The 121,896-nt window shown below is 42.1% G+C and overlaps 1 protein-coding gene and 1 non-coding gene across 6 annotated transcripts; one reads left to right on the top strand and one right to left on the bottom strand.

Moving 5' to 3' along the window:
• Positions 1-206: 206 nt before the first annotated feature.
• Positions 207-97,518, bottom strand: CBFA2T2 (CBFA2/RUNX1 partner transcriptional co-repressor 2). Of its 5 annotated transcripts, none has more exons than XM_054981531.1 (11): positions 97,439-97,518; positions 24,792-24,935; positions 21,351-21,592; positions 20,769-20,858; positions 17,561-17,742; positions 14,934-15,184; positions 14,492-14,628; positions 12,497-12,692; positions 6,074-6,145; positions 2,440-2,630; positions 207-1,397 (listed from the first exon to the last, which is right to left on the bottom strand). In XM_054981531.1, the coding sequence occupies exons 1-11, from the start codon at positions 97,464-97,466 to the stop codon at positions 1,107-1,109; spliced, it is 1,824 nt and encodes a 607-aa protein (XP_054837506.1). In that variant the 5' UTR covers positions 97,467-97,518; the 3' UTR covers positions 207-1,106. The 5 variants fall into 5 exon arrangements, with proteins under 5 accessions (XP_054837506.1, XP_054837508.1, XP_054837509.1 ...); XM_054981533.1 differs by having other exon boundaries at positions 2,440-2,627; XM_054981534.1 differs by having other exon boundaries at positions 14,543-14,628.
• Positions 32,284-32,357, top strand: TRNAE-UUC (transfer RNA glutamic acid (anticodon UUC)). The gene has a single exon. It is a non-coding gene; the product is annotated as a tRNA-Glu (tRNA).
• Positions 97,519-121,896: the final 24,378 nt, after the last annotated feature.

The raw sequence follows: 121,896 nt of genomic DNA, 5'->3' as shown, positions 1-121,896 counted from the left end.
AATGACTTGAACCTTATTTAGTTTAGACAACATGTTTGGAGACAATGGGCTATATGATGGAATAATGTGTGTTGTTATATTGTCGAAGGCTTTCACGGCTGGAGAACAATGGTTGTTGTGGATTTTCCGGGCTGTATAGCCGTGGTCTTGGCATTGTAGTTCCTGACGTTTCGCTGGCGAAACGTCAGGAACTACAATGCCAAGACCATGGCTATACAGCCCAGATAATCCACAACAACCAATGTGTGTTTGTGTTAATTTATAAACTGATAAACCTCAAACAATATATTTAGAATCAACAAGGTGTGGTGTGGTGGTGGGGAATGTCTTCAGTATAGCAAAATAAACCAGATGACTAGGGGAAAGAGCAACAAAAGGTGGTCTGCCAAACAGCTGCATGAAAACTCTCAATCTATTTAGGCCCACAGACACATGTATAGATGGACTATTTTATACAAGGATTAAAATGGGCCAAGTGAGACTGATCATGATTCACACTGTCCAGGAAGAAGTTTTAGATCCTCCCTTTAGTAAACAAGAATAGCATCATTCTGCCACCTCCTCCTCCCAAAATCTGTCCACAGGGGAGGAGGAATCAACACTGTTAGATGGGGGCGGGAGAAGAGAATGAAGTAAGCAAAACATGTAGTTCGTTTCCCTTGATACAGTTTCCAATCACAGTCCACCTGCCCTATGCCACTGTGTGTGTGTGTGGGGGGGGGAAGCATGGGGGAAAGAAAACACCAAGCTGAGAGCTCAGCAGTGCAGCAGCCATGGAGAACAGCCTTGTTGCAATCTCATATCAATTCTCAAAGCAGTTACATGAAGGTGCCTCCTTGAGAAAGTGTGGATAAAACAAGAACCTGAAGTTCTTGGGATCTGAGGAAATCTGCTGCTTCCAAGACCCAGGAGATCATTCTGGAAGGAAGGCCAGCATGGACTTCAAAGCAAGCCAATCAGAAGGATATGAAAAAAAATGCCCCGTAAGCATTATCTTGAGAGACAATGTGCCGCAGTACAAATGTTCAACAACTGTTTTGAGGACTGTTTATTAATGTATAAAACTAAGAAAACTAACAAAATATGCTGGACAGCAATCTCCCCTTTTAGAGTCCATTAGTGTCTATTGCTGTCACGGAAGCTGGAGTGGAAGATCGAGAGGTGGTAGCTGAAGTTTTCTCTAGAGCTGGACTTGGGATCCCCTCGACTGCTTTGAGGGTGGCTGCTGCAGATCGGCCTGCTGGTAAGGGGAGTGGTTTCACCTGGCTGTGCAGGCCTTGCCCACAGATTCGATGGTGTCTCTCCCAATCCTTGTGCTGGCAGAAGGAGCCACAATAGCGGGCAATGTTGCATCCACTGCACGTCTCACTGGCTTTGCGACCGCAGTTCCAGCAGCTCTGGCCAAAACAAAACAACCCTCTTTTAAATTCATTCTTTGTGGTTTGCATCAAAGATGACCAAGATATCCAGGGAAAGCACTACACAAGATACTGTTGCAGGTGCTGGTATTGAGAAAGCCATTTTCCCTGCCACAAATTAAATGTGCTTTACAGTGATGTGGGATGGCTTGACAAGTTCTTACCAAATGGAAGTTTGTGTATTCCACGCCTCTAATGAACCCATCATGGAAGAATGTCAAATGATATCATATCATTAATATTTCTAGCTTCTTAGCAATCCATTCCAAGTTTTCCCCGCTATGTCTTTAACAATAGCTTAGATCCTAGTTTCTGCAGTGCTTCTCCTCTGCTGTGAAGGTGGAGCTCCGTTGCAGAGAACGTTCCTCTGCTGTTAAGACCTTTCTGCTCTTGCAATGAACAGAAAGTACCCAGCACTGGAGAAACATAATCTGCAACAGAGGATAACACTGTAGGAATGGAAGAAAAGGTTAGGATCCAGGCAGCAGTTTTGTAAGCAACCTTCAACTGATTAGCTATATGAGAGGTTTCAATTGTCTGGGACCTTCTGAAACCTCTATCAGTTAGATGAAAAATCTTCCCAGGGACATGAGTTCCATCTTAGAAATCAAGCACCAGGTTACTAGGAAATCAGCTAGCAAATTTGGGAAAGAGAAGAAAAAGCATCTTTCTCCTTTGCTTTCTTTCATCTGGACAGGTTACCATTGTTTCTGCATATCCAAAAGGCAGCACCCAACAGTACTGGAAACCTCGTTCAAGGTCACTGCTGTCACTGTTTCCTGGGCAACTGTTCCCATGCAATGAAAGTCAACAAGTGAAATATGATAACTCTCAAAAGTCTAAGAAAACAATTACATCTAAAATAACACTTCTCAAAGGATGGTGGAGGCTTGCATCAAATTGGACTTCAATTTAATAATGACAAGACACTGAGAACCATATGTATACTTCCCAAAAATCTTGCCTGAGTATTCTCCCAAGCTCTCCAAAGCCTGCCAGAGATATTTCCTTGGTTCCTTACCTCTGTAGATTCCTCTTGCTCATTGATCACTAGGAAAGCATCCTCAGTTGCTTGGCGCTTGGCATCTGCAATAGTCTGTTCCATTCGGGCCCTCTCTGATGCAATCATTTCAAATGCCTTCTGCTCGGCCTCTGCAACAGCTTTCTGGACCTCAGACATGGCCTGGCGCTTCACCTCATTCACAGCTTCTTCTAAAAGAAAACAAGACCCTCATCAACCTGTTTTGCAGAGATGGCAAAGGACAGTATGGAACAATTTGCAGCCTGTCCAACAGGAACATGAAGATTTTCGTAAGCACTTCAGCCTGATTTGTGATTACACACCTTAATCAACTCCACAGCCAACATGATTAAATCACCAGATAAGCAAATGAGGCTATGAAAACAAAGAAAGAAAAGGAAGAACCGCACTGGAACAATACAAATGTGTTTGCAATGAGTACAGAAAACCTTGGAAAATGAGAATGTTTTTCTGCACTCTCAAAAAAAGATGCAAAGTGAAGAAAGTACTTTAGGCTCACCTCTAGTTCAGGAAGGCATTTAGCTAAGGTGGACAACAAAATGGAAACCAAATTCCCAAATGGGCACAATCTAGTACAAAATCAGGCATGCTTAGATCCATTCATTTTCTCTGATGCCGCACTGAGTGGTAATCATGCAAAGCTGCAGTGGACTGAATCAGACCACTGGTTCAGCAAGTTTAGTATTGTTTACTTTGACTGGTTGCAGCTTTTCAGGGTCTTGGTTAGAAATCAAACATTACCTACTGCTTGATTCTTTTAACTGGAAATGCCGGGGATTGAACCTGGGACCTTCTGCATGCAAAAGCAGATGCTCTGCCACTGAACCATATTGTGTGTGTACAATATTAATTTTCACTGAGTCACATGTGGCTCTGTTTAGCTGTCCAATGTAAAAACACCCTCTTTGTTGAAAAGATATGACTGCTAACACCAGAAGCAGAACGGTACATAAAGAGTGGGTGAATTCCCTCTTACTTTTGCTTATTTCATCTTCTCAATTTTTAAAGCTGTCTAGAAGGTCAGTTAAACAAATTGCTTAAAAATAATTAGGAGATTTTAACAACATATTGCTTGGGAAACTGTTACAAGCTACTTTGTTAAAACATTTGACAGCAGTCTGATACCTTCTTATATCAAAGAGTAGAGAAGTATTCAATCAGCATTTAGAAAGTATTCTTCTGACATTAGTCAAGAGTGACTGGGGACTTCTGTACATTTTAGAGGGAGAAGACAGTCTACCCTCCCATTTGCTTATTCCTTTCCTACACCAGAGTTTCCTTCCTTGTTTTTGTCCCCCTATCCTCCATCCTCTTACATGTCTCCTGGGCCAACAATCTCCCTGGAGGCAAGTTGGAAGAAGGACCCAGTGGGTACCATGAGTGCATGCATCTGTCTAAGGAAACAGAAGTGAGAACTCTGGAGCCCTCTGCTGTATCCATGGAAGCTGCTTCCAGTGGGACCCACCCGATGTAGATGCCAACACTGACTGGCTGTTTGGCTCAGAAACTCCAGGGTCAAATGGGCCAAGAGTGGTGGGTCCATCCAGGTGAGTTTTTTGGAGGCTCTATTATTGCTCTTCAAGGAAACAAACAGCGTATGTGTAAGGTTCTCCCCTAAGTATCTGCCTTCCTGCCACGGGAGACGGTTCCATTAAGGGCAGAGCTGTTACCACCCGCTCTGTCCCCCTTTTCACTTTGATGATGGCAGGTAATTTTTTTTTTTATATATTTTTTATTTTTCATAGCTACAAAACACTACACAAAACTATCACAAGGAAAGGGGAGAGGGAAGGGACAAAGGGGGGGTGGAAAAAGAAAAGGGGGGGAATGAACTACAAACACTAAACACTACACTTCAATGTTTCCCTTCATACTGTCATAATACAAAAATAGCTCCATAAAATAATGATGGAGTGGTTAATCATACAGAGAATAAACATTTCAAATTCTGATTAAACTTTCCTCCCCCTTCTAGGTCCCGGACGCAATTCTCTCTGTGCAACTGCTGTTGCGATGCTCTCCTCCTCCCCCCCCCCTCCGGCTCCTCCTTTTCTTCGTTCTTGGTGCAGCAGAGTTCTGGGTTTTTATTCTCAAAATCCTTTAGTTGATCTTCTGATAATATCTTATAGGCCTGATCTTTATATCTGAACCATATTCCTTCCGGGAATAACCATTTGTACTTTATTCCATGGTCCCTCAGAAGTGCTGCAAACTTTTTATATTTAAAACGCCGTTTCCGGACTAGAAATGGAACGTCCTTCAAAATCTTGACTTTCAAACCCATAAAGTCCAAATCCGCATTGTATGAGTTATATAGGATGGTGTCCCGGATCTTTTTAGATGAAAAGTCAATAATGATCTCACGAGGCAACTGTCGCTTTGTTGCATATTTTGAAGAAGCCCAACGGACCTCCAAAATGGCGCTTTTGACCTCTTCTTTAGTCGTCCTCGCGGGTGTCGCCAGTAGTTCCGAGACCAAATCCCACAAATCCTCATTTTCCTCCTCTAGGTAATTTTGTTTTGTTACGTAACTTGCATTTTATCAGATGTGATGGTTCTTTGTTTTGTCAGAGTGTGGGCTACATTTTTTTTTACATCGTATGCTGCTTGGTGTCTACCTTGAGTGAAGGAATTTAGGTTAAAATGCCTAAAAAAATAAGCCAGCCAGCCAACCTGGTTGGTATATAACGATTACTGTCTGGTCTTGTATAACAAGAAGAAAATAGTTCTTCTCTGAAAAGTTTTTCAGCCCTCTTGACCTACAAAGATGTGTGACATACTATTCCTGGCTGCTAAAAAAGAACTATGCTTGAAAGATGTTCTGCAATTTAAGACTGATTTCCCCCCCAAATGACTGTATCAATTTGCATCCCAGTTATGGATGAATTTATGCGAAAGTATTTATGAGTTTGGTGGGAAGGCAGCATGGTGTAACCTGATCGCATCAGATCTCCAAAGCTAAGCAGGGTCAGTTCTTGGATGGGAGACCACCAAGGAAGATGGGTTGCTCTGTAGCAAACTATCTCTGCTCCTCATTTGCTTTGAAACCCCCTTGATGGGGTTGCCATAAGTTGGTTGTGAATTGACAGCACACACATACAGATTTATGAAGTTGCCATAAAAATTACAAGTAGCTTTCTTTAATGCCTTGAAAAACATTTTTATAAGGGTATACTATTTTTTTAACTGCATGATTCTGTCTCCCTGGAAATCTAAATGATAGTCAACAAAAATGGACCCTCCGTGCCCTTACTGTAGCTAAGAGACTTATACGACAACACTAGAGAGACAAGTGCCCACCTCCCGTAATTCAATGAAAGGACCAGACAAGTATAGCTATATTTAGATGAACAGCATATAGATGACAAGTGCGGATGGACTTGTTTTTAGATATTCTGAAATCTTTTATGGATACTTATTGTGCAGATTTCTCACTGTTGTCATATATTTATTTTCATTATGCATGAGACTTTTTATTTTCAAATAAAATAAAAATTAAAAAGCTGCATGATTCTGTCTCCACTAACAATGGTAACTGAAAAATGTCTGTCCCAGAAAATCCCATGTATGTATGGGGGGGCAGTACTCCAAACAGGACTCTTCAAATACGTACCGGCTTTCTTCCAGATCTCTTCAGTGACATAACCGGCTGCTCCTGACCTGCTACTAAACTCCCGTTGAGAATCTGTAGAAAGAAGGGTTGCGTTCACAGAATTAGACACCGAGATATCCCTCCCTCCCTAGCTATGAGAACTGATACACAGCATCTGTTCAGCAAGAGATAGTGCTGAAAGAAAAGATAGAGTTAATTGCTCAAGCCAAGCCAAGAGATTTCTGCAGTTAAGAGTGTTCACCAAATGGCACAATGATAAATGACCGCTTTTAATTTAGTGTCCTACATAATTTATTGCACAACATAATCCATTTCCATCTCTTAATACTTTGTCATCTCAGGCTATATTTATAAATATCCTGTCAGACATCTGTTTTGTCCTGCTGCAGCAAGCATTAATCTGTGCTAATGGCATCCCACATTTTATGCAGCACCTTGTATTTTCAACAACTTCAGACAACTGAAGTGCAAGCTGTATTTTGTGGGGTCTGTCGCCTGGGAACTACAAAAGCAGAATCCATATAAAAAGATACCTCATGCTAGAAACATCGAACAAGATCGGCAGCAGGAGACGTTGCAGCCAAACGCACTAGGCTGGAGCCCGGGGCTCTGTACTGCGAAGGCTGCCACTTTCCTCTGGCACAAGGTGTCTTCCTCTAATGCCAAAGATCATTTTGTGCTGGAAGGAAGTAGCGTTGCTGCTAGGCGAATGGATTTGCGGGATTCTATCGTACGTTCTCACTGTGCGCACTTGTTAGAGAACCTGCAGGCTGTATTGCAGCGACTATCTGCTATCCACATGTCAATGCACCTTACCCACAAATCTGGAGAAAGCAGAGCCTGAAGAGCTGCTTAGCTCTGAACTAGACTTCCATTCTCCTTTGCCCTTCTTGCCCTCCATCCCCCTCCCACGCACACACACTGCCATTGCTCCCCTGCTCTGATGTTCACTCAGTCTTACCTCATGAACACGAGTTGTAGCTTTTCTAGAGCTGAGCAAAATGCTGCCAAAGAGGGAGTTTTACAGCTCTTGCAGGGCAAATCCAGGAATGTCCTGAAACCCTGGGCGGAAAGAAGCTGTGGGAGTCATTCCCTGAACTTATATGATTAAATGTTGAAAAGCTTCTCAGTGCCTTCACAGATTATATGAAGGCTGTGTTATTTCCACTACTATCCCTGAGTAGTTTCCTCATCTTTTTACACTTACGGAAATAAAAAACTGTGGGTTTTTTTTCTTTCTGAAAGAGTGCAATTATAAGCAGTTACTCCAGTCTAAGCGTATTGATTTCAAAGAGCTTAGACTGAAGTAACTCTGTTTACACTGAAAATTTAAAAAGTCTTCCTATAAATGATCGGGTGTGGATTCTGTGAAACTTCCCAGTGTGGGTAGACAAGCTCAAGAATGGCACAGAAGCCTTTCCTCCCCCTCTTTCCTATCCTTTTGCTTGCAGAAGAATTCCCTCTAAGACCATCTTGCTTAGCTCTGGCAAAGCTTCAGCTTGTATCCAAGAGCTGAACTGAAAACATACTTAAGTGAACAGAACATTTTGTGCACGTGCAGAAGCTTGCTTTTATGTTGTGATCGGCTTTAGATCTTTTCAAGGGGAAAGGATTTGATTTAAATATATGCAAACCTGAAAACTCATATTTCAAACTACGTAGGAGACAGAGAGTATTGCTAGCATTACTATTTTGCAAAATATGAAAAATGGCAGCCTCAACACCGTAGCCAACAGTTGCCCTTCTTGTACAAATCATACTTCTGGATTTTCCAATCTCTTCCTGTTAGGTTCATAGATCTATCAAGAGCCCTACAGCGTCATGCACCAGTTTTAGCAAACCATGATATGCCGGTTCTGCTTTATGGAGATGGTATTTTGTTGCTATCAAGAACAGAGGTAGGACTTTGAAAAGTACTGAAACTGTCTATTAATTATTATAGTTCTGAAGGCTTGTCAGTCAGTTATGAAAAATCTTCATCTTCATCTTTATGAAAATCTTCAGTGTTCTCAAAAAGCAGAAGAATGAAGTGTAAGATTTGGTCCATAAATGGAAAGGAAACTGAGCAAGTGGCCCACTTTAAATATTTAGGTGTCACATTTAGTTTCAATTTAGCATGGAAGAACCCTATTTCTTTAGCTCAAAGAATTGCCAAAGTATATATAAACGCCCTTGTGAGTTTTTTCTGTTTTAAAGGTGGGCAATATATATCTGCAGGCATTAAGGCCTTTAATGCAACGGTAATTCCACAAATGTTATATGGTGTGGATATTCAGGTGATTTTTCTGAAGCTACTGATTATCCACTCTAACTGTATCTTCGTCAAATTGCTAGAATAACATCTTGTGTCGCAGGAACTGCATTAAGAATGGAGTTTGCACAACATTCACTGGAATCTAGGGCTTGGCTTTGGGCCTTTAAAGACAGAAGTCCCTTTTTTCAGTATCAAACTCTCCTCAAGGTATTCTATATCTTCTGAGGGAAGACATTTTTAAAAATTTTGGGCTGAAGCTGGTGGATAACAAACTTCAGTATGATCCAAAATATGGGCTATTAAGAAGCACTGAGATCAAAAAGAGGGTGATTCAACTTGATAGAATTAGTACTGAGTTTTGAGCTCATCTGGTATGTTATACCTTAGCTCTTGGCATTTCTTCCCATTAGTCTCCTCCTATATTTAAAATAACTTACTATCTCTAACAACAAGACTGAATGCTTTGCTCGCAGCTGAAATGAAGGGACAATTTAATTTTCCAGACACCTTTTCTCGTGTGCTTCTGGTATGACTGAGACAATTGATCATGTTTTGTTATTCTCTGAACATTGGTTTTTATTTTGGGATCTTCCTTATTTTGAGTAATACCAACTTGGTTTTGAACCTCAAGTAGTATTTTTTTTGCTGGCTGATGTCAACCCTACAGTTACGTGACCCTGTAGGCAAATTTTTATCTATTATAGTATCTGTGAGACATTCCTTTGCTATCTATTAGTGGGTTAATTATGTATTATTGGTAAAACTTTCCTTTATTTGTTATTCTTTGCTTGTTACTGATTCATGATTCATAATTTTATAATATCGTGTCTGGGGTCTGAGCCCCAGCCCCCAGACTTGACAAGAGGGAACAGCAGGTCAACCGGGCCGACGGGCAAACAGAGGGGGCAGCCAGCAGCCAGCAGGTCAACTGGTCAGCCAGCAGACAGCAGGTTAACTGGTCAGCCAGCTGACAGCAGGTCAACTGGTCAGCCAGCAGACAGTAGGTCAACCGGTCTGACTGGCAGGCAGAGGGGGCAGCCAGGGGACAGCAGGTCAACCCCTCCCACGGGCAAATGGAGCCAGAACCTGCCTGTGCCAGGGGCAAGGGGCAAAGGCCCAGGGCCTCAGGAGGCAGGGGGAGACAGAGAGAGGCCAGGGAGTCCCACTCCCCTGGGGAAGGAAAGGGGACTAAGCAAGGCAGAAGGGGGCAAGGGCAGAGGGATTGGGGGCCCAGCAGTCACCCACCCAAAGACCTTACCTGAGGAGGAGAAGCAGCAGCAGCCCCAACAACCCAAAGCCACGCCCCAGCTAGAAAATAGTAGCCTGGCTCAGGAGTTGCCAAAAGCCAAGCCACTCCAGGTGGGGCTATTGGAGGCACTCTGCAGGAAGCCCTGGGCAACCAGCCAAGGAGCCGCAGTTGGACCCACCTTCAGCTATCAGCTCAGCCAGGGAGGCCGGGCTGCTAGCCAGGGGACTGCAGCTGGACAGGCCTTCAGCAATCAGCCAAGGCAGGGAGGCTGGGCAGCCAGGGAACAAGGCACAGCTGGTGCTGGTCAGTGGGGCCAGATCAGCTACCCCAGCTGCAACTGCTTGGTGCAGCCCAAGACCAGGCTGGAAGAGGGGTGGGACAGTAGAAGGAAGCCCTATAAAAGCTGGCTGGGAAGAGCCCTGAGGTGGTGGGTTTGAGTAGGAGTGATGGAGCAGAGTTGGAGTGGAGAGAAGCCAAGGAAAAGGCAAGAAGAAGAGTGGAGGCTTGAAGGAGAGTCTTGGGAGGAAGAGATGGTGGAAGATGCAGGGGGTAAGCAGGCCAGGTTGAGCAGGCCAGCGAGTGGATTGAGAGGGAGTCTGGGTGAGGTATACCACCCCTCCTTCCACAGAGCAGGATCCTGCAAAATCCCTGGCCCCTCTGTGACGTCAGGAGCAGACTGCCCAGTGCCACGCCCAGCGGCAGCTGCGGCAAGTCCTGACATATCGTACTGTTCAGCTCAAGACCTCAGGTTGAAGGAGCTTAATGTTAAAGGAGAGGTGAAATTAAATAGAAAGATTCTACAGTTTATTCTTTGTTTGTTGACCTGCAAGGAAGAGAAAAGTAACAGCTGGTGTACCACAGTACCCCAGATGTGCAGAAGCTGATAATAAAAAGCCTCCCTGTGGCAACAGCTACATGCTAGGAATATGGTGCATAGAAGTTATGTGGCCGGTTTGTATTTTGCCCTCTATACATTTCCATGCGTCTTCCATGTGGAAGATGAACCACAGCCTCAGGAAAAATTTTCCTGGCAGCTGACATAATATGTAAACAGGCTGGAATAGAGGGAGATATTGGGGGGTCTAATATAAAATTATAACATTGACAGCCAATGGAATTTGCATTCTGCAAGCAATGATGCGTGCTCCTGGCCCCTATTCCAATCTTTCTGATCCAAATCTGTGCAGAGTCAATAGAGCTACCAGGCCCAGCACTCTGCCCCATGTGGGATTTTTGTTTGCAATGTGCTGAACTGCTCTCCTCTACTATGAGGGGAAATGCACATCCCCCTGTTTTGATGGACAGATGTCAATACTTATCCATTTCACACTTAACAACTGGGGTTCTTTGGACCACAAACTATCAAATTTCAACTTCTTAGCTGGTGTAAGACTAGCTTAACTATTTGGGGGTATACTTCATGCCCCTCCTTTCCTGGCCTTCAGATGACAAAATGTACAAATATGAGTATCACATTCTCTATTTTTTTTAAACATCAGGGTGTCTTGGATTACATGTGTATAAACTTCAGGGTTCTAGCTCATGGGAACACAGCCTAATATCCATGAGAAAATCAGCCAGTCAGCAATCCCATGTGTTTTAGTGGGAACAGAGTGCATATCAGAATGATTCCTCTCATTCAAAACACTGGAGATTTAACAGTGCATTGAAAGGAATGCATCTTAGGAGGATTAACTCTTCTTAAGATTGCACTGTAAGTGACCCAAATGTCCAATAAGTTATGGGAAAAACAGTAGGAAATACTAGCATACAGTGATAACCACAAGTGTATGCAAATTAACAAAAGGATAAAATTTGCTAAAGGAATCAAAATTAGCTATTGAAGCTATAATGCAAATTGCTTGCCACCTTGAGCCTAAAGACATCAGGCAAGACTTAAATATTTAAAATAAAATAAATGCAGTGTTCCATGACGGTATACCGCTGAATACCAGATACGGTGGTTAACTAAAACTGGCACCTGGCTGGCTACTGTCAGAGAAAGAACATACAAGGGAGACTGATCCAGCAAAGCCATGTTTAGGTTCAACTATGCCTGTGCAGTTCCACTGAAGAACATGATTGCACAGATTGCATTGACATAAAATTTGGACCTCAGAACTTATTAAGAGGCGATATTTGGTTCATTTTATTTTGCAGGCACATTGATGGCAACTTCATGTCTTTCTGATGCATATTAGTTATGAAACAAAAACAGTTGGATGTTTTGTCAGTGTTCAGAAGCTTCATGGCAGTCAGTCATAACATGAAATGCATGCAAATTTAGCAAACATTTTCTTAACTGGCTGTGTTATGCTGTCTTTTGACACTGTTACCCTGTTTTAATCTGATGTGCTTCATTGTTGCTTTTTCTGTTCTTTTTTAAGTTTTACTGGTTGCTTTAATGTTTCATACTGCAAACTGTCTCAAATATATTTATACAGAAAGGTGGAATATAGGTGTTTCATCCATTTCAAGATACTTCCTAAATCTCAAAGAATGGATTTTTATCAATTTTAGAGAAAATGAGACTATATGAAATGGCCTGTAGATGTATACCCCTGACTGAACAAATATTTAGCAAGCACTCTTTTCCTCCCTTGGCCAGTTCTGGTTGCTCTTTTTCCATGCCACAAATTTAAAAGAAATTTACAATGTTCATGTATCTGTTATTTGTGCATGCAGTTTTTCCTGAATAACAGTTGTTCTGATTTCTAATATCAGAGACATATTAAGGGGGGGGGCATCTTGCCTGATATCAAGCACACTTATTTTTATAGCAGATCTACAAGTAGCAGTTAATTCCTTTTTGTCTTCTCTAGAAACCTTTGATCTTTCAGGAAAATCTGGAGTGCCTTAAGAATGCTTCCTCTGTACAACAGAGTGTAATAGAGTGAATAGCCCACACGACAAAACTTACCACTGCTGACTGAATCTGAGCTCCCTGGGCTGTGCTGTCTCACGATTAAGTCACTCCCTCCTTTCCGTGGCTCTGTGGTTTCACTACACCGCCTCTTCCAATAGTTCAACTCTTCCCTGTCAGCCTCTTGGCAACGACGGAGGACAGCCATGGAGCGTCTGGTCTTCTCTACCATTTCCATGATGCAGTTCAATGCCTTTAAGAAATATATTTTTTTAAACTATCATCCTACTCTTACATGGGGCTTCCACAGCCTTCCCCTATGAGGTGAACATCTACCTAACTTCAGTAGTTCTACAGCACTAAACTAACTCATTGCACCAAACTAGAAACACATTTGAAAATGGTGTTAGAAACTGTGTTTCTTCTTGCAATTTTATAAATAAACTCCATGTAAAACTACGCTTTCAACTCAATAAGGTGGTACAACTCATGCTGGAGCCTTCTCTTTAGGTATGTTAACTTACTTTGTATAAGGATTTTTTAAGGGAAACATTAAAACATGCAGCATTGTCCAAGAGAAGCTACAGCATGATCTGGCTGATCACATAGTTTGGCTCTTATAGTGCAATCCTAAACAGAGTTGCTCCAGTCTAAGCCCGCTGATCTCAATGGGTTTAGACTGGAATAACTCTTCTTAGGATTGCACTGTTAGTGAAGGTTTGGGATAACTTAACACATGATTCACAACTGCAGCAAAACAACTATGTCAGCTCCTTTTTCTCTTACACAATTATCTCTATGTAGAAATCTCATGTACAAAGCAGATCCAAGTCTAATTGATTTCAGTGGGACTTTCATACTTGGCTTGCTCTGCACTGAATTTATTATATGGAAGTATTTCTCAGAATACTTGATGGGACATTACAAGGCAATGTGTTCAAGATCAGGATATAACGCCAAAATCTAGAGTGCATTTTGTTCAGTAATCTCTTTGTCCATGCAAGGCACAGAATATAAAAAATCATCTAAATAAAAGAATATTTTCAAAGTTTTCAAAATATAACTTTCATGACAACAGTTCAAATGGCCTCAACTTTTCTTACAGACAGAAACCAGGTACAGAACGTTTTATCTCTTTTCATTTTTTCACACTGGCAACTTTAGTAGTACAAGAATTCTCTATGTTCCTCTTATATCGTTGCATTAATATAGGCAGCAAGGAAGAAGGCAAAGAAAGACACTGCAATCTAATAATGAACATTAACAAACCACTTTAAACCACCACAGCAAATGAAGTGAAGTGCAGATTAAGTCAGTATGGACATTTATAAACAAACATCTGTTATTATTTGCTGGCATTGTTTCACCCTATAAAAGGGACTCCTGTTTCTACATTAAGTTGCTGTTGCTGAACTGGGTATATATAAAGGTTTTACTAGTAAGTTAAAAAGAAACAGTACAACAGGGAGGAACTCTGTGGTTTCATTTGTGCTTTCAGATTTTGCACTTTATAGCCATTCAGTAGCAAGCCATTTTCAGAGTGCTTTGCCCATCACATCCCATAGGCCTTACTTTCCTCTGTGATTCATGCCAAATGCTAGACTGAAATCACGTTCTCTGCTGGGAGGAGAAATGCCATCTTAATAGTGAATCTGGCCAAAGGTATGATCCTTTGCTGAGCCCTAGGACTACTGCCACATTCTTTAAAAAGTCAACCACACTACCGGCTGCTTCAACATGACAAGTTTTCCATATGTAAAAGGTATTTTCTCTCCACGGAAGAAGACTTGCAAATGGCAGTTCATGTAGCCCAGAATTGCCTGCTGTGACCGACTCAGGCTCCCCAAGATTTCAGGAAAAGAGAGGGTTTTTCCTAGCACTAAGATCTGTTTAACTGGAGATGTCAGGCAGGAGGCACTGAAACTGGGACCTTGTGCGGATGCAGAATGTGGTCTACTACTGAGCTATAGCCCCTTCATGCACGGTAACAACAGGATTACACATAGGTCTATTTTGCTGTCACTTTGTCAATGCTGATCTCACAGGACTCACTGTGCAGCCCATGTTAAGAGGGGCGGGAGGCTGTGCATTCAGGCTCCTTACATGATCAAGATGCTTCCATTCATCAGCCCATTCTCTCTCTGTTAAGCGATGGTCCACAAGCTCATCCTGATAGCCTCCATTTAACCCTATTACAGAATGCAAGAAAATTGCTATATCAGGTACTCAAACAGTTTGATGCCACACAAAGAGGGATGTCTAAAGCACTACAATATCAATAAAAAGGCCGTGTAAATTTGCTCTTGCCCCAGTTTATCTGTGTACCTGTTTTCACTATGCAAGCACCGAATTCAGTAGTTTGCATCCGGAAGGTTTTCAGCCTTCATTCTCAAGGGGCAAAATGGCTGTTTTTATGACTAAGGCAAATCACCGGAACGCACCCAGGCAGGGCGTGACAGGAGCAAAGGGGGAGACCAGACAGCGGCCTCTTTACCTATACTATGCCTGTCTCGCAATTCCCTGTGCTCCAACATCTTGCTCGGCTCTCTGTACAAGTGGGACGTTGCAATGTCTTCCAAGGTGTAATGCTGGAGCGGAGGTGGAGTAGGGTGAAACTGCCCAGCTGGATTGATGACGGGCAACATGAGCGCTGGACTGTGCCGAGGAGCTGGGCTGATGGTGCACACCCTCTTGGCAGGAGGCTCTGAGGGGAGTGGATCTCTCTCAAAGTTGTTTTCTTCTCTCCTGTTGGCAAGACAAGAAAGAAAGGCCTCCATTAGCATTAAGAAAGCAAATACAGAAAGATGACTAAATGAGGCACAAACGACACCTTACATTTAACACATGATCCCAGTGGGGACTTGCAGCCATATACCATGTGGTCCCGATCTGAATCAGGCTCCCTCCACACTTTAGAATTGAGTTCCCACAGGGAACTCGCAGCTGCTCTGCGGTAGCAGTTTGGGCCTTAATGTGCACAGTCTGAGAGAAGCAAAGGGTTTTACAATGGGCAAGCAGAAGAACAGCAATCCTCTGGAAAAAGAATGAGCAATGGAAAGAAAGTCACGGACAGGAGACAAACAGAAAACAAATCCATGCATACTGTTGTCTTTTTTCTGTTCCCAAAGTATAAGGCATCCAGGCCACGAGCATTTCCTGTCCTAAACATCTTCTCAATGCCTTTAATCACTCAGGGTAAGCTTGGAATTTTAGACAGAGCAGAAATTTCAAACCACTGTTACTCAGACTCTGCTTACACACGTTCAAAATAGTTTAATGAAGCCTCTGTGTGATGCAGAACGATATAATTTTTGTGTGTTTGGAGTAGGGTTGCCAGCCTCCAGGTGGTGTGGAAGAAGGGCAAGCCCACGGGGAATACAATAGAACAATGCTTCACAAATTATTCAATTTTTAAAGTGCCAGTGCTGTATGATTTAAACATTCATACATATTTGTGCTGTTCTTACAGGAAAGAGAGTAAATCCCATATACAAAAAGTGCATTCAAGGCTTAGAAACCACAGATTTCGTGTCCTCTTCTACGGGAGCACTGCCTCTGGTTCCATGTGGTTGTAGATTCTCATATTATAACAACCGGATAGGGCGGCCGTCTATTTCTAAGCCGGCCCCAGATTGGGCCTGAGGAGGATTTTTACATCTCTCCCACCTCTGTGTTTGCTCTGTGTAAGGAAAGGACACCAGAAAGAAGGAAAGAGTCTAATGCAAGGATTTATATTCATACAAACTCTATTACACCCAGACATGTTGCAATAACCTTGAACGCACTTTCTGTATATTAACCTTGAATGCACTTTTTGTATATGGGATTTACTCTTGTTCCTGTAAGAACAGCACAAATATGTATGAATGTTTAAATCATACAGCACTGGCACTTTAAAAATTGAATAATTTGTGAAGCAGTGTTCTATTGTATTCCCCGTGGGCTTGCCCTTCTTCCACACCAGTTTGTTACGGGGTTTGCCAAGCCTCCAGGTGGTGGCTGGAGATCTCCTGGAATTACAACTGATCTCCAGGCCACAGAGATCAGTTCACTGGGAGAAAATGGTTGCTTTGGAGGGTAGATTGTAAGAAATTAGACCTTGTTGAGGTTCTTCCTCTCCCCAAACCCCACTTTCTCCAGGCTCCACCCCCAAAATCTCCAGGAATTTCCCAACACAGAGCTGGCAACCCTAGTTTGGAGATATTTTACAGGTCAGAGAAGGGCTGCTTACAAATTACCATCCCAAATTTCTCTCCAGACATTGGGGTTCTGAATTATCTCCTTGTTTACAGATCAGCACTAATGAACCAGCAATCTGCCATTCTTCCTTTTTTGATTTCTGGCACGTGTTCAGTCTGCAGTTCATTGCAGTTTTCAACATGTCCCCTTTAGAGACTATGCAGTTTATTTATTTGATCATTTCTAGACTGCCTTTCTGCCACTGCAGTTCAAAATAACTTTGCCAGTGTAACAGAATACAAGAAAAAAAACGGGACAGAACAGAGAAAGGAAAACAAGTAAATGGTAGATGGCTGCTTCCACACACGTTGGATAATCCACTTTCAATACTCTTTAGTGAACATTTGAAACTGATTTTCCATGTGTGGAACAAAAAATCCACTTCTAAAGGATTACAAAAGTGCATTGAAAGTGCATTATTCAACGTGTGTGGAAATGGCCGATGTCTGTATTAGCTTTAATGAAGACACTGCTCCAAAAGGAAACTGGATGTAGCTATGCAACTACATCAATGATCCTTTTATTTGGCGATTTTAAATCAACACATACTTGGAGAAAAAGTAAGATGGTATCAAGCCAAAAACTGTGGCTAACTAGGATACTACAGTTTTGAAATTAATTTTAGAAACTCTTTGAAATGAAACTAGAAGACAAGAGAAGCAGAACGCTGGGCAGAATCAACCAGTGGAATAATGGAATAGAATGAGGACAATCAGTCATGCCTGTGTCCAAGTATACAAAGCATGTCAAACAAGCAAATATCTTAATCTCCCAGTAAATGCACAGAGGACCCGTGCATCTTAAGGCAGGACATGGTACAATCTCCTTGTACAGGCATGCAGACCAACACAGCTTTCTGTGTGTGGGAAACAGCTCCATTACCTATCCGGACTGTGCCGCTTCCCGTTTCCATTCACTTCCATCAGTAGCTCTGACGAGTCGGCAGGGGATGCAGTGTTTGTGTTCAGCAAAACATGCTCATGCTGGGCCAAATATTGGGAAGGGGTTTGTTTTGCTGCCCGAGCACAATGCAGCAGCTCCCTCTGTAGAAGCGGAAGGTTGGCCTGGAAGACAAAATTAAAGGCGCCATTCGGATGGGGAAATGGCAGAGGCCCTATGGCTACTGTCTAGCTGACGACCTACAGCAGCAGCCCAGCTGTAGTTAAAACAGTGGCCTCTGGTGTCATCAGAGCCCTGCTGCCCTGCAAGAATCAACTAAATGAAAGATCAAAATCACCTGGCTAACAGAAGCCACAGTTGTCTCCAAATGGGCCATAACTACATTAATAAAAGTAAAAGTTCTGCTCATCTCTCTTATCTCTGCAAATGGGAGATGACACAAAGGGGAACAAACTGAATGTCCAATCTTGCCAGTTTTGACTCAGCTTGGCTTCTCCTCCTGCTTCACTTCACAGAAGAAAAGGGGAGGACACATATTTTCTCAGTCCATTGGGTACAGAACTATCTAGCTAAAAAACTTGCCCCTGCCAATGCAAACAGAAGAAGCAGGCTCACACAGGACTGTGGCAAGATTCGAGGTCCCTGCAGAAGGCAGTGTGGAGTGAACCAATGTGTCATTTCACTGACTTCCTAGCATTACTGATCAATAGAAACAGGGAAGCTGCTTCTGCCACACCAGCTGGAATACTGGAGGCTAGGAGCAGATATGTCATCTGTTTGGTGGCCTGAGAATGATTTATTAAAAAGGGGAAATAGCTTTGGGGGAGAGGCTAGAAAGGTTATTGTCCCTTCCCCTTGGCAACTACTTTGTAAGGATAATCCTTGCATGTGTAGTCCACTTTCAGAACCCTCCTATTACAATATTCAACATGTAATCCTTAGCAAAATGGAGCTCAAGCCAAAATCTGCTAATCTGAGAGTTTGGTACTTTCTAATAAAATTAGCTTCTGAATTACTTAAAAGCCCAAATAGTACCAGCGGTTAGAAACACTATACTATCATATTAGGAGATTGGAGGAGCTCTCTTTCCAGATCAAACTGGCTCTTGGGAATTTCTCACTTCCTCTGCAGCATTCAGTTTGTTATTAATTTCACGCCTTGTTCTACAGGTACCTCTTTCATAATCCCCCCCTATTATTGATTATTGCCACACTAGATTTTCCTTTTTCGTTTTTAAGTACTTACAGTTAGAACAAATGAAGACCTAATTTATGGCGCACTCACAGTATAAATTTGAGAACTTCATAGACTTTTCGACTGTAACACTTCATGTTGTAGATTTTGACACAATGTAAGGAGACACTGCTATTGTGGAATGCATATTTTATATTTTTAATATATTTGTATGCCATGCACTCCATTTACAATGATCAAGGTGATTTACAACTGTCATTAAAAGGAGAATAATAATAATAAAAGCAATAAAGGAAAAACCAATGATAAATAATTACTACAAGCAGCAAAAAGACATTTTAAAAATATTCTAATAGGATCAAACAAGTGGCAATAAGCAAAACAAATAAATGTAAAGATTAGACACAAAATTCTTTTGAAGATAAAACAGATTAAAAAGACTTAAAATGTAAAAAGTTGTACAGGCCACAATCTAGCGACACCAAACCAGCAAAATCCGCAAACTCTGCAGCTAAACAATGATGCTTTCATCTGGTGCCCCAAGTTCAGCACAAGGCAAACTGCAAACTAGAGTTCATTCTAAAGGGAGGAACTGACACAGAAAAGGCCCTGCCTCTAGTGGTCACCTCCCTTGCCTGTGAAGGCAGGGAATACACAAAGCAGGGGCTCTGTAGGAAATCTTATATGACAGACTGGCTAGTATGGCAGCAGGAGTTTCTTCAGTATAATGGATGGAGCACTGTCCTTGTACTGTATAACTGTATGGACACCGTTCTCTCTGATTTTCCATTTCATGATCTTCCCAGTTAAAGTGGGCAGAATAAAGCAGAGTGAGTTAGCTAGATAGCCACATGCATAAAAAGCCCATGCTTTGGCCTTGCATATCAGCCATAAAAAGGAGTAAGAAATGTGAAAAGCAGAATATCAGCTGGTGCTGCTTTTCTTGGCTAAATCTCTGCAGCTGCAAAACATCTTCAAAGATGTTCAAAATCACTTTACAATATGGCAGAGTAAACATGGCCTGAAGGACATATATTGGGTAAGTGAATATAGATTACAAGCAGGGAATCCACAAGGACTTGTGGAGGACACCCCACTTTCCACTTTACTCCCTCCCTCCACTATTTCCTATCTCCCTCTTCTTGGCAGCCCCATAGCCTCAATTCTTCCTGCATCCTTCTGGCCTTCCCACCCAGCAACCTACCTTTTATCTGCCCCTCCCCACTTCAGATATATTTATTGTTTATTTACCACATATACCCCAGTTTTCTCCATAATGGCTGCTGCTGAACAGTAGCAAACAGTTATTCCTGGTTGAGTCATGCAAGTTGTGTGGTAGCAAATTGCTCAGTAGTTGCTGCTGACCCTAGCCCTGATAAAAGCCTATTGGCTTTTTAATTGACTTCCCCTGTCATTTATCAACAGCAGCCAAGGACTGAAGGCTGGCAATACTCTTGTGGTTGCCTTGCGATGGCCACTGAGGCCAATTGTCTCTTAAAGCCAAAGATGCTCCTTTTATAAGGTATCCTCCAGTGCATTTTTTAAAGATTTCAGATCTTTCTGCAAACTTGGGGCTTTTCTCAGATTTGTAGAAAGATGGCCCCAATCTTTGGATTAAAGCTAATGGGACCACAATGAGAATTAGATATATCGATAAAATAAATATCCAGTTCTTTGAGTTTTATAGAAACATGAGGTATTCTCTTTCCCTTATCGGATTCTGTACAAATGAAAAGAAGCGTATGGCTGCACTATGAGGTGTCTCTTTCCCACCAAAAAAGGAGGGAGATCCACAAGCATAGTAGACAGCATGCAGTTCACTGCATTGCTTTCAGGCTCTGGATTCAAGAACTGCCTCCAAGGTGACCTGAATATGATATAGAACAATACTTTTATTGTTTGTAAGATGCTGTAATACTTCTCTAGTATGGTTTTCTTATTACTGGCTCACAGGTATGACAACACTGTCCACTGACATAGAACATTAACCGATCACCTTCAAGAATGGAATCACAAATGGGCGGAGAGGAAAATTAGTGGCCTCCTGAAGCTTGCAGTGAAACTCTTCTATTGTCACTGTGGAATTCTGCAAAAAGAAAAGAGAATTAATCTGTATTTTCTTTCCAGTTCAATAAAAATTCTACTTGCCTTTTCTTCCTCAGTTCAAGGTGTTTTGGAAGCTGGGTTTCTATTTACCATAAAGTGTGGATTGTTTTTCCACTAGTATATTTTTTCCGCAAAGAATTTTTATGCCAACCTTTCTTCAAGGAGTGTAGAATGGATGGTCTTCTTTCCCATTTTATTGTCACCCTTGTGTGGTAAGTTAGGCCGAGTGAGAGAGCAACTAATCCAAGGTCCCCAGTGAGCTTCCATGGCAAAGTGGTGATTCCAACCTGGGTTGCCCCAGTCATAGTCCAGTACTAACCATCATACCACATCACATATGTGAAAGATGACCTCAAATGCAATTCTGTGTAAGTTATACATCAGCAGATTAACACCATCCTGCTGACCAAGAACTGGCATCAGGACAAAGAAATCTCTAAATACAGGGGGAAATTGGGAAACAAATGCTTACCACTAACGCTAAAACAAGGGTCCTGACCTTCTCCCCAATCTCTGGTGAAATGTCATTGCCAAACTGCTGGAGGGTGGTAAGAAACCGCTTCAATTTGCTGAGCTGACGAGCCCCGCAGGTAGCTGGGAGCTGCTGATTGGTCAATGTAGATGAAGAAGAAGAGGAAGGCCCATTGCTGAACCTCTGAGGTGGTGACGGTGCTCCATTCAAGGTAGGAGGAGAATGATTCATCCCATTTGGCACTACAAAATAAAAGAAAATGGAAATCAATGAAGAAACAGGCGTATATTTAGACTACAATGTGCTTTCAAACAAGGACACTAATATTCAGAACAGATTTGGTGGATGTTCAGGTCTGTTTTGCTGGGAAATTTTTTTTTAAAGGCTTAGTAATATACCAGAGACTCACGATTTAAATTTAAAAGTTTTCTACACATTCTCTGTAAGATACTTGTGCCACTAGTAGAAATTCTATAGTAAACTTTTTAAAAGGAGGCAAGGGGGGAAAGAGAGAAAAAACAAAATAGTATTATAGAATCTAGGGAAAAAATAAACATCAGGGTATTGGCTTTTTTTTACACTGACAAGCACCTTAAGAGTTATAACATGTTGAAAAATTCAGCCATTCTTTTTAAAAAAAAAGAAAAGAAAAGAAAAGAAAAAATTCAGGCTGTCTTCTATATGCTTACAGTGGTAACAAATTTGGCCAAATGAATTTCACTGCATTCTGGTGCTGGGTTTCATTCTTCTTGAAGTTATTACTGCCTATTAGCATTTCTCTGGACTTCTTCCCTGCCTTCTCCCCCAAAATGCAGTTGGCCAGATCAGTTCCAGAAAACAAGACACAGTTAATCTTTTAAACAGCAGAGCCAATTTGGTGTCGTGGTTAAGAGCGTGGGACTCTAATCTGGAGAACTGGGTTTGATTCCCCACTTCTCCACTTGAAGCCAGCTGGGTGACCTTGGGTAAGTCACAGCTTCTAAGAGCTCTCTCAGTTCCACCCACCTCACAGGGTGATTGTTGTTGTGGGGATAATAATGACATACTTTGTAAACTGCTTTGAGTGGGTGTTAAGTCATCCTGAAGGGCAATATTTAAATCGAATGTTGTTGTTGATGTTGTTATTAACTACTAAAGATGAAGAGATTACACAACTTTTTTTACCATCTCAAAGATACCTAAATTCTCAAAAAGTAATTTCCAGACATGACTACAATTAGACCTCACAAAAAACCCCCGTATTTTATGGAAACACACACTTGTTGGTCTACCTCATGAAAGTAACAAATCCCAGTTTGTGCACAAATGCTGAACTATCCACTTCTTTCCTCTCTCCCATATATGAACAGGGAGGATGTTTTTCCATATGCTACTTTTTTCTGAGAGTAGACAACTATGAGAATGTGTACAATCCAGCAAAGTGGGGTTGGTGCAGTCAATTGCCACAAAACACCACAATTAATAAAATCTATAGTTAAACCAGCTACAAACCCGACAATCAAATCCAGCGTTCATTTGAATATCTGCACTTAGATACCTCAACATAACTAAGACGTTACAAACTGTTTACAAACTAAGGATTATTGCAAAATCTGAACGAAACCTTAGTTGTCAGAGCAAGAAAAGGGTAGCTGCCATTTGCGTACTGGAGAAGATTTTTCCTGAGTATCCGCCCTGAGCCTGCGAAAGCGGGGAGGGCGGAATATAAATATAATAAATTAAATTAAATTTAAATTAAATTTAAATTAAATAGCGGTATGGAAGTTGCTAGTTTGTGACTAGATCTTTACTGAAAATGCCTGAACTTTGCTTCAAACCGTAACTGTTCCAAGGATTTGTGGCCTAGCACAGAAATGTTCTCATCAGAGCTATTTGAGAACATCTGCAGAACAGTTCCTAGACTCCCTAACTATCCAAGCTTGAGGGACTGTTCTCATGAGAGCTCTGTACTTTACTCCCTAGATTTCACACAGATGTAATGTCAATTAACAGTTTAACTCTGATTGGTTCCTGTGTTGCCAGATAGGCCAGCAAGGCCATAATATATGACTGAGAGAGGCCTAGAAGGATGGATTTCAGTTCACTCAAGGCAGTAGTGTTATTCTATCCTACCACCCTTACCATGTCATTATGCTGGATCGACTGAGTGCAAGAGATAAGGCTCACCATGTGATGGATGGGTGAGATATGCAACTATGGAAACCACTTAGATAGCTAGCTTTTAAGTTTAGACAGACAGGTTTTAGTATTTAGCAACAATTAAGAATTTTTTGTTTTATTGCTTGTTGCCTGAAAAGGGTGCTTTATGTTCTGCTGATACTCTCCTTAATCAATAAACATATTTGTCTTTTATTAAACTGAAGTCTGGAATTCATGTAGGGTTGCCAGGTTCCTCTAGCCTCCTGCTGGGATGGTTGGAACCTGGCACTTACCTTTATCTGTGCCAGTTTCAATTTTTGCGCGGGCTCTTCAGTGGTGGCGTGATGATGTCACTTCTATAAGTGATGTTGTTGCACCGGCTGTGGGAGCGCTCCCACGCTCTGCACAGCTCCGATTCGGCCAGTTTGGGGCCCAAATTGGCTCCAAACGGAGTGCGAGGACGCTCCTGTGGCCAGAGCGACGTCACTTACGGAAGTGACATTGTCGCGCCAGCACTCCTGAGGTGCCTGCCAGTGGCGGGCAAGCTCCAGACGAGGGTGCAAATCCCCAGAAGTTTGCCGGCCACCAGCAGACACACTTGGGAACCCTAAATTCATGACCTGTGTGTGGGTACACCCTAGAAATGAACCAAAGATTGGGAAGCATGACATTTGAGAAAGCTGTTATCAAACCATTTCCAAACTAAGGATTATTGCAACAGTCTCAGCAACATTCAGTCTCAGCAACATTTTTGTCAGCTAACATTCTCTGGGGCAACAGTCATGGCTGTATGGAATGCAGTTGTACACGTCACAGGGCCCTATGAATTGTCAGAGACAGGTAACGTCACTCTTCCCTCCCTCTAAATGGACAAACCATGGCTGTATCCTGACATAATCCCAGCATTCCTTGCACTAGGCAGGCTGATAATGAAGGCGTTGCCAAGGAAAAAAAAATATTATTAAACGAAGAAAAGTAGAAGGGCTGCAAATGGTAGAAAATGCTTCCTCTATGAAAGTAGACCCATTAAAAAATAAAGACTGCCACCTACTGTTCAGGAAGCTCTCCCCAACCTACTAAGTCTGTAAAAAATCAGCACAACCTATGCAGAGTTACTCTTTCTAGTTTGGGCCAACGTGTTGCTCTTCACTTCTATATTGTATGAATCGGGATGATAGGACTTCCTCAAAATGCTGTTTCCTTCCTGCCTACAAAAATAAAACAGACTCACTCGAGACTAAATAAAATGAAAGCATCCATTTTAAAAACGACAGGTTCCCTCCAAATATCCCACACTCTTACATGCTGCAGGGGTAAATGAGACGGGACGGGGACCACTGGAGTTGACAGGGGGTAGTGGCGGCATGCTGGACGGAGAAGATCGTGACTGTATCTTTACTTCCACAGGGGATCCTGGCATTACTGGCACCCTCTTCTCAGTAGCAACTGAAAGAGAAAGATATAGAAAGCATTTTAACAATTAAGTGTGTTAATAACACACTCTAAAACTGAAGGCACAATAAATGATATGATAGAAGATTTGTGGCTCCTTTTCAATTACTAAATAACATTTCTGGGACCAAATACAGATAGAAGCCGTGCTGTAGGAGAAAGGGGAGTTAGTTAATCTTCTGCCCAAACTGTTTTCCTAAGCTCAACCCCATTCCTGAACTGCTATTGCCACACAGGAAGAAACATAGAGACAATATAAGGCAACCAATATGTTTTCACTGGCAGAGCAAGTACCAGCCAGTTAAAGTATCATGCAAAGCAATTATCAAACTTGACCTGCAACAGGTCAAGTTTGATGACAATATGCCAGAATCAGCTGGGGCAAAGATATGAAAATCAGGTGAGAATGATGAAGGAGACATCATACGAAACTAAGTATGTATATGATGCTTTACAGGGTTTAAAGCATCCCACACACCTTCAATCATCAGTAATCCTTACAACAACCTTTTAAGGAAAATCAGCACTAACGCCAGTTTTATTTATTTCATTAATTCATGGCAGAGGGAAGATCTGAACAAGCAAGTTCCTGTTCAACAGGACAGAAATGCATCTGACGAAGAGAACTGTGATTCTCAAAAGCTTATGCTACAGTAAAGTTGGTTAGTCTTAAAGGTGCTACTGGACTCTTTTAGATTTTGTTACTACAGACTAACACGGCTAACTCCTCTGGATCCCTGTTCAACAGTTCATTCTTTTAGCCCTTGTGTTATATTAGCTCTCTATGCCTTTGTTACACAGTAACTCTTCAGTTTTCATATTACATGCAGGTGAACCCTGATATGTACATATGCAAGTTGACTGACAATCTGGCTAATTTTGGACACTGACTGCAACGTACAAGTCAGTCTTGCCTGCAACATACAAGTCAGTCTTGCATACTCATAGCATCATTAAAATATCTGGCGTTAACAGAAATTATAAATAGGGTTGAAGAGAACTGAAAATTTTAAAAAAAGTTAACTTCTGCATAAACACCAGAAATGTCTGCAGCTTGCTAAGGAAGAGCAAGAAGCAGCTGCTCTGTACAGCTCCAAGCTCATGAAACACTTGCACAGCTTTACAGGATGCCAACAAAATTATGTTATGCCTATATTTATATGTATTAAAATATTTATAGCCATCATATGGGAGGAGATGGTCCTTTAGCTATCTGGGTCCTAGGCAGTGAAGGGCTTTAAAGGTTATAACCAGAACCTTGAATTTGTTCAGAAACAAACTGGCAGCCACTGTAGCTGTTTTAAGCTTGGCAAAATAGGTTTCTATCAGCTAGTCACATTCTGAACCAGCAATAGTCTCCAGGTTGTCTTCAAGGGCAGCCCAACACCACATACATTACAGTAGTCCAACCATGAAGTTACAAAAGCATGGATCAACATGGTCAGATCAGCTGGAGAGCCAGATGATAGAAAGCAACCCAACTTGCTTTTCAAAACAGCAAGGCTGGGTCCATGAATACTTCCAAACTCCTAACCTACTATGCAAAAGTCACTTCTATCCCATCCAGGACAAGTAAATACAAGCTGATAAAAGTAATGAGAGGAGAAACAGATCTAAACATAAAGGCCATGGAAGTCCAAAAACAATGCCATTCCCAGCCTTCCCTTTCATGCATGCAACAATGGCATATGACAAGCTTGGCAATGTGGAACAACAAAGTGAACCACAGCATCGCTTTCATACGCAACTATCTAAGATGATACCCTTCTTTTGTACTCTCACATTGTCTGTATTGGCTCCTCATTTCTGGAATACTCTCTCTCAGCTGTCCACCCGGTACCTGATTTTTTTATCTTCACCCACCAGTTCAAGATGTTTTAATTTACCAGGCATTTAGATGATGTGGTGCTGCCCCTCTGCCTTGCCCCGCTTTTCCAGTGTAGTATATTTTTACTGTCTTAACAGTTTGTATTTGTTAACATTTTCCATGTATTGTCAGGTTGTACTTACTATCTTTATTATTAAGATCACTTGTATCCCAGATTTCTGTGTAAAACAGGCAAATAACTTTACAATCCACAAGGTAAAAACAACACAAACTATAAAACATAAACACACAAGCAATAAAGACACAAAACAAAAACCCATGCTTAGGCTAGCAGCATAAACTCGGCATGGAACAGTGTCCCTAACCTCTGCACTGGCAATCAAAACACACCAGAACTAGATGCTCTACAACAGAAAGAAGCAGCCAGATTGAGATAACATGCAATCAGAACAGCAAACACTGACATTACATTTCAGACTTCCCTCCATAGCAGTGAATAGCAATCGAAAACACACACTTTCACATTTGGAAAAAGTATTCTACGGTGATGAAACAAAGTGGCTCTTGGTGTCCTACGACCAGTGTAACACTCCACAAAAAGTACAGGCTCTTGCTTTTCTCAGTGTGAGAGACCATCCTGCATAGTGCTAATCAACCCACTGCATGTCCCTGTTGTGGGGGCATATTTTTACAACACTGGGGCTGAAAATAGATGTTCTCCATCCCTTCCAATAATACATGAGCCCCTTACTGATGTTTGTCTTGTTTTATCATTCCACAAATAAGCTGGAGTTGTGCTGTAGTGTGTGCTCTTCATAAATATATTGACAGGTTTCCAACACGTCCATCTGTGCCCCATCTTTCCCCTCTCCTTCTTTTGTTGAGGGAGAGACAACCAGAGATGGAAGGAACTGACAGTTGTCTTTCACTTCTACATGTTGGGAAAGCCCAAAGGGAGACCTCACTTCAGACCACCTGCTTTTCAGCAATGGGAGCCAAAAGGCCTGGAGAAGATCTTATCAGCTAGACACGTCGGAACCTTCAGCACTTGGCAGAATGCTGGAATTCAGCAACAGCCTACCAGCAGGCATGCCTCAAAAGTTACAACTGAAAACTCCAGACACACACACTGTCTCTCTCTTTTGCTTTTGTCAAGTGTAAGCTGCTTCTCTGGTTCCTAACCACTGTCATCCTCTTCCATGCAAAAACATGTATAGTGACTAAGCAAACAATTAGCAAGGTTTGAGTACACCAAACCAATAACCAATATGAGTTAAAAACCAGTAACACAATGTGAGACTATGGAAAGGGGGGAAACCAGGGACAAACGATTACATTTTTTCCAGTGGTAGACATTGCAGCTTTAATTAGCATACAAAGAAGCTGTCACTAACACAATAAAGATACAAAAAGATACTTCCACAGGGGGGAAACAAAATAGTATACTGGCACGTTGCAGCTATCTGCAGCTGTAAAAATCAAATTCGGACCTCATTCTATTTAATTCAGCAACATCAAACTGAGCTGTGGTATAACTCCATGCTGCCAAACCAACTTAAGGAACATATAATTAACTTATAGGGCTCATTCCTACAAGAAGTGGGTGGTGATCAGTTATTCTGGAGGACCAACAACAGAAAATAGAGGCCTTCCCCTGATATTGCCTCCTCGCAGCGGTATTCAGATGTTTACTGCCTCTGAATGTGGAGATTCCCATTAGCCACTATGGCTCGTGGGCCTGATAAACCTATCCTCCATGACTGTTTAATCCCCTTTTAAAGCCATATGTGCCTTTGGCCATCACTTTGTCCTCTGGCAGCAACTTCCACATTTTAATCACTCATTGAGTAATGTACTATTTCCCTTCGTCCATCCTAACTCTACTGCTCATCAACTTCATTGAGTGCTCTTGAGTTCTAAGAATTTGGAAGATAGAAAAAGTTGTTTCTGTCCACTCTCTCTACCCCATGCATAATTTTATAAACCTCTATCACCCCCTCCCCTTCAGTCGTCTCATCTATAAAGTGAGAAATTGCAGACTCTTCTGCTTTCCCTCACAGGCCTTGGCCTTCAACCTCTTAATCACCTCAGTCGCTCTCTTTTGTACTTTTTTCAACTCTGCAATGTCCTTTCTAAGGTACCATGACCAGAACTGCACACAATATTTCAAATGAGGCCACACTCACAGGGCACTATAATATTAGCAGTTTTATTTTCAACCCTTTTCAGAATAACTTCCAGGCCAGAGTTTGCCTTTTTCACTGTTGTGGTACACTTGAGTTGACATTTTCATTGAGCTATCCGCTTCAACCCCAAGGTCTCTTTCCTTTCTAGCCCTATGTGATGCCTATGTTGCCTAGAAGCTCTTAAGTCATAAGTGGCTGATTCCGCACACATTGGATAATGTACTTTCAATGCACTTTATCAATCATTTGAGGTGGATTTTTTGTTCCGCACACGAAAAAATCCATTCCAAATGATCTATAAAGAGGATTGGAAGTGCATTATCCAACGTGTGCGGAATCAGCCTGTGTTTACTTTGTGATGGTGGATTCCAACACTGGAGGAAAATGTGATACAAACTGGCCCATGCTTCACCCAATAGCATTTTCCCTCAGAAATCATGCCTCAAGTTACCTTTCAGTACTTGGAAACAGTCAACACAACAACAAATTGAGAAGCAGCATAGTGTAGTAATTAGAGCGTCAGACAAGAATCTGGGAGATCCACATTTAAATCCTCACTCTGCCATGAAAACCTGCTGGCGAACACTGGGCCAGTAATACACTCGGCCTAACCTACCTCACAGGGATACAATGGAGGGGATGAGAATGATGTAAGCTGCTGTGGGTCCCCACTGGGGAGAAAGGCAGGCTATAAATGAAGGAATTTATTTATGAAGTACATAAATAAATAAACACTGTTCCCAGAGATTTTCTCCAAGTTTCCATTATAGTGAAGCACACCTCACCTTTGTTGTCACTTCTGTCCTGTCACTGCCTGTGTAAAATTCTGTCAGGTCACCCCTCCAGCCCATCATCACATGAAGAGCAGCTGGATATCTAGATGCAAGGCTTACCTAACACTGAATATTTTTCTGAAAGCACTAAAGCAGATAGCTCCAGGCATGCTTCCTGCAGCAAATATATTCACTTGCACACAAGCATCATTAAAGTGGTCACGTATAAGGTTTTCAGACATAAGTTTTTAAAATGTGCATACGCACTTGTATGTTGTCCACATTTTGTTTGCTACACAAAACACACCAGTTTAATACAAGAGATGTGGAAGCCCAGGAAAAAAAGGGCAATTTGGGGGAGCACTGAATGAAATTCTTTTGTGAAGGGTGAAATGCTCATAATATATACATTTTTTAAAATGTAAGTCCATATACAGGGTAAAATGCAATTAATTGTTCATCACTTAAACATGACTAATTTTAGCAACAATTAATAGGCTATGTGTCTGACAACACACTTAAAGAGTCCATAGTTTCCAATGGTAAAAAGTTTTCATCCAAATAATATATTTACATATTTATTTATTTACTTCATTTACACCCCGACTTTCTCCCCTTTGAGGACCAAAAATGGCTTTTATCTTCACAATGAGCCTGTGAGATGGGTTAGGCGGCGAGAGTGTGACTTTGCCAAGGCCACCCAGCAAGCTTCCATGGCAGAGTGGGGATTCGAACCTGGGTCTCCCAGATCTTAGTCTGGCACTCTAACCACTTTACTACACTGGCTCTCATATACTAAGTTATAAATAATGCACTTTATGTTGTAAAAACAATAACATGAATTTAGTTTTGATAGGAAAATAACAGCACAGTGCTAAGCAGAGTCTCACTCTTCTATATCCATTGAAGCCAATGGGTTTAGAAGCTATAAATTGGTTGACATGTATTCCAGTGTTCCCTAAACTTTCTGTTTGCTACTAGTATTCACTCAGAAAACACTTCCATATAAAGCAGCTGCTTGGCAATGATACGGCTAGAGTAGTTTGCTTTGCAGGCTGCAGAAAGAAAAGTGCTCTGAAGAAGTTGGTGTCGGTAAAGTGTACAGAAAAGAATGCCTCTCCCCCAAGTACTTCATATTTTCATGGACTTAAAATTTTGCCTCTCTATAACTTCTGTTGGCAATCTGGTCACTCATAGTGGGGCGGGGGATGTGCTAGTATGTGAAAATATGTAAGGAAATGAACTAGCACAGGATCCCTCCTGCATGCAGTGACGAGCTCAGCCGTCCTTCACCTGAAACCCCCTGTGGAAATCCCAAACACCTGTTCTTTTCAGTTATATCCACACTCAATATCCCCACAAAAAAGCAGAACAGAGAGCAAGACAAGAGCAAACCTGTTTTGGGTTCTCTCCAATGACAGTATTTGCAACAACAGCATCTCATTAAGGCTCTGGGATATAACAGGCTTCAAACTCACATATGGGGAACCTGTTATTTACAACAGCATGAGGGAAGAAGCACCCTATGTCGATGCACAAGAGGCTTATTATCCATCAAATCTTGTTGTGCTAAATTATTTGCTTAAAACAGTGATGGGTTCATCAGGTACCTCATTTCAAAACAATGATATCCTCCCCCCTTTGGTTAATATTGACTGTGTGTGTCCTTCTGTTGGGCTGCTGTTTAGGAGAGATGTCTAACAAACTGAAGTGCTGGCAGCAATGAAGACGTGAAAGAAAAAGTAAGATTTATAATCTCTCTGGATGCCTTTGGTAGTATCATTGTTTCTAGAAAATGAAAGGAATCTCTCAAAGAATCCTTCCAGGAAAGCACTGCTGACCTTTGAGGTTTCATTTCTTAAGCGGGATCCTCAGACCAGTACAATTTGGTCTGGTTCAGCTGATGAAATTCTTCTCAGAACCATCTGTGAACAAGTATACATTCCCTCAACAATGCCTGCTGAACAACAGAATGAACACATTTATGGCTCATCGCTTGCCTTTTGCTATCAAACAGCCAAACATCCAAACTTGATTAGTAGCTTTTCTGTGGACAGAAAATGCTGGCAGTGACTCCAGCACTTTTATGAAAAGGTATATGGTGGGTATTCAACCACTACATGGGTAGAATAAAAACAGCAAAATCTGAAACCCAGAATGTCTTTCAACTGAATTTTCAGTCTAGTACGTTATCTAAGCAGGTAGGGAAGCTCTGATATAGTAGCTTGGAAAGGGGGAGGGGGGACATTTTCAACTAACAGTGGGCTGCAAATGCCTGACATTAATATGCTCACAGATAACACAAGAGGCTGAAAACAGCAGCTAGCTGAGAAAACTCTTTACGGTTGTCAGGTTACAGTGCAGAAGGGACAGCAGAGAACACACCTGGTAGGATTCTTGTGTCAGAGCCTTGAGACACTTCCTAATAATCCTACAGTTCCTTGATTTGCTCATCTGCCTGTCAACTCTCTTCCTATCCATACTGCTCAGCTCCTCCCATATCTCCATCCCAATCCTATGCAGTTACTCTACTCCAAGCCCATTGAAAGCAACAGGGAGAGCACTGGCTCAGTGGTAGGGCATCTGCTTTTCATGCAGAAGGTCTCAGGTTCAATCCCTGGCATCTCCAGTTAAAAGGGTCAGACAGTAGGTGATAAAAAATACATGAAACCCTGGAGAGCCACCACCAATCAGAGTAGACAAAACCAAACCTGACAGACCAATGGTCTGACTCACTAGAAAAAAGCTTCACGCATCTCCAATCCTTTATGTACCTTTGCTCCCCTGTTCTTTGATTCATGTCTCCATCGCCCATTGTTTTTTGGCAAGTGCTTACTTTCTTTAACCTTCTTTGGACAGTGGCTACACACACAGTTTGGAGTTTGATTAAACTATTTCCCAACATGGAACATGAGTACAATTTGCTATGACATATGAATGCAGGCATCTTGGAAACTGGACTTCCTCCTTCCCAGAAGCAGGATTATTTTATTTAATTATTTATCCCCTGCCTTCCCCCCTCCTTTTATGGGGATTCAAAGAAGCTTACATCATTCTCCCTTCTTCCAGTTTATCCTTACAACAACCCTGTGAGGTATGTTAGGCTGAGAGGATGTGACTGGCCCAAGGTCACCCAGTGAGCTTCCGTGGCATAGTGGGATTTGAACCTGGGCCTCCCAGATCCTAGTCTAACTATCTAACCACTACACCACACTGGCTCTTCCTCTTCCAAAGCAGGATTCTAAATGCCACACTCCAATTTGCCCATATGGCACCATTTGGACATCATGGCAAATTGGACTTTAAACTTTCACTAACCAGGAAGCTTAAGAGACGATAATAAGGAAGAGCACACAAACGTGGGAAAAGCTGTTTGTTCCTGCTATGGACAGAGGTTTGCTGTGATATATGAAGGCAAAAGTTGCCTCTCCTGACCAATCTTCATAGCAAGATTCTCCTGACCAATCTTCTTATAGAACACAGTCTCTCCTACCCTTAATACTGTGAGGGTTCTTCAGAGCCCCTTTCCAGGCCAATCCCATATTCTCTCATTCTTCTGCCTCTCTACCCTTTCTTTCACATTCATTCACCATCTATCATTTCTTTGGGTTCCTCTTGCTCAAGTCTATTTTCTCTGTACCTTTCATTCCCTCACAGAAGCAGCTGATTTTGCTACCTGCACAACTGAATAGACTGGACAATAGCATCAATTTAGCCTATCAATGTCAGAGGCTTCACTACCACAAGCATAATACAATACAGATTTTCATTTCCACTCTGCCATGACCATGGGCAAGTCGCACACACCCAGTCTAACCTACCTCACAGTGTTGTTGTGAGGATAAAAAGGAGGAGAGGGGAAAGATGTAAGCTGCTTTGAGTTTCCACTGGGGAGAAAGGTAAGGTATAAATGTCTTTCTTTGTTTTTTAGATTGCCTCTCCTTTGAAGCAAGGCCTTAAGCAGTTTATGACTCTAAAAACACAAATATTATATATTAAAACTAAAAAAAAAATACCACAGTTGAAGGGGTTCCACAAAAATACAACCAATAGTAAAACAACCAGGTGGCAAAAATTCCATGACACATCACAGCTGGTTAATGAGCCTGCTGAAACAGTTCTGCTTTGCACGTCCTGTGGAACCTAGAGAGGTCCTACAGGGCACACGTCCTATTGGACAGAGCAGTCCACCAGGATGGAGCCACCACAGAGAAAGCCCTCGACCTGGTAGAAGAGAGACAAGCACTTGAGGTCTGAGTACCACCAGTAAACTGTGAAATTAAGAATGCAGACTTTGTGGGAGATCATATTGGGAGAGCCGGTTCTTCAAGTATGATGGTCCTACCAGACCGTGTAGAGCTTTAAATGTTAAAACTAGCACCTTAATTTAATTCAGATACCAACTGGAAACCAGTGCAGCTGCTGCAAAATAGGGTGTATAAGGGTAGACCATGATTAATCAGTCAGGAGCCTCAGCTGCATTCTGGATGGCCAGCAGTTTCCAGAGTATTTTCAAGGGCAGCCCTCCACAGAGTGAATTGCAATAGTCTAACCTAGAGGTGACCATGGAGTGAGTGACTGTGGCCAATCTAATTGAGACAGGAAAGGGGCCAGCTGGCAAGTCTGGTGAAGATGGCAGAATGCCAACCTTGCCACTGTGGACACCTGCTTATCCAAAAAAAAACCCCCAAAGTATCCAACCAAACCCCAGGTTTTTCATGAAATCCATAAAGGACTGGTAGCTGCACTCTCTCCAGAGGCGTGGTCTTCCCCAACCACATAACTTCCATCTTAGACCTATTCAATTTCAGCCAGCTGACCTGGCTAAAACTGGACCAGGTCTGAGAAAGCTGCTGCAGTAATTACGTAAAGTAAATAAATAAAACAATATATATTTTTATTATTTAGCTATGCCTGCCAAAACAATAGTCCTAGTTGAATTCATTGGTGTTACAGTTTGTCAAAGAAATTCTTCTATGAACCATGTGGAAAATCCTATTTAAAGTGTTATAAGAAATCTACCAGCTGTTTTTGTTGGATTTATTCCTAGGTTATTGACACGGAACGGCCATGGGAGGTACATTTCAATGAACCTCAGCAGTCAGCACTTCCATTTCATTAACAATGGAAGATTAACCTCTGCTAAAGGTATCAACAGCGGCAATAAATAGGTATGGTGAACCTTGACTCTGCTGGGCCAGGACCTGCAGACCAACTAAAACATTCCAGACTCATGTCTCATTTGGGCCAGCCCAAGAACAACACTTTGTTTACCACTAGATAAACAATATGATCCCACTGAGATACAACTCTGGAAAAGCAGCCTCCAGGTTCCTGATACACTTAAGAACTATGAGATGCTTAAGCCAGGACAAACACTGGTCTTATGAATGGTATTTGCAAAATGACCACACAAAATGACAACTTCCTGAAAGCAATAGAGTTAGGAGAGACATTGGGAGTTTTTTTTCCACCCACTGCAAGTCATTCTACTCTCCCTGCAAGATTTCAAATGAATTCCTGAACACAAGGTTATTTGGAGGGGGGTGGGGTAAACCGAAACATTCCTGGGAGTTAGAGAGGCTGGTTGAGAAGTCGAGCGGAGGGGGGAGGTGAAAGAAACTCCTTCAGAAAAAAAAAACAAAATTATTAAATTCCAATGTTCATTCTCAAAGTTAAAAAGTCTAAAAAATACTGCATTGGATGACTGAAAGGAAACCAGTTCAAAAATAGGATTGTTTTATTGGATTGTTATATGAGTAACCCTAAAGCAAAAGACAATGCAGACTCATTACCCCTTCTGACTAGACTGATGATAGAGAACTCCTTCAAATCTGCTTATTTTTTGCCAGGTATCTTGTGTGTTGATTCTTCTAGTATAGCTGAAAGCAACACCTCTATAATTGGATGAGATAATGTAAATATGGTTTTGTCACCTCCTCAGCCTGGATAAATGCTTATTTTGAACAACACGCTTATCTACTTCAAGTGCTCTCCATCTGCTTTCAGTCTGCATCAAACTAATATTTTTCACATCAGGAATCATGGGGGGAAGCTAATTCTTTCATTTTATAATTAACATAATTCTATTTGCTGAATCCCTTTTCTGCCAAATATATTTATAAATAGGCAAAAACATCTTCACCTTTTCCCAGGTGCCCTGTCAGCTTCCAGGACAAATGAAACAAGACCTCAGAGATCTGTGACCAGTAGTCCCATCACTAACTTCCTTCTAAAAACCACGGCAGGGAGGGATGCCCGATGCAGGTCAAGCAGCAGTTTTGGAAGAGGAGTGAATTCACAATAGGAAAATGGCATCGCCCTGGTCACAATTCAGTTTATTCTAATCCCATGTCTTTTAAAAGAGAAATGAGATCAGATCTCCAAGCTGGCGCTCCGCTGACAGGATAATATATCTGCCACGTGTTGGTATTACTGCCCATGCTTCCTGTAAGACCATTCCACTTTTAGAGAACCATTTCCATTTCAATTTATCTGTTTAGGACAACTTCTTGCAATCTGCAGCATATTCTGTCACATGCTTTAGGGCACGGACTTGTCAAACTGATCACTGGCCAGACCTATTAGGCCTCCCCCTGTAGCTCCTGTGAATGGAGAAGTAAGGCCTACAATCCCACCCAATACTTTTCTACAGCTATGCAGTGCAGGGGAAGGGCAGCAGTAGCGGATAAACTGTCACCAGAGGAAGCTTGCCACCGAGGAATCCCAAGGTTCCCTGGATATGCAGCCACTGCTCTATGGAACTGCTCTTTGCAACCTGTTTGCTAGCCTCTGTATATCTGAATTTTCATGATAAATTCAAGCTGAATTTATCTAAATTCATTTAAGGAGAGGAAAAAAGAGTCAGTCAACTTTAAGAGTATTTAGATGAAACAAAACCATTATAAAAGTTAAAATAGCACACACACAAAGATGTTCTTCTTAAAAGTGGTTAATAAGTAAGAACTTGATACAGGAGCAGATGTGTTATGGAAGAACAACAATGGCTTTCAGGCCACTGCCCACCAACAGCCTCAGGGAAGCAGTGACTTGGTAGCAGTAGCAGAGGTTTGTTACTGAAAGACTACGAAGCAGCAGTCCTCTGGCCAAAAGCTGACCAATGATCACTGAGACAGATGGGAATGATCACTCCTCTTACAACAGGGAGGAGCAACTTGTTAGGCAGGCCCCAGAAGACTGCAGCTCACTTGCAAGATTTGGGGTGTTTATTTAAGCATTTCTAGGCTGCCTTTCTCCCCAGAGGGACCCTAAAGCAGCTTGCAGAAATTTTCAGAACAAACCAAATTACTCAATATAATTTAAACAAGGAAGATAGCAAGCAAAACACACACACCCTGGGCGGGTCCTTGTTCTCTGGACTGGCTGTCATAGGCCCCGGGTTGCAAGCTCTGGGGTAAGAGCCAAGAGCCTCACGACTCTGGCACACCCAAACTTTTACACTTGTGGACGGAAGCTCAACAAGATGTTATGCAGCTGGCAAGATGTTTCCAATTCCTTCCCTTTTTAGAAAGCAGTGAAGGCTGAGTGACAACTAAGGCGTGTTCTGCACTTAGATCAATTCTGAAAAATAGTTAATCCCAAAGGTAAACAACCTTGAAGTAGCCTATTAAAGCATCTTGAAATAGGTCACTTCACTGATAATACTGTTCCGCTCCACTGAATATGAGACAATATTCAGTACTTTCATGTTTTCTTGAGTATTCCAAGCACCACGGGAATCCACAAACGACCCCAACATTTAGAGAAGACAGTGTCAGAGCATCAGTGAAAATCTCCCTCCTGGAGTTCTGATTCTGCAGGATACAGTAGGAGTGGAAGGGATTTAACACTCTTGGGAGCTCTCCACAGCTCGCAGGATTGGACTTCTGAAGCATGGGCCAGACACAAGATAATTCAAAAATAAATGCATGCTTCTCCCACACGCAGCTGTTTCATTTTATGTTATTTCAATTCAGCAGTGAAATTAAGTATAAAAGGTTGATACACCAGAATATTTTACAATTCAAAGCAAGCTTAGAAAACATTTAATACAAAAAAGGGGAGGCATATCGTTTTCCCCTATTGTAAAGCACAATGCATAGCACTGATTGCCTTCTCTTCCATGAAACTTTCACCCATCATTACAACATTATCAGGTTTATGAGATGGAAATTCTGATGGATTCTCTTCTGCCACTGTCATCACGTATTTAATCTGGGAATTAAAAGTGACAGCTTCTGCTTGGTTTTTCACCTATACAGAGATAAATCTGAACCAGAAATGGCTATCCAAAGACTTGTGCTTCGGCCACAATACTATCCTGGTTCACAACAAGTTTAACATTTGAGCAATTTCAGGATTGAGGCAACAGCTCATAGAAACAAGAGTTATAACTTAGGTCTAGAAAACTGAAAGTTCTCATCACTGGGGAGGATATCAGAAAATCCCATTATAAATCCAGTGCATATTAAAACTGAATTTCCGTAACAGAGGACTGTTTCCTCTGGCAGACCTATACTATGGTTATTAAAATCCCATTGCTCAATTCTAATAGGTTGACTAGTAGTGGGAAAGAGAGTGAAATATATCAGTAATTCTTAGATGATTAGCATTTAATTCATTAGACCTTAAGCACTTGGGTGAAGACAGAGCCAAATGACTGAATGGAAATAGTTTACTCAAGTAGCTATGTTCCTATCTGCCACACTGCAAAACCATTCCAAATATCTAAAGGAGCTTCAAGAACCATTTCCAATTGCAGTCTGATGATCTATGAGCTAGAGGGAAAATAGGCCAAGCCTCGGTACGTCCACTAAAGTCTTTGAACGCTCCTAGGGCTCTTTGATTCTTGGCCCCATGGTTCTCCAGAGGGTTTGTTATCAGTCATCTCCTCTGCACCTGAAAGGAAATTAGTGAGCTCAGTCACTTCCACATAGGTAGGTCAGGGCTTAACAAATGGCAAAAGAAACTTTGTTGGTGGGGGAAAAGTGCTGTGGATGGCATGACATGCAGAGCCAAGACCAAAAGGCTGAGAGTTATATTTCCTGATATCAAGTATATCTAAGGGTGTGCTTGTGTCTTTGGGGGAGGAGAGCCTTAGGAGTTGTTGTTCTTAAACGTGTAAAGAGCAACGCACCTTGCCACTAGGGGAAAGCAGGAAGCAATAGGTGATTTTGCAAAATGGAGGAGTGTGTTTAAGTTCAGACTGCCAATGTGCCATAACTGACTAGCATTGGTAGATATTGGCAGGTGGGCTAATGAATTTTATGAAAACCTGTTGAGGTTTTAAAAGGCAGGCAAAGAAATGCTTCCTAGGATGGTGTCATTTCCCAGCACTGTTGTCTATCTGAAGAGAGAGCCAGAGCAACGCCGCGACTGGAGGGCAGGATGCAGCACTCTGCCAGTGACGATTAATATTACTTCTGGCAAAACACATACAAAACTTAAGGTACTCATGGTACAATAAAGTGTTTTGCACAAAAGATTGTATCAGGCATCTCAATCTAAATATGTTTACTGAGAAGTGCTATCACGTTCTGCAAGACTTGCTGTCAAGTGGCTTCCAAGGACAGTAGTTTAGTTTTTAAACACTTAAAACAAGGTTTTAAAGATCTGTTCCATATTAACAAGAGATCTATCAATATTTATCAACTATTCTTGAACCGTGGAGTGAATATTTAAAACACTCTTACATACAAGGCAGGACTTAAATCAGAGACACCAAGTTTCAGGCACTGAGGGGAAAAAGAAGTTTTTCAAGAATTCTCTCTTGCTTCACCACTCTCTAAATATTCCTGCTGCAACGTAAACTATTTCACTGCAACAATGAATCCTAGAACTAACTTTCCAGATGTGCACATCTGTTTCTCATTTGCCTCAGCCAAGAAAACATGAGGAAGATTGACGACTCCAAGCCTAGCACTGGCCAGACATAACAAGTTAAAACCTACAAGTAATCTGGAGTAATAGTTGCGATTACTGAGACTGTCATGATCTTTGTACCAAAGTGACTTTCTGGTAATTTCCCCAAGTGCAGAAGAAACAAACATACAGCCATAATTATCTCTAAAATAGAATTCAGTTGTACCCAACTTGAGATGGTTCAGAAGAGGTAACACTTCACATGATATATACTGAAAATTTGCATTATGTAGGACACACAGATTGGCACGTCAGAATTGTTAGGATAATTCCATACTACCTAGAAACATTACATCTGATGCGTGGTTCAAAATACCCCAAGTATTAGAAATGTGTGACATTTGTATCTCTCTCCCTCAAAACAGCCATAGCTTGATCCTCCAAATAATATAATTACTTTTGCATTAGCAAACAAGCTGAAACGTAGCACCCACGTACTACCAGAAAGCTAGAAAAACCAGGAAAATGGCATTTTACATCTTGCAGTCAAAATTAATGTTTGTCTCATAACAGACGCTAGTTATCAATTACTGAAGAGTGTAATCCATAAACAGGAATGTGGCCTATATCTTCCCTTCCCTTCCCTTCCCTTCCCTTCCCTTCCCTTCCCTTCCCTTCCCTTCCCTTCCCTTCCCTTCCCTTCCCTTCCCTTCCCTTCCCTTCCCTTCCCTTCCCTTCCCTCAGAGCATGCACAGAAATGCAAAACTCTCCCTTGGATAAGGGTGGGACAGAAGACTTTGGATAGAGTTTTAGAAAATTCTGAAGTGGATTCGGCACAAGCATAAGAACTGTGATAATGAAAAAGCAAGTTATTTGCAAGAATTCAAGCTGATTTTATTAGTATAGCATATGCTTTACAAATATAGCTTCACACCTAAAGGGGAATCATACTAACCATTGCAGCAGCTAGAGTAGTAGCTTATCTACCTTCATGAAAATCATTACTGCAGACTGAGATCAGTCACGATCACACTGTCCACTAATGGACCCAAAAAAGCCATCTAATTAGGATACAGAGGAACACACCTTCTTCCCAGCTCCTCTAGTACAGTGTCATTAAGTAGCACAACATCAAAAATACAAGGCAACCACCAATACAGCAATACTGATGGCCATAGCTCTGACAGTAAGTTGGGGCTCCGAGTTGGGGCTCGGTCCCAACTCAGCACAGCCCGGCCTATGCCTCAGCGGTACAGCATAAACTTTGTAGAAAGGTCCAGGGTTCAATCCTTGGTATCTGCAGTTGAAGGAAGAAGTTAATGAAAAACCTTTACCAAAGGATATGGAAAACCACTGTCAGAGTACAACAATATTGCTTGAGATGGACCAATGGAGTATGTTTGGCTCCTAAACCTGTGTGCCCCTTTACTGACGCAACAATAAATAGGGCTGTGTTGAAATATAAATGTCCATTCGTCATAAAGGAAGGAGACTAGGGCTAATTCCGCACACGTTGGATAATGCACTTCCAATCCTCTTTATAGATCATTTGAAACCGATTTTTTTGTGTGCGGAACAAAAAATCCACCTCAAACGATTGATAAAGTGCATTGAAAGTGCATTATCCAACGTGTGTGGAATCAGGCTAAGACGGATCAATATATGGCCCATCTCATGTGAACCAAATAAAATTTCACTCGCACATTCAGTATAAAAGATACACACAGTATTGAAGGCACAATTAATCACGCCATTTGGGGGACAAAATGATTTTGCTGTATGTGCTAATTTCACTGCAGTGTGTGGGAAGTCTCATGAGCCTACTATGTTTAAAACACTGCTGTAAGCAGCCGTCAAGCAAATGGTCTGAAATTATTTGGTACCGGGAGGGGGGGCGGGGGGGTGTATGCTTCCACCAAACATAGAAGATAAAAATAAAAGGTTTACTTCTATACATTTCTTTGCAGACTACAGTAAACCCGAATAAAGAGCCCTTTGTATATATTCAGAACTGAACTCCATGCAGAGGATGATTTACTTGCATGTTTAATGCTAAGCACATGTTGGTCTTGATGACTTCAGCTCTATGAATGAATTTTTACACAAGTCACGTCCTTCCTGCACCACTACCCCCTTTCTAGATTGATACATTTCCCCATGTACTGGAAAGCTCCCAAAATGAAAAAAATGTGCTCCAACTTTAGGTTTCCCTTCAGTTTTCTTTTCACCATATTATCTCCCAAGTGTCGGTTTCAAGAGAAGAGCTGATATAGATTCCGTGACTGACAGAACAGATGGAAAGAGTTGGGATCTGGATGATACCCGACTTCTCTCAGGAGCAGAATTTGGGGGGGGGGGGCACGGGGAGAGGTTTGACTGCTGAGAGAAAAGGGAAGAAAAAGGGAAAGAAATTGTTCCACCGACGAAAACACTCTGGGGGGAATCCAAGTCTTCAGCTTCCCCATGTTTCTTGATGCCAAGTTAAGGTTTGAAAATGAATCTTACTAGTTCATCATTTTTTTAGGTACTACTTTTCCTGGTACTAATTTGGTCACAACAACCTTTACATCTCGGAAGACCTTAAAAAATACCTTCAAGTGCTGCCTGCCATCTCAGCCATGAGCTGACAAGATTAATAAGAGACTTAAAAGCAGCGACACATCATGTAACGTAACTCCGTTCTCATATGTGGCAGGCATTCCTCAGAGACTTAACACACATTTATAAAGCAGTTTACAACCTTGTTCTAGTTATGTGGGTAGTCTTCCCCAAAGCAAGGCCATGTCTCTAGCCACAGACAGTCACCCCAATTCAGCAATCTCTTCCAAGTATGGAAGATTTGGTACTTTGTTTCTTCATCCCCTTCAAAGGCTCTCTCCTCTGAAATGAGTAAGTAACCCTATGATTAAAAACTAAAACTCCTGATACTAATGTGCACATGCGCACACATAATATATATATTTGTATTTATACCTCAGAGACACACGTAATCCCTTGGAAGCCAGGAACCATTACGTTTTCACAGGGTGACATCTTAAGCATAAATAAAGTTTTATGTAAACTAGAGAGCCAATGCTAGTTCGGATATTCTACTGGATCCCAAAGTAAGTTCCCACAGATCCAGACCCCAAAATGGATGTGTGTACATTACACTAATGATACAGAATCATAACACTGGGTACTGTCAGTTGTTGTTAAGTTTGCTCCTACTGAGTAGTTTCTATGTAGATTAATGTCATGTCAAATCGCTTCTCTTTTTTTTCAGCATTGTTTCAACTCTATATCAGATTTCTGCTTTTTTTTTCAAATTTCTGCAAGACATACCATATTCTTTCATTTATTGAGTGTCCCAGCCATTGATCATATCAACTTCACTGTGCAATCTGCCTTGCATCTCAGTGAGAAAGACGGACTATAAATAATGTAAATAAATAACACTGACTGTAGGAATCCCAGGGGATCCCCCGCTCCCACCCTATGCCCTCCTACTACTCACTTGGCCAGTGAGGGGGGAGGTAGGGGAACGGGCCTCCCAGTCATGCTCCTGCAGCACGACAATGTCACTTCCAGGAGTGATGTCATCACGCTGCCCTGAGGGCACTTCCACACTTCACAATGGGCCGATTTTGGCCCCAAACAGACCATACTGGCCCATGGAGAAGCACGCACATACCCCCATGCCTGTGCAATGATGTTACATCACAAAGGCACAGGAGCATGCATGAGGAACATTCAAGGAGTGAAAGAACGTGAGTGCTGAGAGGGTTAAGGGGACGTGGCAACCCTAACTGACAGTGAAATCACAAAAACAAATAAAAAAACACAAAGAATTTGTGCTTCCTTTCATTTGACTCTTTTTTCTAACCCTCAACAATCTTTGCCATCATATTTTAAAAGTATATCTACACAAAAGATTACAGGAAAAAATTATATTTAAAACAAAAAAGACAAACTCTGGGATTTTCTAGAATCTAAGAAACAGAATAGCCACAACAATTCCTCAGGAGCTATATGTTACTGATAAATTGCATTTTGCCAGCCTTGGAGATAAAATATCTAGAGATACAAGGTCAGTTCTTGCCAAGTGTTTGATGAAATCATGACCCATGCCGTGCCCTTCACATCTAGCTCAATTGTCTGGATTCCTTTTCCAATCTGTGCCACATTTCATTCTGGTTCCCTACAGTTTAATAGCTCCATACCACCTCATAGTCATTCTTATTAACTGGCCTTAATGGAGCTGGGGAGTTGTGACATCTCTTTACCCCTTCAACACTACCATCATGTGCTTCCCATTTTCCCCAGTGGTAAGAGGTTCCAGGGATAGCGCTTACCTGGGCTGGCTCCCTTTGGAGGAGGAGAGTGCATTGGAATCAAAGTTTCTTTTTGTATTGGTTTCATTTATAAATGTACAAGTAGAACACAAGTGGAGACACAGAGGTACTCCTAGAGAGCGAGCGCGAGAGCGAGAGCGAGAGCGAGAGTGTGTCCCCCTGTCTGCTTCTCTCTCTTCTAGAATCTAAACAGCACTTTCTTTTCAAACACACACACCCTGCCTCCACCATTCTCAGCACGGGCTTCACTTTTCCAAGACCCGATGGTCACTTCCTAACAATGAAGGTCCACTGAGGAGATATCTACAATTGTTAAGAAACATTAGCATGGCTCTAATTTCTTCCAGACATGCCACTTCAGACCAAGCCCATAGGACAGACTGATCCACAGAAAGTAAATTCACAGCACAGGAGACTATTGCAATAATAGTGCAAAATATTAGCTTTCAGGATGTGGGTGTTTGTTTCAAAGAGAACGGCAGCAAAACACAAGTATTCAAGCCTCCTAATAGTGACAACCCATATACACTGTGGCACAGAACATTTAATCTAAGATTTATTATAAACATAGGAATTTGAAAACCTCAGTCAAGAAGGAGAGAAATGGATGCTTCTGTTTAGTGAAAGAACAGTCGTTCTTAAAAGTTAAATATAGGCTGTGATGTACTGTTTCTTTAAATCTTATTCTACTCTGCAGTTCATTTCCTGTTTGACTCAGCAAAGAAACTTGCTAAGTTTGTTGGGATGCTGTTTCTCTGGGTGCTGCTTTTGAACTCATGATAAGTTCACCATACATTATTACACTGTGGAACTTGGACCAAATGTGGGTTTTAGCCAATAGCAAACGAGCTCTTCAAGTAAACTAAACTCGTGACTATAAAACGATTATGAGGCACTCTCATCAGATACGGAAGACAGAAAAGATTAAATGCCATCTAATTACTAGGAAAGTTATAAAAAGAAACCATTGCAGAGTAACCCTAATGGCAAGACTCATAATAACCAAGAACCCTGTGCAATCATTAGTTAAGGGGATAAATCTCACTGTCTTTTGCTTTTAAGAGGGGATGGGGAGCCTAGATAGTAGAAAACAAGGCAATATAAGTGGCGAGAAAAAAGGGGTGACCCTAGTGCACTATCAGTGCAATCCTAAGCACTGAGCTACTCCTGTCTAAGCTCACGGAAAACAATGGGCTTAGACTGGAATACCTTTGCACTGTATATAACACAGCCTTGATTTTACCAAGTCTGGTTTTGCCTTGCCAAAAGAACAACATACTAAATGTATGTATTCAAAACTCAAGACAAAAAGCAAAACCCAACTGTGAAGTGCACACCCCTTGAATAAGTCGGGTTTAATTAACTAGAGAACATGCAGTCGGAAAACCTGACAGACATGACTGCTGACCTAGGGGGGAGAAGTTGTACCACAAGGTCAGGTTTCCTTGACAAGAACCAGCAGAGAGCCATGAAACATGAAGGAAAATTAATGCTCTTTGAAGCAATCCAAGATGTAAAACAGAATCCCCCAGGCAAGCCTCTCTGTTTGAGCCACCAAGGGAGAACTCTGCCCAAAGCCCTGTTTTGTGGTGGGCTGACCTGGCACGGAAGACGGTCTCATGTGCCTCATGTGAATGTGGGGGAGGGGTGGGGAAAGAGAAATCTGAAAGCCACTCTAGTAGGGGGATATTTTCCTAATGACCAAGAGAGTTTTCTCTTCAAGCTCTCCAAAGTTAAAAGGCAACAAAATAAAAATTAGTAAATTAGCTTCTGTCACTAACATTAATCTGTGAGCAGATAAGACATCCAATAAAAGTATATCACCATGTCCTTCAAGGTACCCTCATTTCTGTACCAAGTCAACTTGATCTGAATGTAAATTATTTCTCTGGAGAATATTTAGCGCATCTCCACTCCTCTTAGAATGAGCTGTCATCCGAAAGGTTCCTGGTTCAAATCTGACCTTTGCCACAAACTTACTAGGTGACCTCAGGCAACCATACCCTCTAAGCTTCCCATCTGTAATCTAAAGACAATCTGATTTCTCCAGAAGGATCTCAAGGCAGCTTATACAGAATGATTTTAAAAAATAACTAATTGTGAATGCTTCTATTCATTCCAACAAAACAATACTCTGAAATAACATCCCATTCCACCCAATTCGCAATGCTTATATAGGTCCCTGTGGTTGTAGTTTAGGCCCTCTTTCTCTTGACCACTGGCAACTGGATGGTTTGTTGCCAGGCTATATATGTCTTACTCCATTCCCCCACCAGGTTTCTGTTCCCCCAGGACAGAGGGGGCAGGAGCAGCTTTACTTTATCCAAGGAGCTGGCCTACCTTACAGGGTTGTTAAAAGATTACAAGACATAGGTATGAAGTGCTTTGAATACTGCAATTGATATATAAATGGTAAGTATTACTATTATTCCCCATAAAGGATTCATCATTCTGCTCTCATCTTTTAAAGCTGTCCTAATTTCTTTGCTGAATTTGTGACATCTAATTTTATTTTTCAAAACAGGAAAGGTGGAACTTTACACATACAATCAACACCTGAAAGATGTACCCACCAGACTCCCACTAATCAAACAGAAAAATTTGAGACCACAAATGAACATCTGAAAAGCTACAGCCATAATCGCATTTTAAGTAAGGAAAATGTACTCTTTTTTCAATAGCCAATGGTAGGGAGATTGTAAAATTCCCTTAAGGCAGGCAAAGCTCTCTCTCTGTGCTTTAACATAGATGAGCCTTGAGCTCAGGTGAGCTTTCACATTATTACTTTTGACAGAAAGTCTTTTAATTATGTTTAATAGACTATTAAGCAAATTGTGTTTGCCCAGAAGAAACTAGATGGCAAAACAAGTGATGCTTCAGAAAAACATATCAGGGCTGGTTCCAGGTTTTGGAATGTTCAGGGCTTGCTATGCCTACTACTAAGCTCCCCTTCATGCCCTCCCACCCACATGCCTCCACCTGCCTGTGTGTTCTCTTTACCCACTCGCCAGCTCTTCCACCATCTGCACACGGCTGCCAACACTGCCTGCCCAACCTTTGCCTGATGGGGTGGGGTGGGGGGTGCTGCTAGGAGTGCTACTGCCACCGTCACTTGGAATTCTGATGCCTTGTGCACCACTCACATGCTCTTCTCCAGCACCGCTGGGAAGCATATGCAGCTGGGAGCACAGGTGACAAAGCACTCACAAGCAGGCAGTGGAAGACTGTGAGTGCAAGCATCAGAGGAGACACGTGAGTAGGAAGTTAGTGGCAGTGGGCCCCACCACAAGCCACAGGCCCTGGGAGCGCCCCCCCCCCACCTCGTCATGTGCTAATGGTGGCCCTGCATAATATCATCCATGAACCATCAAGGCAGATGTTGAAAAATATTTTTCTGTTTCAAGCCAGATGGTGATCAAAAGTTAACAGAACTAATGTAGAAATGGAATGACTTTTGACAGCAGCCAGTGTTGTCTGGTGTGTGAAATTAAGAGAATCGCATTTTGATAACCTATCGCCAAGGAACAGGGTATCTTAGTTTTTGTAGGATGTGGGGGTGTCTCCATAGAGGGGAGGGGCTGTGGCTCAATCCCCAGTATCTCCAGTAAAAATGATCAGGGGGTAGACCACAACAACTATCATCAGAACGCAGCTTCATGTGTGTTCAGCATTTGACAACAGCTTTTCCAAAAAGAATTAGAACACAAAATACCATCATTACTTAATGAAACTGAAATGTAACAAACAGTGCAAGAGCAATATTCAAGAGACTCATCTATGAGCTAAAGAGACCTCTTGGTTATCAAACATACTAGCACAAGCCTAAGCACCCAGCAAAAGCTTACTATTCCTAAATTTAGATTTCAATACACAGGCAGCAAGAAATGCCTCAGCAGCTATGCTAGTACAATTCACCGCATGGCATGCCAGTTATGTCTTATCCATAGGGCAAGAGTAACAGCTTAGGTACACTGTTCCAGAGAAAGAGAAAGAGAAAGCTAGAAGGACTATATAAAATTCACCGATTTACAGAACTGATATATGGGTGAGACTCAGCATGGGTATTCTGTACTATAGGAAAACTTGGAGAATGGGGGTGTGAGTCGGTACAGAACAATGGAGGCTTTAAAGAGAGGCAAGACAATGGCTGTTTAGTAATTTGGTTTTATTGCTTTGGTGTGAACCACCTCAAGCAGATCTCTAGAGAGGTGGCCAGAAATAATCTAAAATATAATAAATGGAAATTGCTCAATCCACAGTATGTGCCTCAAAAATGGCTCGCCACATGCAGCAATTTAAAGTAGCTACCATGTGGCTACAGTAGTGTAACCTGGACCCAAGAAGATTGGAAAGAATCACAAACAGCAGTGGAAACAACAACAGTCGGAGTAATCTACAGCTCATATGCTATTCAAAGCTATACACATTCTTTTCAGCAGCATCAGGAAAAGTACCTTCGTCTGAAACTGAAAGAGTAACACAGTAGGCAGCTTTCTTCTGTCTTGCAAATGTTTTCAATAAGCACTGAACAGCATACTCATTTAAGTAGAGAGAAGGCATCCTCCCAATTTAGACCCTGCCTTGGAGACTGGTGATCAAACACATGGTTTATGATCAAGCACATGCTAGCGATATTCTGCACATCGTTATTACCCTTTCCCCAAATATATCGTGGTTATTTATTTTAGAGAGTGTTTAGCCTGCCCTTCTCAGAAACCAGATAAATGACCCACCATCATAGTCATTCACCTTCATGCAATATTTGTACATAGTAACAAATTCTATCTGGTTCTCCCAAAAAGTGACATTTGTAGTAGAAGAGTTTTCTAACCCTATCTTGAAATGTGTTAAAAGAGTTATTGCAAGTAAACTTGAAGACATTCCCAACTTTTTGACCTGAAACTGTAAATTCAAAGTCACATATGTTGACACTCTGCGAAGCCCACTGGAGAGAGCAGAAATGCCTGATCTTCTGAGTATTCGTACCCTCTGGAAGCACCTCTGGCAATGAAGATGTCAGCTATGGGCAATTAAACCAAGCCAAGGAAGTGAAAGTCTTAGGAAAAGCAGGAGGGCTCACATCCTCTGTTCAAGATGAAATTTGAGTTCCAGATCCATCTCTGTCTCATGTGCCTCACTTGAACATGACATAACAGGCACCAAAAAAAGACATGAAAGTCACTCGGGCATCCTCCTTTACTACTTGTTTGTAACGGCTGAAGTTGCCCCATGTCAGCTCTCCAAATGAAGCAAGTGCTAGCTCAAGTCTTCTTTAGGCCACATTAGCTAAATGGTTATGTCAGCAGCTGGAAGCAAACAACTTTCCTGATTACCACCAGCTGGGTGGTTTCTCCCATTAATTTGTAAACACAGCAGGAAAATCAATTCTGTCCCACCCACCCACACATTCACCACCAGCAACCAGAGCTTTGAATCTGTTTTCTGACTGAGAAGCAGATGAAAAGAAGCAATTTTGTTCATTTGCCTGTAAACTCAGTTTCCAGAAGCATCAAAAATGACAAATTTAAGAGACTTAAAAAAAAAAATCACTTCACAAATTGCGGCTTGAAGTTCCTGCAAATTCTCCAGAGGGGTTATCTTTAGGCACGGCTCAGAAGGGGTTATTAAGAAAAAGAAAACCAGAATAAGGTCTACTGGACACTGATAGGAAACCAAAAGTTTTAATCCTCAAAATGCCTCTGAGTCAGTAGCAAGTATTAGCAATATTATGCAGGCAAGTAAACAGCAGAATTATAGGATTACCCAAGTTACAAGTAAGTTAGGTGTTCTGTTCTTGCAGAATGGCACTAACATTTCAGCTCACAGTCAGGTTAACTACCAGGCAACACTATTATATTAATATAGTGTTGCTATGTGTTCGTAACACAGACAGCCTAGTGTCTCTAAGTGGCCACTATACTGCATAATATGCACTTAAGCACAGTACACAGGAAGTTGGCTGCTAAGTGCTACAGTGTGTGAGAAAATTGAGGATATGTATGTTTGATTTTAGATGATCGTTTTGAAGAATTAACCTTGAATAACATAATGGCAGCTTTTCACATGAGCCTAATCAGACTGCTCCTTCCACCTGCTCTGTGTGCAAATTGCCTGTGCGTTTGAACCTTTCGGTAATTGGTGTCCATTTTCTCCACAGCAGCCTGCCACCCAAGGTGCTGTTTGTTTCTGTGTGTGTATGTATGTGTGCAAGAGAGATTGAGAGACTCTCTCACCTCACATTCACCCCACCCCCATCATTCATCTTAGCTGCTTCAAAAATTTTGCCAACAAAATTACTCAACAGCTAAAACCAATCTTTCTGAGAATATCCTATGTTAGGTAAAGTTAGTCCTCTGTGCAAGCACCAAGTCATTACTGACCCGTGGGAGGACATCGCATCATGACGTTTTCTTGGCAGACTTTTGTTACGGGGTGGTTTGCCATTGCTTTCCCCAGTCATCTACACTTTACCCCCAGGAAACTGGATACTCGTTTTACCGACCTTGGAAGGATGGAAGGCTGAGTCAACCTTGAGCCAACTACCTGAACCTGGCTTCCGCCGGGATCAAACTCAGGTCGTGAGCAGATCTTGGACTGCAGTACTGCAGCTTACCACTCTGCGACACAGGGCTCTTCTATATTACAATACCAATAAACAAGGGGCTATTTCCTGGAGAAACTCCTAAAAATCACTGTGATACAGAACACAATTTAAAGCAATGCAAGTCTTTCCTTTAAGGTGCTTTTTACATGTTGACCCATTCTCATTCATTTGCAAAACAAGTTCCATGTCAAAATACTATTTTTGTACACTAAGACAATTTCTGTATAGACCATGTGCATCACCACTAAGAACAGCATGTTTAGTTTGTGGCAAGGGCACAAGTTGAGTGTCTGGTGTCAGGACTATGTAATTCACAAATATTACTTAAACATCAAAGCAGGAACCAATTTCCCAGTAAATTCACATTTACACTGGCTTACATATGTGGGTATAAGTATTCATCATGTCTTTTAAAAAACCTGCATTTAAAAAAAAAATTTTAGTCTGTCCCCCTAGGTTTTCTAGATTTCACAGACAGCATGCAGGCTTAAGACCACACAATGCAGATTTGTTAAATTAACCATCAGAATGCTTACAGAACACTAAAGCATGGGTTTTTCCATGGCATCAGTCCATTACTACAGGTAAACTAGCAAAGAGTTGTGGAATATTATATTTTAATCAAGGAATATAAAAATAGAATTTAAATTATCAAAATAAATATTTTAACCTGATTTGTGCTGGTTTTAATGACAATTTTACAGTTTAGAAAATGAGTATTTGACCGAACCCCTTAGGATGGAACACTCTTTAAATGATTTAGATTAACATTGTAATTGACTCAACTATTTGGAGATTTTGTTGAAGAGGAAGGATCAATAAGTTGCCTAACAGCTAACAGTTTAACCATCTAGGAAAATACGTTGATGAATAACAGGAAAACTTTTTTTGCTATTGCTAGTAAACCCTTACTGCTAATATATATATAATATCCTCATCCAGATTATTTTTTAAAAAGATTATAAAACGTAAAACAAAGATCATCTTGGTTACTGAGAAAATATCCAGTCACTTTGAGGCTTTAAGATATAAACCCCTTAATAGGGCATTTTTTACACCTCTCCTAATTAAATTTCCAAAGCCTACATTTGGGGAGAAGCTGTGGTTCCTATCACAGGGAAGGTCTACAGCAAAATCCCTACTGAACAAACAGGACTATTCCTGCCCTGCTTGCACATCTACCATTCATTTCAATAGGGCAGGAGATCTCAGTGACCTGTATCCGTAAGTTTGCATTTCCATAAGTCTGTGTCTGGGAACTAAAAACAAAACAAAGCAAATAACCCCAGTGTTCTTCCACCTATCACTTCTACCCTCCCATGCCTTCATCTGGCTATATTTAACCAATTAATGAGCAATGTGTGAAAGTTGCCTCTTTCTTTCTCTCCTCCCCCCTGCCCCCCCCATCACTTTGCTCATCTAGTTTATAGGAGTGCCTCAACAGGCTAAAAAAAAAATTACCACATATTTTCCATTGAAGATCATCTGAATACTGGCAGAAGCTTTCCTGCTAGCAAAAATCCACATCTTTTACTATTTCTGAGAACCTGCTTACTAGCCAACGGTTATTGTGCATTTGGGAAGCACAAAAAGGGGGGTTGGGTGGGTATAATTAGCTTCACTTGTAAAATGCTCACCATAGTTGTAATGCTGACTGATGGGAAGCGGGGGTGGGGGAGCCTAATAGATTTCAGGATATTGTTCTTTGCAGATAATAAAGTGTGTGTGTTTCAGGGTGGAGAAATTGGTAAGTGGATACTACTTCTCACCACAAGTCCATATGGAAGTAATCAAGCGCGAGGGTGGCAGCTGGGGCCAATAACAGTCACCTGCAGTTGAGGGACATGGGGGCTTGGGATTGGTTTTTAATGCTAATTTCCCCTCCAAAACAATGAATGAGAAGGAGCAGAGTAACAGACGAGACCGGATGAATAGAGACCCGCTAGAACAATAGCTGCACCTGGTGTTAGGAGCTGAGGAACAGAGCTGGCACGCGTCAACAGCACAGGGCACATCTGTTACCCTCACAAAGTAGCCCACCCCCCTTCTCCACCAGCCTGTGTAAGCCATATGAGGTCTTTAAACATTCACAGCTTGCAGTGTGCAGCAACAAGTTTGAGTTCTTCCAAAGCACTAGTATTCCCCTTCCCTGCCTTGCTTAGAATGAGCTGACAGGTTATCCCACCAAACAGAAAAGTCAAGATTTACTGGAAAGCCCAAAATCTGTGAATCTTTTCACAGTATCCTGGAGCAATATATGGGTATTTCAGTACCTCACAGGTTCTCCCCTCCTTCCCTCCCCCCATTTGTGCCACTACCCCACAGCTACTCCCAAGAAGACCCTCAGTGCAGAAATACCTGGAATATAGCACTGTGTTTAATAATGTGCCATTTTTAATATTCTATTCCATCTCTGTAGTATACCTGTTGCATGATAATTAAGCATGGAGTAGTGGTTAGCGTTGGATTATGATCTGAGAAGCTTGCTAGCTGGCCTTGGATCATTTTGTTTGTTTGTTTGTTTCACATTTTTATTCTGCCCTCCCTGCAAGCAGGCTCAGGTGGATCTCAACGATAAAATTCCATTTCCATAAAACATTTAAAAACATCATGAAAATAAAAAACATATTTCTAATTATGCAGTCAGCCTTACAGGATGGTGGACAACCTCTCACCTTCTCTCAGACTATACTACCTCACAGGGCAATTGTAAGGATAAAATTTGGAATGAAAAGGCATGTATGAGCTCCTGAGTCCTGACTGAGCTCCTTGGAGGCATGACAAACTTCGTAAAGGGAGTGACAATGGGGGGGGGGGGGAGATGACAACTAATAGCTTATGTTTCCAGCCACAATCATGACCCATGAACATATGAAGAGTCATATAGCAAGGAGAAGAAAATTCTCCCCTTAGAAGAGTTTTGAAGCCTCCTTACTTGCAATTTTTTCCTACAATAACATGATAGTCAGAGTTTGGCACGCTTGGGCCCTGGGCTTCCTAAAAGCAAAAATGGGAATGTTTTGAGATCCAACTCAAAAATTTATGTCCACAGCCTGCGTTCAAATCTCTAGCATTTCAAAAACTCTTCTTAAACTTGTTTTTGAGGACAGGGCATCCAAGCTTTCTCCAATTTTCAATTTTGTTGGAACAGGCTGCCAGAACTAGCCACTGAGAGTAACAAACAAAATATGTCGGTTAACATCAACTCAGAATTAACTTTAAGGAACGGGCTGAGTTCAGAAAGGAAGGTTCCAGAAAGCTCGTTACTTTGCAGTAATAATCTGATCCGGAAACACAGTTCCTTCTGATGCTTTCCTTAACGCCTTATAAGCAAATTAAACCACCACAGGAGTATGACTATCAACCAATAACATTAGGCAAGGAATGTTTTACCAGGTTTTAGCCACTAAGCATCTAAAGCACACAGATGCTTTCTGACTGGACAGTATGCCAGTTGTGAAAGACTACAAACTTTAAAGGACAAAGAGTGGCACTGCCATCTAGGAAAGCAGGGTCAGTGAAGAGGCATCGTCTTTCTTACCCTTTGGTCAGCCTTAAACAGCAAAATACTTCAGGCAACAGGTTTGCCTCCCTCCAATTTCCATCACTGTGAGCCGGTCAAGATAAAGAGGAGAGGGACTTCAGGTATAAAAACATCCAAGACTGGCATGGCCCAGTCTAAGGACCTCAATGAACAGTTACTCCTACAAAAACGAGGACTGAAACAGGGCTTCAAAAGATAATTCATATCCCCAAGTACAGCCATCAATGTCTTATGCACCAGGTTGGAAGCTTTTCTGTTCAAGGCTCTGCCATTTAACAACTTCTTAACCTGACAGCTATGCCAACAGCTCTCAGTCTAGAATACAACCTATTTCCCCATATTTTTCCTGTCACCAGTTGGTGACAGTTCCACTCATCACTGGACACGGTACTGCTGGCTTTTAAAATAGGCTCACACAGATGTCAATCTTTGGAGTCTCAGAAGCAACTAGTTTTGGAAAACAAATATATTTGAATTCAGCTCTAGGATTTTTATATTAACTTAAATTTACTAAATGTGATCAAACTCTTTAGTCAATAAACAGAAAGCAAGAGGATTAAAAAAATGAATGATTCAACCTTAGCAGTACTGGAAATATCTATTAAGTTCAGAAGGATTTGAAATTCAGCTCTTCTTTTAAAAGGAAAATATTATGTACCTGGTCAGAGGTGGAAATTTTCTATTTTTCTCACCTTACAGCTTCTCTTTTTTACAGTTATAGTCTTCAAAACACAGGCACTCTCTAAAGTACAGCCCTTCAATTTGTAGAAAATATTCTCAAAGTTGCTGAAAATCTTCTTCATCCTTCCATTAGACTGTACCCTAAAATCCTTCGATATCCTAAATGCAGGTTTCAGCATTCTACTGGGAACAAACCACTTTCTTTGATAGAAAAATTAATGAAAACTAGGTTCTTCCATTCTGATACTTTCCAAGTAGAACCGTATTTTGGAAGTCATCCTATAGAAATCTCTGCAATTACTCAAATGTCATCCCTATGAAGTGGTGAGAATAAGGCGAAAAAAGGAAGCCATAAATCACAAAACCTTCCCTTGAGCCCAACTTTTAATCAATAAGGTATTCTCAAGGGCATCCTACACACTTGCTGCCTGCTTTCCATTTTTATGTTACATACATTATTAGAATGGAGTGAGACCACCAATCTAAAATATTCTTGCAAGCATCTCCCAACGCTTCTTGAACGGATGGCCATTTCCTCTTACCTGTTTGCACACCCTGGGCATGAAATGCACAGATCACTTTTTTAATGCAAACTGACCAGCCTTGGAGCTTGCTGTGGTCCTCTGGTGACTGCCTGAATAAAGTCACGAATAAGGGACACTAACTTTGCTGGCGTAAACCTCTGAAAGTCAGTCCAATTAAAAAATTGTGCAGCTTTCAAATCCAAGACTTACTCCTTGTCTATACCTGAACAGCCATAAACGGATGGCACCACAGTTAGCAACATGCTGTCCTACATGTGCACCCTTTCCCTGCCCCTAATGTGACTCTGGAATAGTTCTGAAAGATTAAAAGCTTTGTAGCTGAAAGGGTGCGTACATAATACGTAAGGATAATTTCTACCTCCCTGTCCCCACTAGAGGACCTATTCTCACACCCTCGTATTAATCTACTTTTCCAAAGTCAAGAACACGTGCTATCTTTCTTTTAAAAGGGGAGAAAGGATTTGTCTACCTCCCAAATGCTTGTTTGGAAAATAACTCTAATCTCCCCCTTCTCCTCAAACTTCTATCACCATCAAGCTCCTGCCACTTGATTTGGAATAGTACCACAATGGTGGGAACAACAAGCAGTTCCTGTTGCTCCATAGAAATACAAACCTATCCACAGCCTGTAACTCTGCCAGTTTCCTACTGTCCTTATCCTACCTCACACAGCAGCCACTTGTATCTTACTGAAAACTTCAGACTCAGATTAATTTTTTTTAACGTCCTCCTTAACAACGCTGACCACTGCATGCATCAAGGCACAGATTCTGTGAACTCACCAAGAAAGGAGCATACATCAGGTGGCATGAACCTTCACTGACAATATTTGATGCAGTTCTTTTTGTGTGGGTTATTTGCATTTGTAATGCTGCTGAGAAATATGCTATATTTCACACTGCTTTGTTCTAGCATCTCTGTCTCAGCAGGATTGGGTGGGGATGGAGGGTATGCATGTAGGTCATTTCTTTCAACTCTGCACAACAGCTACAAGAACAAAGATAAAACTTCCTCTTCTAAATGCTTTTGAGTTTAGGAAACAGAACACTATGAGCGCATAAACTGTTATAATGTGGCGGGGATCAGACTAAGGAGTTTAGCAGTGAGACTAACCAATGCAATGACCGCGGCAAAGGAAATTCCCATTATGATGCCCAGGCAAAACACCCAATGCGTATAACAGGGAATAACATTGCCTTAGATGTCCAAGAAATCCCACCCCAATTTTTCAAATCTGAACTCTTACTTCAATGGTGAAACAGAATAGAAAAGTAAAAAACTTCAATTTTAGACTGGCAAATAAAATAATCCATTAATTTCAGAAGTGTGCACTTGCTGGACATTCAAAACAGAACTTAAGGTTCTGCAAGCATCCCAACATGTCAGCAAAGACTGGGTACTAACACTGCTGTGCCATAAAACTGACCCCAAAGAGTTTATTGGCAACACTAATGGCTGTTTTAGGATGCAACAAAAATTTTAAAAAGCATGACCTAATATCCATCCATAAAGCAAAATGATCCAAATAAAGGAAGTGTTAGCATTAAGATTACTTGAAATGAAAGGAAGGAGGCTTCATCCCCGGAGTTCTTTCAGCCATTATTATGCAGAAATGAAAACACAGTTTCTCAGAGTGAAAAGAACTTGGCATTGGCAAAAAAAATAATTTAGCTTTTTCATTTCTCATCGGACTCTGAAATACTGATAGCTACCTTCCCACCCAAAGATTCCAAAAACAACTGACAAGCCTTCTCCTGTATGTATGGAGAGCTGTACATTTGTGCTGTTCACCACCAAGTGTTTGCTATTTTTTCCTCAGCTGCAAAATCCATGGAGCAAATCAGCTCATCTAACGAAGTTTTCACACAGCAGAGGCATTGCAGTCAAACTGAAGGCGGCTAGAAAGATTGGGGGGAGGGGGGAGGAACAGATACAGCAAAGTGCTGCATCTGTCACCATTGTGCATGCAGGCCACACAGCGGCATCAAGAAAATAAGTCTCCTGATGCAATTTAAGCAACAAAACATTCCCTTTTTTTAATTAAAAAAGAGAAAAAAAGAAAAGCTGACAGTAACAGCCTTGATTCAATTAATATTACTTAGAAGAGCTTCCTTACCGTGTGCAGCCGAAGCTAAAACAATCCAGCCGCTGTTGAAAACACCCAATTTCTTTAAAATATAAATAAAAATGGTCTTCTTTGGCGACTCGTAATCTTCAAGCCGAGCCTGCAACCAGCCTTCCTTCTCTTTTCATTAGCTGGACATGTGTCAGCTCCCGCACATCTGCGATTTCTCACTGACTAGAGCCGCCTGTCCGATTCCAGAGAAACACAGATGGATCCCAGATGGGAAGGTCCTGCCAAACAGACCAGCTCTATACCTTGCCAGAAGATCGAGAGACACACAATACACACACACACACCCTCCCTTCTCTCTCCAGCTTTCCTCTGCCTCCCTGTCGCTTGCTTGCTCTGTTACCAGGGCTCTTTGCCAGCTGATGTCACTGAAGACACACCTACCCATGGCTTTCAGCCAGGCTGACATTAACATGTCAAAAACATGCAATTTGTTCATGGCCAACAATAACAATGATTGCGCTAAAACTATCTGGAGTCCCCAGTGGGCAGGAGCTTCAAAGGTTGGGACAGTATAGTTTGTTCAAGGGACCAACTCCTTCAAAAGCCCCATTGTCTTTTTTAGTTTTCCTATCAAAAACCATCTGCAAAAGCCTCTCTCCAACCAGAAAAAAAACAAGTCTTTTGGCCCTTTAAAGACTAAGACACATATTTGGGTATAGGCGTCTAGGTTTGAACCCATTTTGTCAAGTGCATCTAAGTGGTTGGCTGTACCCAAGATACAAAAGAGGAGAGGGGTGTTTCATATCTCTCCTTCTTCATCACAAAGGCCAAAGTGCCAAACAATGCAAGAAATAGCAATAGGTGTGTCACATTACTATGCAAAACACAAAGTCTCACAAGATCCAATCAAGCGAGCACAGAATCCAATCAGTGCAGGTGTTATCCACTCTCAGCTAGCAGTCTCTGGTGATGAAGAGGCATTGCAAGATGAATTGTGTAACAAACCGCTACAGAGGGGCAACTGTTTTTCTGTAGCATGCTAACTACTCCCATTCTCTAGGTGCCTGAGGGCAGCTCGGACTCTCAAAAGCTTACACTCTGAAAATCTTGTTGGTTTCTGAGGTGCCACTGGACCCAAATTGTGGTGTCCCATGCTCTATTAACTCCAAGTTCCACAGTTGTGACTTTTTAGGGCAAAAGTGTGCAGCCGAAGCTCTCCTTTCTGTTCTCTATGTATCAATGTAGGTGACTATTGTGTGTGTTTAAGCGTGTGGCCTTGTCTAGTAAAGCTTACGTCACAATCTTTATATTTAACTATGAACAGGATTCTAAAGTGAAGATCAAAAAACATAGAAAATAGGGTCATGTATAGATGGGGGGAGGGTTCTACCAACCCAAGGGAACCCACAGATTTGCAAAGAAATCAAAACATCTTTTAAAAGTTTAAAAAGAGAGAAGCGATGTCAGAGCTTGCACAGATGTTGCAAATCAACAAAAATGGTGACCAAGACCTTACAAAACCATGCTCAGCAGAAAAACTATTTATATTAAAGTGCTAGGTGCTTAACAGCTTCAAAGTTCATAAGCAATATATACACAAGTCCAATAGGTTCGCATCCAGAACTCAAACCTGTTATAAGAATTGTAGCTCACATAACAGGTTTGAGTTCTGGATGTGAACCTATTGGTCTTATGTGTATCTTGCTTATGAACTTTGAAGTTGTTAAGCACCTAGCACTTTAATATAAATAATTCTTTGAGATTGATTTAGGTTGCACAGTGCACTTTCATAATGTAAGAATGGGTAATTGGTTATCGCAGTAGGTACTTTTCTCTTGTCAGTCGCATACTATGCGGTACCCCTTTTGTTCTTTTCCTACCAGCATAAAAACCAGGCACTCTTTTAAAAGTAAGGATCAGCTGAAGGGAGGAAGAGAATGTGGTGGCAGGAGGAGGACAGGCAAAGACAGGAGGACCGGGGGAAGAAGCAAGGCAAAAGAGATGGCAGCAGGATAGGGGAAGGAGGGGGCAAGGGGGGAAGAAGAGGCGGACAGCAGTGCTGGCTGCAACAGTAGGAAAAGGAGGTGGTTGTAGGTGGGCAGGGCACCAAGAGGAAAGAGGGACTAGTGAGAGAGGCTCTGAGGAGGAATTGTACTGTACAGGCTCTCTGCTCCAAGCCCCCCTCCCCCAAGTTTCATCTGCAACCCCCCATCAATTGGCTGGCAGGGTGAGCTAGCTGGCCCATCAGCTCTTATGCAGGGAGAACAAATAGAGAGGAGGCATAAGCCAGTTGGAAGGGATGGGATTTACCCTCCCCCAGGAATTCTTATGGATCCCCCCCTTCACCTGTGCTTGAGTGTATGTGTCGTATATTCTTCTGGGAAAAGATCCACATGGTCACACCCCTGAAGCTCTCACCAACAGCCTGAAATGGTGAAGAGCTTCACTTTCGGTTTTTGAAAACTGGATCTGGAGAAACTGTTTGGTAAGACTTCCAGGAACATGTAACTCTTTCCTGTAAAATGCCTCACATTTTGGCCACAATGTCTACGTGACATGTGTTAGCATTTAGGAATTGGCCAAAAGGAGTGGGGGGGAGGGGGTTCTGATGCTGCAGGAGTATTAAACAAGGTCTGGAATCCGTAACTCAAGAATTGTTCTTTTATAAAGTAAGTATATTCACAGAGTAAGAGAACTGCTAAAGGAAAATGTATAGCTCAGTGGAAAATTATGTTAACCATGCAGTGAAGGGGAATATTGTCGAACAAAAACCCAATGGGGACCCAAACTGACTTGCAACATTGTTCTCCCCTCCTCCATTTTATCTTCACAACAATCCTGTGCGGTAGGTTAGGCTGAGAGGGAGACTGACCCAATGAGCTTCCATAGCAGAACGGGGATTCGAATCTGGGTCTCTCAGATCCAAATCTGACACTCTAACCTCTACATTACACTGCATCCTATTGTGCCACTCAGCTAAGAGTGCTATTGGTATTAATGCTCTTCTGCCAGTAAGCACTACTTGTGCTGACAAAATGTGTTTCCTTTAGCTGAGTGACAGGATCCATCCCAGGCTGCATTCAGACATCACAACACACTACTAGTAAATTGAGCACAAATATAGTACTGTGGTCTCAGAAGCACCTATTATTCTTCCTGCCTCCTCTAGTGCACAGTACATAACTGAACACTTCCGGGCTTCCAGCTCCAGTTTAATGTGACATTTAAATGCGGGGACATCAGTGAATCGGAGTTTACTTAATCCACATGTCAGGATCCTACAAGGACTTAAGGCACCCCTTTCCTTTCCTAATAACAGTAGAGTTAATGTCCCCTTCCCCAGTGCTGCAAGCCTGATCCATATTGATGGAAGCTCATGTCTTATTTTTAGGGCCAAATTACATGCTTGAAGTTCCAGTCACAGAAATCCAACATTGTGTAGCTCAACCCTTAGAGCTCACAGTCAGAATGCATGGGAAATATTAGGCTTGGTTCTTATATTTTAAAGTGAGACAGATGAGCTTTCGCCAGCTGCACATGGCTGAAATACACATAAGCGTGATCAGAGGAAGATGAGCCCATGCACAAAATTCAAAAAAATCTGCAAGTGGCAAAGCAGCTTCCAGAGCATTTAACAGTCTTCCCCTTTGGGCCAATTTTGTGTGTTGTCATTTTCACAGGGTATATCTGTGTGCGTTTGCCAAGATGAGCTGGACTGATGAGACCAGATCCATAGCTTTAAAATACAATGCAAAAAGGTTTGCTTTTGAGAAATGGTCTCCTATATGCTGTCAATCTTCCTCTGAGAAGAAGCTTCATCCTTTGAACTACTGACGAGTCCCACTTTCTGCCTTTTGTAGCATCTTATACTGTGACAAAATAAGACTAGAAGGAGGATTATGAGGAGACAGTACCAATAAACCAGATGTCCTCAATGCCGTCCAACTCCACATTCTATATACGCAGCTTGGCTTAGATGCAGCTGCACAGCATCGGGCTAGAAAACCAATGCTGAATTTTATTCCTATGAATTTCCTAAAACACAAAAAGACTATTACAACTAGCTAAATGCAATCCTGTATTCCCATGCATAAAGAAAATCAATAAATCAGCTGGAAAGCCTCACTGAATTTATTAACAGGACACAACTTACCCATTTAGAATATGTGCTTAATTCAACAATGCTACATACATAGGACTTGGAGCCCTCTAAAAGAAAGGCAGCAACATATGAAGAGGGGTGGTTTTCAAGCTTTTCTGCTTCAGTCTGGCGCACAAGAACGCTACGTTAAGGAAATAAAATGTATACCCTATTTAGCTAAAAAGAAGAGTGGATTTTTCCCCTTATCAGGAGTGCTGCCAAGAAAAATGGGGGGTTGATCTTAAATTCACATACAAATTACAGCTATGTACAATTATAGCAACAAAAAACCAGTTTTGTGTATAACCTTTTTATGGAAGGGGGTTATCTTCCTCTCAGGTATGTTATTTGCTATTCCTAATAAGAGAATGTACATCAACATAATGAAATATATCGTAGGCTATACACTGAAGCAGCTTGCTTAGAAAACAATGAAGTCTGCTCACAAAGAAACATCGAATTGGGCGAGGCTGTCGGCCTATGTTGTCTCTTAGTAGCACTAACATATTGGTTATAATATGTATAGATTGACATATTGTGAGGATTTACATACGTATCCTTACATACTGTTTACAAAAGCAAGGATACAATATGTAAGGATTTACTCATTAAGATAATATACGATCAAGAACAATACACTGCAGGCAACGTGGGTGACTGGGAGAGTCTCTCAGGCACCGGGGACAGAGTTCCACTTCAGGATCCTAACTTGTCATCTGCTGACTTGAGTATGGAAGCCAGCAGAGGGAGCCCTGCTTACAAAAAGAGGTCTCCCTTGAGCGGATGACTTCTCTGCTGACTCAATGGCGAACAATCAGCTTATCTGTAGAAAGTTAGTATTCCCTACTTTTAACCTCAAAAAATGGTAGTGGTCAGGTGTTTGGTACATAGCATGAAGGATCACATAAAAATGAGAAGAAGAATGGAGCAAAATAGCTTGCACCTCTCTCAACACCTCTGCGAGGGCTGCTGGGAACAGTAACACAAACCACAAACAGTATAACTATGCAACTCTCGTCCGGTGTCACAACACACCTGTAGGTTGGATGCAGCATGTGGACTCTAGGCTGCCTGCCTCTGCACATTTGTTTCCTGTACTTTGGGTTCCCTTGCTTGCTTTCCACATTTACAGTGCAAACATTTACAGTTGCACCCTCTAAGTTCATGGATTTAGAAGGGTGTAGTTCTGTTTAGGATTCTGATGGAGTCATGCACAGGGCTGAACAAAGACCTTGCATGCATTCCAAAGTAGTCACCTCTTAATAAGTTATGAGCCACAGTGTAATCAGTCTCAAGTCCCTGTAGGCAACTGCTTAACAAAAAAAGCCACGCGTGGAATCAGGAGAAGAACATCTTTCTGTGCAGAAATCTTAACAGGTGTGGCTTTGTCTAACACAGAGGTACACTCTCACCTATGGAACTTTTGTCTACAAGCACCTGTTCATGTTACAGGAGCAGTAACAGCAGAAAGTGGCAAACCTACTATGATATCCAAACTATGATAGGGTTCTCCAATCCATGGCAGCCTACTCTCAGGACCACTTTACACATTCCTCTTTCACAATGTATATGCAAGACATTTTGTGTGCACATCTAAAAATATTAGGTATGACTTTCAAGAAACATAAAACATGCATCATACAGATATGTTCATCATAGAGGTGGAACTGGGCCAGATCTTGGGGTGGCAAACCTAGGTATGCTGGGTGATGTCTGAAATTCCCTTCCCACAGCTGACTTGAGTTTGTTCTTCTGCAGAATTCTCGTACCAATTCAATTGCCCTCAGGGTTTTCTGGGAGGAAATACTGGCTCCTAAAGAATTATTCTGATCTGCAAACTCTCATAGGAAAAGAAATTTAAGGAAGTTTATGCCCAGAAAACTCAAAAGAAAGCAAACCTTTGACAAAGTGAAGCAGCCCAGCTTGGCAGGACAGCAGTCAGTGCCAAGGATTTTGCAACCCAGACAGCAACCACCCTTGGGAAAGAAATTCTTCTTGCAATGGCCAGAAAACTGCTTGAAGTTGGCCTCACTTTCTTCACATACCAAAAAAAAATTCCATGCAGCAAAGCAGAAAACCACAGTATGAACACAGAAGACTATTCATACCTGCATCTTTGATGCAGTTCCTGGGGAAAAGCAGGGAAATCTGGAAAAATATTTCCAGTTTTAAGCCAGAACTTCTGTTAGCTATCACAGTCAATTTCTAGAGGTTACTAGAGAAGCCAGATGTGTGTTGATTTTTGCAAACTATCATGATGGAAAGAGTCTGTATCCTAAGCTTTCACCCTGAAAAGAGGCAATTCAAGTACTAATGGTATTAAAAGGTTTGACATGCCAACAAAGAGCTCTTTAGGAGTTGGGATGCACTCATTTGTTGGAACCAATCCAGCAGGAGGGCCATCCTGTGTGGTTCCTAGACCATACACACCGTGGACAGGACAGGAGAAACTGCATGGTCAGGATGGACCAGGAGGTCTGCACAACATGTTGATACGGTACCCACTTCTAATGTTCCTTCTCACTTCTCACCCTCTCAATTTAATGCTAACACACTGAACTAGAGGTATGACACGGTCCAGTGCAAAGCCAATCTCAAGAGTATCAGGAGCCATCAGAAGAAAGAAAAACTGTCAATCAGCATGCTGTCAATCTCATGGCATGCTGATTGACATTATGAACTTTGCTATCCAGAAGGCAGCAAACGGGACCCACCAACAGACAAGACTGAGGTGTCTGCGCATTCTGGGGACTCTCCAGTTATACATGAAAAAGATGGTTGGTACAGAAAAGACAAAAAACACCAAAATATAAAAATGCTCTTTGCCATCAGAACTTTGAGAACAGTTAAAGACTTCAAGTTTACGGAAGAGGGAAAAAATAAAACAGAAGGAGACAGGGAAATGGCTTACTGATGCCCCTTCTATAATATCTTAGGAGAGAGAAAGGGAGAGGAAGTTTCCCAATTGTTTATCTTCCCACTTCAGCCCAACTTCTCAGTTTGATTTCTCTAAAATGGCCATTGCCAGGGCAGCAAAATGGTGTTCCTCACAAATGAGGGAGGGCTCTCTGCATATTTAGGATATTCCCAGGTTTGTCAGAAAATGCTACTTTTAAATTAAAGAAGCCAAAAAAAAAAGTTTGATGAGATATGGCTCAACCCTCTACAACTTTGAAGTATTCTAGAGATCAAAAGGTGTGTATGTCCCAACCCTCACCCAATTTCCACTATAATTAATTCCACATGTCAAAGAGGAAGAAGCAAAAATATCCACCTGTACCAGTGAGTTTGGGTTCTAGGTCTGCCATTTCCTCCTCAACTAGCTCTGAGCCTCAGTAAGCAGCAGCGCTACAAGGCGACTGCGATCTAGCACTAGACTGCTGAGGCTTAAGATTGGTTGAGGAAGCAGCTGAAGCCACCTTGAGGTTTCAATGCCACACTGGATAAAGATAAGAACTCACTAGCTCCATAACATCTTACTTAAACTGGGCTGTCCCTCATTGCAAAGCAACAGTGTGCTTCATTATCATGCCAGTGCAACATCCTCCCAGCCTCCCAGCATCTAGCATGCTATAGTGAGCACAGCTTCTTTGCAGGGGGAGCAACTGCGTTCGAACAAAACTCTAGAGGAGCACAAGGTGGTAGTGGCAAGCGCTTTTTCCTCACCTGCACATTTACATCAATGGACGGTGCAGATTCCCTATTGTTTGACCAACAATAGATTCAGAAGGCATAAAAATTACTTTTTTTAATTCAACAACTAATTTAATTGTGGGATTCACTGCCAGAGGATGTAGTGATGGCCACAAGTATGGATGGCTTTAAAGGATTCATGGAAGAGAGACCTCTTAGTGGCCATTAGCCATGATGACTAACGGGAGTCTCTGAAGACCAGTGCTAGCAGGCAACATCAGGGGAAGTCAGCCTTGGTCTCTAATCCCTGACTGTTGGCTCTTCAGGGCAACTGGTGGACTGCTGTGTGAAACAGGCTGCTGGACTAGAGGGCTCACTGGTCTTACCTAGAAGGGAAGTATTAGGTTCATCGGCTTCCCCAATCAATTCCTCACTGGTCCCAACTGTGCATTTTAAAAGGAAATTGCAGGAGATAAATTGTAGGCTTCATATTTGGCAAAAAATACACTTGTGTTTTCTCCTGTCCTCTTTGTCTGGAATGGAAGAATCATTATTTCTTGTGTGCTCTGAATGGAAGGCCTGAGACAGAAGAGAAGAATTCACTGCCTGAGAAAATCCCCATTCAATTTTACATGACACATAACATTACACACATTACACACTAAAAGATGCATCAACTGTATGTTAGGTACGTATGGTTTAGTCAGTGTAGTGTTAATATGATAATAGCCAACATACCTCTGTAGGTCTGAGGCAGCAAAAATTCTGATCCAGCACTCACTCACTTGGTAGTTGTTAATGTCACCCTGTCAACATGGTACTCCTCTTGACACTTAAATTGTCCAGGTGCAGATGGATTCTATCTTGAAGTAGGACGGATTTTAATCAATAGAAAAAGTTTGTGAAAGTTCTTCTGAGAGAAAGGAGTTGATAGCATGAACTGGAAGGGGTCAGCAAGACCCTTAGACTTGCCTCGGAAAACCAGTCCTAGCAAATCACTGTGTTCCATAAATAAGACTGGTCTGATTTCCAAAACACGGTAATGCCACTAATATAAACATCAAGATGGTCTAGGGCCTTGCAAGTGAACCTCCTTTGATATGCCAACAGTGCTTTCTATTGGATCTTGAAAAAGAATCCCCAGTTTTCAGAATATAACTATGGGAGAAAGAAATATGACTGATCTGAACTGAAGTTTGTTGCATTTTCAAGTGCATTCTAAACTATTTTGCAATCAAAGTACTCAGGCTGAAGTGACTTGCCATTGTTTCTTGAAACATAAAAGCAGTGAACTTAAGTGAAGGCTGGAGAAAAAGTAAGGAGCTTTCGGTTATATTCTGATAACTGAATGCAAAAAGACCTCAGAAGACAAATAGCTGCCAAGAGCAGTTTTGAGGGAGCTGTTAATGCCCATCTCATGCCCCAGACTTGCTGATATTTGGACCTGGGTTATGCAGAACATCACAAAAAGCCCCTAGAATGATACATAACCATAGACATAAAGGAAGAGTATTCCCAAAGACTTTCACGCAGAATGGGTACCTGAAGATCCCCGTATTCAACAGGAGTGCTGAGTATGAAAAAGGAGGCCTAGGAGTCAAGCCGACATAAGCAACCCAGAAAACATCCCAGTCCCAAGGACTCAAGACAAGTGATATCAGAAGAGACAGAGAGCGATGTTTTGAGTAACACTAGGGATATTATCAGAGCGTGGTTTTTTTCCCTTGATGAAAAGATGTGGTACTAAAGTAAGCTAAATAATTTTCTCACCCTCTCCCTGTTTTAATAACAAACATCCAACCTGATGAATTGAGGAGAATGCCAACATTTGCCACTAAGTTGTAGTATTTTGGATGGTTCTAGCACCGATGAATAAGAGGCAGAGGGTAGGATGGATCTAATCCAACAGCTAGGATACCGGTCTCGAAGGTCCACTGAAGCAATCTTGAATCCTGGACCTCGATGAAGCCCCTCAATAGGTTATTGTTTATTATTGTTGTTGTTATTAATAGTCTGCCTTTCTCACTGAGATCCAAGGTGGATTACATACTGCAAGTGAATACAATGTAATCAATAACTAGGATCTGACTGAAGCTCCCGCAGCCTTCCAAGCAGTGATATGATTTCTGGCCCGTGTGGACCCTTTTGTGCCTGAGAAGCTGAGAGCGTTGCCAAAGCTCTTTCCACAGTCGGGGCACTTGTATGGCTTCTCTCCCATGTGGGTTCTCTTGGCCATGACAAGGGATAACCTAATGGAAGCTTTTGCCACACTCTGAGCACTTCTGAGGCTTCTCTCCTGTGGTATATAATATTTGAGCTGGGTCTGAAACATTTCTTGCACTCGGGGCACACATATGGTTTCCCACCCTTATGAGTCCCCTGATCCTTCAGAAGAGATGCTTTTGTGCCAAAACATTTGCCATAGTCTGAGCACTGGTACAGCCTGTCTCCTTTTAGGAGAGTCTCTTTTTGTGGATCAAAGGATGCTCTGTTTTTGAAGGTTGAAACTATGGATCTCTATACTTTATAGACCTAGAATAATTTACTAACTTAGCTTTAAATTAGAATAGAAGAGTATGTATAGAAGCACAAAAAAAAGGAATGTAAGTGTAATCATTTACTTTTATTCCTTTCCTAATTTCTTCTTATGCTTTCTTTGTTATCTTTACACTCTCTCTTAACAAACCACTTAATCTGTTCAATTACAATTATAAACTCTGCGTCTTCCTTACTAGTCCAGAGATTGTATACGGAGGGTATCAGCGGACCTCATTTTCAAGTGCAACACAAGATCAAGCAGGCAGGATGAATTTCACATCTCATTGATTTGAACTGCGCACAACTGCAGGATTGAAGTGGAACATGCTTAACATTGATGGTCTATTTTAGGAAATACAGAATTTAGCCTTCTAAGGGAGGATTCTTTAATTGGAGGAAATTATCATCAAACAGGATGTAGTGGGGAGGGGAGTTGCTTGCTCTTCAGCCACTAGGTATTACCACCCATTTGGCTTCCACTGATTCACCAAGTGCATTCTCTGAAATTAATTTCTAGTTTGGTTAATACAAGGACTACCATGTTTTGACTCTGCTCTCTGCCTTACGAGGAGTTTGGGTCTTCCAGTTAGTGCTAGGGAGACGTCCAATTAACTGCTAGCTTCTATATTCCCTTTCAGAAAGTGAACTTTTTTTTTTGCTGTGCTGTCCCAGTAACCTTTGCTGCTTCCTGAAACCTGTCCTGCACCCAGCTGCAAATAATCCAATTTAGACTGCAACATATTCTCTATTCCATTTTAAGACTCTTCAAGCTGCAAACTGGTCTTGAGCTGATCATCATGCCCCGAAACATAATTTTCTTACCCTCTCCGTTTTAATAAACATCCAACATGATGAAGAATTAAGGAAGATAATGCCAACATTTGCCACTATGTTGTAGTATTTTGGATGGTTCTAGTAATAAAAATATAAACTATTCATTTTGGAACTTAGCATCACAATGTACAGTAAAAAAAAACTATTATTACTGTAGATTGTTTTACTGTTCTGATTTAGGGACATGAAACGTCTGCTTTTACAGTAAGATGAATGAAGAGGCAAGTAATAGTTCAAGGATAATCTATTTAAAATGCGGGCCTTTCTTATAAAGTAGCTGTCATTTTATGGAACAGTTTCTGTAAAATGGGCCAAAAATGATTAACTAACTTAAGAAGATACAAGGAGAGAATATCAAGAGTTTCCTTTCTAATAACATAAGTATTTCCCTCAACACTCAGTCTGTAACTGAAAATGTTTTCACTCACACAAACAGATATATGCAGTCTTATGCAGAGTTACTCCTGTCTAAGCCTACTGAAATCATTGGACTTATCAACTAGAATAACTCCTGCAATCTTAGGGATCACTATTCTCTGGATAGCAGTTTGTGGAAAGAAGTACAATTTGTCTCACAATCTCTTAGCTTGCTATTTAAAATTAGAAGAAGGGGCTTCATAATTAAAGCACAGGAGAAATGCAAGTATGCTTTGGACACTGCATACAGAACCTAAAGTCATGGGACCTCTTTCTCATATCTTATACTTAGAAATGAAAATGTATTTACCACATCTTAGTTAAAGGTGGGTGGGGCCACTTGATGCCTATGACTGCCAATCACCTCTGGTTCCCCCCAAAACAATGTAATCTGTGGCAAAATGAGTTAACTCTATTAGGAAATGACAAAGTCCAGTCTGAATGGGATTAAATCTAATAATGCAACAGTCCAACAATGCAAGAATAGTTCCCTATGATGAATGGTTCATGCTAGGCAGTTGGAAATAGAGGATCTGGAATAGGGGTGTGCATCCCAAAAAGATTGGGGGGGGGGAATTCAGGAAAACCCGAATCCCGAAGTGGCAAGCCGCTTTGGGTTCGGGTATTTAAACTGTTTCCGGATTATTAGGGAAGATTCAGCCATTGTTTCCAACGGGACATGCTGCTCCCAGCTATCCAAGGGGCCTAGGGGGGCATTTTCTTTCCTAATAATCCCAAATTTGCAGGGAACCCTCTCCTAACCCTCCTCTCACAACCCCTCTAGTTTTATGGAGATTGGACTTCCCTATGGGGAAAATTGCGGGGGTTCCTTGGTGGCTTGGGGTGGCATTTTGCAAGCAAAATGCACCAAACCTGAAGGGGTCCCTCTCCTAATCCTCCTCTCACAACCACCCATGTTTCAGAAAGATTGGACTTCAGGGGGTCCATGTTATGACCCCCCCCCAAAAGAAAGTGCCCCTATCCACTGCCAATCTCCATTGTTCCTTATGGGGAAAACTGGGGGATCTTCAGGTGGCTGGAAGAGGCATTTTGCAAGCAGGGGACCTACTCTTACCGGTCCTTGGAAGACCCCCCAAGTTTCAGGGAGACTGGACTTCAGGGGGCAATGTTATGGCCCCCCAAATAAGGTGCCCCTAAATTTTGCTTAGTGTGATTCTCTGGTGTGAAGGTTCGTCCTCATAGAGAACAATGGAGATCAGCGGTGGATAGGGGCACCTTCTTGGGAGGGGACATAATATGGCCCCCAGAAGTCCAAGCTCCCTGAAACTTGGGAGGTTATGAGAGGAGGGTTGGGAGAGGGTACCCTGCAGGTTTGGTGCATTTTGTTTGCAAAATGCCACCCCCAACCACCTAGAAATCCCCCTAGCAGCGGAAACACTGTTTTCTCTTGGCATTCCTCAGGAACAGCAAGGAAAAGACTGCCTCCTTGCTACCTAAAGCTTAGCAAAGCCTTCCAAAGTGCTTCAGTAAGCTTTGCTTCAGCATCCCTGAATCACTTCAGCAATTCTGAGGCTGATTTGGGAATGCCAAAACATCCCAAATTAGGCCCAATCTGAGTTAAAAACCTGGATCAGGAACCCGAAGCTCACATCCCTACTCTGAAACAGTGGTTCTAAATCAGTTCAGAAGTTTATTAAAACACTTTTATTAAGCAAACCAGCTCTTGAATCCAAATACCAGAATGTAACAGGATCCAAAAGGAGGAATACACTGACCCCGTCTGAGAGTTCCAACAAGACCCAATATGGTGACTACCAGTTGAAGTCTTTTTATTTAGGTTACTGCTACACTCCCAAGTGTGATTTCATACATCTTCCGAAGACTGCCCATATCTCATGGGATGGAGATTCTTTACCATTGCCAGAACATCACTCTTATCCCCTGGCAGGATTGTGGCTTAGGGCCAAGGCAGGCACTGATAGCCTCTTCCTGCTCTTCTCATCCATCTCCTTCAGGCTAGCCCTTCTCTGTGTGTCTGTCTTCCACTGTGTTCTGTCACTTCTTCTCCATCAGCATTCTCCAGTCCTCCTGTCTGCTCATTACTCTCTTATTGCCTTTGCTCCACCCCAGCTGTCCTGAATCCTCTCAAACCCTGCCCTGCCTTCTCCACCCCCCCAATACTTCACTGATCTGTTGTCCTCATCACCCCACCTTGGGTTTTGTGAGGCCAATCTCACTACCAATCCCAACTTCAAGCTGCAAATGGCAAGTGTAAGCAGATCTTGGCACTGGTTCCTCATACAGAAATGCCAACGACGGAATTTTAGTTAATTTATGTTCTTCTTTGGCATCAATATTTTCTGAACAACAGTTTTCTATGAATTTTTTCCTCTCACCAACATTAGGCAGTATAGGCCAATTTGCTCATCGCTAAAGACTCCAGTAAGGGATGTGTCTTCCCTAGACAAGCTAATTTCAGTATTTTTCATCATCATTTGAAGGAACTTTGTTAACATCTTTCACCACATAATAGCATTTGAACCATTTCCCGTTTAAAACTGTACATCATAATGCCTAAGGAAGTTTGGACATTAACCAGTTCAAATGAATTGTAGCAAACACCTGAAGTCTCGGCAATACAGTGATTTGCTCACAAAACTTACTAACACCATATAATTATGTCAGTCAATTAAGGCAGCAATTCCTTATACAAGTCTCTTCTCACCAGCTGAATGTTGCAGTCCTCATTTGGGATGACTTAGATCCCACCCCCGCCCCCAGATCCTGCTACCCTAGATTTTCAAAATTATGAAAACAAAAAGATCTAGGCCACCCTGAAAACTACTTTACTGCTGTGTACCCTTGAAAGGAAAATGTGAGTGGGAGAGAAGCACAGGCAGCTACCATAATACTTCTAGTGTTTCTAAGCTAAAACTGAAGTGGGGGGGGGGGCAGAAGACAGACAACCCAGAGTATGAGTCATTGAAGTATGGCTCAATTCACATCACCAACCCCATTTTCAACACATAAGGAGTCGCTCATACGAAGTCTGAGCAATAGTCCGCTCAGTACTGGTGCTGGCCTTCTAGGGCACTGGACTGAAGTTCTTTTCCTGCCCTGCTATCCAATATTTATTTTTATTTTAGATTTTTTCAGTGACTTAATCACAAGTTATTGATATAATTTTTTAAAAAGCTATTAAAATAAGACCAGGGACATGCAACAGCATAAAATTATGCATAAAACATACCTCAGACCAGAAGCAGACTATAAAACAGCTGGAAAGTTAAAGCCCCTAAATAAAAGCCTAAGTTTTGGCTCGGTGTCTAAAAGACAGTAAAGTAGATGTCAGGCATGCCTCAAGGGGGCAGCATTCCAAAAACAAGGAACCACTTCAAAAAGGCCCCGTCTCTAGTCACCACCTGCCTCATCTCTGAGGGTGGCAGGGTCACAGACAGTAGGCCTTGTCAGACAGATCTTAACTGGTGGGCTGGACAGTTCAGAAGGGGACAGTCCTTCAGGTGTCCTGGCGTTAAGATGTTTAGGGCCTTAAAAAAGTAACAACCAGCACTCTGAACTGTGGCCAGAAACAGATGGGTAGGCAGTGCAAATCATTTGAGCAGAAATACTTGGGAGTGAAATGGGATCTTGAAACACCCAGGCAGGTTTGCTACAACTGTTATAGCCCTGCCCCAAGTGAGTAAGGAATACTCTCAGGATACCTTGTGTAGTAGATGAATGTAGAAAGGTGTAAACAACCACTATCTGCATTATTTGGGTGGTATTATTAAAAACAAACACCGTGGATTTTATTTAACCTGTACATTTGCACTGATTTCTGCATACAGATTACTTATCTTCAACAACAGAAATAACCATTAGATGTAATACAGCATTTCCTTAAGTATACTTCCACATTTCAGTCACATTCCCTACCCATGTCTCCAAGTCATACACATTTCAAAATCAACCCATAAATGGACAATGCCCACGCAGATACTTAAGTACCAACTCTGAGGAAACAGAGGTCACAAGAAAATTGGATCATCTGGGGGACTCTGGGTCTTAAAAGTTAATAAAAGCAGCTTGTTTCCTGGTTATTCTTTGCCGATTCAGTTTCCTGGTCCTAATGGCAGGTTTTTTTCCATTACCACCACCACAGCAGTTTCTCAGTTGGGATGGAATGTCTGGAGTAAGAGAAGAAGCTGCCATGGTCAATGTCTCCAAAACAGTAGTTTGCAAGGCAAGGCAATAATGGGCTCATCCTTCTTTGGCACAGCACAAATAAACAGTCTTTGGCTGAATAATTGCTGGCATGTGGTAGCTGACTCCATTATATTATTTGATAAACCCATAACTAGACTGACTAAGCAAGGCACATAGGGTCAGATGGGGTTGCTTCATTCCCTGGTAACACAATACCCTGGGTGTGAAACGTCACGTTTGCAATTTAAACTTCATAAAGAAATTTTCACACATGACAAAGAAGAGTGGATGAAATTCTCTCACACTGTTCAGCACAGGATGTAATACTGAAGAGAAACAGAAGGCTGTTCTGATATGGGTTCAAATCTCTGTTCTGATAGGAGTACAAATCAATCTAAACCATACCTGGGTACTAAAGACCTTCATATTCTAAAAGAAGACTGCAGAAAGGTATTTACAAACTATATCAGGATTGATTTTAAGATACTCTTTCAAACATTTGCCTTCCTCTACCCAAAGCTGCATCGTCTTGCAGACTTCGCATCTGGCATCTCCCCTCTCATCCACTGCCATCCCTCTCCCCCATCCCTTATAACTCTAGTTTTGTGTATACCCAAATGTGAGTGTTCACCCTCCCTCAAAGCTACCCATCACCAATTTGCTTTCACTGTCAATTTGTCCAGTGGATTATTAGGATCAGGAAAAAAATGGCCAGGGCTAGAAAAAAGACAGACCTTTTGTGCCTCGTCTGGCATTCCAAGCTCTCAGCTCTCGGCTCCACGAAGTCTGATTTAGCAGCGCTGCTGGGAGCTATTAGTTTACTAAAGGACCAGCCCGCCCACCCAAGCACAGCCGACTGTGAGGGGTTCCTCTTACACCATTGCCATGTGCCTTTCATTCTGCTTTAGAGGAGCCTGAAAGGTTGTTGATTTCACTGAAGACAGGAAACCAATCAAAAACCAGAATGGCCAGGGGAGAAGGGATCAGAGGTCAAAAGAAGCAGTACAGGATCCCTTCCAGACTGTGAGGCTGGCACAGAAGATATTAATTAATGTGCAATTTATTGGAAGGATTTGGCACCGTCACTATCCATTAGCTTAGTTCAATGTAAACTAATGTGTTCTATGCATTTTGTTCTTCCCTCTTTGCCCTTAGTCCACCTCTGCCTTCTGTTTATAGATGCAGGGCTCAACCACTATATCATTCTCAGAGTCTCTTTTCCTCTTTATCCATCCACTCACTTGCTCCTTCCTCCTTAAAGGAAGAAGGTGCCAGTAAATGCATTTTAAGCTACCTTCATAATTCTTCCCTTCCTGCTCCATCTTTATCTGTGCTGACATAATGCACCATCCCAATCATACAACTACCTCCAAAGTTGCCATTCTTAATGCAAAGTAGCACATTAAAGGTGAAACTCTTTCTATAGTATGCAAATTTTCAGCTAAGGCAATCATACAATTAGAGATCTGATCCACAAGAGCACTTAGTAAAAACAGATTTACAGATAAGGTTGCAATCCTAAACTAAGCCCTGCTGAACATACTGGGACTTAGTTCCAAGAAAAATGCTTGGGATCACATTACAGCCCAGACTGAACACTTCTTAAAAGGTTGTTACTTTACCCTATTGTGACTCTAATTATCTGTGACTCTACCTTTTAAAGGGGTCACTCAAATCCTTCTTGTCTCTTCTCCGCCTCCTCTGGTATTTTGGAAACCATCATTTCCACTTTTTCACAGCCGTTAAGCCTCTTAGCTGTATTCTGGTACTACTAAACAAAATTTCACTGATGTAGATAAAACACTAAAAAGTACCTCCACAACACACACACGCCCAACAGGTTTAAAACTAATTTCCATGACATTCTCTTCAAGTAACACAGAGAATTACACTCCTGAAGGAGCAACCAGGAGCCGTGGAGAATCCTCCACACCACAATGCCCAAATTTCCACTGGGAATGGCATAATAATGGCTTAGCCAGTTAAAACCATTTATGTTTGAACACCAAGGATGAATAAAAGTAGACCATTTCTTCCCTGTTTTAGTAATGTATTTAGCATGGGAAATGCTTTTAGAATCAGAGCCTAGACACACAGTCCCTTTTAAAGTTAATGCTGAAAACCCTTTAAACCTGGGATGGAAAATCCAGTATGTTAAGTGCTTCTGAAGCAGACAGCTCCCATGAACAATCCCACAATATGGGCCAATTAGATTCCCCCTCACACACTACACTGCCATCCCCTGCAGAATTACCCCAGTCTAAATCCCCTGAAATCAGTGGGCTCAGATCAGAGTAACTCTGCACAGGATTGCAAAGTTAGTGCTCTTTTTCTTACGACTAGAGGGCCCACAAGCACACCATTCACAGGGTGATCGGAGGCTGCTTCCATTAGGAAGGGATGCAGGAATTTCAACAACAAGATGCTCAATCTGGACATTCAGGAGTCTTTAAAAATATTTTGGAGATACCATGTTGAATGATGTTGGGGCGGGGGAGCTGTTTTGTAAGCAGCCAATGGGAGGCTACTTACCTCTGTGCCATGAAAAGCTTCAGTAGCCCATTTCTGTTAAAGGGGCAGGACATTCTTCTCCAGGCCTGCTGTCAATCCTAATAAAAAAATCACCCCTGGCCCTGAGTATGCATGAAGAAGATAAAAGGAAGACTTAACTACCATGTGGGCCTCTGTAAGCTGTTCCCTAAGAAAGACCATAGGAAATCAGTTGGTCTTTATGATGCCCCAGAATTCTATCTTCTTCGCTGCAGCTACTGTTCTGGAATATATCCAAGAGGAGGTGATATACCCCCAGGTCTACAGGTGAGAACTAAAACATGTGAACTCACTCTCTGAGTGTGTAAAAGTGAATCCTCTCTCAAGAAGAACAAGTTGCTTTAACTAGAACATGAAATTACTACACAGAAGCGGCAGTGAATCCCATTTAGCAATTAATTATTAATATGGAAATTTCTCGGGCAATCAAGACACAAATTAAAAAAATTAACATAAAGCTTGCAAATGAATTAAATGATATTGTATATGAATCCAGATCCAGAGCACTACAAATGAGTGTTATTTCTGTCTAACCACAGGCTTGGTAGACGACCACCCTTAAATACTGGAATTTGTTCCCACACACACAAAGGATAAAAAGGGAAAGGACCTTGCAGAAAGGGCAATATCCACAAAGGATCACAGTAGAAACTTAAATTACTTCTTGGTTTGACTACTGCCACTGAAAACTTGACAAGATTTTCACTTACCTCAATGTAACAACCCCTTTACCCTCAAAGAGATCCATTCTATTGCAACCCAAATGGGTTCAACAATAAAAGGAAAGGATATTGAGTTAATTATTACTCTAGAACAAGGATCTGGATTAAAAAAATTCCTAACACTGTGAAGAACTTATCTGGGTGTTTCAGGTTTGTTCATGTGCATAGACACTAGAAAACAAAAAACAAAAAAAACTCACAGAGCAGCATCTTATCGGAATTCCCTTTCAAAAGAAGGCCAGCACAGATGCTCAGGTAAAGCTACATTTCCTTTGGAGTCGATTTCACCAAGGTGAGAGGCAGTCCATTTGGGGCCTTTTATTAACTTTTACCAGCTGCCTTTTGCCTACTATGTTGAACATCTCCACCTGTTTCCACAGATGTTGCTGCTGCAGTCCGAGGCAAACACCTGGCTTTTCACATCTATGCATGGTGGATTTAAAAGCAGATTAGACTTAAAGCAAATTTGCCCTAGTTAATGGCCTATCAGCATTTAGATCTTAAACCCTGTTCCAACAGTTAACGTTCTCACTGTCTCAAGTACCCTTTCAGCAGAGGCCTGGAGCTGCAGAGTTTTGTTTAACAGAGGTGATTTACATTTGGTTCACTGCTTCTGAGTGGAAGATTGATTTTATTTCAGTATTATAGATGGCCCTTAAGCCTCTGCAGTGGGTTAAGCTTAAAGCATATCAATGGAGGCAGTACTTTCAGGATAAAGGTTTCTAGCTAAAGCCAACAGGCTGAAGTCTCAAAGATGAAGTCTTAAAGCCAGGTACATGCAGGGCCACTCGATGCATAAAAGGCCAGGGTGTCTATAGCTTTAATAGCTATATTAATAGCTATATAAAGGAAGGGTACAATTTTTTTGACTGTGCATGCCAAGATGAACTGCCTTTATATGAGAAAACAAGCACATATATTAATAAGACTTAATATTAAGATGCAATAAGAACCACCCAGCTAAGCATGAATTGAGTAACAATGGCTTTAATTTAATAAACGATTCTGATTGGGCTTTTTCAGTGGTGCTGCCTAAGCTATGGAACTGCCCCTCACACTAATAAATAAACAGTCTGTGTGGGGCATTAGAGGTGCTAACTATTCTGCTTATCAGGGATAACAGGCCCTTTAACAGACTTCAAATTTTGCAGTGCCAGTCAAAACCTTATTAGGATGCTCAAATATCTAAGGCCTGCCCTGTCTCCTATTCATGCCCCTAAGTTAACCTTTCCAAATTACAGCACACAGACAACCCTCCTCCTCCTACCCATAACAGTAGCTTGAGAAGTACATTCCAACGTATCCTCCTAGTCTTAAAGGACCATCGCCCTCCACAAATAGGTAGAGCATCGACAGGGGTTGAGAAGGGAAACAGACATACTCCATTTCCTCAGACAGGAAAACCCTTTTTAATTTTTACCTTTTGTTATTTCAGCCCATCTGCTTTCTCTAAAATTCACAGAGTTGGGTGTAAGTACTATTTCCACAGATAATATCAGATGCACATTCTTCAAATGTGATTTTACTTTCTTCAGAATGTGACAGACTTCTAAACTGCCAATCACCTGGTTGCCAACGGTGAGTAAAAATCACTGTCAGGCAACCTTTACAAAAGTTGATTCCCACCCCCCACCCCCCTTACTGATATAGATGTGTGACCAGACAGGCTAGTAACAATTTTTAGGGCTGTCACCCTATGAAAGAAATCTTACTTAACTGTATGAGGTTATAGTGTCATCCTAAGCAGAGTTATACTCTTCTAAGTCCATTTAAATTTATGAGCTTAAAAGGGGATAACTCTGCTTAGGATGGTTCTGCTAGACACATTTCTTAAAACCTGCATACAAAAAACCCTGCTTGAAAATTCTAAAGAAAAAAAATCACACTTTTTATTTATATGAGCAAGATTCTCAGGAAGTTTGACCTCAGAAAAGTGATTCTTATTCTTGCACATGCAAGAGGGAAGGCATCTTAAGGCAGTACATGTTAATCCATAGTTTCTTGTATTAAAAATAATGTACATTGCTTTATAGTTTGCTCATGGGGCTACTTTCTAGCTGATCAAGGTGTTTTAGCTGACCAACTTAATTGATCCATCAAATGTTACAGCTATGATTTTTTTAATGGGCTAAAGTTAAGTAGACTTAATTAGAAGACCATTCTGCTCTCAGATGTCACTAAACTGGCATGAAGAAACCTCAAAGTGTGCCAGTTGTACAGTCAGGAGAGCTCTGCCTCAAGGAACCCATAGGACCGCCCAGCCTCAGTGGCCTAATAATCCCTGGCATCGCTACTGAAAGTGCCAAGAAGGGGACCAACTGTGGCAGGGACACCTGTCTGATACAGAATGGCTAAAATCAACCATTCATTTCACACAGGCCAGCAAACAGCTGTCAGATGGTAATAACTTCATCAATGCCAACCTGGACTGCAGCTGATCCAGTGACCTCAAAGTGAGAAGCTCCATATGCCATCTCTAATCTGCTAGAAGCCATTTAAGCTTCTGCAAATAATTAGTCAACCTTTTTTCCCTATTTCGTGCAAAAAAAATCCCCTGAAATTTAAATACAGCTGAAAAAATTAATTGATCAACTGCAACAATTAATCAATTATTTCATTAACAGGGCAACGGCATAGCCCTAATTAAGCAGCTTGCACCCAAAGGCAGCCAAACCTCCATCATTGGAAGGGGAGTGGCTGACGCTGCTGCCATTTCCATTTGCAAGCTTTGTACATCTCTTGCTTTCTCCCAAGTTAACAAACTGGGAGGTTCAAAACCCCAGGCAGAAAGCAGGATTTTGCTAGGAGGCTTTGAGAACCCTTCCATCTGACAAGCAACTTTTACTCACTTTTTTTTTAAAATCAAGGTAGGGTTTTTTGTGATGCTTTCATAATACAGCCCCATTAAATAAGTGATAGTGTTTGCAAAGGGGAAAATTGATCAGTTGGACTGACTTCTCTGACATAATCCATCAGCATAAAAATTCTCCTTTAAGAGCCAATCCCCACAAAACCCATAGCCATCAGGACAGTGTAAATATATACCCGAACCACTCTAATTTCTATAATCTTTGCAAAATAAATGGGATCTTATAGATGAAATTTTTATTTCAGCATAAATTTGCCTAGACTCGATCATACTTCGTCAGATTCCCTTATCAAGTTGCAAAGTTTTTTCTTTTTTTTTTCTTGGTAGCCATGACTATGATTTACAGAATTTGGGAATGGAACCAAAAGCAAAAATCATCCTGTGTGAATACAGCCAATTATCCTTGTCTGCCTGCCTCAATATTCTCCTAACCACTATGTACAAAGAGGTGACTTCTGCATGGCTTTGCCGATCCCAGCACACGCTGAGTGTGTTAGCCTGTGTGTCAGAAGAACATGTGGCAGCCCCAGGTGGCCTGGAGCGAAAGCTGCCTGCCTACAAAGGAGTTCAACAGCTTGATCACATCTTCCTCCCTACAGTGTTTCACAAAGGATGGTTAGCATTAAGCTACATTAATGCTAATGTATAACTACCACCAGAAGAAAATGGGGTGGGGGAGGAGGACTTTGTATGAATTTCAGATTTTGCAGCTCCAACAGACAGACAAAATATGAAGGCTTTGTGAGGAACAATGGCTTGTTTTGTTGCCTTAATACTAAATGAACTTTATAACTCCAAATAAAAAGTTTTTTTTCTGTTTGAAAAATCGGTCACAACAATGATATCCCTTGCAAAGGTCATAGTGAGTGCAGAAGTTTGGACAGAACTATAGCAATCCCAAGAATGGTCCAAAGGCAAATGAAGCTAAGACAGCCAGGCCCTGGAAGCCGCCTGGAGATGAGGGCACCTGGGGCCCATGCTGATAGACAAAGGCTGATAGACAAAGAATTGGGTGTATCTCTGGTACATCTTTATTTCACCCTTCTTCCAAGGAGCTCAGGACAGTGTATGTGGTAGTGCCTTCCTCTATTTTATCCTCTCAACAAAACTGTAAGGTAGGACAGGCTAAGTGTGACCCAAGGTCACCCAGTGAGCTCTCATGAGCACCTGGGGGAATCTGAACCCAAGGAATCAGAACAAGAAGCTAATCACTGACAATTTGTTCTCAGTGCCCCACTTCTGACACACGAAAGAGTTAACACTGCTATACTGCTGCCATATCTATAGTCTGTATTCAACATCCTACTGCCCCCATACCTAACTCTGGTTTTGCACCAGCTCCAAATATCCTTGCTCGTATAGGTCCATGTCAAATGCAGTGCCAAACCATGACTTGGCTCTGTGCAAATGAGCCTGGATGATCCTAAGACTCACATGCCATCTCCACCAACACTTCCATTCTCCCGGTTTTCCGCCAACAATAGCTTTTTGTCACCTCTGAACAAGAAAACCCAGATTTCAAGCTGGGAATGAACTACAGGTTGGAATTCTCATTTGCAAAGCAATGCCAACCACAGCTTGCTTGTTCAGATGTAATGAAAAACTATTAGCAGAAAACCAGGAAGTAATTACATTGCAGCAGATGAGAGGACCACCATTTGATGGTCTGTATACAAACCGTGGGTTTAGATTAGTTTCATTTAACAGTGTTGCTTTCCCACAGTGTAAGGCACCTTCTGCAAGTGGAAGAAACTGTTACACTAGGGGAAGGTGCCACTGTTAGAGGCACAGATCCATGGGATCCAACCCTGTGAATGACAGTGACAGAAGAACTAGAAGCCTAACGATCCCTGAAGTTCATGTACACAGCACCAAACCAAGCCATACGTCGAAACTGTGCCATAGCTTTCCCTCTCAAAACACTCATCTTCAAAAGGTGCTAATTCAAAGCTAAAATGGTAAGTGAGCTCAATGATAAATGGTCTTCAACACACAAAACACTACAGCTCTCAGAGGTAATGATATCATTTCTGTTTTGCTGGAAGCAACCCCGTAACATAGCATTAGCTGTTTGCCAATGAAAAATTGTAAAATGCATTACAGACGTGATTTAGCACTTTGGATATATTTCCAAACACACTATCCAACATAGAGCCAAGAAAGAAAGAAAGATATTTTCAGCTGTCAATGTTCTCTTTTAATGCCAAAAACGGAACTTAAATTAGCACTTATATAGCAAGGATAGTCAAAATTAGATCTATTTATAATTAAAGCAATTGGGGCATTTTATGACCTTAATTTCTCCCCAAATTCAGTGGCATCTAACAGCAGATCTGTGGCATAAAATAGCCCATGCTAACAAATTAACATTAAAAAACGAGATATAGTTTAATAGGGTGGCTGGAAAGAACAAAGGCAGAGTTCTGCAGGAAGCCAGCCAGATAAGAGTGCATTCCAATCTGGCCCTTCCTCATAACGTACAGAGAGGGAGGGAAATGCCCCAGGAGTCTCCCCACCTGGCTGTGCCATGAGGTGACAGCCAAGGAGGGGGGGGGGTGTTATTTTCAGCAGAGATGTGTTCTTTCCTCCAGTGAGATCTTACCAACTGTTCAGATAAAAGTTATATCATAAATAGAACTTTCAGAGAAGCTCTCCTTCTTTAGAAGGATCCAATGTTACTTTGAAAGCTGTCCTAAAGCTTGCAAGGGATAAAGGCAAAACTCCGTTTTAAAAAAATAATCATGGTTCTAAAGAACGTGAGCTTCTCTGACAAGACATATTGAAATTTTCGGTTCTTGGTTTGTTTGATTCTAACTGTTATGTAAAACAGGCTTAGGGATTCTCTGTTAAATTTCCCTTGCGGCCTGTGCACAGTCCACTTGTAAAAAAAAAGGGGGGGGTCTGGTGAATGAATGCACATACAGTGCACAAAGATCTTTTTGCAGAGGACAAATTTGCTGTTCAACACATGGCCAAACTCTCACACAATAAATTAACCGTTTGGCAGCCGCTGAGCTATTGCTGGAGCCAAACCAATTAGGGCTTTAATGTGATCCCAATTTCCTTTTTCTGAGCATAAGAGGAAAGGAGGGGAGGAGGAAAGAAAGGGGGGGTTAAGTAAGTAAATCCCCTTTTGCTTTATAAATCCTTGCCAATCATCCCAGATAAACCTGTCACCCACAGCTCTCAGATCTACATTCACACTCCTAAACTCAAGAAAGGGGCTACGGGTGATCACACATGGCATTCAGTGTCTCTGAGTCCTGACATGTGTTTTCCATAGTTATGAAATTCAATCATTTAAAAAATATTTACTGAATTTGGTCTTTAATCAAAGAAGGATGGCCAGAGATAAAGAAAGCTTAGTACAAGTTACTTTTCTAAGCAAGAAAAGTCAGTGATGTCACCAGATAAACTCAGTTCCCTGCCCTGGAGCGTCTCCTGGTCTTTACTGGGATTAAAATAGGTGAGAAAAACAGACCTGTTGGAAGCCAAAGTCCTCACGTGGACAGAAAGGTTACTCTGAGAAGAGGGGAGCAGGGAAGAATCTGGCAACATAACATCTCCCAAAGTAACTGAAGGAAAAAAAAAACCAGATGGTGTTTGGGAGAGAGAGTATTCTGTCTTATTTTAAAAATCTCAAAATAGTTTACATGGAAATTATGCTAGTCTCCCATCCAGGAGCCAATAAGATTCACATCTTCACTTTGCTTCAACAATGCTATGAGATACTCTCAGACAATTAATTTAGTTTCTTAAAGCTCCATCAGAACCAGGAATGAATCAACAATGCTGTCTCAAACAGTGTTATGTCCTTTTAAATTCACTGAAGACAATGAGCTTAGAAGGGTGAAACTCTGTTTAGGGTTGCACTGCAAGTGGCTTAGAAAATGAGATTTACAGGTCGTCATCATCATCATCATTATTATCATTATCATTATTATTGGTCATTTATAGTCTGCCTTTCTCACTGAGACTCAAGGGGGATTACACAGAGTGAGATTAGCATATTCATTATCAAAGATATTTGTTCATCATACATAACACATCAGCCCTCTTCCCCTCACAAAGGAGTCAAGATTCCTGAATCAGGACTGAGCATGGAGTCCAAAGGCACACCCCATGGATAGGTATTATCGGTGGGATTTTGTTATTTTTTTCTCCTCTTTTGAACATTAGCAAACCCCTCCCCCAACAAACCCTGCATCGCAAACTGCTTTCGAATAGCCCCTTGGTTTCAAATATAATTTGCCATGTGGCATGAGGAAATACAAGCTAGAGAAAAGTGATGCTGGTGGGCAAGGCAGAGAACTTGAAGGACAATGTGCTTCCCAAGTTAATGCAGCTGCAAAACCCTGCTTTCTTCCAACTCAGTCTAGCCCACAATATGGCCCCCTACCTTGACATGGACAATCTGGTCCCCTGGATCCACCCCAAGGTAACACTGAGACTAGACTTCTGCAATACACACTTACTAAGCCCAATTCAAGGTACTGGCTACCACTTATAAAGCTCTTCATAGACTTGATCCATCATATATATGCGACCACCTCTCTCCCTATATTCCACCATGGCAGCTCTGGTCATCTGAACAGGGCTTTCAACAGCTGCCAGTACATGTACATTTGCTGTGGTGGCTCCTATTTTATAGAATGGTCTACCTGAAGAGGTCAGGAAAGCTCCCACTCTCCTGGCCTTCTACAAACAATACAAAACTGAATTATTCAAGAGGGTTTTTTACTCAGATAGGAGGGCTGTACTGTAAGGATATGGTCTCAGAAACCCATCAATAAAGGGATAGGGAACTCATCAGTAACCAGATAAGGAGGGACCACAGACTTTTACTACCATTACTGTAATTACTGAGGGGCCATTGACTTCTATTGCTGTAAATATGATCCAACTAGGTAATTCCTGCATTGTTTAATATCTCAGTTGTATGTCAGTCATAGATTGCTTCTACTGTGTTTTAACATTTCTTCATCTCTGTACTGGATTTCTTCTGGTTTTTACAAATTTGCATGTATATACCTATTACATGTTGTCCGGAGTGGCCACTGCCTATCCCAGACTCAGAAGGGACGCCACCCCCTCGGAGCCCAGGCCATGGAGGGCTGGACAGGGAGGGGTGAGGTGCCTTAGGGGACTGGCTGCCCCCTGGGAGGGGGAGGGGTGCTTTAAAAAGGCCAGAGAAGAAAGAGCCAGAGTGACCTGGCAGGAGGTGTGTCACTGCTCAGTGGGAAGGAGAAAGAACCAGGTGATGCAATCCCCTCTCTTCCCCAATTCTGAGGCCTAGAGAAGACTCCCTATGCTTACCTGGCAGGACAGTGGAGGAGCAACCCAGTGGGGCGGTCAGAGTGGCGGCTCACACGTGTTTATTGAAATGTCTTTGATATTGTATTGTCGAAGGCTTTCACGGCCGGAGAACGATGGTTGTTGTGGGTTTTCCGGGCTGTATTGCCGTGGTCTTGGCATTGTAGTTCCTGACGTTTTGCCAGCAGCTGTGGCTGGCATCTTCAGAGGTGTAGCACCAAAAGACAGAGATCTTTTGACAGGTGACACTGAGAGATCTCTTGACAGGTGACACTGAGAGATCTCTGTCTTTTGGTGCTACACCTCTGAAGATGCCAGCCACAGCTGCTGGCGAAACGTCAGGAACTACAATGCCAAGACCACGGCAATACAGCCCGGAAAACCCACAACAACCATCGTCTTTGATATTGACTGTACTGACTCATACTGCATACTCCAACTTGAGTCTCAGTGAGAAAGGCAGACTATAAATAAATAAATAGGTCTCCCCTCAAAGTTATCTCAGACTCCAGTTGCTACAAAATATCTCAGCTTAGTTATTATTGGGAGCTAGGAGAATCAATATTACTCCCATTCTGCAGTCACTCAACGGGTTGCAGATCCATTACTGGGCTCAATTCAAGGAATTGGCTATCACATACAAATGGTCTTGGTCCCTCATATCCTCAGGACCACCTCTTTCCCTATTCTCTGCTATGACAGCTTTGCTCATCTGAGCAGGTGCCACCCTTACACATGGGCAAAATTGACAGAGACCTGGACACACACATTCTCTGTTGTGGCCTCTACCTTACGGAACGGCCCACCTGAGAGGTCAGGAAAGCTCCCACATTTCTGGCATTCTGCAAACTATACAAAACTGAATTATTCAGTAGGGCTTTTTTACACAGGCAACAGGGCTGTACTGTAAAAAAATGGTTCCAAAAGATGCTTTAGTAAAGGGATAGGGATCATGGACTATACTATTATGCACTGCATGTACTCTGTTGCTGTAATTTCTACATCATTTAATGCTTTGTTTCAGCTGTTTCAGAATTCTGCAATTCAAACCCTATTGTATTGTTTATTGGATGTCCCCCATCCCGTTGATCGTATTGACTGACACTGTGTAATCCACCTTGAATCTCAGTGAGCAAGGCAGACTATAAACAACATACACAAACAAACCCTCTCGAGCAGAAGCAGTTGCACAGATCTTGCATCCCAGCCTCCAACTTTTCTTCCAGTTTATTGGATGGTGCCACAATTACGAGAAGGAATGAATGAAAAGAGACTACCACAAATGGTCCCATTTATTGACCAGCAGGGAGAAGTAGAAGCAATCAAAAGATAACCCAATAAATACCCCAGATCTGGGAGGAAGGACTCCACCTCCATTTCTGCACTTTTCTTATGTTAATGACCAATGTGTTCACACAAGTTTTGATCAACAAAACCGATGCCTCCTCTTGAGGTGCACCAAGGTGATTGAGGTGATTGGTGGGGCTATTAAGGAGTGGGCCCAATCCTAAGAGACCGTGAATAGAAAGGAAACAAGGAAGCAGTAAAAGGGCACCCAAGAATGGTTCTCCTGAACCATCCATTTATGCGCACCATAATCATTTAATGTTTATAATAGCTTTGCCAAAGCACACTGAATAGTTACTTAAAATTCTTGAAGGGTCAGCAAAAAAATGTAACTCAGATTTTCGTATCTGACATCCAATGAGATCCTCATACAATATCCATCATTCCATCATTTAGGCACTCAGTGAACTCACATGGTATTATGCAAAGTGAAGTGAAGCTAAAAACATTTACCCAAAGACCAAAAAGAATAAGCAATGGCAGATGAGAGAACAGCTTTTTATTATTTCTCTGCAAAAGTGCCATCTACTCAGACAAGCTTAACTACAGGTGCTGGGGCCATTTGGATCTGACAGCTTCTGCCACATGCAAAGAAGCATCAGATAGAAAAGCCCCTACGGGTCATCAAAGGCAAAGACTAGAAGAATATGCTTAGCAGAACAGACAAAACGGAAGCACAACTCCCATTTTTTCTTTCCCTATTTTATCTGAAACGATCTTTAAGTGGCCCTAAGTAAGACGTGCCCCCTTCATTTGGGAAAAGTGCTTTTAAAAACAGAAAATACACAATCCAACTTTTCAAACAAATTTCCTAGAAAAATGGTTTCCGTATTTTGACCACATCTCAAATTATACATCATCAGAGATTGCTCTACTAAAAAAAAAATACATGGACTTTGTATTTTATTAAACTCTGTCAAGCATTTGCCTCTCAATATGGGATTACTAGAATGTTTTTTGTAAATAACACTCTAGTTTAACTGTTGAATATTTATTAAGTTTTCATATGTTAAATGTTATATGTTAAAAATTAAAAAATAAATTTTTAAAAAAACAAAATACATTTTCCCAAAGGATTTACAGTCTTCAAAGAGAAACACTGATAACCTATGGAGATATTTGAATCCATGGAATTCCGGATTCGCTTCAAGGTGCTGGTTTTGACCTATAAAGCCCTAAACGGACTGGGACCAGCATACCTAAGGGACTGCCTCTCCCTGTATGTGCCCTGGAGAATGCTCCGATCAGCTGGAAAACATCTGCTGGTGGTCCCTGGCCCCAGGGAGGCTCGGTTGGCCTCAACCAGGGCCAGGGCCTTTTCGGTCCTGGACCCAACCTGGTGGAACTCTCTGTCTGAGGACACCCGGGCCCGTCAGGATCTTCTATCATTTTGGTGGGCCTGTAAGACGGAGATGTTCCACCAGGCGTATGGTTGAGGCCAGCATGAGATCCTCACTGAGCCTCCCACCTGCTTCCCACTAAGTGTGGGGTTATACACTGTCCACCGGCCGGCTGCCCAATGTATGGGTACAGCACAGGGCTATGTAGTGCTCATTCATTAGCTCACCCACATATGGGTTGGACTACATTATCTGACCGCTTCCCTCCTCCTATAAGTTGATGGGCAGGAATCTGGAATTGACCCCATCTTGGGACAGTTATTATCTGTTTGTGGATTTTATGATGAACTGTTGTTTTATGAACTGTTTTAATATTTGTATTATATTTTTATAACTGTTGTACTTCGCCCTGAGCCCGCTTGCAGGAAGGGCAAGTTAGAAATGTAATAAATAATAATAATAGCTACCAGCCTGAGATAAAGCAGTGGAGAAATCTAAGTAAAAGCAACACATCAAGCTAAAGGCTAGACTGCCAACAAATAACCTGTATCCTCCATTCTCTGGCTATTGATTTATTTAAATTATTTATAATCCGCCTTTCTCACCAAGGCTGAAGGCAGATTACACAGTGTAAACCAATACAATCAACAACTGAGACATTCAAAAATAATACAATAGGGTATGCATTGCAGAAATTTGGTAACAAGCAGAAAACTGATACGGAGCACAATGTTGAAACAAAACATAATCACTTTTGACATGACATAAGTGAGTGTGCATAGTAGTACAGTCTACAGTCCCTACCCCTTTATCGTGGCATCTCTTCAAATAATTTCCTTACAGCTCAGCACAACCTTATTACCTGTGTATGAAGCCCCTGCTGAATAATTTGGTTTGCATAGTTTGCAGAAAGCCTGGAGTGGGAACTTTCCTGACCAGAAAGTTCATTCCATAATGCCGGGACCACTACTGAGAATGCACATGCCTGGGCAGCTGTTGATTTTGCCCTTTTTTAGGGGGGCATCTGCAGAAGGTCCTGTTTAGAAGAGTAAAGCTGCTGAGGCAGAACATAGGGAGAGAAGCACAGCCATAAATATAATAATAATATCTGATTTATATACTGCCCTTCAGGATAACTTAATGCCATCCCCAGAGCAGTTTACAAAGTGTGTTATTATTATCCTCACAACAATCACCCTGTGAGATGGGTGGGGCTGAGAGCTGTGACTGACCCAAGGTCACCCAGCTGGCTTCAAGCAGAGGAATGGGGAATCAAACCTGGTTCTCCAGATTAGATACAATATCTAGTATACAATTTATGATATCTAGTATACAATGCTGCTTCTTTCTCCATATCTATACATAAAGCCTTTGTATAAAATGCATTTGGTTTTGCTGCTTGAAAAATGGGCCAGACCCAAGGCATTCCTCCCCTATCCTTCTTTGTATTTTTTGTTTTTTAAAAAATTGTAACATCTAGGTGGAGGAAGGGTTCCGGGGAACTGGAAAGCTTGCACACTGTTATGTGTCATTGGACTGGCCCCAATAAAAAGTATTTCTTGGGTTGTGTTCTTGGTTTTGAAGGGGGGGATAACCCTCTCTGTCCATAATAGGACCTACAAAGGCGCTTACAATGCATTAAAAATGAAAACCAGAAATGGTCACTCGTATCAACCTCACTAAGCATTAAGCTACTAAATCCAACCTGATAACTAGTCAGTTACCTGATAAATTGTCTACAGAAGACACATGGAAGATTAGCAGGACCACCCTTAGGAGAGTTACACCCTTTGGAGTCCATAGAGGCTTGCAACTTCTAATGCTAGCCCCAAGGCTAAAAAACTAGATGCACCTAAGAGGGCACTTAAAAGGGAGCACATTGAGAGCGGAACTACAAGTGACAAAAGGCACAGGTTGGACACTTGTCAGCTTCACTCAAGTTTTAATGGGAAATGTAGGCATCCTGGTCTTGCAGCTTGGCTCTCTGACTGCTGTCCAATGGACTTTTCAACTGTCACTTGTCCAACATTCCGCCAAGCTGCCCACATTTCCCATCAAAACTTGAGGGAGACTGACAAGTGTCCAACCTGTGCCTTTTGTCACTAGTAGTTCCACTCTGACATAAGCAAGTTCAGGGTCAAGGATGACTAGAGGAGATCTCCTCATTCTTGGGCAGCAGGCATTGATAAAAAAGATAAGTTAATCCTTCTAGACAGAGAAATTGATTCAAAACAAACTAGTAACCCATCAAAGTCCATGCTTGGTAGCACTGAACTGATAAACCCAATTGTCCCAATATGTTAAACTATTATTATAATTATATAACATACAGACTACAGATGTTGCACAACTAGTGCCTATAAGCAACACATCTTTAAAAAATCCCAATGGACTCTCCTCTTAAACAGCCATGTTTTCCCTTGCAAATATTTGAAATACTATAAGGAGAAGGAGGGAGTGGCCAGGAGCCTAAGGAAAGGGGCAATTTAGAACTGTGAAACAACAAGGGAAGTGGGGGGGGGGCTGATGGATAAATAGGTATGTCCCAGGTGGGTTTCAGCAGTTTGCAAGTGTCTATACATATGTCTCTCTCCCCACCACACACACCACATTGTGAGCTGCCAATCCTTAATTTAACTTTTCCAGCAGCCACTGGAGAGAAGGCATAAGAGACTCACAATATGGTGGAATGTGCTTCATGGTCAATACTAAAAACAATTCTATCAGAAAGGGGTTCAGTCACAGAGCTGCCAACTCCAGGTAGAAAAATTATGGAGATTTAGGAGTAAAGCCTGGGGAGGGCGGAGTGGAACTTGGTGGAGAATAATGCCATACAGTCCATCCCCCAAAGCATCCATTTTCACCAGTATGAGGAGATAAAGGGGGAGGAGGAGAAGGATAAATGTTACTGCAAACCCATGAAAGTTAACCTTTTTAAAGTTCTAATAATATGTTACCACATTCGGTGTGGTTTCTATAAATGTGACTGATTACCTGAACAAGTCTTCTCCAACTTTTACGCTGAAAGACATGGGTCTGCTTACACTTTTATGCATGCACGCACGCACACACACATTAAAACAGAAATAACGGAAAGAAACAAGAACTATTAAAAACAACAGTCACATTTTTTATTTACTTCATTTATATCCAACCCTTCTTCCCAATGGGACCCATTATTCTCTCCATTTCATCCACACAACCCTGTGAGGTAGGTTAAGCTGAGGGTGTGACTGACCCAAGATCACCCAGAAAAGTTCCATGGCAGAGTAGGGATTTGAACCTGGGTCTCCCAGATCGCAGTCTGACACTTTAGCCACTACATTATACTGACTCTCTCACAGGAACATTTCAGTGCAAACATCCAGATCTCATGAGGAAGATACTTGGCAATTTCTGCAGCACGCAAGGTGGAGTGATGGTTGATCCTGGACATGACCTTTACCAACCTGTTTATGTAGTTATAGCAGGTGGTGTACAGGAGAAGTTTTTCTATGCTGCTACCCCAACTATGTTCTCCTAGTTGTTGCTAGAGTTGGGGCAAGTAGATATTCCTGTGCCCTTGCTAACAAATGGCAATAACCCTTCCCCACCCCAAAGGAAAGCTATGATCTATACAATGGCATTCAGGGAATATTTGACCATGGTCCTATAAGAGATGGTCCACTGATTAACATGCCAATCCCAATGTCTCCTTTTGTCCCTATCCAGACTTTTGCACACAGCAGCAGGAATGCTACTGCATTTTATAACTGCCGGACACTCCCTCCCACAGCAGAGCTGGAGAGGTGAGCCCCAGACAGAAGAATCAGAAGGTCAAGTTCAAAAAGCTTGAAAAACACTGGCAAACAGAAGACGTTTATAGGACACAAGTACATTCATGCTTTGCTGTCCAAACAGACAAGAAACAAATAGGGCATTCCATATCACTGGTCAAACTCACATAACTGTCGTCTGAGCCTCTTACAAAGACTTTAATTCTCTTAACTCAATTTAGTAATTTAACATATTTTGTAGTATTTTGAGCATCCACTGCTTAAAGAACTAATAGTTTGTTTCTACTGGTACACTGCAATACAGCTTCACTTTGCAACTGCTCCCATTACTGGGCATAGAGGTTTGCCACCTTGCATCAGTCTTTAGGCTACTTTTCTATCAGACTACTCCCTGCAAAAACACTTCCTCATTTTCCTTGGGCACTGGGATAACTTCTTCAGCATCTGCGCTGCCAACACAGGCCAATCATCAATTGCAATTCTGCACTTGTACCAATATACCAATATCTGTCAGTTACTCAAAAGCATCATGTCAGCTTCACTGTGTTAATGACCAGCCTGTAATTTATTCTTAATTCACAAATCCATAAAGTGACAATTTGCTGCACAGAACGAACAGGATGTTAGCACAGTAACTCCCTCACATTGCATACTACATAAAATATGCCCATAGCAATACTAATGCACTTCCTTGTACTTCTGCCAACTTTCTAGCTTTCAAGGAATCCATGGGACAACTCTTACTACCCTAGCACAGTTTACGCCTTAATTAACAAACGAGGGTAAATGGAAGAACTTATTCACTCTGAGATGATGGACCCTGGGTTAAGTGGCTTTAAAAAAGAATTATGGCCCAAATTTATAGACACAGTATAAAGCAACAGCTGCTAGCAATAATCGCTAGAAGAAGCTTCCAAGTACTGGTTGCTGGGGATCCAACAGGAGAAGACCTTCATAGTCTACCCAAATTCTTCTGGCAGGCTGCTGTTAGAAACAGAATGTTAGATTAGGCCACCCTTGGTCTGATCCAGCACAGCAATTCACAGAGTGATTTGAGGGCATTCACAAAAGGGCAATAAAGTCTCATTCTCAAGCAACCTTCGGAATACTTCATTTCCAGGAACAGACAGACCAGTTTGGAACCAATGAACTGCATTGTTGTTCATGAATCTTGGTGCTCCCAGCAGGGTGGTAAAGTGAAGTCTTAAGTCTCCCGGTACGTATTTACATACATGAGTCTGGAAATTAACATGACAGCTTCCCAACCTTGGAGGGCAATCACCATCTCAAAAGAAGGTCAAGTAATCCCCTAACACAGCTCACCACTATAAAGAATGTGAAACTCTTTTTCAAGTTCAGGCGCTTGAGCTAAACACAAAACTCCTCTGCCAATTTCCTTCAACAAAGAGCAGTTAGATCCTAACAATTCTGGTGGATCTAAACGGCAAAAATTTCTTATTCAGCAGGAGCACAGCCATCACAAAGAGAGACACTTTTCAAATTTCCATTCACTCCCATTGGATCGTTTTCAAAAGGGCAGAATGTTTCTTGCGCTCATTCGGAGCCGCCTGGGGCAATACCTTTTCACGTGCCAATATTCACTGTCATGAATATTCAGATCTTAAAAAACAGAATCCTCTAGGGGAGTAATGCTTGTGTACTTTCAAACTTTCTTCAATTGTAATATTCAGTTAGGGCAACGTTTTTGGCAGGCACGGTCATAAATTGTATTAGCTACCAGAATAAGGCTTATGAACAAACCAGTGTGGTGCAGTGACAGAATGCTGAGCTTGGATATAGGAAACCAGCTTCAAATTCCTATTTAGCTCAGCTGTTAAGCCCATTGGGTTGCTTTGAGTAAGATACCATCTCTCAAGTCTAAACTGGCTGGCTGGCTGACTACAGGCCAAGAAAGTTAGACAAGCATCAACTGATCTACACGGGACTTTATTTTATTTTTACTTAGAAAAGTCATATACTGCCTCACCAGAGACCTGCCATCAGTCTTCAGGCCTTTGTAGGTTTCTTAAGAAAAGTAAATTGGGACATAGTCATTGCACAAAAAGGTTTCTGTGGTTATCAGAATGGACTTGGAGCCTGTTCTAACTAGGAAACAGAAAGGGCTGCCTCAAAGCCACAGCCAAAGTTTACTATTGTGTCTCCCACAGAAGCCAACACACTAGAAGAAGTTAGAACCCCAGAACACAGAAATGGCCACAATGGTACAGAAGTATCATGCTTCCTCTCTCAAGAAAGAGGGTATTTAAAAATAATAATAATAATAATAATAATAAGGCTATTACTTAAGTGCATGAATGTAACAAAATGCAGCTGAATTGTCCAAATTCAGTGGTCCAGCTAGTCTAGCATCTTCTCACAAAGTGGCCAACCAGTTGTTCTAGAGGGCCAACAACAGGGAATAGAGGCCAAGGGCTTCCCTGATGTTACCTCGCAGCACTGGTATTCAGACATTTGCTGACACTGTACATGGAAGTTCCCTTTAGTCACCATGGCTGGTAGCCGCTGACAGACCTATCTTCCATGAACCTGTCTAACACCCTTTCAAAGCTATGGCCGAATCCACACTTACCGGCACAGCGCTAAGCAGGCAGAGTAAGAGCGTCTTTCTGGCACGATTTATGACGTCATCGCACCATGATGCCACTCTTGTGGCGCGACAATGTCATAAAACGTGCCAGAAAGATGCTCTCACTCCGCCTGCTTAGCACTGTGCCAGGTAAGTGTGGATTTGGCCAACCTGTGCTAGTGGTCATAACTACATCTATTGACAGTGAATGCCATAATTTAACTATTTGTTGAGTAAAGAAATACTTCCTTTAGCCCATTCTGAATCTATTGCTCATCAACTTCACTGAGTGCCCCCAGTATTATTGTATAAGGAGAAAAATGTGTATCCATTTTCTCCACCCCATACATAATCAACGCAAATGAGCATCAAAGTGAAGAGAATAAACAGTGTGGTATGAGGGATGCTACCAACGCCAAACAGCAAATTTGCCCAAGATAATACACATCCATCACATTTTGTCCTCCCTCCCTTTGATCCTTTGCCTCTCACCACTGTTCTTTGTATCCTCTTACATATATGTTCAGCCTACACAGAACAGAGAAAAACCACGCATCTACTTTTATTTATGGATCAGAGTGCTGGATAACCAGAAAAACACTACAGTGAAACAAGCCACAAGAGAACTGACAAGGCCAGGGTCGATTTTGGGATGGAATAAAAAACAAAGTAGTGAGAAACAGATGTGGCTTGGCCGAAGTGGAAATAAGTTGCAGAAAGCAAAGCTGCAAGCTGTAGTGCTTGCAGGAATGCAGAATGAACATGTGTGCAACAGAATACAAAGAACAACAGTGAAAAGCAGCTGAATGGAGCAAAGGCCCAAATGTACTGGATGCATATTATCAGCATCCAAGCCCAGGGCGGACCAGAAGTACAGCGTCACAGCTGAGTATTGGGCTGAACCCCCCCTCCCACGCAGTAAGCTTCAAACAGCTGGAGAAAACCATAAAAGCCAAAGGACTCCCTCCCCCAGTCCCTCAAAAGTGTGTAATGGGTCCCCGTGGAATGATGGGGGGGGGCGCTACCAACGTTAACAGCAGAAAGGGACTTGCATACTTGTAGGGATGAGCTGTTCCTCAACACAGCAGTCAATGGGATTCTCCTAAACTAAGAGTTCTCCTAAACTGAGCAACAATGAGTAAACTTGTGTAAGAGTCAAAGACTCTTACACAGAAAAGTCCCTGGATCTTGCAAGCTAGCCTATAGCAAGAAAGTAGCATAAATAGCCGGAAAGTAAAATAAACATTAAGGAAAATGCATATCCATTCCAACTCCATAGGAAAATTATGATAATTATCTACTCTTTTCAAACTTATATTGCATTGTTTACTGGATGTCCTATGCTATCCAACGGAATTGGTTAAGCAAGAGAGAGAGAAGATAATCTACGTCAATGAGAAAGGTGGCTAAAAAATCAAGTGAATAAATAAATGAATATACTATCTCACCTTGATCCTTTCTGGGGCTGCTCAGTTGTGCTACCCCTCCCCAAAAGAAGGTAAGTTAATGAAAACTGCTAAAATCTAATCACTGTGAAGATAAGTATTTGTGAAATCAGAGCCCTGTAAACCATATGACCATAAGGTCCCCTGTGTAGCTCTACAGTAAGCAAACCATATTTCTTTGTAGATGTGGGCCACATGTGATATCTATAACCATCTGCTTTTTCTTATCACTTCAAAGCTATTTCAGCCTATGTTGAAGCATGGAGTACAGCAGAGAATACACTTCCCTTCCCACACAGCACACCATTTCTGCACACTAAGGCTACATTTGCAACAACTTTTTTCCCATAATGCCTGTCTTAGCCAATTATACCAGCATGATAACTCTGCTTAACTAGCTCACTTCTGCATACCCTGTTCCACTGACAATTCACTACTTGCCTTTTCCCATCATCTGCCTCCAATCTCCTCTTTAAGGGGTGTGCAAAAGATGCATATTTTTAAAATCATGCCAATTTTTTAATGCAGAGAAACAGTTCTTGAAAATCCAACGGCTGTGGCGCCACTGACTGTTTAAGTTGGCAATCCTAAAACTTAATATGGAGTTTTTCAGCATTCAGTGAAGGATTTACTTCTGAGCAAACATACTTACATAAGAACATGTGAGTTGCCATGCTGTATCAAACCAATAGCTCATCTAGTGCAGCATCCTGCTTCCACCAGAGGCCAGTCAGAATCACGGAGGAAGTCCAGAAGCAGGGCCCACAGACAAAGCTGACACCTACCGATTGCTTCCCAACATCTCACAATCAGAACCCAGAGCCCTATTCATCTCTTGTGGCTTATAGCTCATGTTATGCCTATCCTCCCTAAATGTGTCCACCCCTCTTCAAAAACCACCTACTCCTGTGGCCATCACCACATCTAGTGGCAGCAAGTTCCACAAGTTCTGTGAGATACTGCTTCTTTTTGTCCATCTTGAAGCTACTACTAATCAGTTTCACAGGGTGACCAGATGTTCAAATACTATGCAAAAGGAAGCAAAGGTTCTCCCTCTTCACTTCCTCTACACTATGTGTAATTTGTATACCTCTACATGTCACCCCTCAGTAACTTTTTTTCTTAAACAATAGGGAAAGTCCCAAATGATTTTGTGTGACGTAATAGGGCAGCTGCTCCAATCCTGCAATCATTTGGCTGTACTTTTCCCACAACCAGAACTGTATACAGTATTCCAAATGCGACTGCACCATGGACCTGTATTAGAGCGTGACTATACCGGCAGTTTTGTTCTCAGTCTCTTCCTGATGATCCCTAATATGAAATTCTTATCATCACAGTGCAGATCTGGGTCTCCTGGAACTCTGAATAACAGACACACTAAAACAGGACCCAACATCCACCTTCCTCTACTGGGGACCTCTCCAGAGGTTGGCCCATTTCAAGCACTGTGTTTGTAAAGCGCACTCAATCACATCAGGTTTATGGCAAGCCCATCGGATTTTCAACGCAAGAGATGAACAGAGGTGGTTTGCCCTTTCCTGCCTCTGTATAATGACCCTGGACTTCCCTGGTGGTCTCCCATCTAAGAACTAAACATGGCCAAGGTCAGGGGTTTTCAAGTGTCAGTTCTGAAAGTAATTCAAGAACCCAACAAGAACACTTTATTCTGCAAGGCATTCTGAAATGGTCCAGGAAAAGGACTGGATTTCTCAAGCACCAGGGATAGAACACTAATTTCAGCACACAAATCTCACCCGCCCAAACAGAAGGTTTCCAGTCTCCTATTCCCCTCATAGCACAGTTCACTCATACAAATAACCCCAAATACACGCAGCAGGACAGAAAGGGGCTCCTACAGGACAGCACTGCTTCTAAATCCCACTGGGGAGGCAAACCCATCAAATGCAAAGGGAATAAACGTATAATGCGAATAAAGGGGGGCAGAATTAGGCGGCCAAGGGCAGCGGGGTGAATTTGCAAGGACTAAAGGCTTGCAGAGGGGTGAGAGATCCCGTAGCGAGAAGAGGGAACCGCAGACTTGAAACCGAATCCGCCAGCAGAGGCGGATAGGAAGGATGGGGAAAGAGAGGATCCGGTAAGAGAACCGCAGAGGCAGGGGATGAGCGGGCGAAGGAGGCGGGGGCCGAGGAAGGATCCGGGACGGAGAAAGCCGGGAGGGAGAGCTGGAAAGAAGCGGAAAGGCGAGGGCAGGCCGGGGCAACAAAGGGGCGAGAGGGAGCGCAGGACGAGCGGCCGGAGGAGAGGCTAGCCGTGCGCCGGGAGCCCCGGCCAGCAAAGCCGGAGCGCGCAACTCCCGCGGGGGCAGGCAGCGGATCGGGAGGGCAGCGGCCCTCGGCGGAAGGGATCGGCGGGGCTGCTTACACTGGGAGGCTCCCGGGACGCCCACCATCGCCTTGCTGGGACCGGCTCCTTCCCTTTGTTGCGCCCGCCGTACCGGAGACGACTAGCAGCGAACCCGACGGCAGGCAGGCAGAGAGCGCCGCCCGCGCCGCGCTAGGCCCCTGCCAGGCCCCGCCCTCCACCGGCCCGCCCCCGGCGACGTCACGCCGCCTCTCCCCCCGCGCCCCGCCTTCGCTCCCGGCCGAGCGGGGCTCTGGGGACGGGCGCTCTCTCCGGTCTGCGCGGCTGGGCCGGGGAGTGGATGCTGCGGGGTTCCACGGCGCCTATTCTGGAGCGTCCTTTCCTCTTCCCTGTCCCTCCCGACGCCGTCCGCTGTCTCTTGTTTTTGGTCGGCGGGGCATCGCTGGGAATCGGTGGGTGTGAACCTGGAGGGGAATAACATTTAGTTGCGTGGGAATAAACGGCTCACACATCCTTGCAAGAACCGTCCTGAGTCTGTTTTCTTGGAAGTAAGGCTGCCTTCACACGTGCTGAATAATGCGCTTTAGACATCGTTTGCAAGCGGGTTCCCTATTTCACACAGTAAAATCCAGTTGTAAAGTGCATAGAATGTGGCTTGAGTGTGGCTTGAGTGTGCCTTATTCAGCATGCGTGACGTGTGTAAACGAGATAAGCCAGGGCTTTGGGATAAGTTGTCCTGGGGTTAAAACGTACCTCAGTTCCCCTAGGTTCGACCTTTCTTTTAAAATATCTCAAAACTATGCAGAATCTCTTTTTTACCATTTAGTGGAAACAACATAAGCATTGTATTCATTTTCCTTCTTTAAAAACCTGCTGGTTTACAGGGCGATGCAACAGTGTTTGCCTAATTTTAAACTGGGCCATAATTTGGAGCAAGCATGTTGATAAAACACATCACAGGGATGCATGTGCAAAGAACGGCATTCTCGTTTTAGTACCTATGTACTTTTTAAAGGCAGAGAGCTCGCACCTACCTTTCGGCTCAGGTTTATTCCATAATAGGAAAGATGGGGAATAAACCATTGGCAAAATCTCCACCACAAGCAACAACACCCCTATCAGCCCTCCAAGATAGTTGGGGAGTTTAGGGATTTTAATAGACCAGTTTTCCCATTGCCCTCTGTTTAACCAGCTCTCAAAAGTTCCAGGACAAAGAGTGTGTGAAAAAAAGAGGTTCCTTTGTGGCTTTTGCTGCCTCTGAAACAGGCACTATACCAGGTAGTAGAGGGAACAGTCTGGAGGACCAAAAGGAATCATTCCTCCCATATCTCCCTTCATAGGCTGGCATGGCACAATTTCCTCATTTCAACAGTGGCAAAAGGCAAGGTCCGTACTCTGTTCTAAGCAGGGCTGTCTTCTTTTTGTTAATTTATAATATATATTTCTGCTTATGTTGAGAGCCCTGAGTCTGTAGAAAGCTTGTCTGTGGATGGTCTGGTTTTGTTGCTTTTGTGATAAGCACAAACCACCCACTTTTGTATTTGATATAAAAAAAAATGATACTTAACTGTAGCCAACTCACTATGCAAGCATAATCTCAGACTTAGATTTGTCTCAAAGTTTTCTTTCATATTATGCAGTTGGCAATAAATATTGAGTGGTATTTAGTCTTGGTGAGAAAATCAGATGATAAATAAATATTATTTATTCATTTGCCTCATTTATACCCTAGATTTCTCCCCAATGGGGACCTAAAGCAGCTTACATTCTCCTTTTCTCTGTTTTACCATCACAACAACCCTGTTAGGCTGAATTTGACTCAATCAGGCTTGGATTGAATAGAGACTGTGAATGATTATCTCATTATCAGAAGTAACTGATCCCATTATCTGAAGCTACTGATTGCATCTACTCCCCCCTTTCCTCTCCACCTATATATCTGACCAGTTTCTTCTTACCCTCCACGCATCTGACGAAGAGAACTGTGATTCTCGAAAGCTTATGCTACAGTAAAGTTGGTTAGTCTTAAAGGTGCTACAGGACTCTTTTTGATTTTGCTACTACAGATTAACATGGCTAACTCCTCTGGATCTGTTAGGCTGAGAGTGTGTGACTGGCCCAAGGTCTCCCAGTAGGCTTCCATGACAAAGCAGGAATTCAGACCTGGGTCTCCCAGATCCTAATCTGACCACTATACCATCCTGATAAATAAATAGGCAGCAAAATCCTTGGCAGATTATGCAGCTAAACCTTCCAGATCACTAGGAAGCCACTGCCTGAGTACATGGCACCAGTGTACAGAGGGGCCAGGGTATTCATGTCCTTGCTTTTAGGCAGGCATAATCCCAGCGGGACATTTCTCCTTTCAGAAAGTAATCTTGGGGTATTGCTTTAGTGCATTGCTTTCTGAGTTCAACTTGGTAACAACTTGCCTAGTCAAAATGCTTTTGAATTTTACAGGCTACCTAACAGCAGGACATATAGGATGCATCAGGGGGCTCTACTCTGCCATGGAAGCTTGCTGAGTGACCTTAAACTAGTATCGCACCCACAGCATAACCTACCTCATGGAGGATAGGAGAATGGTGTGAGCTGATTTGGGTCTCTACTGAGGAGAAAAGCAAAGGATAAAGTAGACATAGATTCGATTAGGCTCTGTTAGGCACAGGAGCAGAATTGCTAACTACAGGAAGAGGATGGTGTTTTCTTTAAGTCACAGTAATGGGCTAAGTCATCACCCTGGGCTAAAATGGTAATTAACCTTCTCCGGGTGACACGTCTCCAAGCTACAGTATTTCACCTTGTGCTTCTTGGCTTTGGAAATTGTTAGCACACCTGGTTCATTATAGGGCTTGCAACAATTCATAACTCATAATCTTAACATGCCAGGGAATTAGGTTAATCTTGGCAATGATTGCTCTCTAAGGAGAAAGAGGAAGCCAAATGCCAAAGGGAAGGAGCTGATCTCAGTTGAGACAAATGTCGCTTTACCACAGAGGTGAAAAGGTTCTCCTACAGGGAGTGGGGCAGCCACCTTGCCACATCTTTTATTGTATCTGTTCTGAATTACCTGGAAGGAGGGAAGGTAAATTGCCAGATAGAAGTATTTCCACTTCTCCCAGAATAAACTCATGTGCACCATTATTAGCTTATATACACTGACTACTGCCAGGATGTAACATTTGGCCTCTTCCCAGCCTGCTTGGATTCATATCACCCATATTCAGGTGCTCAAGAATCTGTATGACGAGAATTACAGCGTAAATATATGGAAAGTCACACTGATCTTGAGTTTTCATAGGGGTTGAAAGGTTTTTTCCCCCTAGTTGGCATCGTATGGAGAATGAAGAAGACACAGGTTATTTTGTTTGTTTATTTATTTTACCAAATGGTTTCTGGTATGTGATTAGTGGATTTAACTTTTTTATATATATTGGATTGGATCTGCCCAGCTTTTTCACTGGTAAACAGAAGAGATGGGCTCCCCTTTGACCACCCAATAGACTGTGCTAGGGATCTTGGAGCCAGCCTGGACAAAAGCCATGTAGGGTCGGGGCTGTAGTGAAGAGGAGAATTAGGTGAGATTCAGTGAAAATGTTGGCTGCATCCAACCCATTGTTTTTGATGGTTTTAATTTTGTTGTTGAATGTAATACCGCTTTGACCTTGGGGAAAGTAGTACAGAAATATTTCCAATAAATAGCCTCTATCTGTGAATCTAGGTTCTGTTGATTCTTTGGCATTTTTGTTACTTTTAAAAAGCTAATTTTCAAGGCTTAATGGCAATAGTCTAGGAGCAATTTCCATTAAAATGTGAGTGTGTTCAAAAGCAGTCTTTTTATAAGGACCAACTAACACATCACGAAATAATGGACGACCACTTGATTTCCCTGGAACTCTTCATCAAGGTGGATATTAAGAAAACCCCAAAAAAAGGGCATGGGGAAGATGACTTTGGAAAATGCCAGATTTGTAGGTGGAGCAGAGATTAAAATGCAGAGTTAATTAGGTCTGACCATGCTGGATCTAACTGACAATGTTTATGTCATCCTTTCCTACAAGAAGGTTATATGATTCCCACCTCCCTGTTTTATCTTCACAGTCACCCTGTGTAGTAGGTTAGTCTGAAAGACAGTGACTGGCCCAGGGTCACTCACTCAGGGTGATTCATAGCATAGTGGGAATTTGAACCAGGATCTCCCTGGTACTAGCCTGACTCTCTAACCCCTAGACTTCTGCCGCATTGCACACTCCTTTGCTTCCAACAAGTTGTCAGGGGATTAATGGGGGGAAAGAGCTCCACTTAGACCAAACATTGCTTGAGATCTGTTAGCACAAAACATGTGCTACGCCTCAGAGACCAGCATATTAGCTAAGCCTGATGAATTTAGTCTTTGCCTATACATGGGAGTTATCCCTGCACCAGGAAGATAACCGCTCACATTACAATGCACCAATCAACAGTCTCCAGTCCTCCATCTTCCCATTTGCAGACAGACAGGTTTATCTGTTTTGTCCAAAAGCAGGCTCCAGCTTGGTGTTTTACAAGCCTCCCAATTTCTCATTTTTAGAGTGGCACTAACCTATCTCAATGCCTAGCCTAGCAGACTGCCTGCCATCTGCCATCAGCAAAACAACATACAGTTAAATGTTAAATACACAGCAATGCCATGCGACACCTAGAAAAAGGCAATGGCTTAAAGCTATATGGGCTTTGTTACGTAAACAGCATCCTGAAATTAGTATTTGCTTTTTGAAAAGTAAATAGACATTCCGAGCGTTCTGCCTAGCAGATGCTAGGAACAACAGTTCTTTCCTGAGGGAAAATTTGTTTGATGACCCGAGGGGAAGCTGAACTCCCTCTGCTCTCCAGACTGGGGTGCAAAGACAGCGTGTTTCATTAATCAGATGGTCAGTTTATACATTCTCACCATTTTTGCCTGCCAGCTGAGACTTCCAAAGAGTAACCGAGAGATAAACTAAAGAATCAGACAGTGAGCAAAGGTTAAAATGATAGATGGGCTAGCAAACCTATGAGCAAGAAAATAGCCCACTCCCACCCTTTCCAATGCGTCATTCAAGAGAAAAATTTTCAATATACCTAATGCATTTGCTATCTCATTACCAAGTAATTGGATCACCTTTGGTGCTATTGCATGAACGTATATTTCTGTAATACCATCAAAATTATTTTTGATAGTGAAACTGGAGAGAAACTGAATGAAACCCAAGCAAAAAACATGCTTCCAAGTATATTGAGTAGTGTTTGCATTAATGCAATAGTAGAAAAATAGTAAACTCCTCTCCATATAAGTGAGAGTTATAAACAATAGGCTTGGATTCACTGGAGGACTTCTGCATGTGTTGGGGCCTTTGCACAAATGGAAATGTGGGGGGGGGACCTCTCCTGCTAACCCCTATGGTATTAAATTACCCTGGGCAGAGACTTGATGTATGTTTTTTACTGATGCCCAGTTATAATTCACCTTCGGGAAACCTGGAGTAAATAAAGGATATGACAAGATACAACCTGCCCTTTGAGCCTCATGAACTTTTGTTGGGCTTTCTTAAGCATATTGGCATGAACGGCAATCTCAAACTTCTATTGGGTTTGAATTTCAGTTACTACCCATTGGAGGAGAATAGACCCTCCACCCTTAAGGTATTGGTATAAGTATGAATGGTCCTTTGCACTAATGTCTAAAAACAAAACCAATTTGCAATAAATTTATAAATGGGCATTGTTTGCAATGTACTAGAATGATCGATTTAATGATAAAATATAACCCTATATCCTATTCTGGTTGTTATGAATAGTTAAGTATTATTAAACAAACTAGCAATCTACATGTTTAAGATGTGGCTCCAGCCATCTATAAAACAATTATACTCCGTTTGGATCTAGGGATAAGGCTTAGGATTCCAGATGGGTCCTAGCTGTGAGCTCAGCAGGTGGTGTTGGGGTCAGCCACTCCTCTCAGCCCCAGCTCCCCAGCTGTATTTTGGGGATAATAATAGCACTAATTTGTTCACCACTCTGAGTGGGGGACTAGTATGCCTGTAAGCACAGTTGTTGTTATTTCTGAATCCGCATATAATGTATCATCATTATTGCTGTTTGATGTATTTTGGTGATTACATGTTCATTGTATCAGTCTCATGATTAGATTCTGTATCATCCCTACGATACTGTGTCTGTATAGACTGAAAAATTTCATGATTAGATTGTATTATATATCATTTTACAATTAGATTGCATGATATATATCAGTTTTATATGGATTAGAAAATGCTTCTCTTTTTTGTTAAAAACATTTTAAAAACTAAATTAAACATAGCATATCCCAAACCATTTTCCACTTGTGCAAAATACTGTGCAAGCAGTTTCTGGGTAGTAAAAGATATAGGGAGGACAGTCCTAGATATTGCCCCAGACCTTGTGCAAGTGGAATGACACCAAGTCCAGGTACATTTCCAGTTGTACATTGTGGGATCTAAGCCAGTGTCTTAGCTGTGCATAGAGAGTTTTGGAAGCAATCTTGGAAGCTTGTATGTTGAGATTGCAGACTAGCAATATCTTAACAAAGAAATCATGGTGACGGTGAACAAAATGGGGTTCACAGATTCACTTACCCATTTCAATAGGCTGGGATCATTAAAAGAAGTTACGGCTGGATGTGTATCTTTGCACCATTGTAAATGCAGTTTCCAAAATACTCACACCTGTCACACCTACCTCCATCTATTTCTGTACTTTGTTATGTGGTGTCTCTGCTTTGTGTTGTTGGTGTTACTGGTGCTAATAGTCTCATCCCATCCTTGGATACTGGATATGCTGGCTAGTGGTACTGGCATATATCATGTCATCTTTGTTCCTGATGCTCTGCGGGTGCAGTAGACCAAAAGACGAAAACTTTAGTTCTAATATGCAGCTGTCATTGGAAGTAGTTCTGTATATGACAGACATGCCGTATAAGGTCTATTTCTCTTCATTATTATCTGTATATTAGTCATGATATGGCTTTAGTCTTTCTTTATCTCCTTACATCTCAGATGGTTTGTTGTTTTTATATTGATAATTTATTATTTTAATAGTAAGCCACCTCAAGCATGACTCTGAGAAGGAAGCATAAAACTCTCCTAAATAAATAAAATAAATGGAATTCAAATGGCCACCAGTGAGTAGCTCGTAAGAAGTTTCCAGGTTTTCCAGGCCAGCAGATCTAGGGAGACTCTGGTGTTTGTTTTTACTCTAGGGACTGCAGAAAGCTGGCAGCTTGTTCAGTATCTGTATGTTCATTGTCGCTACCTTTACGTCATGTTCTTAGTCTTTCATCCCACTGAGAACATACAAGTTTTCTTCAACCTGCTTCCAGTTGAGTGAGGGATGGGTTGAAAGCAGGGACAGAAGAAGCCCTTTTGCACAATTTGTGTGCATGCTCTCATCATTTGATTAAGGAATGCTGCACACACATCACTCTTTCCTTCTTTCTTTTGAGACAAAACTTTTTTTCTTGCAATTGGCTCAGCTATCTTAACCAATCAAAGCCTTCTGGAGTTGTTTCATACTCTTACATTTACTGAGAGGGGTTCCAGTATATAAGCAGCAATTTTAAAAAATAGTTGGTAGATTTCCAAACTACTTTTTAAAAAGAGAGCAGATTTTTTTTAAAAATCTCCAAAAGTTTGAACAAAAATATTCAGTAGAAACAGAAGCATCAAACGGCTTCCTTGTAGCATAGAGTACTTAATGGCGGTCCTAGGGAAAGTTCACCTCTTAAATGGAATAAATAGACTTGGCAGAAATCCAAAGGCTGGTGTCACATGATGTTTAATCCATCAATACAGGACATAGTGAACTCATGAGTATCCTTCCTCCTTCTTTGCTAGTCAGTCCTGCCCCCTCCCCAATGCATTGCCCTTGGCTGATAGCTGCCACCTGCTCTCTCCAGCCCACCACACAGCTGCTGGTTTAGAATAACAAATTAACACCCACTTGCAAAGACTATTACCTACTAGGCATGACAAAGTAAACCCATTAACCTGGGGCAGTGTGTTGTCTGGGAGCCTGAGAGAAAATACAAGGCTTTAAGCATTTTGGATAGCTCTACTGTACATTAAAATCATTGCACCCCAGAGTTGCATCCTTAGAGGACAACAAAATGTGAAAGAAAATAATATTAAATTGCAATGCAAATGCGAGGGGGTTGACTCTCTCTGGAATATGGAAGGCTACAAGGAAGAATCCTACAGCCTTGTCATTTTGTCTTGCTGTAATGAATCCTCATGTGAAGTTGCTTTCATACCTACATTGGTCCACCTCACTCCATATTATCTTCTCTGACTGGCAGTGACTCTCCAGGGTCTCGACCAAGCAAGATCTTCCCCTAAAATCTGCTGCCTGAGGTCCTTCAACTGGAGACATCAGTTACTGAGACTGACATATTCTGCAAAGTAGTCATTCTGCCACTGAGCCACAGTCTCTCATGAAGAAGCTAGGTTCCAGAAATGAGCTGTCTTCACCACATGCTGATGAAGGTCCCTGGTGCACTTACATGACTTTTTATTATTATTTATGGATTTATTAAAATAAATTATTTCCCACCTTTCCATCCTAACAGGCAGCATGTTATAGCAGTTAGAGTACGGGACTATTATCTGGGAGGCCCAGGTTTGAATCTCCACTCTGCTGTGGAAGCTCACTGGGTTACCTTGGGCCAGTCATACACTCTCAGCCTATCCTACCTCACAGGGTTGTTGTGGGGATAAAATAGATGAGAGAATTATGTAGGTCACCTTGGGTCCCAATTGGGGAGAAAGGTGGGGTACAAATAAAGTAAAAATAAAAATCTTAGGGTGAATAGATGGCTTTTGCACTGGGTTCTAACACTAGACATGCCAAAATAAATAGAAAGGTGTTCCACTGTGAATGTGCTCTGAGATTTGCCCTTTGGCTCTACTCCCAACCAAGTTCCATCGTAGTACCAAATTTTTGATTTCAAGAGCAAACTCTTAATGCAATCAAGAATAATCAAAGACATCTAGCAATCTTGTTTTATTTTAATTGTGGGATTCAACACAGGAAAATGGGTTATTAATATCTAAAAAAGCAAGCCCATGATTATTCTATACAACTCATTTTCCCAGCATGGATGGCAAACAACACAACTACACACTGCATTAGATTTCTCTAAAATAACATATTCTTATCGGTGCCAACTACCCTGTAACAGAAGTCTGCCAAAAAAAGTCATGATGCGATGTCCCCCCATGGGTCAGTAATGACTCGGTGCTTGCACAGGGGACTACCTCTACCTTATCAGTACTTTAAACGAAAAACTGTGTACTTGTTGTGATCAAAGCCCTTTCCTATAAATGCATATTTTTAACTGGAAGCACCATCTGCTAGATTTGTTCAGACATATTATTCTTTCTCCCAAGCAAATATGGACAGACTGTCCAGAAAGAGCCTCCTGTATTACTATGAGAAGAGCTCCCAAAATATAAATGCATCATAAACATTATGTGCAAGTAGCAACCAATCTGAGTATGGATCTGTGCTTTGAGCTTTCTAATGGGAAAGACCTTGCCATAGTTCTGGAGAAGGCTGTCCAGCAAGTTGTATGTTGGCTTAGTAAAGAAAGTAATGCAAAGGGTGCCTTGGATCCCAGACAATCAAAGGCAATCAAAGAGACTTGTTTCGACTGGAAATGGAATGGAATTCCCCATGTTTGTAATGAATGAAGTTTTCCTATTCTCATACCAAAAGTGGGAATTTGATCTAAAACTGGTCTAGATTTAGCAGTTTGATCTGCAAATTGGCTTGCGTTGCGAAATGAGAAAGCTTTGGCTAACTGGTCTCTTGCTTGCTTGTCACAAATGTAATATTTTCTTCATTTTTCTGAAACTAGATCATTGCTCAATACAGAGACAAGCAAGTTTAATCCTTGCATGGACATGCCTAGAATAGTGAGGCATTTATCAGAATGGCTATAATTTATGCAACTATTTAAGAAGCCGGGTTGAGAGGAGAGAAATAAAACGCTTGCATGTTATCGATTATGTTGGCCTCTTACAGTGCAATCCTAAGCAGAGTTACTCCAGCCTAAGCCCATTGATTTCAATGGGTTTAGACTAGAGTAACTCTTCTTAGGATTGCACAGTTAGAATTAGAAGAAACTTGGATAGCTTATCTGAAGCATTAAAAGTTGTTTGAGAGACTTTTGTATGGGATGTGTCACATCACCCAGATCAACTCCTAGAAATGTTGAAAGCCGGGGCAGAAGTTGATCTATTTGGTGGCTTAATAGGCAACTTCTCGTGGATCCCCAATTGCATATGGGCGGCTGCTGTTATTTTTCTAAACAAAAGTTTAGAAAAGCTTTCTAAACAAGTTTTCTAAACAAAAAGTAGACCATGCAAATGTAAAATCAGTCTTTCCCCAGTAAAAGAGAAGAACCACCACAGTCTCCAGCCACTGGGAAATTCCTTGTCTACAGTAGTCTTTAGAGTAACACCTGCCTTCCCCTCATTCGCTCTCTGCTGCAGCTGCTATGCTTCCGTACTGCAATGCTAAGGAAAATTACCCTTTCTAAGCCCACTGACTTCTATGGATTTAAAAAGGTGTAAGTCTGCATAGCACTGCACTATTAGAATCTCTTACTTTACTGCATGTGCCTTTACTATTAACTCAGTGTTATGTGTTTTCTTTCATTTGACCTATCTGGCTAAAATCATGAGGCTGAAGTGCAATATGTATTTCAAACAATGTTCAGAAATGTTAGTGGGTTGTAAGAAATTTGCAGTAGAACACCTGTTTTGGCTGTGTCAGGTTTCAGATTCAACCCCTGATATTTCCAGGTAAAGGATCATAGATAGCAAAGACGTGAAAGATCTCCTCTTCAGATCTAGAGAACTGCTTGTAGTAAAAATGGTTTATACTGAGATAGAAGGACCAATGGTCTAATTCAAAGTGAAAAGCTTTTGCTATCCTTACTTGCTGCTGCTGTAAGTCTATCAAATGGAAAATCTAGGTATGAACCTAATTGCTTACTATATTGATAAGCAATGTCTAGGTATGCTGACCAGTGCTTTCTTTCAGCAGTTTCTAAGGGGCTTGCCTACATACAGTGCTGTAATTTGAGTAAGGGACTGTGGTTTTGCTTGATTCTGCAGTTAGTGTTTTTGCAGTTCTTAAGTTCTTTTAACTTTATTACTATGTTGGTGTGGCTTGGTTGTGCTGGTACAAGCAAAAAATGCTCTCTTTTTTATTTATTTATTATTATTATTAAACAGTTTTATTGTAATCAAATACAGAAGATACAGATTGTAGTTTGTCATTTACAGAAAATTTTAGATTAAAAAACTAGCAGTGGCTATCTTGATTGAAATATATTCTTGCCCAGTGAAAAGCACAGTTGCTCAGAGGTAACTTGGGCTGGTAGCCTAAGTCAGCAAAGTGGGAAGGTGCTATGGTAAGTAAGCATCTTATTTCCTTGGCTGCTGGGCACTCAAAGGTGGTATAAATCACACCTTGGAATTGCATAGCGGCTGGCTATGTTACCTCCTTCGGTGTCAAAGGCATCAGCACAAATTGACTGTGTAACCTGGTAATAGCTAATTAAATCAATGCTTTTTTAGCAACTTGGGAATCTCTGATTTTTTTTCCCCAGGCTGCTCTTCCTGAGGGCATCATCTGCCCATGTGGAAGTTTTTTCTGATACTGAGACAATTAAAATATTTCCTCCACTTTTCATCTGTCAATTGTCACTTCATAACTCAGAAGTCTGAAAAGCGTTTTCCTCCGTGAGATGAGATAGATGGGTTCATGGTGAATAATTTGGTAACCTGTCTCAGTGCTTAATAAGATCTTCCCCTTAAGTTTGTTCTTGTTAGGCTAATTTATCCATTCCATTTTAGGCTTTAGTTTTGTAGAATGCTTTGATTACTCTGATAATCAGAATGAGGGAAGCACCAAGATGAGAATTTGGATGATGCTTTATATGTACCTGAATTTGTGAAGTCTTTTCAGGATGCTTGGCACACAATTGTCAACACACATTATAAGCCCAATGGTTAGTGTTTGCCATCATATCAACTAGATATATTCAATAGAAACAGCCAGTCCAGTGTTGTGCAAGACAAGACTGAAATCTGTTCCTAATTTGCAGTTCCTAGCTCCTTATTTGAATCAAAGGTTTGGCTAAAGAAATAGCTGGAATATGAATATCAGTGTATCCAAAAATAAGCTCTGATCCAACCCAAATCACACATCAGTGCTCTAAAAGGTTCAGTAACATGTGTCCACTCACGATTGCTCCAAACTTAGTTTTGACACAAAGCACACTGACGTAGGCCCTCATGTCAATGATATTGCTTTGGGAACTGACCTCTGAACCCCAAAATGGCCTGGGCCAACACATATCACACATTAACAATCAATGTTCTGCTATCATAGCCTCACCTCCCTCCCAAAGCTTCATTCCAAAATAGTCCCAGGAATGACATTGCTTGAGATTGGATATATCAGTAATATCAATACATATCTGCACTCCTCAAATAACCACTGAGCTGTCAGAAATCACACAGGTGTACTCATGGGTGTATGAAGGCTCTACAATACATATGCTAGATTATTTATGTACTTATTTCAGGAAGAAGGGATTCTAATTAGAAATTAATTCTGCAACTTCATTCAGCTTCAAAAACAACTTGGCATTTGCCACGGAGGACTGATGTTTGAGAAACATGTCCAAAAGTCCCTTAGGAACTTAAAACTACTTGCTTTGTTTTTTGTGTCTTAAGAACATAGCTTTAGCTACACCCAACCCTCTTAGCAATTAAATCTGTAGTATTATAAATGCTAACATTGGTTACTACTTATCTCCTTGCTTTCGATTTACAAAGATACTATCAGCTCTGGAAATGGAAATAAAAGGATTTGAAATATGGAATAAAATAATGAAATAGAAAAGTGATCACTGATGGATACATTCCTAATTCCCACTTTTATAGTTTCTCTTCTTAATTGTTCAAAAGTTGCACTAATTCTCTAGTTTCCTGTGTAAAATATTGCCTCATGCACAGAAGCCGAGCACATTGTTTTGATCCAAGTGATCACAAGGGATACAAAAACCTTCAGTAAAACATACCAAGCCATACTGTGAACTTTTACTTCTTGGCTGTCGCACAACAAGAGTCTGTGCCACAGCTACTATTAGTTTGTGTATGTAACCCGTATGAGGTATTTGGTTTAGCCCAGTAGGGCGGAGTTAGCAGCTAGAGCCAGGCCATCGAGGAAGAAGCTGGTTGCTGAGGAGCTTAATAATAATTAATATGTTCTTATCACCTCGAATAAGGAGGACTGTAATTCCCCAAGAAGAGGACAGAAACCTGGGCTCCAGTTGCTTTGAATTGGAAGAATAGTGAAAAAGGAATCTATCACATAGTGGAATCAGACAAGTTGAACTATTTACCTTTCGAAGACATTGTTGATTTAAAGTTTCTGTATGGTTGCAGTTATGAGTTTAGTTAAAAAAAATAGGTGTCTTTTATTATTCGTTAAAAGGTTTTTAAAAGATTTTTTAAAGTTTGCTTCCTAAGCCCCATAGAATCCATACAAGGAGAAGTTACATGTACACAACTATCCAGAAGACCTTCCTTCTCACTTAGAAAAATACACTAAACAGCATAAAACAGCTGGCACATTGTATATGTGCATGGGTGGGGTGCCTGCACACCAATAATGTGTCAAAGGGTTACAGATGAGAGCAGTATGTTGGAATGTGTCCAGATTCAATTAAATTAAAGGGGGAGTGGGCTAGCCCTGTAGACAAATATCCTGACCCACTTTGACAACCAGGAACTCTGCCTGCAAAAACACACAGCTACTCTTGTTCCACCCTCACCCCCACAGCACACATTGGCTGGAGTCACTTGATTTTTCTTGTGTGTTCATTGCAGTTCCCACACAATAGGAGGGTCATCTGAAACTTTTGTCATAGGACAGCTGTCATGTACTGTATTTGAGCAGATTGTATCTGATGAGCGTACCATGTGAGAAGAATTGGCATACTAACTGGGCCTGCGCTTCCGCCCTGGTCTTTCAGTAATATAAAGCTGCACATTTTAGGAAGGCAACATCTAGGGAAGGCCTCAGCCTCTGTGCCCTCTATTGCCCCCCCCCCAGGGCAGGAAGTTGGCCACAATGTGGGGCAGGAAGTTGACTTAGATGGCCTCTTATCCAGCAGGACCCTTTTTGTTCTCCGAATATTGTTCAGGGAGCAAAACAATTGTTCTCCAAATATTGAGAAGTTGTTCTCCAAATATTGAGAAGTTGAACGTTAGATTGATTAGAAGGCAGAATTTTCAAAGTGAAGCTCAGTGCCTGACTTCTTTAGAAGTAACAAGAGGACAGTGAAACTGAAAAGATATGGTGGAAAGGCGGCATTCTTCTATATTCTTGTCTTCATGATGCTCAGGAGCTTTGTGTAGCACCAGCAGAGATGGACTAGTCTCAGTCAGCATCAGACTTTGCAGAAGAGAGCCTAAGAATTAAGAATGGCAGAGAATGTGGGTTCCTATCCCAGATAGGTTCATCAGGAAAGCATGCTTTGCTCCAATGGGGAAAAATGCATGCCAAGCCAACACTGATAAATACCATGATCAGAGTCCCAGACTGCTAGCGTTTTCCTTGTATTTTTATAATGTGCAGGTGGAGAACAGTATTGTGGTGGCAAATCTTGCTGAGACCTCTACACCTGCATTGGAATGAGTGCATAATGCCTGTGCATGTCCATGCCGAGGGCTCTCTCCATCCAACTGGGAACCATGAACCAAGTTGATCCTTTGGTAAGGAAGCCATATATGGCTGCTCTAAGCATGCACATGAAGTGAGCTTGCCACTGAAGTCTTGCTCCCCCCATTTATTGTACATGCTCTGAACATCTGAAAAGGATACCGGTTAGTGCTCAGTATGTGGGTTTGATACAGCGCAAGGACCATATGAAATCCATGCAAGAATCCCCAATCTGCCCAGCTTTTGCCTCAGCTCTGCAGTAATTTCTGTCCCCAGGGAAGTTTGTTCCCAGGGTTGCAGAACCCATGTGGAGTTGTAGCCTAGCCATTTGAGCTGAGAGACTGTAATGGGGAGTAGAAGGGGCAAAATGGAGCCTGTCAGCAGAGTTCTGCTTAGGAGGATTTTGTCCTCTTTCCCCTTCCAATTTCAGCTTCCTGATTGGTGGGGGAGGAGGGAAAAGTTAGGAAGCTCAGCAACCTCAGTTCCTTCCACTGAGGGATAGCGGGATCCAACACCGTGCCTTAAAAGCAAAGCCACCCCTTTTTTCATAGAAATTTTAAAGAATATTTCATCCACGAATGATCTCCTCTAGTTCTTGCTGTTTATATTTAGGGTTAACTGCAGTGTTACATACTGTTTGAGAAACTAATAACAACATAATTCCATGGATTATATGCTAGGGTTTCTTCTTCCTATTCATGTCTCTTTGTTGGGAATTAGCAAGTGTTTCCGTTTCAGTCATGAAAGAGTTAAACTATTTGTGTTACTCACTTAATTAGTAAACTTACTTTGCATGTAACCACTAAGGCCTTGAGCAAAGATTCCCACCATAGAAGGGGGAGTCTAAGCATAAAGAAGTAGAATTAGGATTTTCTATTGGCCAACTTGTTTATTGGGGGGACAATTAAGTGATGTCATATACTGAAGTTGTATTGTTCTTTGTTTAGTTCAGTTGTCTTTAGTCTTCAGTTGTTGTCTTCAGTCTCTTGCTTACTCTCTAGCTATCAAGATGTAGTCTATTAGCATTTATTATTTTCTTCCAAAGTAACCCTATTTTTTTATCCTTTTAGTAAAGTATTCTTACAGAGCTACACTGGAGTGTGTGTCAGTTCTTATTATTTCCAATGCTCGATCTGTGCATAATCTCTGCTGATTTCCTACACTCTTCTTGGGTTCACACATTCCTTGGTATTAGGGGAGGAATAGTACCTGATTCAGATAGAAAGGAAGGAGAACCTTTTTGTGGCAAAATCCATGATACGCAGAAAGAACAGTGGCCAAATCCACACACACCATCCGCTTATCTTGCGCAGTCATGGCAGTTGGGTTTGTCTGGGGTCTGAGCCCAAGCCCCCAGACTTGCCAGGAGGGAACAGCGGGAGGCAAAAGGGAGGCAGCAACTCTGCCACCCCAGCCAGCAACCAGGGCCAGAACCTGCCTACTCCAGGGGGAAGGGGCAAAAGGCCAAAGCCTCAGAAGGCTGGAGGGAGCAAGGAGAGACCAGCTAGTCCCACCCTCCAGGGGGAGGGGAGGGGGCTAAGCAGGCCAGAGGAAAAGGGCCAAGGCAGAGGGAATAGGAGCCCAGCAGCAGCCCAAACAGAGCTCTTACCTGGCAGGGAGGAGAAGCAGCCACAGCAGCTCAGAGCCATGCCCCAGCCTCCACCTCAGCTTGAAAACAGCAGCCTGGCTCAGGAGATGCTCACAACCAAGCCCCTCCAGGTGGAGCTGCTGAAAGCATTCTGTAGGAAGAGCTGGGCAGCCAGCCAAGGGACCACAGCTGGGCCTACCTTCAATAATCAGCTCAGCCAGAGAGGCCTGGCAGCCAGCCAACATAATGCAGCTGTTGCTGATCCAGGCATCCCAGCCAGCTACCCCAGCTGCAGCAGCTTGAGACAGCCCAGGCCAATGCTGGGAGGCCAAGGAGGGGTATGGCCTGGCAGGCAGGGCCTGCAAGGTGGGTAGGGTGCTGAGAGAAGGCCCTATAAAAGCTGGATGGGAAGAGCTCTGAGGTGGTGGGTGTGAGTAAGGAGTGATGGTGTGGAGTGAGAGCAGTGCTTGGAGGAGAGTCCTGGGAGGAGGAGATGATGGAGGAAGCAGGCGGTAAGCAGGCCAGGTTGAGCAGGCCAGGTTGAGCAGGCCAGCGAGTGGATTGAGAGGGAGTCTGGGTGATGTATACTGCCTCTCCTTCCACAGAGCAGGGTCCTGCAGCATCCCTGGTGCCCCTCTGACATCAGGGCTGGCCCAGCTGGCACCCCGCCCAGTGGTGGCAGCGACAAGCCCTGACAGGTTTCATTCCGCTACCATGGAGTGCATCATCACATTCACCCTCCCAGTGTGTCTTCATGGCGCAATCAGTTCTCCACACACTACTGAGTAAAGCATTATAGTGGGTGGTTCCCTCCTCCGTCGTCAGCTTTGAATGGCGCATTTCACTTTCCTTTTTTTAAAAAAAAAGTTAATTTTGCACTATACCAATATTCTGACTCTTATGTAGACAGAGTCGGGAAAAGCCAGAATATCTATAGGGGGGGAAACAGGATCCATTCAAAGCTGAGAGCGGAAAGTAACTGATGCTAAGGTAAAAGACCATCATCTGTTTCTTTTCCCATGCAAACTGCTGCTCACTAAAGTAGGTTTTGCGGTATACCGACCTTTCTTTATTGTGCAAATGTGCTATGAAAGCACATTTTTTTTAAAAAAAAGGGTCAGGCAAAAACAGATTTCGCCATTATAACATGGTATGGAAAGGAGATGCGATTGTGGTGCGGCAATGGCAGAGAACACGTGGAACGGGAAAGCATGTGAGTATCTGCTTGAACAGCGCTGCGGTTGCGAAAAAGGCGCGGAAACAAAAAGGAAGTGTGGGTTCGGCCAGTGTCTCAGGAACATCACATCTAGCCTGATACACTATCGTGATTAACAAGGATCTATTTATTTGCAAGAAGTACCTTGAAGATATAAGGCAAATTCAGATCGGTACAAACAAGTGACAAAATGCTTCTCTTATTTCTGCTTCTGTTTTGGACTTCCCATCTCCCTTCTTTACATCAAAGCAGCCTGATAACTGCCTGAAAGTAGTATATTGTGGAATCAGTGCTAAAAAGAATAAAATAAAAAAACTGCTGTAAAGCTCCCTGAAATCAATAGTGGTGGCATGGAAGTATTTTGCCAGAAAGAGCACAGATGAAAAATAGATGAAGTAATAATAAAGAGTGCCTGGATTTCCCCCAAAGGAATCTTTTTCAGTGATCTTTGGGTGGATAGAAATTTCTTTTCCCTGCTGAATCATATATGAAAGTTCATATAGGGCAGGGATAGGCATATCCACCCTCCATGGGCTAGAACCAACCTCTCAAAGTAATGCTATCTTGCCCTAGTAGCTTGACTGGATTTAATTGTATGCCACTAAATAAGTTTGCCAACACTTGCAAGGAAAAAATGAAAAACGTTTTCAAGTTGTCGAAGGCAGATGTGAGATAGTCTAAAGTACTTGGTACAGAATGCCATGGCTGAGCCTGCACGCCCATGCATCATAGCTATAAAGCTCTTATTGATCAAGGCACTGTGTTATTACAAAAACTGATCATCCATGAAAAAAGTCAGTTTTGATGACAAAATGAGCTCCCAGCCATTGGGCCAATGTCTAGAGAATAGAGTGACCTCCAAGAATACAGCAGTTCTTCCCTTCTGGTACAAGACGGTTTAGAAACTTTCTTGAAAACATTCTTGAACTGGAAATAGGCTATGGCTTCATGAAAGATAACTCTGAAAAAATCTATACATTCCCACAGAATTTACAGCGTAGCAATACATCTGTATTTATGACTAATTGACTCCATGTTTCTCACTGTGACTTGAGGCAGATTACACAATTTAAAACAATGCAATCAGAACAGTATACAATTCATACAAACAAAACTGCAATACAATGGGATTAAAGATTAAGGTATCCTTTTAACCATAAAGGATCCCAAGAAATAAAACATGGCTGAAAAAGAGCACAGCAATATATCCTTTTTCAATTGCAAAAATATCCCTTTTTCTATTGAAAAAAGCACAGCAATATATCCCTTTTCTATTGCAAAACAGAACTCTGCAGCTGCTTGCATGCAGAATGGTTTCATTCTGTACCATGGAAGAGATCAGCAGCACCCGTTTCCTTGCTGTGCAGACTGTTTCCCAAACTGTGTTTCAGGCTGGATTCATGCAAAAGAGACAAATGGCTACTTCAGGTACCATCTGGCTTCTGGCAGCCTGGCAGCAGTGCGCAATGGCTCTCACGCTGACGATCCCCTCTGCATGACAGTCTGAATCAGAGCAGTTTGGAAAACATGCAAGCTCATACCAAGGAAAATAGGGAGATTTCATCTTCGTGCATGGTGACCCCAGGGCAGTGAAAGGCAAACAGTGGATGGAATACTTTTGTCCATTCGCTGCTAATTAAAAACTAGGTTTGTTGTTTGACTTGGAACTCTCCTCCGAAACGACATCCTCCAATGGTCATGGTACTGCTACACTTCCTGATTAAGGCCAAATGCTTAGGTTCAGTCTGTAGTAGGTCTCATAATTGGTACACAGACTGGTTCCAGATTTCAATTCCCAGCTTTTTTGAGTTTAAAAGGATCTTGGGAAGAAGAACAAAGAACTAGGAAAGACCTTTCTCCGCTTAAGAAAGACCCCGCTGCCAGTCAAAGATCACACTGCAGTGGGAAGAACAAAAAAGTCTAATTCAATATGGCAGTTCCTTACATTCTTACTTGCTGCTTCCATTTGTTTATATGAGAGATCCGTACATTGCTTTTCTATTTCTATTTCAAGGAATCCCCAAGGTGGCTAATTGGAAAGTAGGAGTCCTAGGGTTAAAAATTCAAGGTGGGGCCTGGAATTCTCCAGGAATTATAACTGATATCTAGACCACAAGGGTCAGTCCCCCTGGAGTCAATGGCAGCTTGAGGGGTGGATTCTGTGGTATCACATCCCCATTGATGTCCTCCCTAGGCACTACCCCTAAATCCCCCAAAATTTCCCAAGCCAAAGCTGGCAAGCCTAAGTAGTTCTGTTACCTGACTGGGATATCCAGATTCAGATTGCAATGCATTGTCTTCTGTGGTGACAAGTGATATTTAGCCATCCTGCTGAAGTCATCTATAGGGGACTTGCCTGTGCACAGTGCTGTGGTTTGTGAAAGGACGGCATGGTTGTTACGTATGTTCCAGTAAGTGCATTGCTACAATTCTTGTACTCACACTTATTTTAATTTCGCTACTAAGTAAGGTCTATCTCAGGGCCAAGCTAGAAGTGACAAGTTACACTTGAATGACAAGTGAACAGACTCACATGTATTCCTCCCTGTTCACTTGCGCTCCACTTGCACTCCACTACGTGATCGTGTGGAGTGCAAGTGGAGCGCAAGTTAACAGGGAAGTGAGTTCACTTGCCATTCAAGTGTAACTCGTCACTTCTAGCTTGGCCCTCAGTAGAAGGCAGCTCCCCATATGCTCTTTCTGCTTTATATGATAAATACTTCAAAATACCATTTACATTTTAGTTCAGTCGCTGTTGGAAGCAGTGAACCATGTTTAAAAGAGAGGTGCTGGGTCTGGGACCTCTGCATCCCAGGTGTGTGATGTGGTTGTAGGGAAACATTCTGTGTCTTATGACTGAACTCTGGTTCAAGCAGTGCTTGGATTCAAGGCTAATCGGCTGCACAGTTTTAAACATTTGACTCATCTAGGAGGTGTAATAATGCTTAGGGAACCACTGGTATTGCCAGGGCCGGTGCCAGAGGTTCTGGCGCCCAAGGCGGCGCGCACGTGCTCTGCGCACGCCACACACTGCGTGATGACATCATCGCAGATGTCATCACATGCCGCGGGGGGCTGGGCAGCTCGGAGCCCCGAGCACAGAAGCTTCAAGCTGCTGCTGGGGCGGTGCGCGGAGGCTGCTCCGTGCGCCGCCCCAGCAACAGCTCATGGCTTCTGTGCCTGGCTGGGGCAGAGGAGCACGCAGCAGAGCTGGCGTGGCTGGCTGCAGCAGCAGCTGCAGCCAGCCAGCCAGCCCCGTGCCGCCGCCGCCACATGCCCCAGCCGAGCGCAGAAGCTGCGAGCCACTGCTGGGGCGGCGCGTGGAGGCTGCTCCGTGCACCACCCCAGCAACAGCTCATGGCTTCTGCGACCGGCTGGGGTGGAGGAGCACGCAGCGGAGCTGCCGTGGCCGGCTGCAGCTCCTGCTGCAGCCAGCCAGCCAGCCACCTCAATGCCACCACCACCACGCACCCCAGCTGGGCGCGCAAGCCACGAGCCGCTGCTGGGGCAGCGCCCGGAGGCTGCACCCGACTGGGGTGTGTGGTGGCAGTGGTGGCGGCGGTGGCAGCGTGGAGCTGGCTGGCTGCAGCAGTAGCTGCAGCCCAGTCATGCCAGCTTCGCTGTGCGTGCCTGCGCCTCCACCCCCGACACCCCCTCCGGCGCCCCTCCAATGCCTGCGCGCCCGAGGCCACCGCCTACCTGGCCTCCATGGGCGTGCTGGCCCTGGGTATTGCCATACAAAATATTTTTAATGGAGAGACCTGTTTAGAGACAGAAACCTGACTTTCTGTTCTTATGAAAATCTGTAAAGTACTGCTGGTATGCTGATGGCACTCCACTGATTTTGTACTGCTCATAGAAATTCATGCCTAACTTGTAGAGAAAATTGAAAATAGATAATGTATTGTTTTCTTGTTATTTGCATATGAAGTCCTATAAAGAATAAAGAAGAAGCATATTAAAAAGTAATGGTTTAGATACAATGGAGCAATTCTATATATAGAAGGATTTCCAGGTATTGTTTTCTCACCTCCTTCTTTCCATTGCAGCCCCAAACACTCCCCGAAATGCCCTTCTTAGGGGATATGGGAAACCCCCAGGGACAGTATTGTGCATGAGAAGGGGGGGGGGCAAAATGCTGCTCTCTAGGCCAGAATCTTGCCTCCAGACAAACACTTCATTGTATCCAAGTCAGTGTTTTATAGTAATTCTCAGAAGGAATTAGAGCAAGCAAAATGGAAAACTCAAAGTTCTAACCATGAAACTTTTAAATAAAACATTTGCTAAAATAGACAATGCAACAACACAGCCAAGAAGCGTAAGTGACAAATATAATTAAAACAGAATACATTTCATTCAAATGAGACCAAATGTCCCTGAAGACTTCTCTTGGACTTTCTGCCCATATATGTTCAGGAAGACTGCAAGAGTCTGGTTTCCCAACTGCACAGCCAAGACTGCCAAAGACAGCTCAACATATGGTGGTGCCTGAGGTGGCAGCACCCCACAGCCACTGCCACTCATCTTTCCTCTCTCGGTGATCCCCAACCAAGAGCCAGACCCAAGAACACTCCTTCTCTTCTTATTCACATGCCACACTTGCTGAATAGGGCTTCCCAGACGTTCGCATCTTGGTGGAGCAAGAGGCAGAGATAGAGGTGAGGGCAAGTCAGCAGTGAAGGAGACAGAAGTTGACCCCTCCTACTATTTCACCTTCCCTTATCATACTGCTGACCCCAAAGCCTTCACAGGAATATTTTGTATATGTACACAGTCTAGGGATGCACCTAGATAGGAGTAGGACTTGCTGCTGCCATACTGCACTCCCACCTTCCCAGCATGTGTATTCAGTATATGTGCTTTGATAATCTAAGCAGAGCTTCTATCTGTTAGGATCTGTTAAAGCAGTGATTGAGAACATAGATCACCTCATGATAAGGGACAGCTGCAGATATCTTCATATTAATTCTTTTATCTGTTGGAAAAGTCAATGCCATCCATTGCTTGGTGTTACTTAGTAGAACTGGTTCATCAGTATGCATAACACGAACACATTCAGTGAATGGAAGACAGATCACCAAGATTCTGTCCATCATTGAAGTAGAAGTTTTCCTCTTGTTTCTAGTTACTGGGTTTAATCTAGCCAACTTTTTCATGCAGTCACCCGTCTTATTATAAACTCCATTCCACGTGTGCAGGTAAGTCTTTTCATCCCCAGCAAAGCCTTTTGGGTGATAACTCTTTTCACTCATAGAACAACTAATTGGATTTAACTCACTTAATTTTCTGCTTATATATCACAGAAATTTGCAGTATATCAAGTATTGTTTATTGTGTGGATTTGAGACAATCCTTTCTAGTCATCTTTACTATATCCCTGACAAATGAGAGCTAACAACAACAACAACATAACTGCACTTATATAAACAGATTAGTGCCTCACCCAGAGCGGTGAACAAGTTGTTATTACCCCCACAACAGAGCTGGGGAGCTGGGCTAAGAGAAGCAGCTTACCGAAGGCCACTTACTGAGCTCATGGCAGCACTGGGATTCAAACCAGTAGAGTGCTGATTCACAGCCAAACCACTTAACCACTGTGCTACAGCAGCTACAGTTTCCTTCCTTGTCTTCCTACCATATCCAAGGCAGTTCAACAACAACATGTACGTTTGCTGCTAGCTCTTATCTTGCCCAAAGCAACACCCCCAGCATGGATAGACAAGCTGGATGAAAATTAAGTCCCTCTGAAGTAAGGTAGAAAGCAGTAATGTATGAGCAGAAAGGTGACTTGAACTCTATAAAATGTCTTACTGTGTATTAAATGCTCAGATACGCTACCCATAACCGGCATTACATTTGCAAATAGGTTCTGGAGCTATTGTGCAGGAAACTTGACCTGAGGAGCTCTGAAATAAGGCACATCTATTATGATCTTCAGGGCTATGATCTGAAATAAAGGATGTTTCTGCTAAATACAGCAGAGATAATTACTTTGAAGCAGTTTGCATACTGTGAAATGCTGGGGCAATAGGAAACCATAGTAGCGCTCAAAAACACATCCCTGCAACTAAGAGGCATCTGGTAACTTTGCACGCAAGGCATGGTGTACTACTTAAAGACTATGGGTAGAGGAGATCATTAGGCATAGTAGATGCAGCTGGGTCCACTGGGACAGTAATATTTGATTCACGTTTCTTTTCGTTCCAAACTGTCTACACGTTGCCATGTTCCTCACCCTTTTAAAACTTGGCATGCTGAGATTCCTCGGGCTCTCAGCGGAAGCTTACTGCTCAGAGAAGCATCTGGCATTTACTTGCTATTCTGAGAAACAGTTAAATATCCTTCCTTTAGCAAGAAGCCAGAGAATATCAGGATAGACTAACAGTTTAGCCTCCCCCTCCCCAACTGGTTTTATTCCTAATCCCATAAAAATTGCATATCACACAACCTGGTAATTCGGTTCATGTGTGAGAAGAGGTTCTGTTCATAGTTGCTTTGAGAGTCTCTTGGCATCAGAATGATGCTTAACATTTGATCTACTGTGCAGTTTTATCAAAATTTACTCAAAACATTAAACTCTGTTGAATGCCGCATGCTTCCTATGATATGAAATACAGTAACAGATTGAAGGTGAATAAAGATGAGAAGGGGATATTTTTTTCCTGTGCAGCAACAACCAAGTCAGAAATGATTTCCTGACAAACAGTGTGGCTTATTGTCTCTTCTCATCTATAAACTACGCTGCACCAACCATCTGATATCCATTATTACCATTGCAAACAACCACTAACTCTCCAGCTGGTCAGCTCTATCTCAACACGGCAGTAACCATTCAAGGCTGCCATATGGTAGAAGAGTTTTCTGAGCCGGCTTGTCACTCAGCTTTATCCATTTCTGAATCAATTTCCTTCTGGGGAT

The sequence above is a fragment of the Eublepharis macularius genome, chromosome 5 (genome assembly GCF_028583425.1).
Source record: "Eublepharis macularius isolate TG4126 chromosome 5, MPM_Emac_v1.0, whole genome shotgun sequence".
Taxonomy (NCBI): domain Eukaryota; kingdom Metazoa; phylum Chordata; class Lepidosauria; order Squamata; family Eublepharidae; genus Eublepharis; species Eublepharis macularius.
Note: the sequence above shows the minus strand (reverse complement) of the source record. Positions and strands in the feature narration are given on the sequence as shown.

Coding starts and splice junctions, on each gene's coding strand:
- CBFA2T2 (XM_054981531.1), bottom strand. CDS start 97,466: ATGGTGGGCGTCCCGGGAGCCTCCCAGT. Junction 21,593..24,791: donor CTCATTTACCCCTGCAGCAT/GTAAGAGTGTGG, acceptor TTTATTTTGTAG/TGCCAAATGGGATGAATCAT. Junction 17,743..20,768: donor TTGTGATTCCATTCTTGAAG/GTGATCGGTTAA, acceptor TTTGTCTTCCAG/GCCAACCTTCCGCTTCTACA.